This window comes from Cricetulus griseus, chromosome 6, assembly GCF_003668045.3.
Source record: "Cricetulus griseus strain 17A/GY chromosome 6, alternate assembly CriGri-PICRH-1.0, whole genome shotgun sequence".
Classification (NCBI taxonomy): Eukaryota; Metazoa; Chordata; class Mammalia; order Rodentia; family Cricetidae; genus Cricetulus; species Cricetulus griseus.
Genome location: NC_048599.1, coordinates 46,790,740 through 46,934,918, shown reverse-complemented (window position 1 = coordinate 46,934,918; position 144,179 = coordinate 46,790,740). Strand labels below are relative to the sequence as shown.

The 144,179-nt window shown below is 42.4% G+C and overlaps 1 pseudogene; it reads left to right on the top strand.

The window, feature by feature from the left end:
- Nucleotides 1–50,698: 50,698 nt before the first annotated feature.
- On the top strand, nt 50,699–51,515 carry LOC100763086 (annotated as a pseudogene).
- Nucleotides 51,516–144,179: the final 92,664 nt, after the last annotated feature.

Genomic DNA, 144,179 nt, shown 5'->3' with positions numbered 1-144,179 from the left:
CATTCTTTTGTTTGGAAGAATTTGGGCTTTGGGAGTGTGGTTAGAAAGGCAGTGGAGTATTTTAAGTACTGCTTAATGGGCTATACTGCTAGGAACATGGAAGATGGTGGTGCTGAGGGTGATTTCAACTGTGGAGGCCTGGCTCCAGAGGCTTAAGAGGAGAAGAATTTTAGTATGTTGTCTAGAGATTGTTCTTGTGATATTTTGGTGAAGAATGCGGCTGCTTTTTCCCCTTGTTGGAAAAGTCTGCCTGAGACCAAAGTGAAGAGTTTTGGATTAATGACATTGGCAAAGGAAATCTCAAAACAGCCTAGTATAGACTATGTTGTGTGGTTATTAGTGGTCACTGTTATGAAGATTTATAATGAAAAGGAGCAAGCTGAGCAAGTAAAAATACAAAACATACAGTTCAAGGAGAAAAAAAAAAAAGGCACCATGAAGTGAAATGGCACTAAATCCCGTGTTTAAGGACATAAACAGATTAAGAAATGGAATAAAGGGAATGGTGACCTCAGGTCAGGACAAGACACCAGCCAGCTAAGCTCCCATCTTAAAGAACCGCTTAAGTCCAGGTGTGGTGGCACACACCTTTAAACCCAGCACTCGGGAGACAGAGGCAAGCACATTTGGTTTACAGAGCAAGTTCCAGGAAGCCAAGCTTAGGCAGTGCAGGAAACCCTGTGGGGATGGGCCTTGAGGTCTCCTATGTTCAAGCTACACCCAGTGTATGCTGTCTGCAGATCAAGTTGTACAACTCTCAGCCCCTTCTCCAGCACCATGTCTGCCTGCACACTGCCATGCTTCCCTTCATGATGATAATGGACTACAAACCTCTGAAACTGTAAGCCAGCCGCAATGAAATGTTTTCCTTTGTAAAAGTTGCTGTGGTCATGGTGTCTCTTCATAGCAATAGAAACCTTAACTAAGACAGTAAGTAAAATCCAATGATAGGAAGAAGACACGGCTCTAGGCTCTTGAGGCACTGTTGTGAGTGAACAAGACAGAGCCTGAGGACCCTAAGGGATCTGGACCCTCAGTATTGGAGAAGAGGTGTGAAGAAAAGGTGGCGGTACAGGATGTTTTGTGCTGTATCTACCATTGTACTCCATACCTAGACCTCTCATAGCCTCCTCCAGAGTCTAGCATGGTGAGTGTTTACTTGTTATTTCTGCAACCTACCAGATCTATCCCAGGTCCCACATTTCATCTCTCTGGCTTAGTCTGCTTATTCATGCTTTATAGAACCTTACTCTAGGTTTCTGCAGAGTCGCACACCCTGTACCCCAACCTAGTGCCACCACCTCCTACTGCACCAAAGCCAATCTCTAGGCTTATGCCAGGATATGCCCTATCTGGATCCACCCATAGGACCATTCGTGACACCTCCACCACCCCACTCAATTCCCAGATTTCCCATGTCCTCCTTCAGTGTCCAGCCTGGTAACTATTCCTGACAGCCATGCCTTTCCTGCAATTTTCAGATCTAGCCGGGTTCCCACAGCCAGTCCACTAGCCTAGTCTGGCCTTTCCTGCCTGTAGAGGAGCTTTAGGCTTGCAACACTATCCTCTCTTTCTGTCAAATTACAGGACTCTCGTATGTCATAGCTAACATTTCCACTTGATCTCTTTACATCTATACTCCTACCTTAGAACAGAAAGCACACCCTCTATATCACCCTCCTTCCATCTGACTTCATTCCACCCAAGCCATTTCAACCTCTAGACCTAACCCATCCCCATAACCCCTCTTCTTTTCCAACCTCCTTTATGCATAACAAACTCAGAACTGACAGAGGAAGTCCACATGCCCATATGTGTTCTCAGGAATACCAACAACATGAAAGAACAAGCCAGTATCTTCTCTTACAAATCACCAGTCCTGTAGAAATGCTTGCAAGTGGGAATGTCCTAGATGAACCCCAGAACACAGAAATTAAAAGAAAGATTATAAGCTCCTTTAAACAATTAAAGAAGACACAAAGAGAGAGCTCAATGAAATCAAGGAGAAAGAACATAATAAGAATAAATGTCTGAGTGATGCCCAAGAAAACACAAATGTAAGGCTGATGGAAATGACCAAGACTATCCAGGACTTGAAAATGGAATTCAATAGAGACAGGAACATTGAAAAGTACTCTAGCTGAAATGAAGACAGAGTAGAAAAAAAATCCAATAACCCAACTAGAAAACTCAATGAAAGGCCTTACAATTAAAATGAATCAAGCAGAAGACAGAATATCAGGTTTTGAATACAAAATAGAGGATCTAGACCAAATAAGCAAAGAACATGAAAAGATTAAAGTCATAGGAAAAGAATCCACAGGAAATATAGGACACCAAAAGAAAGCAAACCTTTGAATTATAGGAATCAACAAGGGAGAAAATCCTAAGTCAATGGTATAGAACAGATTTTCAACAAGATCATAGAAGAAACTTCCCCAAATTAAGGAAAGGCACACCCATACAAATACAAGAAGCACACAGAATGCCAAGTACATGAGATCTGAAAAGAAAATCCCTACAGCATATCATGGTTAAAACACTATCTATACACAACAAAGAAAGAATATTGAAATCTACAAGAGAAAAATGCAAGTTACATATAAAGGAAACACATCAGGATAGTAGTTGATTTTTCAATGAAAACTTTGAAATCAAGAAGAGCCTGAAGTGATTTATTTTAAATCCTAAAATACTATGACAGTCAACCAAAATAACATGCACAGAAAAGGTAATGCCATGATTAAAAGAGAAAGAAAAAAATTTCTGTGACATAAACAGCTTAAAAAATAATATCCAGCAAACCAAACCTAACGACAATACAGGAAGTAGTGTTTCAGGCCAAAGAGAGGAATGAGCACAGCAGAGAGACTGTGGAAAGAAACATGAAGCCATAATCATCAAAACAAAAAATACCATTGAGATCACAACACCAAAAGTCAATAACACAATGACCATAACTAACACTCAGATTTTAATAATAACTTTAAATATCAGTGGTTTGGTCAAAGACACAGACTGACCAAATGGCTCATGAAACAAAATCCATCTACCTCCTGCCTACATGAAGCACTCCTCAGTTTTAAAGATGGGCACTACTTTAGAGAAAAAGGATGGTCAGTGCTCCAATCAAATGGGACTAGGAATCAAACAGGCATTGCTATCCTAATATTGAACAAATTGCACTTCAAACTAAAACTAATCAGAAGAGATAAGGAGGGACACTCCATTGTGATCAAGAGAACAGTTAACCAAGAAGACATTACTGTCCTTAAAGAATATGCACCAAACTCAAGGGCACCCAGTTTCATAAAAAGATCTACTTTTGGACTTAATAACACAGATTAACATTAACTCATTAATAGTAGGTGATTTCAGTACTCTGTGTTCTCCAATAGACAGGTCATCTGAACAAAAAAATAAGCAAGAAACATCATAGTTAATTGACATCAAATAAACTAACAGATACCTACAGAATGTTCTATCTAACACCAAAGAACACACTTTCTCCTCAGCAGCACATGGATACTTTTCTAAAGTAGACACATCCTGGGGCACAAAACAAATCTTTACAAATTCAAAAAGATTTTTAAATAGCTCCTTGTAACCTGTCTGACAATGATACAGTAAAATTTAAAACTGACAGAAAAAAAAACCTTTAGTAAATATGCAAACTCATTTACTAAATGCTGAATGAGTCAAAAAATCAAAGCAAAATTAAAAAGCTTTCTGGAACCAAATGATACAGCATAAAACAACAAAACCTCTGGGACACATTGAAAGCAGTCTTATGGGGAAATAAATGGCTTTTAGATCCCATATTACACAAATCAGGAAGAGCACAAATTAATGGCTTAAGATACAATTCAAAAAGTTGGAGAAACAAGAACAAACCAAATTCAAGCCAGGTTGATGACAAGAAATAATAATCAGAGCAGAAATCAGTGAAATAGAAACTAAAATAATATAATTCAATCAACTAATGTAGAGCTTTCCTCTTTAAGAAGATAAACACTGGCCCAACTAACCAAAAGAAAAAGAGGACCCAAATCAATAGAATAAAAAAATGAATAGGTAAACATTATAGCAGGCACCAAAGAAATGCAGAACATATGGTAATATTTTAAAAACCTGTAATCCATTAAGATATGAATGATTTTCTAGAAGAAGGCAAACCAACAGAACCAAACCAAGAAGTCAACATCCCAAACTGACCCACAACAAATGAAGAGATTGAAACAGTGTTGAAAAGACTTCTTGTAAAAAAAAATGTCCAGGACCAGATGGATTCACAGCAGAATTCTACTAGACACTAAAAAAATATATATATCTATAGTCAATTCTTCTTAGACTCTTCAAAACTAAAAACTAAAAGCAGAAGGGGCAACCCCAAGCTCCTTCTATGAAGCCAATATCATTCTGATACCCAAACCAGGTAGACATAACAACAAAAGAAAGCTGTAGGCCAATATCCCTAATGAACATAGACTCAAAAATAATAAAAATACTTTCAAATAGACATACATCAAAAAGATTGTGCACCATGACCAAGTTGGTGTTATTCCAGAAATGCTTAGGGGAAATAGAGAAAAGGGAGAACCCTTTAGGGAGGGGGAAGGGGATAAATAAAGAAGAAAGAGGGCTGGGTGTTGGTGGCGCATGCCTTTAGTGCCAGCACTCAGGAGGCAGAGACAGGCGGATCTCTGTGAGTTCGAGGCCAGCCTGGTCTCCAGAGTGAGTGCCAGGATAGGCTCCAAAGCTACACAGAGAAACCATGTCTCAAAAAAATTTTTTAAAAAAAGAAGAAAGAGGGAGGTGGGTAAAATAACAATAATGACATCTGAAAAAGCCCCAATGAATCATACTGTTTAACTATTTACAAAACAAAACCCCAAACCCTATAATACACTTAACTCTGTGTATAAATACATACATGGTTTTAGTGAACCTTTCTTATCTGGACTAATGGTTCAGTCCCTCTAAAAGCCAAAGAATACCTAACAAAAAACCCAGTACCAGACATGCAAAGTCCTCATTTGAGTTGTGGCCAGGTTGTCCAAGAGTCTCCAAAAATATAAAGCCTGTTGGTGTTTTCCTCAGTTATCCCCTAGATATAGAAGGTAGGCCCCCATTGCTGAAAATACCATACACCATCAGAAATAGGGACCACAGACCCCTGAGATGGAACTAACCTGAAAGCCCCTTCCCTGAGGAATAGCTATGGTACCAGCTATCAACTAATAGTCCTACCCAGCTGTGATGTCTATGAGCCACACCAACAACCAGCATGACACATTTAACCTAAAGATACAATAGTGGCAGGCATACCTTAGTGGTAATCAATTGCTTTCGAATCAGACTTAAGACCTGCTCAAAAAGAGGGAGACAATGCTTGGTACTGGCCTTGCTAGGGAATTAATGGCTATTCGAGGGGAATCTATTACCAATCAAAATTCTCCAGGTACAAGTCATTGCATTGAAGGATTGTGGTGATATAAAAAATGAGGTTTGGTGGCTTGGAAAGGAGAGACTCCCTCACCTCCCCCCCCCCCCGACTCTTCTTCTGTAGGTTGGGCTTCGGGGGACATGGATTTCAAGATGGAGATTTATATGTGGGAGATGACTACAGAGTGCTCTTAGACTATAATGAGAAGGGCCGTAGCCTCGCAGGCCTGGGCAGAAGAGGATTCTGCTGCCATTGCAATAAAAGGCATGAAAGTCAGGGACCAGGCTGAGAAGAGAGGAGAAGGAGGGGTGATTCTTTTAAGGGATTGTCTAACTTAAATGTGGACAACTGTCAAGTCTGAAATCTTCTGTAACAGGCTGACAGGATAGAGGATGGGGAGAGCTTGAATCAAGTCCAAAGGCAGTTATCCCTGCTCTCTGGCAGGGAGAGGTCAATCTTTGTTCTAGTATGATTATCACCTGGACAACCCTCTTCACTGGAAGTGTGTATACTAACTTAAGTACTTAAATGATGATGTCATCCAGCACACACACACACAAACACACACACACACACACACACACACACACACACACACAAACACACACCACATACAACCAGAATAAATTCCAGATAAACCACCATAGGGAAGTAGTTTTTGAGTCCTAAAAGTCCTTATGGCTGATCAAGGGAAAGGAACAACCTCTGATAGGACAGCTCCAGTTAGCACAGAGTGCAGGAAGAGGCTGTGGGGCCACATATGTCAGCACTCTTGGTAGTCGAAGGAATGGAGGTCTAGGTTGGTCTGGATAGTGTACCCCAAACAACCTCTATGCTTCCGAAGGCTGGCCCATTCCTTTCAGAATTGGCTTTATTTGATAAAATTCTTTTTTCCTGACTGGTGCCTATGTACTTACTGAGGTAAAAACTGTGCCTCTCACATCTCTGGCCTGGAACACTCAAGTCCCTCCCTCTGTCCATCCTCGTGCTGTTTGTAGGGGTTTCCTAGAGCATGACTCTTCTTTCTTGGCTCTCTGGTTAACGCGAGAACATGATGACCTCTTAAAAACAAGAGGACATTCTGCCACTTATATGGCCTGCCAACAGTTTGGATATCTGAAAGGAATCTTAAAATATTTTTATGTATGAAGAGGCCAATCTTTTTGGAAGATGCCACTAGGATAATAGGCTTTCCACAAAGAAATGGTCCCTGACTCTAGTTGTTTGGTTGACAGCCCTCAGCTGTCTCTCTCCTCTGTCCAGTGAAAGCTGTTAGTGGAATGTGGGGCTACTTCTCCCTCCCTCCCTCCCTCCCTCCTCCCTCCCTCCTTCCCTCTCTCCTTCTCCCCCTTCCTCTGCTTTCACTGTCTGGAATCAGTAAGATGCTAGCCAAGGAGGGGAGGAGGAGATGTTCATGTATCAGTCAGCTTTCCATTACTATGACAAAATTCTTGAGATCAAATCAGCTTAAAAGAGGAAGGGTTTGGCAGGGCATTGGTGGTGCACGCCTTTAATCCCAGCACTCGGGAGGCAGAGGCAGGTGCATCTCTGTGAGTTCGAGGCCAGCCTGGTCTCCAGAGCAAGTGCCAGTATAGGCTCCAAAGCTACACAGAGAAACCCTGTCTGGAAAAAACAAAAAACAAAAAACAAAAAACAAAAAAAAAAAAGAGGAAGGGTTTGTTTGGTCTCATACTTTTAGAGCTTTCTGCTCATGGTTGGACAATCCCTTTGCTTTGGGGCTCATTGTCTTGAGAACATGTAGTGGAGAAAAATGTTCTCAAAGTGACCAGCAGTAAAAGAGGAAGAGGAAGGGCTTGGGGTATCCTCCCTTCAAAGGAATGTCCCAAGTGACTTAGCTTTCCCTGCTAGGCCCAACAACGTAAGGATGCCGCCATTTCCCAATAGCATCACATGGTGGAAATGAAGCTTCAACACATGAACAGTTAACATTATCTAAGCCATAGCAACCAGTAAAGGGATGGTCCAAATTCCTTTGAAATTTTATTTCATTGGCACTGGAGACTGAACTTATGCATGCTCCCCAAGTGTTCTATCCCTGATCTACACACCAAATCTCATGAGACATTTCACTGTAAGTAGATCCCTAAATTCCTTATTCCTGGGTTCGTGGGGTGTGGTCTGTAGACCTTCATCATCAGCAAATCACAACTCTCCCACACCATCTGAATCACTGTTTCTGTAGGAGGTGCCTAGGATTTGGGGCTCAGAAGCCTTCTGGTGACTTGCGCACATCTGAGAAGCATGGTAAAAGCTATTTTGTCCCAACAACACTTTGAATATGGCTAAAGCTGAGAGGGCAAGTGGCAATTATGCCAAGAAGCAGATAACTATTTGTGGTATTTTGGTAGAAACCATCTACTGTCCCCACTGCTGCTATCTGTGGCTAAACTCCCCACTTAGAGCACAGTCTTGGGCAGCCGTTCGGGCTCTGTTGAAATGCAGTCATTTTAAATCTGCCTTGTACTGTCTACCTCCACACTCCCTCCCTCCTCAAGAAGCCTCTGCTAAAGAGACTGTTTAAAGATAGAATGCATATAGTATGGGTTCTACAAATGGAGTATGTGTGTGTGTGTGGGGGGTAGCTAAGGTAATGGCTTTGTGTACTATTTTAGAAGTCACTGTGCTCAAATCCCAAGACACTGGCTGTGGGTGACAACAAGGACCTATTGTTTTACACGTGGCTCAGTCACAAAGCTTACTTTCAAATAGCAATGCAATTAGCTTTAAAAGTAATAGTATCTTTCTGTAAGAAAAGGAAGGCCACATTTATACCTAGATTTCCAAAAGTATTTACAACCATGTGGGAAACTCACTAGTTTTATGCATGCTAGAGGCTAGGGACTCATCCCCCACAGCCCTGGGATGGCAGACTCCCTAAGCTTCACTTGTCATTAGAATGGGGGCTGGCAGATGGAACCAGGCAGCCTTTCTTGTCCTACTTGCTGTTGTCAGGGTGTTTGTTATGTGAGCAATGTCTACTTGTATAAAGTTCCAGTGTCTACCACAGTTCACACTGTGGAACCGATGAACTTACAGAGTACGGGTTAGGGGTTGCCTATGGGAGCATTCAGGACCCCAAAGCAGCCCCTCACTCCGCTGGGAAGTTTTTATCTAGTGTGGATACAGTTTCCCTATAGAATGTGTCTCTAGTTTTTCCCAGCCTACTACTTGAGCGCCTACCCTAGATCTGAGGGCATGCCGTATTAGGCAAAACTGCATACAGATGGTTGGAAGGGCTGGAATCTCAGGTGAGGAGCTGATGACTCTCTCTGCCATCCACTTCCTCCTCTGACAAAATGTCTGCAGTTCACAGGCCCATTCCTGATGGGCTCTTGCCAGCAGGCTCAGCTGATCTGAAGCCCATGGTGGCTGTTTTGCTGGGCTAGTGGGGTACTTCCTGTCCAGGAGTGGCCATAGCAAATTAACACCCTGCATTACCCTGGCTCTCAAAACTTTTTGTAGGACCGTGATGATGTCTCTGTGGCACAGGCTGAATAGAGAGACTGCTGATAGAGACACAGGAGCTCCATGTTTCTTCCTTGGAAGGATTTTGGGCTGTTCATTGCCCCAAGGGATGTACAAACTATTTTTTTAAAGGCACTTGGGAGGCAGAGGCAGGTGGATCTCAGTGAGTTCAAGGCCACTGGCCTACAAAGGACAGCCAGGACTGTTACACAGAGAAACTCTGTCTAAAAACAAAACAAAACACAAACAAACAAGCAGGCAGGCTGAGCTTGCCTACAGTCATAGAGTCTGCAAAGTGCTCTGAATTCAGAATGGGGAACCATGAGCCAGGCCTTAATGGTTCTCTTCTAGCCACCCACTCTGTTTTGATGTCCTCCTGATTTCCCTTTGATCAAAATGACAATTATTAGGCAGTCTGGGAGATGATTATAATGTTGCTATGAAGCTGCATTAAAGGTCTGTTCAAAACTGAGGCCAAATGATGCATTTTTTTTTTTTTGAAAGGCAGGATTGAGAGCAGGGTGTGAGAGCAGGAAAGCTGTGGCATTGTCTACACTATCTCAGACATGGACTAGTGGAAAGAGAGACACAGAAGTGTACTTCTACTTATGGCTTTATATTTGTGTCAAGATTAATGAAAAGGAGTTCATGTCTTACCCAAGATTATCTGGAGGTGCTTACAAAATCAACCTTCTCTCAATTGAGACTTGGCTTCCAAATGTCCCTTTCCTTGTTGGAGACCTGTGGAATCCCTCCAGATGTGTGTGTCACTCACTTGAACGAGCCTACTAAGTGAAGCTTGAGTCCTCACTGTAAAGTCTCTGTCACATTAGGGAAGGGTGGGAGACTCCCCAGGCACTGGTCCCATTTTTTTTTTTTTTTTTGAGGAACCTGTGGTGCTCACATTGTTTGAAATGGCTTTTAAAAAGTAGATTCTACCTTTTTGGTCAACAATTCTATTTGAAACTTAGGATTTGACAATGGCTAAGAAGAAAGCTAAAGAAGTTACCCAAAGAAGTTGCAAACAGTTGCTTTTGTGTAATTTGTTGCCCAGCATATTGCCACAACCCACTGCACTAAGGCAACAATTATATCCTATGTAGGGCAAGAAAATCATGTTTTTTTCCCTCTGCTTTCAAGTCACTAAAATATCTTCCTTTTTATATGTGAGCTCAGGTACCATCTGTCTGTTCTTCGGGGGGACTATCCACACTCAGGTTAGACGTTTCCTGACTCTTCTTTTTTTAAATCACCACAAGTGGAGTCAGTAGACATTTTATTACTTATGTGAGCTCCCAAATGTCTTTTAAACTTTTACAAGGATAGAAATTGAAGAAAGGAAAATGAAGAATGGAGGAAACAAAGGTTTCAGTGACACAGGGCTGAGAAAGAACAGAGAGACTGAGGAAGGTCAGGAGACCGATGACTTCTAGGACCACAAGGGAGCTGAAGGGTTTCACTTCAGGGAATGACGGGGTTCCCCCCAACCCCCAAATTGCTAAAGGAGGCCAAGGATAAACCACCAGAAACCTGGTGAATGTGAGCAGATGAAACAGGGACAACTGTGTCTACTCTTATTTTTTTAATTTTATTTTGAGGTCATGTACGATATTACACATGAGACACACTGCAATACTTTGGCACACGCCCATGCTGTGAGGTGGTTAAATCAGGTCAGACAACTTCACCTCAGGCAGCCATTGTTCTCTATGGTAAGACCCTGCCTTCTCGCTCTTTTGAAGTTATGACTGATACTTTATTTTCTTTAAACTGTTGCTCTTGTTTGCCTGGAAGTGCTTGCTACAGTTTGCTACAGGCTTGGACTTTAGTTTGGCGCTGGTGGAAGGTGGAGGAAGCTCTAAGGGGTGAGGCATGTAGGGGCGTGTGTAGGTTGTTAGGTGCACCTAGCTGTAGGATATAAAGACAGAGGGAAGATGGGAAGGGAAGGCAGTTCGTTATCTTGGAGTTTAGTTAAGCCAGCAGACAAGCAGAGAATTCCAGCCCCTTTTACAATCTCCAAGGGCTTCTCTGCCCTCCCAGGTGTAAACATGCAGTTTTCTAGGAAACCCCCGGAAATGCCAGGCAGAGTGCAAGCTATGTCCTAAACCCTTGTGCAACCTCATTGTTTTTGGATTTGATCTGGTCTGAATACGTAGCTAATGCTGTATGAACTATCAATTGTGACTCTCCCTTGAGGAGTCCAGACCCACGGTTGGTGTGTCATTCTCTGCAACTCTCCTCTTCAGAGCCTATACACACACTTGGGCATGTCTTATTCTCTATGATGCCTTGAGGAACCCACACTATGATGCCTTGAGGAACCCCCCACAAGTCCAGAAAGGGGGGCTCACCTGTGTCCCCCTTTCTGGACTTGAGTGCCCTTCTTTCTTGCTATTATCAACAAACATCTCCAACTCTGCTTCTTCATACCAGCTGATCCTGAAATTCTCTTCAGTGTCAAAGCCATGAATCTGGTTCTGGCCTGAATTGAGATCTCTAAAAGGTCAGCCAAGGATGGCTGATCTCCTCAGTCAGCCAAGGGTGGCAACATTGAGCTGTGTCTCAGTCCCCTCACTGTGTGGCCTCATCTCCACTTTTTCTTTTCTGCTTGCCGACCATGAGATAAATGGTTTTGTTCTGCCACACACTCTCCCAAAGTCACAGGGTCAATTAATCGTGGACCAAAACCTGTAAAAACCATGCTAAAAACAAACCCTTTATCTTAGTAAGTGGATTCTCCCAGGTCTTTGTTATGGCAGTAGGAAGTTGAGCAACATGGTACCATATTTTGAGCTTTTATAATTTAAAGAATATTAACTGAACTAGATATTATGCTAAAATAGCTATCTTTATTGAAAAAATATTTTCATGTAATATATTCTGATCACAGTTTTTCCCTCTGAAAAACTGTGTTGGAATTTTGATGGGAATTGCATTGAAACTGTAGATTGCTTTTCACAGTATTTTTTAATATAATTTTTTATGGATTCTTTGGGAATTTCATATCATGAACCCCAACCCCACTCATTTCTCAATCCTTCCATATTCACCCTTCATCCTTTTAACCTATGCACCAAAAAATTTAAATTTAAATTTAAAAGAAATTAAAAAAAAAACAACCAAACAACCAATTACAACAAAAAGATCACCATTTTACCTACTCTTCTGGGCAACGACCTGTTCCTCTGTCAACCGCAGCTTTCTCTCATACCCATCACAGCTGTCACTTCTCCACTCCTCCGTCTTTCCCACTTCTCCATCACATATTTACTCATCTTAGTGGCATTGGGAGTTGTTGTGTGTCATGAAGTATACCCTTTTGCCCAAATAGCTTTACTTGCAAATATTCATTGCAATGAGTCACTTCTCTGGTTCAAGGCCTCTGGCTTCTGCTACACCATCAATACTGGACCCTCACTGAGACTACTTTCAGACACTCACTGTTGTTCAGAGTTATGGAGATCCTGCAGCTATGGTTCTGCAGGCCCAATCCCTTCAAGTGCTCCAGCAGCTCATGGATGGAGTAGATGCTGGGGTGGCCAACTCAAAGCTCTGGATCTGGGCCTGGGTGTAGCTAAGTTGGTCACCCCTCTCCCGTTCCACAGGTACGGGGTCAACTGAGCCATGGCCAGCTCTCTTGAATGCAGCTGCTTGAGAAGAACAGGCCATTTCACAGTATTAATCTTACTGATCCTTGATCGTGCAAGATCATTCCACCTTCTGCTATCTTCAATTTCTCTCTTACCGGTGTCTTAAAGTTTTTGTTAAACAAGTCTTTCACTTGCTTTGAAAGAGTTAGCCCAAGACATTTTCTTGAGTTTGTTGCAAAAGGCATTGTGAAAATGACAGCTCTAATTGGCATCTTCTATAAAATGTATACATTTCAAGGAACCCTCAGAACATTTGAATTTAACTTTGTAGCGTTACATCCAACATGGGGACAATGGTTCAAAAGCTAGAGCATCCACCCTGGAGAGGTGGTTAAAATATAGAGTCCTGGGCTCCACCCATGGGTGGTTGGATTAGGTTTTGAGGTCTGGTGTGATCTCAGAAATGGCTTCTCTTCGGTTATAACTGCTTTTTATTAGCATGTCATTCTACATTATAATCGATTTCATTATGGCATTTTCACATATGTGCATATTTTATTTCAGCTATATTCACCTCTCTTACCCTCGTTTGCTCCCCTCTCACTCTTTCACTCCCACTGATCCCATTTCTCTCCCCAACTCACTATGGTTCAACTTTCAAGTCGTGTGTGTGTGTGTGTGTGTGTGTGTGTGTGTGTGTGTGTGTGTGTGATTGTGTGTGTGTTTGTGTGATTCAGTGAGTTTCATTGGGCTTGCCTTCAGAAGCACGGGTGAAGGTTTGTTCACAGGAACACAGGCACTGTGTTGCTGCCCCATTGAAGAAAATGTCTCTCCCTCCCCTATCAAGCATTAACTGAGAACAAAAATTCAGAGAAGGGTGGGAAGCCAGGAACCCTGTTCCCCTCCATGGCAGGGTGACTGACTCAGTTCTGTACAGAGCATGCTCGCATAACCACAGCTGTTATGAGTTGAAGAGTGCAACATCCTTGTCATGCTAGGAAGTCCGAGTTTGGTACCCGCCCCTTCTTCTGCTCCACGTGCCACTGAGATTCACCAATTATTTGTTCTTATCAGCCTTACTGTTTGTAAGCCTTTGGAGTATCTGTCTATACTGAAAGAATCATCTCTGACCAAGGATGAGAACAGTGTCAATCTATGGGCATAAATATAGTTATTTAAAAGGCAATTTCAAGGGCATAGCTTGTCTATTTCACAAAACATAGCAGTAGGCTCCCAAGTAGAGCCTATGACCTGCCAACCATGCTTTTTGACTGGTTTTATAGTACCAAATGTCAATTTTCTCACATGAAGTAGCCCACAAATCCAACAGAAAGTAGTTGGTTACCCCATAGAAGACTTACCAATAAGGCGCAGCCAGTGGGCACATCTGGCCTGGCCAGTTGGTATTGTTGCACATAGGATCCTCAACAGAACAACATTAACAACAATTCTTTCCCAGAAACCTGCATAGAACTTTCTGCACCCTAAAAGGCAGCCAGAAGCAGGAAGCTCCCAGGTCAGTAGCAGTTGGTTTCTCTGCCTTTAGAACAGCTTTATCCACCCACATGCTACCTCTACTCAATCGCTTAATTTTTATTGTCTTACAAAGTATTTGATTTCCTTGTGGTTTTGTTCATGCATCATTTGCCTTCACCACTGCTTCCCTCAAGCCTCCCTTTCCCCATCTCTCTGTCCACTTTCCTGCTTAAACCTTTCCATCCTAGTAATTCCTGTGTCTACTACAGTCCCCTACTCCATTTAAAGTTGTTTTCCCCATTTTCATGGGCCACTTTCTAGTTTTCTGTTCTCAACAGACATTTCCCCACATGCGCCCACATGTAATAATGTTAGAAGCTAAGATCTGCATGTGAGAGAGAATACCTGTAAGGAATGGCTTTCCTAACCAATGTCCTGGTTATACTGACACCTCTGATCTGTCTGGGGGCCATGCTTAGAGAACCTCTACCTAAGGGAAATATTCCTAAAGGGGAAGAAATCTTCAAGTTCTGGATTCCCAAATAAGCCCACAGAAGGATGATAAACATATACAAAATTTGTTTACTAATTTTGAGACCTCAAGGGAATATGCATTCTGCCTCCAGCACCTTAATTCTGGCTTTTCATGCTTTGAGACCTGTGTATATTTTCATAGATGTTGAATTTACATTGTGTGGTGATGTGAATGTAATTGGCCTCCTTTAGCTCATAGGGAGTGGCATTATTAGGAGGTGTGGCCTTGTTGGAGTAGGTGTGGCCTTGTCGGAAGAAGTGTGAAACTGTGGAGGTGGTCTTTGAGTTCTCATATATGCTCAACCCATGCCCAGTGCCTCAGACTACTTCCTGTTATATGTGGATCAAGATGTACCTTTTCCCCCACTCTCAGCTCCATCTGCACTACCATGTTGGTCTGCCATGTTCCACCATGTCCCACCCTGATAATAATAGACTAAGTCTCTGAAACTGTAAGCCACCCAATTTAATGTTTCTTTTATAAGAGTTGCCATGGTCATGGTGTCTCTCCACAGCAATAGAAACCCTAACTAAGACACATTGTAACAGGGGTTCATCAGGTGGATTTAGATTTTACATATCTAAAAATAGGTTGTCACTTATCATTTGACAGAAGCTAATTTTTATAATGCTTGTTCTAGTTTCATTTATGTTGATGTGATAAAATCCCCTCACACAAAGCAAGCTTGTTTCAGCTTAAGTTTGGTGTTGTGGTCCTTCATTGTAGGGAAGTCAGGGAAGGAACTTCAAGCAGCCAGTCACATGCCATCTAGTCAGGAGCAGAGAGAAGTGAATACACACATTGTTGCCTGACTGTGCTTAGCTCAGTTTCTCCACCCTTCCACAGTTCAGTACTGTCTATCTAGGGAATGTTGCTGCCTGTAGTGGGATGCGTCTTCTCATTTCAGTTAAGACATTCCACAACCACATGTCCACACACCAATCCAATATAGATACTCTCTCACTCAGCCTTTCTTTGCAGGTGACTTAGGATGTGACAACTTTGAGTAGCACTGATTATCACACAAGGCAAAGTAAACATGTGAAGAAGTGTTCATTTCCTACTTGGCCTATGATTGAGAAATGGTTTTAACTTTTTGTTCCTTTGTTTGATTGTTTCTGATTTTTAGAGATGGGGTTTCTTTGTGTAGTCCTGGCTGTTCTGGAACTCACTCTGTAGATCAGGAAGGCCTCAAACTCACAGAGATCCACTTCTCTCAGCTTCTCAAGTGCCAGGATTAAAGGTGTGTGGCAACACCACCCAGGTTTTAACTTTTTAATTCCCATTTTAAGAATTAGTTTTGCTCCTTCTCCATTTGAGAGCCTATGACTCAGAACTGTTGGCTGGCAATAATAGAAACAGTGCCTAATTAACTTAAGTTTGGGAGGAATTTTCAGAGCATTTGGGCAGTTCACAGAAAACTTGGGAATCCAAAGAGTGAGCAGAGACACTGCATAAGATGTCAGTTGCAGATATTCTATTTCCTGCCACAGTAGGCACCCCACCCCACAATAGCCCTCTTGTCACAAAGTCTACCATCCTCTAATTCTATTCCTGTCCTGTTCAGAAAACGCCAACAGAAGACAGGATTTTGGATCACTCTATTCAGATTTGAAATTCTGGGCTGAATTCATATTTAGCTGCAAGGAAGGATAGCCCCAATTTCCTCCCACCAGTTCATGGGAAACGGACCTGAACAGATTTAGGGCAGCCAAAATGGCAGCCACCCACTAGAGCCCAGTATTTATAAGTAATGTCTGTAAGACTAAATGTCCCAGAGTCATCCATTGGCCCTGCTCTCCTTGCAGTGACTGTGTAGAGAAGAAGCTGACAGGCTCTCAAAGAAGTAAGCCAGATGCCTCAGACCCCTCAGCCATCAGCGGCAAAGATAGGATTTATAGCTAGATCCCCAGAGCCTTTCCCATTGCACTGTAGGATGCAATCCCTATGGCCAAGAAATCCAAGAGGGTGAAGGACCACTCTAAGGTCGCATGTAAAGCCTACAAGGCAGAAAAACCTGTAGTGAATTGTCACATGCTGTGGACTCCCCCCCCCATTTCCAGAACAAGAGAATTGGTACCTCCTGATTACTGCTCTGAAAAGAGGCTGGAAGTACACTCAGAGGAATGAGACACTTTAAAAATAAGAGGGTATTTGCCAGGCAAGGTGTGTCTACTGGTATAATAATGGCATCACTGTTATGGAGATAACTAACTGCTCTCTGCCTGGCTGTGGGGCCCACTTCATGAAAGGAAACTGATATCAGGTACTGTAAAATTGGTTTAAAAGAATCCCCTGTATGAAGAGGCCATGGGCCCTAGAGGTGAACTAACTGTTCTTTAGCTAGACTGTTGTGCCAAGATGCCTCCTAAACATTTATATTTATGCCCATAGACAAATGCTACCCCCAGCTTTAATCACAGAAAGCCCTCTTTGCAATGAATGTCAGTGAATGCACAGGTGCAGGGCTGTTCAGGGTGCTGAGGGGGACAATGAGTGCTCATCTCTAAATAGGACATTTATACCACATTGTCTAATGTAGGAAGCACAGCTTAGAATAAACACTGGGGAAACCAGGATTGTCAATCGTACGGGCCTATTTTCTTCATTGGAAGGAAATGAATGACGTCTAGTCATCTGGAATGCCAGAGTGAAAAGTGGTCAATCAGCCTAGTGGTTCTTTGCTATTTATTCTGTTAGAAGCCACCTCCACCTGAATCTCCCAGTATCCTGAGCGTTGTTTGGGACCTAATCCTGCATGGAATAGAACATATCCCTATGAAAGAGGCACCATGTAGTTGGCATCCTTCACCAATAGAATCTATCCTTGGGCTTATCACAGATCCTTCTCTAGCCCTGAGCTCTGTTTATCAGCCAATAGAATTCATTCTTACTGGAAAGGTCACAAGTTCTACTATGTTTAACTGTGTAAGAAGAGTAACCCACAAGGTCAGTACTGGAGGTCTTGACCCTGTGCCCTCAAAGATGGTACTGTCCTGAGTCTCATTCTTCATCTTTCACAAAGATCACCCCCCCACCAGCTGTGAGGCTTGTCAGTGGTGAATTAGGGGAGGTACCCAACACTCTAAGGCTCAGGAACATTGCAAGAGAGATGGTGGAGAGAATGTAAGAGCTGGAAGATAGGGAAATGGTGTGGCACACCAATGTAGTCAGGACTTCCCAGAAGCTGTGGGCCTCTCAACAATCACCCATCAGTCATAGATGGGGGAGGAGCTTGTGGGGCTGATCTGTTGGCTACTGAGGGATTCTGAGAATGGGCAATCATTGTTTTTAGTTGTGTGCCAATGAGGAGCCCATCAGGTCTAAACCCAGTTACATAGATGTTTCTGGCTAAACTCAGTGAGTCTCAAAAACAAACCAAAGACAACAACAAAACAAAACCAAAAAAAAAAAAAACCAACCAAAAACAATAACAACAAAAGCAGTCATGAATATAGAAAGGGGACTTTTGGGGGCAGACAAGACAGGGAGATTGGAAGGCATATAATAATCAGAATGCAGGTGGTATATGTATAAAATTGTCAAAAAGCAAGCTCACTTTAAGAAAATAAGAGGCTTTTTGGTGGCTATTTGACAATATTTATTCAGGTTTGCCTGCTTGTAGGAAACGTACAGCCTTTTCCTATTGAAGAACAGGGAAATTTTTTTCTTTGGCTGGGAATCCGGGAGAATTGTATCCTGGGATGGGGCAGACGTTGGACCGTCCCAGAAGAGAGTTCTCTTGTCCCTCACGTTTTTGTGGTTTTAGTTGTTTGAGAGAGGGCTTTGCTATGTAGCTCAGGCTGATTTGGAACTTAGGATCCTCTTACCTTGAATAAGAGGCTTTTAACAGCCACTTCTCACTGGTCTCCATCATTGTGGGCCACACTGAATTTTCAGGGATGTTATAACTGAATAGGTCCCTTCCTTAAGATTTAGCCTCTTCAGTTATGCTTCTTTATGTGCTTATAGAAGGCAGAACTCCAGAAATAAGTGTTGTGGGAGAAGCATAAGATATCTTCTCATCAGATATAATTGATCCAGGCATTCTGGGAGTATGGTTATAGGATTGGACCAGGAGCCATCACTTGGTAATTCTATCTGCAAAGCAATTTTTCTGAGGCAATGACACCTTTATTTTGTAATGAGAAATGTTATGTATGCCCTTTAAAAGAAGTGGAGAAAAACCATTTTTAATGTTTTACTATTACAGTTTTTGCTAGTCTCAGATACCCATGGAGGATAATAAAACCCTGGACTGGAAATGAGATCTTGCTGAGTTATGGTGGACTCCATTGTGTCTGACTCCCTTCAAGGAGTCCGTGCGCGTTCTTGGGTGGCTGACAGCGGCTACATCCATTGTGCTTGTGCCCTGAGAGGCAGCCTTAGGATTTGGAAGCACTTGGGACAAATGCTTTGGGAACTTGTTGCACCATTGCAAGAAAGGATCTGGGAAACTTAAGGCAATTCATTCCTTTCCCCAGGACTCAGTGTCCCTGCCTGCACGATGGCGTTATTTCTATCTGTTCTTCTATGGGGGTCCAGAGTGTGTCAGGTCTGAGTGTTTCTTAGGATGCCACACGAAATGGAAGGTGGGTCATTAACATATGATCAGTCTGTGGTCCTCAGACTGGCAAACCCCTAAACTTTGAGTAACAAGTATTTAAGGTAGATGAAGGGAAAATGTAAAGAAATATTTATGAATGGGCCTCTATAGACAGACGAAACTTGGTAGATGTGGTGGCTGCAATAAGAATGATCCTCAGGCTCATATATTTGAATGCTAGTCACCAGAGATTGGAACTCTTTGATAGGATTAGAAAGATTATGGCCATGTTGGAGGAAGTGTGTCACTGGGGATGGGTTTGGAGGTTTCAAAAACTCATGCCAAGCTCAGAGTCTCTATATCTCTGGAGAGAGAGAGAGAGAGAGAGAGAGAGAGAGAGAGAGAGAGAGAGAGAGAGAGAGAGAGAGAGAGAGAATGCTATGGATTAAGGTGTAGCTGTGCTTGGCTGTATGCAAAAATACTCTCTGGCATGATGAAATGGACTAAACCTCCTAAACTGAAGCCAGACCCCAGTTAAATGCTTTCTTTAACAGGAATTGCCTTGGTCATGGACAGTGACCTTTTCTGATGACAGTCATGAGGAGTTCTCCAGACTCCTCGCCCTCACCCTCACTGAGTTCCCTGGCATGTTGCTGTGGACACTTAACACCACAGTTATTATGGGAAATGCCCTGCTTCTCCTGACTTAGCTGTAGGATCAGTTTGCTCAAACACAAGTCCTCCTCATCCTCCTCCTTGCACCTGGGAGCAGACAGCAGAGCATGGCACATGGAGGGGAGGGGTGCCTTGTTTGTGGACTTGCAACTGGATTTCAAGATCAAGATGCAAGGCAGACAATGGCACTGGCTGCATCTTGAGGCAATATTTCCCAGCTTCTCTTGAACATTTGAGCAGAAGGCCTGGTCTCCAACGTGCCTGTGGTAAGAGAGGTGAAGTTGGGCAGAAAGACAGAGAGGGTTGGGTCCCGGCTGTGTGGGGGACCTCAGCAAATTGTCTTTCCTCCCTAAGTCTCAGTCCCTTCAATGGTAAAATGCACTGAAACACAGGACTGTCCCCAAGTTTTGTAGTGGGGTGTGTGAGACTTCACAAAAAGAGTGTCGTTTAATTGAGAGAAAGAGCAATGAAGAGTGGGCAGAAGCTGACAGGAGTGGGGAAAACCAACACTCAGGGGCTTGCACCTGCGTGGGAGTTTGAATGAAAATGTCCCCCAGGACATTTCCAGTACAGTTGGTCCCCAAAATATGGCACTGTTTGGGAAAAAGGTGTTGCCTTTCTTGAGGAACTATGTCACTGGAGCTGGGCTTTGAGAGTTCATAACCCAGCCCCTCTTCCAACTCACTCTGTTAGTGGTTGAAGATGTGATCTCTCAACTTTCTGTCTGCTGCCTGTTGCCATAATGGATGCCGATCCCTCCGGAACTGTAAGTCAAGATAAACCATTTCCTTACTAAGTTGCTTTTGATTGCAGGGTTTCCTCACACTAGTAGAATCTACACCAGAAATAGGTACCATGCAGGGATCCATTAGGAGACTGCAAGGGAAAGAGGCGGAGTTGCACGTCAGATGGGGCATGGAGGTGAGTGAGACTCAGACCTGCTGAAGTGATGCTAGAGGTGACCCCAGGAACTTACAAGGGAGGAGGTGGAGAGTCAGCCAGTTTTACTTAAATCTCAGAGGCAGAGGTGACTTTCCGCTCAGTTCCATATTGATAGCGGAGAAAGAATATTACAGGAGACAGTAAAAGGACAGTTTTGATCATTGCCATTTGAAGAATTCAGTTATTTAATTATTGAGAATATCCAGCAGCACAGGCAACTGGGGATATCTGCTAATGTCCTGATTCCCCCTCCCAGGCAGTAGGCAAAACTGTAGCCCTTGCCTATTTGAAGTTAGGTGTGCTTATAGGCAGGCCCTGGACTGTGAACACGCCGTAGGCATGTCTTTTCTACATAAGAGCTGAGTTAGTTATGCCTTGATTTGTTTTGCTTCTGCTTTTTTGGTGTCCTTAGTGAAGACAGTATTGATGATGTGAAATAAACATTTTGGCATCTGTTTTTGAAGTAACTAGATTTGGGGAGAGGGTTTGTTACTGCAGCATGATCTGGCCATTCTGACTGTGTGTGTACACAGCTTCCCTTATTAAAGTGCAGACAGCCCTAGGTGACCTGGAGACTTTGCTGAAAGCTGCAACCAGGGCCCAGCTCCACTGCTCTTCATCAAATAGTCATGTCCACCTTGAGCAGCTCACCTCATGGGAATGTGGAAAGATGATGCCCAGATGTCTATGGCAGGCACAGGTAAGAGCATCTCTAGACAGGCAGCTTGGAGCTACTCTGAGGACAATTCCTCAGATTTCTGTGTCTGCTTCAGTAGCCTCATATCAGAAGGAGGCTCCACCCCTCTGTGTGTGTGTGTGTGTGTGTGTGTGTGTGTGTGTGTGTGTGTGTACATGCCTGGGTATATACACGTGGATACACAAGTGTGTGTCTGTGGGGGTAGTGGAGGGAACAGAATTTGACATTGTGTGTCTTCTCAATTTTTGGCCACCTCAGTTTTTGACAGAAGCCTCTCACTGAATCTCGAGCTTGTCTACTTGGCAAGACTGGCTGGCTAGCAAGCCCCAGTGACCCTCTTGTGTTCACTTCCCCAGGGCTGGGATTGCAAGCAGGTGCCACCATGTCTGGCTTTTGTGGACATGCTGTGGTTCCAAACAGATTTGTCTGACTAAGATATCTCCCCATGAGTCCTCTTTATACTACCCTGCCTTTGCTTTTTGTCTCTTTTGTGGTTCTGGTGGATCTGGGTTCTGACCCTCATAAAAGTCAGTGCTATAGCATGCTGCATAATGGACTTCCCGGAACCTTATTGGGATTCTGTAATCAGGGCTTATTCCTTAAGCTTTTCTCTCTCCCCCCCTGGGAGCAGTGGTCCATCACAGGAATTTCATCCTCATGATGTGGCAGAATGTCATATAGCCAATAGAAACCAGCAAGAGCACTTCAGGCTCAGGTCCTTCTGCCTCCCCACCACCCACCACCCACTAATCCTTCTTCATTCTACTTGTCAAGGAAATTCTTGTGACCATGTACCCTGTCAAGAGTTAGAAAACATGCTGCCAAGTCATAGGATAAGTAATTTGAATACAAAGAGCAGGAAGAATTAGGGCAATAAATGAAATCTGCTACATATGTTCTTTTGGACCCCTGAGTTCCTAGGCCAGTTCCCGCTCATGTGACTCCCCAATGGGAGATTCACCACAGAAGATCTTGTCTTTCCTAACCCCAAGATCAGTTATCCTCCAGAGCAGTTTGATTTGTAGCAGAGGTCTAGATGGTCCTCCCCAAAACATCTTGTTGGTTTTGTCTTGAGCTAGACTGTGTATTCCATGTGCTGGGCTATGAGCATGCGCCATGACTCCCAGAATACTCAGTGTCTTTCAGCAGCCCAAGGCCAGCAGAACAAATGTGCTACATGACAAGGATTGCAAGAAAGATTTATCGACTCAGAAGAAATGGCTTTTTAAAATCACCCAAGACCTGTCCCGCCATTGTGTTGGACATGCCAAAAGAATGCATCTGTGCCAACACTGTGAGTCAAAGCTCAGTCGTCATCTCTTTGGCAGAGTGTCCACTGTCTCACTTGTTGAGCACTTGACAGGGTTTGCCCATTGTGCTGGGCTCTGGACACACAAGAAAGATTCTGTATTCTTGTGAAGATGATTCTTCCTGTGAGATGGTACAGCAGGAGAGGGATGTATGATGAGGTTAGGCATAAGAACACAGAGTGGAGAGAACTTTAAGAAAGTACGAGGGCTGCAGGGAGAGTGGGGGCAACATGCTGGGCCTTGAGGGGCATACAGAAATATGTGAAGTACATATATATGAACACTCAGATAAAGGGAATTTTATGACCATTGCTAAGACCACTGTTATAATAGATGTACTGTGGCTTCAGCAAACACTTAATTTCCCACAATTTTGGTGGCTGGGCAGATTAAGGCCAAATCTGGTGTACGGTAAGGGTCTTCTTCCTTGTGAATAGAAGATGTGGTGGTTTGAATAAGGATGACCACCATAGGCTTATACATTTGAATGCTTAGTCATTAGGAAGTGGCGATACTTGAGAGGGATTAAGAGGTGTGGCTTTGTTGGAGGAAGTGTGTTACTGAGGGTAGGCTTTGAGATTTCAGAAGCCCAAGTCAGGTCCAGTGGCTCTCTCTTTTCCTGCTGCCTGCAGATCAGGATGTAAAACTCTCAACTACTTGTCCAGCACCATGCCTGCCTGGGTGCTGCCATGCTTCCCCCCAGGCTCATAATGAATTAAAACTCTGAAACTGTTAGCAAGCCCCAATTAATAAATGCTTTCTTTTATTAAAGTTGCCATGGTCATGGTGTCTCTTCACAGCAATATAACACTGACTAAGACCCACTGTTTCTCACCACCCTGAAATAAGCGGTACTTTTTTTTAATCTTGCAAAAACAAAAACAAAACCAAGCATGCTGCCTTGTGTTGGGCTGGGTGTGTCTCTCATACATAGAGTGCTTGTCCAGCATGTATAAGGTGCTTGCTCTGATCCCTAATGACAACCCCCCCCACACACACCACATTTACACATCATACACACCACCCACATACATACACACAACAGAATAACATTTATAACACACATAGCATACATTATACCCTCCCCCACATACAAATACAAATGCTTTTCTAACCTGGCTCTCCAGGGACCAGATAGCTTGATACCTACTGAACGTACCCATGATACCGTTTAAATTAGCCAACCCACAGAGAGCTTATGAGCCCACACTGACTCCATTCCTCCCACCTAAGCCACCCCTACCCCTCTAGCTTGCTGTTACTCTTTTCCTGGGCACAAACCCTGGTGTGTGGCCCTGGCTGGCAGCTGGCTCATTTGGGGCTGTAATTACAGCTGCAAAGGGTTCTGCCCTTAAGCTACTGCACCTTTCCAACTAAGAACTTGTGACTCAAATGCCAACAGGTGCCCAGTAGATCACCCATGCACATTAACGGTAACATTCTAACACTGTTCTTACAGAAACAAGGGAATAAGAGAGAGTTTATCGAGCCAAACATGAGTGACCAAAGACCAGGAAAGCTGATTCAGTTAGCTTCAGTGTCCATGTTCCAATGTGGTAACTGTTTGGTGAAGTTTTAATGGTAACAGAGCAAAGAAACACAAATCAAGGCATTTAAAAATATATTGGTGGGACATCATGTAAGTGACACTTCTGGTTCAGAAGCAATCTGATGACATTCTTAGCCTTTGGGATGGTAGAAGCTAAGGGTCTGTTTGTGCATTCCAAATGTACAAACGATCATCACAAGGATCCTGATTGAAGTGTGCAATACCTGGCAATTAAGTACTGAAGATAGCCTGGGATAATCTGGCTCTGGACCTACAACATTCCAACTCTCCATAATCCCAGAAGTTCTAGTCGGTCAGCCTTATTGAAATTTTAACACAGATTTGCTTTTCCCTCAAACACTTCAGCTCATAAAACCCACACCGACAATTAATTCACTGTGGCTCATGTACCACCTCAGATGACGTCAGCTGCTCAAGATGACTTGGCTGAGATCACATAATGAGCTCAAGTGAGGGATTTTAGTAACTGTTATTATAACTGTGATATAAAACTGAGTCTGACTTGAATAATTGTATCCTACCTCTCAACATTGAATACTTAGGTATCTGATTATAAATATAGCCTGAGATATGGAACATAAAAATTGTTAAAACTCCACAAAATGAAAATCTTCAAACCGCCTTTGTCAGTATGAACTTCACTGCATCACCTATAGGGGCCTCACACGTGCCTCACAGTCACCTACAGCTTGCAGTATGGGAATAGACTTAAGATGTTCAAGTAGAATTTCTCAGCCTGAAGTCATTGCTCAATGGTTTATAGAGAGGAGGCTCATGCAGCAATGGTGCACAAGGAGGTCATTCAGGGGTTCACCAAAAAGCAGCACCCTAAGCAGATAGATCAGTGAAAACCAAACATGTGCTCGTGTGCTTGCACACACACACACACACACACACACACACACACACACACACACACACAAACACATGGCCACTGCTGATAGGCCATGCTGTTTCAGGAGGGCCTGGGGGATGGTAGAGGAGACTTACCTCGGTTTCACATGTGGCCATTGCTGAGAGATGCACAAAATCAGTACTGAGTCTCTCTCTCTCTCTCTCTCTCTCTCTCTCTCTCTCTCTCTCTCTCTGTGTGTGTGTGTGTGTGTGTGTGTGTGTGTGTGTGTGTGTGTGTGTGTGTGTGTGTGTGTCCCTCTACTACTTAGGAAAATCATGGGAAATTCACCTTTAGTTTTCTTGAATTTCCAGCTACAATGAATCCTCAAGAGCTGGGATAAGTTTGATATTGAGAATCTAAAAAAAATAGTTAATGTTTTACTTAAGACTGTGTGGCCTCGATATAAGCTGGGCAATGGGGGAATCTGTCTAAAGGGTGGAAGCTTAAATTAAAACACCATCCTATCACTGGATATATTTTATAGGAAACAAGGGCCTAAGACGCCTTATGTTCAGACCTCCATAGCCCTCTATCAGGAAAGGGGCCTATGAAAAGAGAAACCAAAAGAAGAAATTTGTATTATCTTGGATGAGCCCTGTCTTTGTCCAAACCCTACTTTTTAAAAAAGAGGCAACAGGCAAAAGGCATTGGAGGGAGTATCTCCTCCCACTCTCAAAGGTCTAGCCCCCCACCCTACCCCCACCATGTTCTTCTATTCACCCCAAGTCACAAGAGCAAAGGGAACGTAGGGTGTGCTAGGAGTGGAGCCTCCTATGGGCCACTTTCTTCTATGGCTATGATGCATCTCTTTAGATGCGCCTGGCTCTATAGAGGCAATCCCAGTCCGAGTCCCCTTTCAGTCACAAATCTCCAAGAATGCAGGAAGCTTGGGAGCTTCTCTGAGGACCCATCTGGATTTACCAGTAATTTCCAGATCTTAACTTTATCCCAAGAGTGTACATGGAGAGACCTCTATTTATAGACTACCATACTAGGCTACCTACTGTCCCTGTGAGACAACAGACATGATGTAGATGAGCTATTTATTCAAAGTCCTAATGTCCATCAGCCCAGTACACAGATCATCCCAGGTCCAGAACTCACCAACTGGAGTCCTAGCAGGTACCCTAGCCATGGAAAGATGATGGACAGCTGTACTGAAGGGATGGCAAGATCATGGAGCTCACTCAAGAAAAGAAAACCCTGCTTTACTTTTTTTTTTTTTTTTTTTTTTTTTTTTTTTTTTTTTTTTGGTTTTTCAAAACAAGGTTTCTCTGTGGCTTTGGAGGCTGTCCTGGAACTAACTCTTGTAGACCAGGCTGGTCTCGAACTCACATAGATCCACCTGCCTCTGCCTCCCCAGTGCCACCACTGTCAGGCATCCTGCCTTACTTTTTAACAGGCTCATTTAATCTTTGAGGAAATTTTCAACTCGATTCCTCATTTCTTAAAGGACAAGCCCTTTAAAGTCAGCATTTTATTAGTGCTCAGCCCTTGACATTGGTAGAAAACTTGAGAAACTATAGGTGGGACCTCAGACTCCTCGGGTTCAGCTACGAGACACTGCCTTCTTGGTGTGCAATCACCTTAGCCAAAAAGGCTGAACTAATAGCCCTAATACAAAGCATTCCAGCACTAAGCCAATACTTTGTGTGTGGGCAGCATTCATATCTCTCTGTGTCTCTGTCTCTCTCTGAGTGTGTGTGTGTGTGTGTGTGTGTGTGTGTGTGTGTGTGTGTGTGTGTGCGTGCATACACAGAGTGTACAGGTGTGCCTCTGTGTATGTGCTTCCCCATGGAGGCAAGAGGCTGATGTCAGGTGTCTTCTTCTATGGCTCTCCATTATTTTTTTGCGACAGAGTTCCTCAATGAAACTTGAGCTCACTGCCTGACTAGATTGACTGACCAGTAAGTTCTGGGAGCCTGCTTGTCCCTTTCTCCAGTGTTGGGGTTAAAGATGCTTATCAAAAGTGCCCAACTTTTTATATGGGTACTGGACATCCAAACACATGTCTTCATGTTTGTGTGGCAAGCATTTAAACTACTGAACTACCCTCGCTGGCTCTACCCCAAGTCAATTCTTTTTTTAAAAGCACCATACTGTTGTTGTTTTACTCTTTGCTCTTTGGGGGGCCCACCAATAATAAATAAATAAATAAATAAATAAATAAATAAATAAATAAATAAATCACACAGAGGCTTATTCTTTCTTATAAATGCCCGGCCTTAGTTTGGTTTGTTGCTAGCCAACTTTTCTTAAATTATCCTGCCTACGTTTTGCCTCTGGGCTTCTATCTTTCTCTTCCATGTATCTCACTTTTATTTACTCTTACTCCATGGCTGGTGGTGTTGTTAGACCCCTGGAAAACTCAGGCCTCCGGGGTCTCAGCCCACGACCTCGGTCACCCCAATCACCAGGCAGATTCGAAAACTTGCTGCAAACTGCATGAGGCTTTATTGTTGTTTAACGAGCTAACCCCATGTTAGCTCAGGTCTTTCACCCACCCACCATGGCGGATGGCTAGCAAAGACAGCCCGAACCGGCTGCAGAGAGATCTTGTAGGGCAGCATAAGGGGAGTGTCTAGGGGTACGCACAGGCTCAGGATTGGTGTGCCTCCAGGCTTGGAGGGCTTGCCCTGGGTTCATTGGCCAATTGGTTGTTATGGCCCATAGGCCCTCCCAGGGTGGTTGCTATGCTCTGTGCGTCATTGCTGTGCACTTGTCCGTAAAGCACACCCAGAGCCGTAAAACATAGCGCCACCAGCTAACTTCTGATTGGTTCCTTGCCACGAGGCAGGCATCTGAGTTCTAGTGACTAGGACAAGGTCATGGCAAGCACATGTTACTGTCATGGCTGCTGAAATGGGGAGCTGGTCCCTTCAGTGTGGTTGGGTGGCTGGTCCCAGCATCCTCCTCTCTTTGTTCTCTTGTGCCTCCTTTCCCCTAAAATTCTTCTCCTGTTTATTCTCTCTGCCTATCTTTTCTCCTGCCTGGTCAGCTCTTTATTAGACCAATCAGGTGTTTTAGACAGGCAAAGTTAAGCAAATGCAACATAAAAAATGCAACACATCTTTGTGTCATTAAAACAAATGTTCTACAGCATAAACAAATGGAACTCATCTTAAAATAATATTCCACAAGACCATCCAAAATCTAATGTCTCAATCACCACTGTAGCCAAGACTCCTTTGCCTCCCTTTTGGGTTACCACATAGTTCACTGATAATCTCGTTTCCCTTTCTTTTCCTGAAGGGACCAACTCCCCATTTCGGCAGCCATGACAGTAACACGTGCTTGCCATGACCTTGTCTTAATCAGTAAGTCAGATGCCTGCCCCTTTCGGCAGCCAAAACAGCCAAACACGTGCTTTTCTGACCTTGCCTTGGTCACTAGAGGTTAGGTGCCTGCCTCGTGGCAAGGAACCAATCAGAAGTTAGCTGGTGGCGCTATGCTTTACGGCTCTGGGTGTGCTTTACGGACAAGTGCACAGCAATGACGCACAGAGCATAGCAACCACCCTGGGAGGGCCTATGGGCCATAACAACCAATTGGCCAATGAACCCAGGGCAAGCCCTCCAAGCCTGGAGGCACACCAATCCTGAGCCTGTGTGTACCTAGACACTCCCCTTATGCTGCCCTACAAGATCTCTCTGCAGCCCGTTTGAACTGTCTTTGCTAGCCATCCGCCATGGTGGGTGGGTGAAAGACCTGAGCTAACATGTGGCTAGCTCGTTAAACAACAATAAAGCCTCATGCAGTTTGCAGCAAGCTTTAGAATCTGCCTGGTGATTGGGGTGACCGCGGTCGTGGGCTGGGACCCTGGAGGCCTGAGTTTTCCGGGAGTCTAACATTCCTACCTCACAAAAGTCATCCTTATGAAATAATATTCAAGTCATTAGAACATAAATTGAACTGCATCATTTGTATAGACTTAAATAAAAAAAATCCAACTTACAATGTCTTTTATAAAAAGAGGCCTGTATTTCTTTCATGAGAATACTTCCCAGCATAGACAGTCTAGACTGTAGGCATATATTGAAAATGTTATATGGATCTTGTCATTTTTCACATATCTACTTTGCTATTAGATATACCCTTTGTTCTCATGCTTATATCATAGCTTCCATGCTTCCTGGCATCACATTTGTGTTCAGGACGAAAGTGTAGTAAGAAAAAATAATATAGAAAATTCAAATTGTATTTCCTTTTATTAGATAATCCAAAAAAGTCTTTAGAAACTATACATAAGATTTTATCTCCTTTCCCAGAGTATATTACATAACGATCTTTAGCTGCAAGGGAGCCTTGGAAAGTTAGTGTTTCATTAGAGAAAATGGTGTTGGGCAGGGCAGCTCTTGGAGGTTTCTTATATCATTGCTTTTCTCCAACTCTTGTTGAGAATCTCAGTTTGATAATTCAATGCAGTGGAAGTAAAAATTAGATATTCTCACTGCATCTGTAAGATCGTCATCATTCCTGTCATTATGGCAGCCTTTGCCCTAGTTCTCTCCTGACTTGGAGATCCTTGCTCATATCTTATCTTTGGTCTATGGGATAGATTGTATTATTGTTTCCAGTTCCCTGCTCTGTTCCTGTAATGAAGTTTCCAGAGCCTCTCTGAAGGAAATTAGATGTGTTTTCTGGCTAAATTCCTTGCATGTTGGCTGATGAATGTTAACAGATGTTGACAGCCAGGGTTTGAAATGGTCATGGTAAGTTTGTTTTGCCCTCTCCCATTCTGTCATCCACCATGAGAGAGACTATCTCTAGATTTAGCTCTGAACAGGACCCTTGAAGCAGATCCCAAAGCAACCTAGAGCTTAGGGTTGATCCCCACTGAGCTGAGACAAGACAAGCCATGAAGCAGACTTGTGCTGGGGAGCCGCAGGGCATGCTGCAGGACAGAGTTTGCTGGTGGTGTTTCTGCTGTGTCAGTGCAGCAGAGCCTAACAAATCTGAGGTAGATGTCTTCCCTTGAAGGAACCAGCTTCCCTTTTGGCAGCCATAACAGCTGAACACGTGCTTGCCATAAACCTGCCTTGGTCACTTAGAGGTCGGATGCCTGTCTCGTGACAAGGAACCAATCAGAAGTTAGCTGGTGGCGCTATGCTTTATGACCCTGGGTGTGCTTTACGGACAAGCACACAGCAATGACATAGAGAGCATAGCAACCACCCTGGGAGGGCCTATGGGCCATAACAACCAGTTGACCAATCAACACAGGGCAAACCCTCCAAGGCTGGAGGCACACCAATCGTAAGCCTGTGCGTACCCCTAGACACTCCCCTTATGCTGCCCTATAAGATCTTTTGGGAGCCCCTAGGAGCCGTCTTTTGCGAGCCATCCGCCATGGCTGGTGGGTGAAAGACCCGAGCTAACATGGGGTTAGCTCGTTAAATTACAATAAAGCCTCGTGCAGTTTGCAGCAAGCTCTCGAATCCGCCTGGTGATTGGGGTGACCGCGAACATGGCCTGGGACCCGGGATACTTGAGTTTTCGGGGGTCTAACACCCTCTTTCTCTTATAGCCATTCATGCAGCCCCTGGGTCTGGCAATAAAACACTTCCTTGTGGGGCTTGCTCTTCGGTCCCCAGACCTACTTCACTTTCTGTCTGTACTCAGCTGCCTCACAGTTGTCTTTGGACCAACACCTGAGAAAATCAACCCAAGAGAAGGACTTGTTGCTTCCAAGGTTTCAGAATTATTATTTCTTACAAATTATGAAGTTCCAGTCTGTGGTCTGCTGGCCCCATTTCTGTTGGCCTGGGGTGAGGGTAGACATCATGGCAGAGAACATCTGGCAGAGCAAAGCAGCTCACTTCAAGGCAACAAGGCACAGAAAGTAGATAAGCAGCTGGAGACAGGATATGCTCTTCAAAGGACTTAATTCTGTTGGGCCCCCACCTTCTAAAGTGTCCATCACCTCTTTAAGCAATGAATAGCACCAACGGGGACCAAGCCTACCACACATGAGCCTGGTGGGGGACCATTCATATGACAACCACCTCATCAAGTGCTCTCCCTGCCCCTGCTCACACTCGTGCACTTTGTAGCTCTGTTTTCAAGTTTGATCCTTGAAAGTATCCTTGCTGTTGTTGACTGTGATTGTGTTACTGCTATTGTTCTTGTGAGGCTGAACTCCTATCTGTTCATTACTGTACAAATCAATACCAACCACAAGGCCTGCACAAACCAAATGCTAAATAAATGTTAGCTATTGCTTACCGAATAAGTACTGCCAATTGAACAGACAGTATTCTATTAGTAAAAGGTTTTTTTTTTTAGTGTTTTATAATCATGATCCAAATCATGTGACTGAATATGGGTATATTCATGCAAAAATACTCAAAGGAAATACACTAAGAGTTAGAAATGCTCATCTTTGGTGGCATTGTAGTTTATTTTATTGTTTAAATTCTGTGTTTTACATAGATCTCTCCATGTATTGGTCACACATGTTTATAACCAGGAAATAGAACAAAAGTTATTAAAAACAGAAGGGGGACATGAGGGCTTCGTTGTGTTTTTCTTAGTAATGTGATGAGAAGAGTCTACAGAACATCAGAAAGTGGAACAAAGCCTGGGCAGCTAGCCAAGACACTCTCAGCTGAAAATAGCTCTCCTGGGTGTCTCTGTTCTCAGGGCTCCCCAGAGTCTGCTCCTTGCCTTTGGGGAAGATGCTTGACAAATATAAGGATCATTGGGTTGAAAGGAAGAAGCAGTCTTTTGGGGCTGGCCTAACTTGGAAGATTGGCTGATGACAGTTAGGTGGGACATTAAGACCAGGCCTAAGACTATCTCAAAACAGTATCCACAATGAAGACAATTTGCTTCACAGAAACCATGACCTTGAAGCAAATGAGCTTCTTGATGGGCTAATTTGACAGGCTGTTTAAACGTCACAAGCCAGAAAATTCACACTGCACTCCTTGGCCCCCAAGAGACATCAAGGAGAACCCTGATTTCACCCCCATGCCGGTCCCCTCTTATTTGTTTAAAATGAGAGTGGGATGTAAGGAAAGTTTTTAAAGTAATAATGACACACTGAAGGCCCATGGAGATGGGGAATGATGAATTCAACATGAAGGTCTTTCAGGATGTCCAGTGGGTCGGGTTTTGGACCAGGAATAGAAAGGACAGTATGTGGGACCAGAGACTGACCCAGACAAGTAATAGGAATAATTGCAACAATGAGTATGACCAGTAAGTATGACCATGGTGTCTTCCGAGCCAGGCACTGAATGAAGTACTTTACTTGTATTAACTCCCTCACCTCAAACCTACAAGGTGGGTATACTGTTAACTCTTGTTTATAGATGAAGGAGCCCAACACACAGACTAATGAATCACTAGGTCTTGAGGACACAAGAAATGTGGAGGACAAAGTTCAGGTTTGATTCTGAATTCCTGGTGGTATGGACATTGAAGGCATGAGATGAACCAAGAGGGGGCATTGCTTAGAGGTGGGGGTAAAGGCTGTGTCCAGCATGGGATGCTGAAGGGACACAAGAGACACGCCATCAGGGTCTTTGCTGTAGTTACATTGATTATCATTTGATAGCCATGTACCCAGGGGGCTAACTTGCACCACATTCAGCTGGAGGGATAGGACACAGAAAAGCCACTGTGGGATTTATCCTTGCTGTATCTGGCTCCATCAAATTTTACCCAGACAAGCCCCAGGTGGTGCTGATGCTACTGGTCCATGAACCATGCTCCCCTCCCCAGAGCACTGCTTCATTGCACAAGCATGTAGAACCTTTCACCATGCTTTTTTTGGTGGTGGTGGGGAGAGAGGAGAGTGGGCACCTTATACTCAAGTTCCTCTTTCCTCAGCCCCAAGACCCAGGATTACAGGTAGATGCCATCATGCCCAGCCTATCATAAATTCTTAAGTATTCTCTCTATTATATTTTTGTTAATCAGTGATTGAGAAACACACATGGAAAGTCTATTTCCTCTTGTTAGGATCTGACTCACTCTGCTTTAGTCATTAAGCCTCCTGCTGTGTGACCATGTCTTTACATAACGTGTTCCTACAGTCTGCTGTGTCTCCAGAATCAGCTAGTATTTTTCCCTTTGAAGTTGTCTGCCTAGGAAGGTTCTTCTGCCCCCTTCCCTGCATCATATTTGCTTGTCTCCATGCAATCCCATGGCACTTCCTACCTACCACATGGCACAATATCCCTACTTATTTTTCTTCCCCATTTGCATCATAGACTTTGTCTCTCTCAGTGCCTAGGACAATGTGTGAATGCTCAAAAACATTGGATGCTTTAAATCAATAAACAACAATTTACCTGCCAGAATGGCTATAAACTGCCTCTCTTCTGCTGTGTTTGGGAGGACACATGTGTGTGTATGTGTGTATGACCGGAGATCAATTTCAAGTGTTATTCCTCAGAATGCTATCCTTTTTGTCTGTTTGAGATGGGGTCTCACAGATCTGGATCTCGCAAAGTAAGCTACACTGGCTAACCACTGAGTGCCAGGGATCTGTCTCTGCCTCTCCAATACTGGAGTTAGAAGTACAGAACACCATGCCTGATTTTTTTGTAAGTGTATAGGGAGACACTGTAGCCCCGCCTCCTAGTAGCCAGTAAGGGTGTGGTGAGGGGAAGTCTAAGGTGATGCAGGAAGGGTTCTTAAGGGACTATGCACATGTGGATAGCCCCTCTCCCTTCTCCTCTCTCAGGCCTGGCTGCCTTGCTGCCCCAGGCACGCTCTGGCTTGTGCTTGGCTGGTGTTTATCTGAATAAAGAAATCTTAGCCTTATGGACTGCGGATCGATCTCTTCACTTGGCGCCCAACGTGGGGGGCGTGTCCCGGCACACCTGTCCGGGCTACTAGGAGGCGGGGATACAGTGTCTCCCTACACATGTGTTTTGGGAATCAAGCACAGGTCTTTGTGTTTGTGCAACAATCAGTTTATCGACTGAGCCATTGCCCTGTTCCTCTCATGCCATGGAATCTCCTTTTGATTATTTATTTGTTTGTGTGTGTGTGTGTGTGTGTGTGTGTGTGTATGTCTGTGTCGGAATAAACATACCACAGTGTGTGTGGAAATCAGAGGACAGCTGTAGAACCCACTTCTCCCCCTCCACTGTAGGTTCTGAGGATCCAATACAAGTCGACAAGTTTGTATAGCAAGTGCTTTCTTTCATCCCCCCCGGATCATCTTGCTAGTCTACATGGGACTTGTGTTTTTAATTTTTCTAGAGCCTTTGGAACTGGAGCTGTGAATGATTGTGAGCCACTGATGCGTCATTCTAGGCTGGTGCTGAGTCCTGAACCTGGGTCCTCTGGAAGAGCAATATGCTCTCTTAACCACTGAGCAATGTCTTCACTCCCTATGGGGCATTCATAATCGCGCACTCAAATCTTTAGAACAGCCATGGAAATGAGCTTTGTCTTGGACTCCAGATCTTGCTTGAGAGGGGATTTGGAGACCATTTCTGGGTTCGGCAGAATGAGCAAGTGGTTGATTTCATAGTCTCTTTTCTTACAAAGTTACCTCTGCCCTACATCAGACTGAAGGCAAGACCACAGGGCTGGCTGGGATGTAGGATATACATACATAGCACTCCTAGTATAGAATGAGTTGTTTGCTTTTGCTTTTTTCTGTGTTAGGGGCAGAGCATACTATCTCAAGGACACATCCTACAATAGCCTAGTCATTTCCCAGGACATGTGAGAATGCCTTATGATGCTGAGATAGTCAGAGAGGGCCCTGGAGGGAAGTACCCTCAACCCAGGGAATTCTCAGCCTCTGTGTTAGCCACTGAGACCTAAAGCTGATTCCCCACTGATGGAAGTCCGGTTGGCATAGGGCCCTCAGCACGTGTGGCCAAATGCTAAATGGTCAGCTTATATACTTTAAGCTTCTTTCCTGTCACTAAAATTTCCCAGGGTAGAGAAGCCCAGATTGGGTATCATGGCCCGAGGGAGAATGAACAGATCTTGGCCCAATTTTGGACTGGAGTAGTTTCCAAATAAAGACCTGCAAATGCTGACTGGTTGTCAGATGGAATTAGTGACTTTGAGTTCAGCCTGTTCCTCCCTAGAATGACCACATATAGGGAATGTTCTGGTGCTAGAGGAATTCCAAGTGGCAGACAGCAGGGCTGAAGAAGCAGGGCAGTAGGCTGCCAGTTAAGCAGATGCAGGCTCCTCTGGGGTGTTGCTAACTAAATGTATTTGCTTTTTATTTTGTATTTTTTCAATTAAAAATCCAAAGTAGATCAGTTAGCTACACTTTCAAAGGAAATGTTTTTCTGCCCCTTGCTCAGCTGGGGTTCCAACTGCACTAGGGACAGCCAAGGGAGGCTCCAGAGCAAATTTTAGAAAAGTGTAGAGACCTAACCATGAGACCACATAATACAGGAAATTTGCTTTTGGGTTAGCCTTGTGGCCTCCAACAGAGATCTCCCTCCATAGAGACTCTGTCTAACGCCCCAACGCTGCTTCTGTGGAGCTTTAGATAGGGCTTCTCCCATTTGTCCTGATCCAAGTTGGACATGTGTCCCCCAAACCCTTGATGTCTCTTTGTTTCAAGTCTTATTTTGTATGTATGCATTGATTTGTGTGTCGGGATGGGGGGCATGCACATGCTACAGCCTATGTATGGAGGTCAGAGAACAAATTGCAGGAGTCAGTTTTCTCCTTGCACGGTGTAGGTCCTGGGGATAGAACTCAAGCTGTCAAGTTTGCAGCAAAGAGTTTACCCACTGAGCCATTTTGCCAGCCCTGTTATATGCCTTTCTATATATGCTTGATATCAAAGGACATGGGCCAGTAGGACAATACCTTTTAAATCTACACCATCTAAGAAAGGATCATTTATAGGCTTTGGGAGTAGTATTAAGGGCAACAAACTTTGTGAGTTGTTCCTGGAGGAGAAGTTAAAAAGGAATAGTTTCTTCATACAAATGACAGTTCATGGTTATAAAAGAGTATATCACAAATATAAACAAATATTTCTATTGCATCTATTTATTATGTGGGAGGGAGGTGCACACGCATGGTGTGTGTGTGTGTGAGTGTGTGTGTGTGTGTGTGTGTGAGTGTGTGTGTGTGTGTGTGTGTGTGTGAGTGTGTGTGTGAGTGTGTGTGTGTGTGTGTGTGTGTGTGTGAGTGTGTGTGTGTGTGTGTGTGTGTGTGAGTGTGTGTGTGTGTGTGTGTGTGTGTGTGTGAGTGTGTGTGTGTGTGTGTGTGTGTGTGTGTGTGTGTGTGTGTGTGAGTGTGTGTGTGTGTGTGTGTGTGTGTGTGTGAGTGTGTGTGTGTGTGTGTGAGTGTGTGTGAGTGTGTGTGTGTGTGTGTGTTGTGTGTGTGTGTGTGAGTGTGTGTGTGTGTGTGTGTGTGTGTGTGTGTGTGTGTGTGTGTGTGTGTGTGTGTGAGTGTGTGTGTGTGTGTGTGTGTGAGTGTGTGTGTGTGTGTGTGTGTGTGTGAGTGTGTGTGTGAGTGTGTGTGTGTGTGTGTGTGTGTGAGTGTGTGTGTGTGAGTGTGTGTGTGTGTGTGTGTGTGTGTGTGTGTGTGTGTGTGTGTGTGTGTGAGTGTGTGTGTGTGTGTGTGTAAGTCAGAAGACAATGTGAGTGAATTGATTTTACCACCATGTGAATCCTGGGGATCAAACTGAGGTCTTCCGGTTGATGGCAGATGCCTTTACCCTCTGGGCTATCTCCTCAGTTCAAACAACAAACATTCCTAGTAAAGGATGAATACAAAGAAGATGTTTACATTCCACCTATGAATCACATGAAGAAGAAATGGCCCTGTGTTGTGTGAGAATGTAGAGATCCTAAAAGAGGACACAAATAGTAGCACTTCTAGATCAAGTTCTGTATCCAAACATGTTTTGAAAAGTTTTACATGATCTGCCCTCACTGGGGAATCATAAGACAAGAATGTCAAAGGTTCTAAGATGTTTAGGTCCTCAGGTAACAATTTGGCTTTCTTGAGACCTAACTACTAGAATAATAAAGAAAAATAATAGATAGGAAGGAATCTGGGGTAAGAAGTATGAATTGGAACCAATGTATATCAACACCAAGCCTGTACCCAGGAAGTTCTCAGAATCTAACATCTGGTCCTCATAGCCCCCTTGAAGTTTCTGGGAATCCTGCTTTCCCTACAAAGTTCCTTCATGTGTGAAGCCTGAAGACATAGCCCTTTGTTTCATCTTCTTCTGGCCTCCCCCAGTGGACTCCAGGCTGGGCAGCCAGGCCTGGGAAATTTGGAAGTTAAGCTATCTCAAGAAAGAGCCCCGTCAGGATGCCTGAACATATGTTCCCATGACAACAAAGATACACATTTGTCGTGTGAACACTATTTTTCCATATAGGAAAGCCATTCGGTGAGGAGAAAGATTGCTCTGACAGAGGCATTTGCCAGCTACAGTCCACGGACCCATGGACCTGTGAGATACCAAGTATTTCTTGGATAAGACACTGTGCTGAGCCCACTGGAGAACTGGAGTGGGGATGTTGCATGCCACCATGGCTTCAGCACAATTTGTGCTCTTAGTGGAGTCCCATGATTTCCTTTAGGTCTGAGTTTCACTTGTTACTAATACATGGCTGAAAATTTGAAACATGCCAGTTGAAACTTCAATGATGTATCATTCAGTTAAGATCTGAACAAGACTCCTATTTATCGTCTAATTCCAAAAATTGTCAAGATGGTTCTAAAATGTGTATAGAAGCAAAAGAGCCTAGAATACCTGAAGCCATCTTGGAAGAGAACAAAGTGGAGACTTTACATTATGTGACTTTTTCAACACTACTGAGCAACAATATCAAGATCAGAATGTAAGGAAGTTGGACAAAAAAGACCCATGGAATAGAACACAAAGCTCAGAAACAGAATCTCACTCATGGAAACAAGTCCATTCCTGTGGTGAACAGAAGGTCTTTTCAATAAATAGTCCCCAAACAACTGTGTATGTACTTGGAAAGAATAGTCCCCAGTTCCTACCTCATACCATGAGTTGACACCCTTTCGGCATGCATGGGGGATTGGTTCCCAGTCTCCAGTAGATCTGAGAATCCTCAGGATATAACACCTGAGGATTTATATCCTCTAGTCCATTATATACAGTGGTGTGGCATTTTCCTGTAACTTAGACACGTATACCTATGTATTTGGAATGATCTCTAGATTATTTACGTAACTAGTACATTGTAAATACTCCCTAAATAGCTACAGTGTTAAAGAAAAGGGCAAGGAAAAGTCTGCAAGTGTTCTGTATGGATGCAAACATCATAAGCTTAACTACATAGTCTCTGAAAAGACTCATGGTGAGCAACGCTCCAGGGATGGGGCAAATATGCCGTGAGGGGGCAGGAGGCTGGGGCAGGTTGTGGCTACATCTCTTACCCTCATGGGGCATGGGTTCAGCACAACATTTGGCAAGGTGGATATTTAAGGTTTGCTCTATAAAGTTTTCTGGAATAGTACTTTCTAATAGTCTCAAAATGAGATTTCTTGAATATGTTAGCATGTTTGTTTATTACTTAGTTTTCTCATGGCTATAACCTAATATCCCAAAAGAAGTGATCAAGGATGGTTTATTTTGGCTCACAGTTCAAGAAGATCGTTCATCATGAAAGGGGCAGGAAGCCCACCTACCACACTGCATTGGCAGTGGCAGTCTGGAAGCAGTGAAGAAGTGGCCCTGGCTATAGGGTCTCAGGTTCCACCTCCAGTGAGGCTCCACCTCCTAAGAATTCCATAACCTCCTTAAAGAGCCTCACGAGCTGACGAACTACTTTACAACACATGAGCCCAAGGGAAAAATTTTAACATGCAAATTGTAATAACATACAACTCATGGGTTGTGGGATATGAGTGATCAAAAATTAATTAACAGTGAGTCATTAAAGTGCAAAATGTGAATCTTCAGGAAAATATTTCACCAAAATATGAAATCCTGTACACTGTATTTCCTGAATGCTCACCACAGACCTCCTTCAGGCTCGGCTCCTTCTGCCCTTGATGTAATCCAGAGTTTATTTAAGTATCTCTGATGGTTGTTACTGTGAAAACATTTCTCAAGGTTAATAGTTCATTCTTTAAACTGGACAAAAATGTAGGCTTCCCAGCATGCACCAGGCATTGTGTTCAATCTCTAGCATTCTCCCTCAGTGCAGTGACCTTATCCCATTAAAAGTGGCCTCTCCCAAACGTCTATTATTTATAAATAAGGGGGCAGGTCCACAACACGACCTCTCAGGTTCTTTTTGGACATAAATGACGAAGGAAATGATGCACCCCAGGCAAAATGTTCAAGGTCCAGAAGAAAACAACCCACACTCTGGTCTGGAACCGTGAGGATGGGGACAACAGTTCTACCCTGACCATGCAGCCAATCTAGGGTGAGCACAATGGAGCATGTGAGGGAAAAAATGGGAGGAAAGGACAGCTCAACCCATCAACAGCCTTGGGGTGCAGTGGGAGAGACCCCAGGCCACACACAGGAGGGACCCCAGGCCACACAGCAGGATAGAATAAACAAGCCTTGCTGAAGAAGCCCAGAGCTGTGAGAGGATTCAGCCGCCATGAGCAGATCCAAGCTCCTACCCAGGATCCCTTACTGTGTGGCTTTGGGTCCCTTAGCCCCAGCTGCAGTGAAACGAGTGGCTTGGCCTCATTAACAGGCGGGTTTTCTTCATTTTAAACAAACCCACCGTCTTATCTTATTAATTACTTTTAAAAACTCCATCCTTTTAACATCTGCTCCTTGCTCTCCTCTTCCCACCACCAGCATCCTTGCTGTTGTATTGTGTGTCTCTTTAGCTAGGATGTGTTCTCACAGAGTGTGTATTGTGCAGTAGCAACATTAGCTCAGGCACATAACTACTGAAGGGACCAGCTTCCCTTTTGGCAGCCATAACGGTTGAACACGTGCTTCTATGACCTTGTTCTAGACACTAGAAAGTCAGATGCCTGTCTCCTGACAAGGAACCAATCAGAAGTTAGCTGTGGCGCTATGCTTTACGACCCTAGGTGTGCTTTACGGACAAGCGCACAGCAATGACGTAGAGAGCATAGCAACCACCCTGGGAGGGCCTATGGGCCGTAACAGCCAGTTGACCAATCAACACAGGGCAAGTCCTCCAAGCCTGGAAGCACACCAATCATGAGCCTGTGTGTACCCCAAGACACTCCCCTTACGCTGTCCTATAAGGTCTCTTGGGAGAACCTAGGAGCAGTCTTTTCTAGCCATCCGCCATGGCGGGTGGGTGAAAGACCCGAGCTAACATGGGGTTAGCTGGTTAAATTACAATAAAGCCTCATGCAATTTGCATCAAGCTTTCGCCTCCACTCTGTGATTGGGGTGGCCGAGGTCCTGGGCTAAGATTCTGGAAGCCTGAGATTTCCGAGGGTCTTACTATTTTATGTATCAGTCTGTTTTCATCGTTTCACTCAGCCCTGTGATTTTGAGTCTGGCTTCAGTCAGTGGTTTACAAACATGGTCTTGTGAAATCCTAGGGTTTCCACTTGTCTTACAAATCTCTAGTAGATGGAAGAAGATGGGTCTGGCAGAGCATCCATCAACACTGCTTTTGTCTTTCATGCCCGCTTGTTCCTGTTAAGGAAGTGGGCTCTGTTCTAGGATCCTTTTCAGCCATTAAAACCTTAGTCTGCTATAGATCAGAGGCAAGCTTCTTCCCATCCCTCTAATAAGCAATATGCATGGAAGCATGGAAACCAAGGACACTTACTCAGTAGCCACAGGTCCAGGGAAGGAGGCACAGGGGCAGATGTGAAGTCACAGTTTATCCTATATGGCGAGAACCATGAGATGGAAGAAACCAAGAACCTCGCCCCTCTATTCTCTGGCCCAGCCCCTCAGATTTGTGATGATGGGGGAGTTTTATTTGGAACCCTTTTCCTTGCTGCTACAGGGAGCTTTTCTGTTGTGGTCAGATCTGTGAGCTTGGAAGAGGTCTCCACCAGGTCAATGCACACAGTTTGGTCAAGGTGGATGTGGCAGTGTATTTGTTCTGGCTTATCTCAGACTTGTCTCCAGTTCATCCTAGGCCTGAGTGGCCAGAGACAATCTAGTCAGTGTGTCCTGGATAAGGGCTGCTTGGTTTGCAGAGGAGCATGGCTTCTCATACCGAGCCAGGATACCTCACCCAGGAAAGACTGGTGTGCAGGCGTGGTGCAGCAAAGGTCGTTTTCGCTCCTTGTTAGACAGGATGTTGTGGTGTTGATACTGTATCCATGTCTGGGACTCTGCTCTTTGCAGGTTAGAAATGGAAACACCAAGAGCCAACTTCTTGTACACAAGATTACTAGACTTCCAGTCTGATAATGTACATGAGGTTAGCTCTGTTGGGGGTTGTCTTAGTTAGGCTTTCTATGGCTGTGAAGAGACACCATGACCATGGCAACTCTTATAAAGGAAAAAAAAAAAACTGGGGGGCTGACTCACAGTTCAGAGGTTTAGTCCATTATCATAGTGACCAGGAAGCACGGTAGCATGCGGCAGACATGGTGCTGGAGACGGAGCTGAGAGTTCTATATCTGTAGTGTGCACCAGGACTTCAGAAGACTCACAGGCCAGAGGCAGAAGAAAAGCAGGAAAAGACTGCCACACTGGGTATATCTCGAGCTTCTGAGACCTCAAAGCCCACCCCTAGTGACACACCTACTCTAAGAAGGCCACACCTCCTAATAGTGCCACTCCCTTTGGGCAAGCATTCAAACACGTGAGTCTATTGGAGTCATTTTATTCAAACCACCACAAGGGCCAACCACTGGTTTTTCAGGACAGTCTCCCGCACAATAAGCACATAAGGAATGAGGACTTTAACAGAAAGTGGCTGGTGCTGGCTGTAGACAAGCTTGTGTATAAGATATATCTCCAAGCTTGGCAAGGACAGGGCTGGCTAGTTTGAAGGTGCAGTATTAGAACATTTGAAAAACAAACCCATAGAGCCAGTGTCTGTGGACTAAGAGACTAAATACCAGCACCTTCCTTCCACCCACTCTCCTTGAGACGTAGATCACTTAAAATTTCCTTATTGGATAATTGGTGATGGATATGGTAAAAAGACATTATATGTATCAGACATTATTTGCTCATTGTTGATGAGCAAATAAATACTTTAAAAGAACTTCCATAGTGGCAACTGTCACATGCTGAAGTTATTTTCATTTCAATTTGCAATAATATACTGTCTTGTTAGAAAAAGTGTTAAAATTTTACAAAAGTAACATTTTTGTTGGTGTTACTTGATCCAGAACCTAGAATTATGAGTTATCTCATTTTTTTTTTTTACCCCAGCCAGCTCTGTGACCCCTGCTACAGAGACAAAGAGATGCCAAGTGGTGGGACTGCTGCACTATGTCCCTGACCTGAGTCATGGTCAGGAGCATCCTGTCTCCAGAGCCTTCCCCAAAGCAGCAGCTGCACTCCTGCCGTGGCTATCTCCTTCAGGGTTAGCAAAGTCCCCCTCCAGGTGTGACTCATCACTTCCCATCGGCCATCTCTCTCTTCTGCCTCTGGTCTGTGAGTCTTCTGAAGTCCTGGTGCACACTACAGCTTCTCTTTCTCTCCCACAACAGACAACTAAGACGAGGTGAGACCGTGTGCCCCTCATCTCAGTTCACATCTTTATGGCCAAAACCTCTCTCATAATGAAGAACATCCATATTAACAAATGAAATGTCTTTTGTCGGCAATCAGATTGGAGAACCATTTAAAAATCTGTTTTACCCAGTGTTAATGAGGGTATAGACATGTTTAATACTCTTTTTATGGAGATGCAACTGATTGCATTCTTTTTTGTTGTTTATTTTATTTTTATTTTTTTAATTTTTAAAAAATATTTATTTATTATATATATAGTGTTCTGCCTGCATGTATCCCTGCAGTCCAGGAGAGGGCACCAGACTACATTATAGATGGTTGGGAGCCACCGTGTGGTTGCTGGGAACTGGACTCAGGACCTCAGGAAGAATGGGCAGTGCTCTTAACCCCTGAGCCATTTCTCCAGCCGGACGTTTATTTTATTGTTATTTTTGAGAATTTCACAAGTGGAATAAGTTTATAACATTTCCACTCACATTCTCCCCCCGACACACACACAGAGATCTTCTCCTGTCTCTTCCTACTCCCTCTCAACTTCATGACCTCTTCTTTAACTATTATTGTTGCGGTTGGGTAGATAGATGATAGATGGATAGACAGACAGACAGACAGACAGACAGACAGACAGGTCCTGCTGAGTCCATTTAGTGATGTTCATATTTCTTTAGAGGTGACAAATTGGAATTGGACAACCTATCAGGGAGTTTGTCCCTGGAGAGATCTGATCCTCTCTCTCTTGGCAGCCATTATCTGACTGAAGCTCTTCTACGGGTGAGGCCTTGTGAGATTCTCCCACATTCAGTTGGATTTTTATTGTGCGGGTTTTATTTAGGTGACCATGTTAACATTTCCTAGATGTAGCTTTTTTTGTCATATGTAGGAGACACTCTCTCCCAGGTGATGTTCTAGTCCTCTGACTTACAGTCCTCTACCATGGCCCCTGAGGGTTAGGCGTAGAGGTTGTGTTGTAGATGTATCAGTCAGGGTTGGAATCCCCACAGTTCCTTATTCTTTGCATTTTGACCAGCTGTGGATTTCTGTGATAGTCTCTATCTGTTGTAAAAAGAAGTTTCTCTGCTAAGGGGTGAGGGCTACGGCCATCTGTGGAGATAAAGATAGTATTTAGAGTACAGCTAGGAATTACACTGACTTGGGACTATGGCAGTGGTAGGTTCTCCTCTGCGGTTCATGACCTCACCAACCATGGCTAATTGACTAGGTTTACTGCACCAGGCATGAATTCCCTCAGAGTTGGCCTTAAATCCAATTAGGTAGCTGTTGGTTACCCCCAAGATGTAAATGCCACTATGGTACCCTTGAGTATGTCTTGCTTTGCTGTTATTGGGATTTATAGGTTTTATGGCTGGGTAGGACTTTAAATTGCTTTTTTCTGTTGGCAGTTTACAAAGCCCTTCACATACTATGAGAGCTAGTTCTAAGAGGAAGGCTTCCAGGTCAATTTCAGCCTGATTCTTCCAAGTCCTATATCCGAAATGTGTGGTGTCTTCAGCAATAGAGACTTACTTTCAAGTTCTGGGAGGCAACAAAGGGCAATAGCATTAGCCTACATTGTTTTGGAAATCTCTTGAACTCACTTGATCAAAAACTCAAAGAGAGTTTTCCTGTGCTCGATACCTGGGCTTCTGTTAAATAGCCTACACCTCTTATGGGGAGCCTTACCACAGAAAGAAATGCTGCGTGACCTCACTCAAATGTAGGAATGGGATGTTATCTTACAGCAAAAGAGAACAGGTGGTTCTTGCCATAGGCTGGTGTGGTTAGTGTGGCAGGGGTGATAGGGACAGTTGGTTAAAGAATATACAACCATAGACTTAACCATCCCACAATGTATAGCTATTTCAAAGTGGTGCTTATGTATATGAAAGTCATATGCTGTTATGTCATTGAAAAATATTAAGTTTTTTAATTTAAAAAGTGAAAGACAGAGAGAATGAATCATGAAGCAATAAAGCAAAAGAACACAAAGGAGAGACAAATAAGGAAGAAAAGAGATGCTAAAAGGAGAGAACAGAAGGGGAGAATAGCACAGTCTTAGCCAAGAGACTAATGTGTTCATAGGCAGTAAATCTCTCCCATAAATGTGATGAGGATGAGTTAGATTAATAGGAATTCAAACATATGGATTATATTTCCCTTCAGAGCCAGATGGAGTTTCTAAAAGAAGTAAGTCAGAGACTAGGGGCAAAAGCAAGTAGGGTTTTTCCAAGCTCATCATTTAAAACAAAGTATTTGCAGTTATAGGCATTTGACAAGCGTTTGAACTCAGCTAATTCCATTTTCTTCTCAGCTCACAGCTGCCTCTTCTCTCTCCATTTCTGACTCTAGGAAGCAGTATAATTTGTGAGAAAATGAAATTGATCGTATTGGAGAAGAAAAATGGAAATGAGTGTGTTATCATGACAAAACTTGTGAATGTTTCAGGCATTCACAGTGATGTTGGCCATCAGGGACAGGCAGTAGGGCACAGGGCTATCTCTTGGGCTGAGCTTTGTACAGAAGCTGGGGACACCTACTTTTAGCCCTGGTGTGCTGAGTTCCTGCAGATCCAATAAGAATATTCTTCCTGAACCAGGAATCCCAACATTTACAGTAGGATAGAAGGTAGATGTAAACCCATTTTCTACCACAATTTGTCTTTCCTTCCCAGTTCTACCAAGCTATGAGCTGGCTGACATCACAAAGCAGCCTGGTCTATGGGGGTATGAGTGACTTCTTGGGCAGTGTTTTTATTGTCAGCGCTGACACTGAACTGATAGAGAAGCTCGGAACCAAAAGAACATGATTCCATTTTCACAGGACCTTCTCTCATAGACTCAAACCTAATGAAATCCTGGGTGCAGACATTGTCTCCAAAAGGCCAAACCATGCTTATTAAGAACTAATCAACTAGATATAAACCTCCCCAATGAAACTTTGATCAGTTAAGTGACATGGCTATGCTATGTCCTGTCACAATGGATGCTACCATTGCTCCAATCAAGCCTCCTCAGTGGATCTACTTACAAGTTAGTGTTCTATCTCTTAGTTCACGTATGCTTTGTTCATAATAGTCTGGACCTTTTCAGAGGCATGAACCAAACCTTGGAGCAATTTACCTAAACTTGGTGAGAACTGGAAGTGCTTGGGAATTCACATCTCCCTGTAGCCAATGACTGATGGGGCCACTGTCTGGAAGCTGTTTGCTCTGAAGTGCAACCTGCAGTCCAGGGACTCTCCAGAGATTGCATCCTTGAGTGGTACCTTCCACTTCTGTTTTCTGTTTTTGTAAGGCAGCATTCTTGATACAACATTTGCTCCTGCATTACTGTCTCAGAGAAAGAATCTGGAGAATGTACCCTGGACACCTGACTCCTCCATGTAAACTGAGAAAACAAGAAAATTCCTGTCAATGCAGTCGTCTGCAGAAAGACTTGACACATGCAAAGCAATTAGACTTATTTCCTGAACAATAGCAAGGGGTAAAAACAGTGCTCTGGCCCAGCATGTCCCTGAATGCCTGTGATGGGTCTGGCACTGGTTAATGAGAAAGTGAATGGCAATGGAAGGGAAGAGTGGCTCTCCCGGGAAGATGAGTCCAAGTGCTATTCAGAGAGTGGCTTTGGGGTCAAGGTAGAATTGCAGTATTGTGAATGCTGGCAGTGACGTTGAAGATGGATGGCATTCTTCCTCTTTTGATCAAGAATTTTTCAGGAGCAGAGTAGGACAAGAGAGGGAGATGGGGAGGGGGAAAAGGGGAAGGAGAGAGGGGGAGGGAAAAGTGGAAGAGGAGTTAGAGAGAGAATGACTAGGGATCTATCCTTTCTTTTTGCCACTGCCTTATTCAACAAGGGAGCAGCCTGCCAGAGCAATTTCCTGTGATTATTTGTGCCCAGAACAGAGTCCCATTTACTTTGATTATCAGCTTTCCTCCAAGGCCTGGCTATTTGGATTTTCTTTTAAAGAGGACATAGCATGTTGCCCAGGGGAAGTGTGTAAAATGTTTTTGCTTCTGAAGAAGTAGTCCCACCTCACTGTCAGTTCCCTGCATCCTGATTGGTTCACTTGTTCATTCCTTTTGCAGTTATAAAGCAAGAACCTTCTCGTTCAAGGCACTGAGCTAATCGTGGGATCCCACAGCTTACCATCTATGGAAAGAGCAGATGCATAGTGTTGCAACTCAGTGTGATGCAGGCAACAACAGAGCTGTTTGGGGATCCTTGGAATGCAGAGTGGAGGACCCTAATGCACCACCCTTTACAGCATGAGAGCTGTTGGAGCCAACTGTTCTTATGTAAACTCACGTGTGAATCGGTGCTCAGGGTCATTCTTTGTATAACCACACCTTTTGCTGCACACTTGGCTTGTTCTGGTCTACTTCATGGTCCCATTGGTTATAGCCAACAGAACAAGTTCCAGGCAGTGCTCCCACATATAAGATAAGTTCCCTTTCATTTTCAACATCACAGTGATCTTGCTTCATTCTACTCCCTAGCTGAGCATTTCTGCAAAGGTTAGTTTCTTGGCATTGTACTAATTTTTTTTGTAACAAGGATTCAACTTTAAATATTGCTACTGTAGGCTTGATTTCTTTGCTATAATCATATTTTTAGGAAAATGAAAAGAAAGCTGTTAAAAGCAGGAAAAAGTATATTTTCTCTCATACAGAAAATCTAGACTTAAATTTGCACGTGTTTGCCTGTGTATATATGTGCGTGAGAGTGTGTACATGTATGTAACTATGTGTGTGCAGTATGTGTGTATAACTATCTGTGTGTGCATGAGTTTGTGTGTACAAGTATGCATCTGTGCTGGATATGAAATAGAACTATGAAAGGGGAGAAAGCGATCTGGGAGAGGACACAGGAATGCATTTGGTATGAAAAGCAGAAGGAGACTATTTGTGGAGTGGAAGGAGACCAACAAGAGGGAGTAGAAGAGGTAGAGGGGAACACTGAGTTGGGGGACAAATAAGAACATATATTTATGAAAATAAATGCCTTAATGAAACCCATTTTGTGCATGCTAGCTTAAAAACCTTGTACGAACAAATAGAGAAATTAAAATGCAGAATAAAAGAAAATTAGAATTAGTCAGAGACACGAGACTCATTTGTTTATTAAGGAAGCTATTACAATTTAAAATGTCACAAATGCTCATTGTCTCACACCACTGCTTAGCAATGGTTTTGAGAAGGTTGGTTGAATAGATCCATTGAATTCAGCAAATAAATGCAGAGTGTAGGGAAGAGTAAAGGCTCTGAGTGGCCATAAACTTTCTCCCTTGTGGACTGTTATGTAGCAGGGCCATCTAGTAAGAGAGAATCCAGAATGAATAACAGTCTAGAGATGGAAAAGAAAATGAATTCCATGATCGATCTCTTCAGTTCAAAGCATTCCTGTGGCATCCACCTGAGTGGTTGGTGACTAGAGTGTCTTGTGAGTGAATGGGGGACCAAAACTGGAGGGGTAGAGCTCTAAATCACCAGCATAGGGTAGCTAATAGTGCAAGATGATGAGGTCATGGTGGGAATCGTAGAGGTGATTCAGTGGGTAAGAATCTACAGAGATGACTCAGTGGGTAAGAATGCATGCTGGGCAAGCATGAGGACCTGAGTTTGGATCCCAATATACATGTAACCCATGTCCCTATAACCTCAGCACTGTCGTGGAGGAGCATGGAGAGGGGAATATTGCTGACTTTGTTGGCTTTCAGCCTGGCTCCAGGTTCTGTGACAGATCCTGCGTCAAAGGACTAAGACAGAGAGTGGCAGAGGAGGACCCCATAGTCTTCCTCTGACCTCTGCTCTCAACTGAACCTCCATGTATGCAACACACACACACACACACACACACACACACACACACACACACACACACACATACACACGCGCGCGCGCGCGCAAGCACACACATACACTTCAAGGGGCAGGCAAAAGCATAGTTACCCACAGACGCAAGAAGGACCATTGGGCTCCCTCAGGAGAAACAGTCAAATGAGTGGAAACAGAATTTTTCAAAGGAGGAGTGTCTTACCTGCTGAGTGTGAACTCCAAAGCCTATTTATTCAAGTCCTAAACCCCAAATGACTGACATCTAGATCTTAAAACTTCCAAGCCCCTGCTACTATAAAAAATAAATTCCTATTTATTTAAGATACACAGTCTGGGCAGTGGCAGCACATGCCTTTAATACCAGCACTTGGATCTCTGTGAGTTCGAGGCTAGCCTGGTCTACAGATACACAATCTGGCATTTCCAAACATTGACCCCAATGGACATATTGCATTAAAGATGCAAAGAAATCCAGCAAGTTGAGGGCTGTGGAGAGTACAGAGGCAACATGTGCCTTCTGTGGGAAGGAATGGAAGCAAGCTGGCCAAGGCGAGGTGTAATTTCACAGTTAGAGCAAGACCAAGTCTCCTGGGAGGCAGATGAGTCAGACAGGAAGGAGACAGAGCATAAAAGGGGTGACCTGAAATGCATGTTATTGCTTAGGATGCCAGCTGTTCAGAGCCCAGGAGGAAGCTGCTGGTAGAAAATGACTAGAAGGAAGTCTTAGGGGAAGGGACGGTTGACTGGAGATAACTGTGTAAGAGCAGGAAACTGGCATTCGTGTCTAAGGACTTAGTTTTTCTTCATAAAGTAGAAGGAAGCCACCTGCTGACAGTAAGAAGCAGGGAGAAGAGTAGACATTGCTTCTAGAATGGTTTCATGGCTTACGTAGACAGCAAGCATTAACTGTCAGCTTGACATAGCCTAGAATCACCAGGAAACACAGTCTCAATTGAGTAATCATGTTTGTTAGGTTGGTCTGTGAGAGACTGTCTTGATTGGCTTAACTGATTCGGGGAGGGGGGGGGTCTGGCCCATTATGGACAGCACTATTTTCCAGGCAGTTGATTCTGGGCTATATAAGGATGTTAACCGTGAACCTATGAACTATTCTGACGGTATGTCAGCAAGCAGCGCTCTTCCATGGTCTCTGTTTCAAGTTCCTGAATACTCTGGAGGGAATGTTACGGGAGAAACCAACTACTTTCTGATTAGATTTAAAGCCTGCTCCACAATATGGCACTCTGGCTTGGTACTGTTAATGGGACCCAAAACCTGGGCTGGATAAGTCATAGGCCCTAGGAGAGAACCTAATTTTGCTCAATGGACTTAGTAATAAACTGCCCTTGAGTTCTTTTCTTTATAGCCATGGTTAGTGCATTTCTCAACCTTCATCAGAAAAGCTTCTTTTTGCAGGAGATGGATTTATACAGAGACTGCCATTGGTCAACAATATTCGAAGAATAAGAAGCTAGAATTCTCAGCTCTAAATAAGATTGCTATGTTAGACCACACCCAACCAGGGTTCAGGGATCATCACTGAAGATGGGGCTGAAAGATGGCAGGAGCCAAAGGTAGTGAATGATTGCAGAAAAACACATTTTTTTCCAGACACGGCAGAGCCACTGCACACAGGAACAGCAGCTGTGACAAGACCTGTGCAAGATCAGGCCATCTCAAATCCTAACTCATGAAGTCCTAGCTATCTGAGAAGCCATTGACAATTGGCAGCTTCTCAGGGAGTTCTTCGGGGATGTGGCCCCTGAGATGCTGTCGTTGCTCAGTAAATGATCCTACGCCCATGCATATACAGGCTAAGTGGACTCAGGGGGTTTTAAAAAAGAATGTGTATGAAGCTGGAAGGGAAAAGTGGTGAAAGATAGGAGACTTAGAGGGGAGGGAATGGTATCTCAAGTTTCTGCCCTAACGTCTCTCAGTGATGGACTGTGACCCGAAAGCATAATCCAAATAAACCTTTTCTTCCTCTAAGTTGCTTTGGTCAAAATATTTTTATCACAGTGAGAGTACAATAGCAATGGGAGATAACATGCCATTTTTTGCTCTTTCCTATTGCGGCCATCGCTGGATCACAGCCGCCGAAATGAAGTTCAATCTCTTCGGTGACTTCTGACCAAAGCAAGAACCACAAACAGCATTTCAATGCATCTTCTCACATCCGGAGAAAGATCATGTCTTCCCCTCTTTCCAAAGAGCTGAGACAGAAGTACAATGTTCAATCTATGCCCACTCGAAAGGATGATGACGTTCAGGTTATCTGAGGGCACTACAAAGGTCAGCAGATTGGCCAAGTGGTCCAGGTGTACAGGAAGAAGTGAGTCATCTATATTGAAGGAGTGCAGCAAGAAAAGGCTAATGGCACTGACCATGTGGGCATCCACCCCAGCAAGGTGGTTATCACCAGGCTAAAGCTGGACGAAGACTGAAAGAAGATCCTGGGAAACAAAGCCAAGTCTTGACAAGTAGGAAAGGAGAAGGGCAAATACAAGGAAGAAATGATTGAGAAGATGCAAGAGTAGGTGTGCCTCATTAAAGACTGTTTAAGTAAAAACAACAACAACAACAAAAAAAACCATGCCATTTCTTCCCCCAACACACTGAAGAGCAAATAACAGGGTTTCCTAATGGAGGCACCAAGGTTCCAGCTAAGTTGAGATCACTTATATTTGTAATGATCTGGGTGTTTCCAGTAACCTTTGACTTTAGAAGCAGAGAGAGAAGTTTTGGCATATTGACCCTAGATGAGCATTTTGCATAAAAGGCGAGGCAGGACAGGTTCTAGAGAGATCATAGGGGTAGATAAGACTCCTATTGAGAGGATCCAAGGAGTGGATGAAAATAACTTTGTTTGTAGAGGATAAACGAGCTTAGTGTAATTGGAGGAAGAGTTGTCTGTTTCTGAACCCCAAGCTTTATAGGGATAAGATGCATGATGGAGAAATGCAAGCCTTGACTCCAACAAAGGCAGTTTGGTTCTAGTTGTTGGAGGCCTAAAGGTGGATTATTAAACTCTCAGACTGTGAAGAAGCAGTGGATGTTCTAACTGTTTCCATTGGTGTGTGGATTTGAAATGCTCTCCCACATGCATATCTCAGAGGATACCCACAACTGCCTGATGGCTTAAGTCATCCAGAGATAATGACCATTAGGTGTGAAACTCACCAGCAGTTAGTGCCCAAGATGAGGAAAAGGGGGTTTAGGGTCCAGGAGACAAATTTGGATAGTTCACAGTTTTGCTGAAACTCCACTGTGATCTCATTCATTCTAGACACTGCTACATGGCATACAGGGATCAGGTCTCCTACCTTAAAAGTTGCCTCTACCACTTACTGTGAGAAAAACAAATTGAGACAGTCTCCCTACTATGTAGCTCCAGCTGTCCTGGAACTTGCTATATAGATCAGGCTAGCCTTGAACTCACCTGCCTCTGACTCCCAAGTGCTGGGATTAAAGGTGTGCACCACCCTGCCCGGCTCTGTAAGCAAACTCTTGACTCTTTCGCATTCTGTTTTCTCATGCGTACAACATGAGCTTGCTTCCAAGTATAAAACTGAGCCTTTATAATTTCCAGCACACTATAAGAATTCTTTTCCCTTACGTCCTTCCCTTGTTATCTAAATATAGCCTGTCTGTGAAGCCTTGAACAGCTACTGAATCTTGTCTTGGCTTACTATGCAAAAACTTCAGTCCTCATCTCTGACCTGGAAGACAGTGTAGTAGGAAGTCTCTGCAGCTGATGCCATCCAACTAAACGATTTCTGCCACTTGTGTTTCCTGCTCACTGGCCTCGCTCAGGGCACAGGGAGATCTGCTTGGGGCTTGGTGAATAATTGTATGCCACAGGATTTAGCTCATACTATAAATAGGGCATATATTTCAGTGGTGGGATTTATAAACTGTGGTGATAGACTGTAATAGGACTGGTCTTACTATAGAATTTGTCTAAAATCCCAAGTGAGTGAGTAAATAAAAATAATCAAGGAACCTGTCTGGCCTATGAAGCATTAATCAGAGTGTTGGAGCCTTGTTTAGCATTTCCCTAGAGGCTGGTCTGGGACTGATATCAGTGGAGAGCCAAGGGTAGGAATGGCATTCTTCAGTAATCAGATTTTCTCAGCCTGGGCAAGTAAAGAATTGGGGGCTTTTCGTGCCACAGAGGCTCCTAGCCCAATGGTCTCCAAAACAGAAATTTTGAAAAACATCATATGTGGCTGAGGTACAGCAAATTCTACTTTAAAAATTAAATCTTGTGGATAGAACACAAAGTCACTCATTGAAGTTCGGGAGTTAGCACCAGGACTCCTAGACCCTTGGATTTCTCCTCTCAATCTGGAGAAACTGAGGGAAGTTATCTTCCTTGTATAGCAATGGAAACTGAAGATGTCTTAATCCATCCCTGCTGCCTCACAAGGTACCTGGGACCAGATAACTATCCAAATAGGGGCTTACTTCTCATAATCCTGAAGGCTGAGAAGACCAAAATCAAGGCACTGGCAGGCTCAGTGTCTCATGAGGGCCAGCTCCTTTTCTTTCTGAATGGATCCTTGTTCCTGCATCCTCCCAGAGATGAGTATTGACAAGACATGGCAAATTAAAGAGACTGGGACAGCTCTCTGCTGTTCCTTTATAAGGATATGAATTCCAATCCTGAGCACAGCTTGGGTCTCAAGCACTTCCTCAAGGCCCACCTTCTGTGTCACTTTGGTGATAGATTTCAACACACACATTCAAATGACAAGAGGAAATTTGGAGAAAGGCTATAGTCCATCTCCACACCATGAGGTACCCACAGATATTTTAATCATATTTGGGCTGTTATTTGAGCCATGACTGGGAGGAAGAATGAACCATTACTTTGTCCAAAGACAGAGGGACCAGAAGGTAGAATACTTTCAGATCACAGATGATGGTAGGACTCTAGACAAACTCCCAAGGGAAATGGGCTAAAGCTGACCACCCTGTTCTTTCTGGACAGGGCTTACAACTAGCCACATGAAAATGGAAGTCTGGATGCTGCTCTTATCCAGATCACAGAGGACTCCATCACCCTGAGAAGTGCATTCCTTTGGACTTAGCTATCGTAAGGCCAAAAAGCCTTCTAAGGGTTGTAACTCACTCAGGACAATTTTGAGAGCTTATTGGCCAGTAGTTTCCTTGTAGAGGAAGCAGAACCCAAGGAGACAAGAGTTTGGATACTGCAGTGGGCTGGGGGCTACCAGTTGATGAAGACATGTGCTGCACAATGCCTGATTTGTCACCACTGCTTCATGGGTGTTGTAATTTGGATAATGGTGGCTTTTCTATTTTTCTTTTTTCCTCATTTTCTATTCTTGGTCTGTTCACATGAAATATTTAACTTGGATCCCTGGTCTAAAATTAAAAGCTCAGGTTAGAACAATGTGCAAAAATGAATCATATGTACTCAAGTGGTTCTTGCTTAGGATGACTAGCCAAAGGAAAAGCACGGTGTATGAGCACAGTTCAAGGTCATCATGAGCTGTTTTGTTTTGTTTATGTCCGGTGGATAATGGCCTTTATTGCCAGTGCAAAGACTATCTTGGTATTACTACCAGTTCTAACTTTTGTATTCTTCTTTGAATTGTATTATGAACCCCAAATCCCAGGCAACACCACTGCTATTCTGTGATTTGAATATTTTTCCCCTCCAAAACTTATGGAATTTAATTGTCGCAGTACTAATTATAACAGCATTATAAGGTGGGACATTTCAAAGATAATTAAGCTGTCAGGGCTCAACCCTCATGGTGACAATACTAGTGTTCTGACAAAACAAGCCAGGCCCTTCTGTCTCCTTGCCCGTGTTTTTCTGCCAAGTGATGGTATAGCAAGAAGACCCTTACCAGATACGGCGTCTTTACCTTGAATTCCTCAGCCTCCCTAAGTGCAAGAAATACATCTGTGAAAATTATAAATCATCTTTATCTTGAGCATCCTAGTTTAACAAGAAAACCTATGAGATACCAACTATACCTGATTTAAAAACCTAATGACTCCTACAAGAATCGGATGTTTCCAGAAAGTCTTCACAGAAAAGCCAGTTGTGATAGCAACAGAAGGAGGGAGGCAGTGGTTGGGAGAACAGTGTCACACTCAATAGATCATCTCTGTTTTCCTTGGTTGTAGAGTGGGTCACTGTGGGGGTCTGTCACAAATTGCACTAGACAGCTGGGGTGGGTTATATTTAGTGGAAAGAGAGGAAGAACTTCCAAAGATAGATTTGTGCCTAAGCTCTGCTGTGCAAGTTCATACTTTGGGGCAGCTGGCAAAAAGGGATGGGGGAATCTAAGCCAGGACAAACAAGCATGCAGGGCCAAAGTCAGGGGGCGGGGAGTGTGCTGAGGTGGCAGTGGGTCCCATCTGAATGGTATCTGATGACCTCCATAGGGTTTGCATTCAGTCCTCATTTCTCTTCCAGTCGTATTTACAACACGAAAAAGCCATTTCTATTTCCTTTCTTATTTTGTCTCTGTATCCTCAATTCCTGACCTCTCCCTCCAGTCTGTGATGGATAATGCAGGGAGCAGTGGGTGGAATTGATATTTGGAACCACCTACATGTGGGTAAAGTAAGCATCCGTTAAGGAGTGTGGCTTTAACATTTGAAAAAGATGTCCATACCCCCAGCTTGGGTATGTTCTCTGGTTAGCATGCAGCCTACAGTTTCCTAATAAGAACAAAGCATTTACATAGAAAGCCTCCATGAACTAGACTATCTGAGACCCAGAGAGACAATGCCAGATTTGAGAACAGTGATGAGCTGAGACCTGGGACCAGCCTTGATTAGCCAGAGATTCACTGGATGAATACCGCACTTTCTGATCAGGTTTTCTTTATCTCCATCTTGTTTCCTCTTGTGTAGAGAGGCCCTGAAACACTCATTCATGAAGTGGACATCATCTGAAGATGGTTGCTAGAGACCTGTTCACCCCAGCAGATGCTCAGGGAATCTGAGATGCTTTCAGACAAGTTTCCATTGTTGTTGTTGTGTATGTGTGTGTTTCATGAATGTGCATGAGTGCATATTTTCACTTGTGTTCATATGTACATATACTTAATAGACTGTATTGTAAACAGTGCTAGGTTCACAGAAAAATTGAATTGGAAGGTACAGAGATTTCCCACATATTCCCTACTCCAGCATATTCATCTCTCTTACACTATCTGAACTCCATACCAGAGAGGTATTATGGCTGTTTTGTTTATGATCTAACAAATAAACCTTGCCTGAAGATCAGAGCATAGAGCTAGCTACACTAGTTAGCCGTAGAGGCCAAGCAGTGGTTGCACACGCCTTGAATCCCAGCACTCGGGAGACAGAGGCAGATGGATCTCTGTTAGTTCAAGGCCACCCTGGGCTCCACAAAGTGATCCAGTCTAAAAGAGAAACAGAGCCAAGCAGTGGTGGCTCACACCTTGAATCCTAGTACTTGGGAGTCACATGCCTTTCATTCCAGCACTAAGGAAGTGGAGACAGGCAGGGATATGGCTGGGCAGAGAGAGGAGTATAAGGCAGAAGGAGACAGGAGCTCATTGCAGTCTGAGCAGTCAGTCTGAGAATGCAGTCTGAGGACAGGTTCCCCCCTTTGGTCTGAGCATTGATAGAGGTAAGAATTCTAGTGGCTGGCTGCTCTGCTTCTCTGATCTTTCAGCATTCACCCGCCGATAGCTGACTCTGAGTTTTTAATTATTAGAAAACAATTAGAATTCGTGCTACAAGATGTATTTGTCATAATTAATGAGCATTTATCAGTGTACTGGCTGGTTTGGTGTCAACTTGACACAAGTGAGAGTCATCAGAGAAGAAGGGGGCTCAGTTGAGGAAATGCCTCCTTCCATGAGATCCAGCTGTAAGGCATTTTCTCAATCATTGATGAGGAAGGGTCTCCCATTGTGGGTGGTGCAATTCCTGGGCCAGTGGTCCTGGGTTCTATAAGAAAGCAGGTTTAATAAGCCAGGGGTGCAAGGCAGTAAGCAGCACTTCTCCATGGCCTCTGCAACAGTTCCTGCCTCCAGGTTCCTGCCCTGTTTGAGTTCTGATCCTGACTTCCTTTGGTGATGAACAGCAATGTGGAAGTGTAAGCCCAATAAACCCTTTCTTCCCCAACTTGCTTTTTTTGGTCATGTTGTTTTCTTGTAGCAATAGAAACCCCAGTGAAGACAAATGGCATACCATAATTGCGCAAGATCCTTGGTTTAAATCAGGGTTGCATACTATTTGAGTTGGGCAGATATAAGGCATGTGCCCTTTACTAGTGTTCATATAGAGTAGCTTTTCTGTCCTAAAAGCTCTTTATGCTTCACCCTGCTTTCTCTCTCATCCCTGGCATCTACTGACCCATTTACTATCTTCGTGATTTTTCCTTTCCAGAAGGCCATGTAGTTAGAAGTACACATTAAGTGGCTATTTTAGGTCCACGTCTTTCATTAAAGTAAATACATTTAAAGTTTTTCCTTTTCATATCTTGGTCATTCAGCTGTATTTAGAAAATAGTCCAAATATACTAATTAAAAGACAGAAATTGTCAGAATAAATAAAAACACAAGATCCAGGTATATGCTGTATACAAGAAACACAATTTAAGTATAAAGACATATACAGATTTATAAGTAAAAGGATGGGCTAACACATACTGCAAAAATTCCAATAAAATGAGATAAGCTTTGTGTTAATTTTACATAGTGAACAGAAAGCTATAAGGAATTAAAGAAGAGTGTAGTGGTTTTAATAAGCATGGCTCCTATAGGTTTATATATTTGAATGCTTGGTCACCAGAGTAGCACTACTTGAGAGGGATTAGGAGGTGTGGCCTTCTTGAAGTAGGTGTGGTCTTGTTGGGGAAAGTATGTGGATGCTGGTGGGCTTTGGGTTTCAAAAACTCAAGGCAGGCCCAGTATATCTCTCTTCCTGCTGCCTATGGATCAGAATGTAGAACTCTCAACTACTCTGGCACCATGTCTTCCTGCATGCTGCCGTGTTTCCTGCCATGATGACAATGAACTAAACCTCCTGTTTTTAATCTTTTTTATGGTTTAAATTAAGCATTTTATATTATCCTATTTTTTCTCTTTTCTTGGAATATCAACTATTCTTCTTTTTAAAAATGTTTTTCAGTGGTTGCCTTAGTATTTCAGTCTAGATTTATAACTAAGCCACATTCTGTACACAAACATTATCGGTATACATAATTGAATATACTATTGTTTTTTTCCATTTTAGTTATTATCTGTTAAATCCGTTAGAATTTTCTTTGCTACGTGAATTATCTTAAAGAATATCTTTAAAAGATATCCAGACACATGAGACAAAAATCCATGTGTACTCTAAGTTTCCTTCAGTGGAGTCCATTCACTTTGCCAGACCAGCAGATACAGGACATGGTACTCTAATAAGTATCTGTGACTTGAACAAAGTCATGAAAGAATGAATGGCAGAGCCCTTGTCATCAAAACTAGGGGAGTAGAAAATAGACATTTATAAGTGTTTGATTGGTGCCAGTTCTGAAACAGTCGTGTTACACACATACCTACATTAGCCCCATCTGCTGAACATTAAGGCATGGTAGGAGGAATATGTTCTTCAAAATCAGATGGAATGCCACTTTCATCAATTTTCTTTTCTTCATAAAATCATGAAAGTTATGCAAGAATGAGATGGAGAAGACATAATCCATAAGACTGCTGAGGTGGTTTGAGTGAAAATGCCGCCCCCCACCCATAGGAGGTGTGTAGGCTTGCTGGAGTAGGTACAGCCTTGTTGGAAGAAGTGAGTCACTCGGGGTGAACTTTGAGATTCCAGAAACTCAAGCCAGGCCTCTTGTCCCTCCCTCTTCCTGTTGTCTTCAGATCTGGATGTCGAACTCTCAATCAATTCTCTAGCATCATGTCTGTCTGTGTGCTGCCATGCTTCCCACCATAATAATAATGGACTTAATCTCTGAACTGTAAGCCACAGTTAATTGTTTTCCTTTTTAAGAGTTGCTGTGGTCATGGCATCTATAGCAGTAGAACCTAAGACAACCCTCTTTCACTTCTGACATCATCGGCAAGTTTGGGGGAGAAATATATGTTACATAATAAGATGTTACAATTAACCTATACTCACTGCACATAGTGCAATGAGTTTCATAAAATGAATACCACTGAATCTAAAGACAAAGATCAACTCCAGTATAGTAACAGTGAGTAAATTCAATATTCAATTCTCACCAATAACAGGTCATTCATGAAAAAATATAAGCAGAGAAACATCTGAGGTAAATAACATTATAGATCAACTCTACCAAAGATGTCATATGCACTCTGCAGAATATACTTTCTTCTCAGCACCCATGAAATTTTCTCTAGACAGATCATACAACAAAACACACAGAAAGTGTTAAACAATACAGGAGAATTGAAATAATTTCTGTTCTGTGGAATCAAACTATAAATCAATAGCAAGAAAAACTATGCAATGTATACAAAGTCATTGAGATTGAACTGCTCACTATTGAAAGATGAACAGCACATTGGAGAGCTTGAGAAAGAAATTAAAAATTCCTGGAACTCAGTGAAAATTAAATGAATTCAACAAAAATGAGAACACTATGTCTACACTATTTTACTTATCTATTGCTGTGATAAGCACTGTGACTCAAGGAAGCTAAGAGGAAAGAATTTATTTCATCTTATAGCGTATAGTCCATCTTGAAGGGAATCCAAGACAGGCTTTCAAAGCAGGAACCTGGAGGCAGGAACTGATGCAAAACCCAGGAGGAATGCTGTTTACTGGCTTGCTCATCTTTTTTTTTTCTATAACCCCATACCACATGCCTAATGACCCACAGTGGACTAGGCTCTGCTCCACCTATATCTATACCTATACCTACCCGTATTTCTATATATCTATAGCATTCATCTCTCTCTCTCTCTCTCTCTCTCTCTCTCTCTCTCTCTCTCTCTCTCTGTGTGTGTGTGTGTGTGTGTGTGTGTGTGTGTGTGTATGTTCAGTTAAAGAAAAAGAGGTCATGAATTTGAGAGAGAGGAATGGACAGTGTCTTAATTAGCATTTCTATTGCTGTAAAGAGACACCATGACCATGGCAATTCTTATAAAAGAAAACATTTAACTGGGTCTGGCTCACAGTTTTAGAGGATTAGTCCATTATCCTCATGGCAGCATGCAGACAGACATGATGCTGGAGAAGGAACTGAGACTTCTACATTTTGATCCACAGTCAACAAAAGCAACTGTGCTCCATACTGAGCATAACATGAGATTGTGAGACCTGACCTGAAAGCCCACTCCCACAGTGACACACTTCCTCCAACAAGGCTATACTCAGTCCAACAAAGCCACACCTCCTAATAGTGCCACTCCCTATGGGGACCATTTTCTCTTAAACCACCACAGAGAGGGTACATGAAAGCATTGGAGGGAGGAATAAAAGCAAGGAGAAAATGATGTAATTATATTTTAATTTAAAAAATCATAAAAACATTAAAAAAGCAACCCATTAAAGTAAAATCCTTAGGAATACAGAGTGAGCATTGTTTAAGGATACACTTAGTAAGTGCTTCTCCCATTTTTCTTAACCAAAGTTCACTTGGATGGATTGATTGACAGTTCCAGGATTGCTTTGCCTAGTTACATGGGCTGTGTACTGTGAAAGACCGAGGTATGTGCATGGCTTCTATGGCTTGTGACTGACTTTGCTTTCTGAATCCTCAGGCAAGCTTTAATAAATCATAAATAACATATCACCATACCATGTCTCATGCTTCCACAGGTATACTTCTTCCTCTGTGTTGATCTTTGTGAAATTAAGGTGTTTTATACCTTAAAAATATGCCTGTTATCTCCCCACCTATAGTCATGGTATACTTTTAAAATGGATGCCTTGTTGGAATCAAGCCAATGTTAGTTAATAGGAAACTTCTCCTTAAAGTATAACCCGGTTTTATATTTTGAAGAGGCTCACTTGAGCAAGCAGACCACAATAGCTTAGTGGGGGAGATCAGCAGATTAAAATGGCTCATTAAAGAAAAATACAACCAACTAAAGATTTCTTGACCAAAATTTCTAACTCTTGGGGAGAAGTCACACTGGTCTGTAGGCTAAATATCAAAGTTCACACAAGAATAAATGCTAGTTTGCATTATGACTGTTTCCCAGAACCAAGGGTTGGAAGTTCATGGAGGTTGAGATGTTTTATTCAGCTAAGTTCCTCAATTTTGAGAGCCATACAGAGACATACAAGGCACAGCAGTGAGAACTCCCCAGCAGAACAGCACCTAGGGCAGGGGATTGGCATGGGGTAAGACAGGAAGGAGACTAGAGTCCCGGAATCCCTACCTTCCTTTTATTGGGCACTACCTCCCAAAGGTAGTTGTCCTGATGACATGGTATGTCCTTTAGCACGTGAGCCTTTGGGACACACTTCCAAGCTACCCAGTAACAGATACCAAATTTGTTGGGAACCCTTCTCCATCTCCCAGTTGGAAGGCATTTCTCTGGTTCTTTCACGCAGTCCTGTTTTCATCTTATTTTATGTTGTTAACTTAGCCGTTATCTCCTCAGTTGTAGATTCTTTGAGAGAAGAAAATATGCCCTTTAACCTCCTGCTCCACCAGTGAATGCTTGTAGAACAAATGTCATGGGTTACATTCCATCTAAATGCCTGCTAACAGGGTCAACCCACCCCACATTTCACGGTCATTCCAGAGGGTAGGACCAGCCTACATTTCATTTCAACATGAGTGAGTGTTTACTGCAGAAGGCTGTAACCCTGGCCTAGTGAGCAACCCCTGTGCCGTCTATGGGATCCCCACGCTTTCTTACATCGGGCCTTCATTTCTTACTAGTAGATTGTTGGTTTCTTAGACTTCTTTTGTTTCTTTCACATTGACGCTTCCCTTCTGGGCCATGGTTTGTCCAGGCTGGATTTAAATGTTGAATAAACGCTCTTGGAATGGTGATTGTTCTTCTTTTCAATCTGAGGACAGTATTAGAAGTTTGAATTAAATGTCAAAACAGTTGTCAGGGGGTTTGCTTAGAGAAGTCTGGAACTCAGTGTCAAGGGAGGAAGATATTTGTGCCTTTCGTCAATTTTTAGAGACAACAAAGCTGTCTGCCTGCCTATAGGAGGCCCCAATGGCAAAGTTTAGCAGCAGTGCAGACCCATCTTAGTCACACCATGTCTGGTTCCCCCCACAGCCTCTTCAGTCTGAGACTTTGCCAGGTCTGTCACAGCCAAGATTACCCAGTCAGACGCTTTGTACTGATCACACTAAAGGTGACAGAGTTGACTCTCTGGAGGTGGCAAAGCCTATGATAAAAGCCGTCTGAGAACAATATACTTTTCCAAATATTTTTGCCTTTTCACACCACCCATTCTGGATACTGTACTCCTCACATTCTCTCCCTTGTGCAGTAGTGTTGATTCCTGTGCAGTGGAATACAAATGCTATCTCAGGCGTACAGTTTACAAGCCCCAGAAGTCAGATCCTGCGCTCATCCTCCTGATCAAGCTCCCACTCTCCTCTCCAACAAAGCGTGAGATCCCAGTAACACAGGACTCAACTCAAGAAAAGCAAGTGAAGTTTTAAGATGATAATAAAAGAACCTTGGGATATTGTTACTTATCAAGCCTAGTGCACACTAATTTTGGGGGGGAAATGGAGATTCCCAGAAAGCATGTCTCTAAGCAAAGGTAGAAATGACCAATTATTTAATGTCATTGACCTTGTGTGAAAGTACACTGGGAGGCTCTTGGAAGCTATGGGGAAAGCTATTAAAGAGTTAAAAGTTAATAAAAATTCTAATAATAATAATAATAATAATAATAATAATAATAATAATAATAATAATAAGCAAGGCAATTATTAACTTGGAGAAAAACAAAAAGTAAAATAATACAACAGTATTATGATGCAGTATTCAACTGTAGACAGTGTTTGTATATGAATTGTGACATGAGTACCTTACCTCAAGTAATAACATAGGGATTGAAGGATGGATGGAGAGCAGAGAGGATGACACCAATATTACTTCAGTTTAGCTTTAATGCGGATTCTTGTATTGTGAGTAAAGCTGGGCATCTTTCCATATTTTAGGAACCATTTCTTTCATAATGAATTGTCTTCACACAAGTTTTTAAAAGATTTATTTTATATTATGTATGTGTATGTGCTTTCATGTATTCACATGTGAGTATAGAGCCATGAAGGCCAGAAGAGGATATCAGACTTCCTGGCGATGGAGTTACAGGTGGCTGTGAGCCACCCGATGTGGGTGCTGGAAACATAACCCACGCCTGCTGGAAGGTCACCAAGTGCTCTTAACTTGTGAGCCATCTCTCCAGCCTCCTTTGTGATTGATTTTTTATTGGCTGAAATTTCCTTTCTTGATTTTCCACAACAGGAAGACTAAACATTCTAGGAGTTGCAGTTTGTAAATACCTTTTCAATTGTCTTTTGACTTTTTATGCGGTGTTTTGGCTATGTGGTAGCTTTGTATTATTAACCCAGCATCACTTGTCAAAATTTTATCTTACCATTCTAAAGTTTCATACTATTTTAAGAAATTCTTCCCAATCCTGTAATTCTCCATCTATTTACTTTATTTCTTTATGGTCTCTTGCTTTACAGTTGTTTTGATTTTGAGTGCCTGGCACAAGGTCTGACTCCAGTCTTATCTGTCTCCAAACTATTCCTAGCATACCTTCAGAACAAGTACACACTTGAGGTTCTAAGGGATTGGGCATCAAGTTCCCACACCATCTGTTGTTTCCAGGCTGTCCCTTGTATTCTGTAAGTAAACCCTCTCAGCAATAAACTACCACACATTATTCTGGTTGCTATACTTCAAATTGCTGGATGAGTAAGACCTTCCTTTAAAAAGCTTGTGGCTATTTCCCTGCATTTATGTTTCCAAGTGAACATTAGAACTAGCTTGTCTAGCTTCATGGAAAGAAATCCTGTTAGCTGTATTTTTATTACAATCATTAAGTTTGTAAGTTAATTTGGGGAGAATAATTAACTGGATATTGAATATTCCTACATAGACATGGCATGCTGTTTTTAAGAAGTTAAAGTCCGGTCAAGATCACAATGGGGAAGCCCACAGAGACAGCTGTCCTGAGCTTGTGGGAGCTCACAGACTCTGGACAGACAGCTAGGGAGCTGGCATGGGACTGACCTAGGCCCTTGGCATCTGGGTGACAGTTGTGTAGGTGGTCTTTTGTGGGGCCCCTAGTTGTGGGACCAAGGTCTCTCCCTGATGCATGAGCTGGCTCTCTGGATCTTACTCCCAATGGTGGGATGCCTTGCTCAGCCTTGACTTGATATGCCATGCTTTGTTGATTTCCATGGAAGCCTTACCCCATCTGAATGGAGACAGAGAAAGAGGGGATGGGAGGGGTAAGGGGGAGGTGGGGGAGAGAACTGGAGGAGAGGAGGGAGGGAAACTGTAGTTGGTATGTTAAATGAATAAAAAAATGGTGGAAAAAAGTTAAAGTCATCCCAGCACCTAACACTTGAGTGCCTATGTACCTATGCACCAAGCATGACCATTTTGACAGTTCTGAGGATTGAATTTAGGGCTTCATGCATGTGAGAAGGCAAGAGCTCTATCACTGACCCAAATTATAAATGTAGGTAATATAAAGAAGAATAAGCAGAAACACATAAGCTAGCTGTGACCGTGTATTTCTGTAACCCTACCACTCAGGAAGCTGGGACAGGAGGAGCGAAAGGTTGAGCCCATCTTGGGCAACTTAGTGAAAGCCTGGACTGAGGAAGGAATTTATGGCCCAGCATGCACCAGTATGTAAGAGGTCCTGGGCTTGTTCTTCTGTAGAGCACGGCAAATGAAAACGGAACAGAAGCACAATGGCAAGAGATTTTTACCCAAGGATCTTGGTCCAAGATAGATCAAGTGTACAAAAAGTAACTGAGCATGTAAATAAATAAGTAAAGTAGTTGTAGATGGGACTCTATAATAAAAACATTGAGTGCATGACCATTGATGGCAACAGAGGTCTTATTAGTCACTGTAAAAGTGTAGCAAAGCCAAGAAGCAGAAATATAAGACAATATTCTTCAGCCATACTGCAGTAAGTCTAGAAATGAATAACATTAGAAAAAACTGAACGTGAAAAAAGCTTCATTTTTAATCTCTTGCTATTCAAGCTACATCTCAGCAGCCCCTTCTGTATCTCTTGTGAGCAGAAACCTAAGTGGCCTGGATCTACCAAGTTGCCTGCCACCTACATTTTACAAGATACCCAGTCTGTCCTGCAAGCTATCAGCACTCTGTCACTTCTCTTCCTAGCAGGCAGCCCACTCTCTGGTGGGAGCTAGGCTTCAGCCATTCCCTCTTCCAGCATGCTTAGAGTCCATAGATTCGGTTGTCTGAGAGCCAAAGGGATGAGCACAAGTGTCTGACTTTAATATATCTTCACTCTTTCCAGAAGTGTTATGCTACCACTTGCCTCTAACAAAAACCTGGGAGGCAGAAATTGGCAGATCAGACAAGTTAATTCAAGTTAAAGATTGAGGAAATATAGATAGACCTTCAGTTTCTAAATCACTGTTTTAGGGGAATTAAAATTTTCAGGCTCATGGGATTTGATGAATGGAAAACCTTCACCTACTTCCATTCTGCCCAGAGTTCTTTGTATTCAGGTACACTCTTCATTGTGTCTTCCATTTAACATTATACTAAAAATGAAGGCACGAGCCAATCCTGCTGAACCAAAAGATGGGACTTCAGGTATACATGGGAGGTGGGGAGAGGTGTTAAATTATTATTCTTTGTGTATAACACAGATTTACCTCGAAACACTAGGAAAACTAATGAAAAATTTGTATAAATAGTGATCTCAACAAATATTAGGGCTATCAATACTATTCTGTATAAACATAAAACTTTCATGTAGCATAGAAGCAATGAGCAATGAATTGAAAGATACAATGTGGTTTTTCCTGCCCATCTCCATAATTTGTGACTCCCCACAGAATTTCAAAACCACTCTCTCTACATGGGTTCCACAACTGCCACATTTGGCTGAGTCTACTGTGTCGCCTTTCCCAAGCTCCATTCTGGACTTTCTGAGTACTCTTAGATTTCGTGTTGCCTGCCTGCCTGAGCCCCTCCTCCCAGGTCACATCCATCTCCCAGGAACTTGGCCTTATGGTGTGGCTGCAGGGTTCCCTAATTCTTCCTCACTGCCATTTTAGCCATCCCTCTTAGACCATCTCTATTTTTTGTGACTCCCCAATGACTGCAAAATTTCTCTCTACCAGCCAGCCACACTTGGCTGGGATCCAGGTGGGTTACCATGTTTTCTTTCCCCTCCTCCACACTTGTCTCTCCAAAGAACTCTTATGCTGACTGATCACCTCAGCCTCTCCTCCTAGCCCATTTCCATCTCTTTGGACTCACTATCCATGACCAGAGCCAGGTACCACTAGTTCTGCCTCTGCCACCCTTCATGGAGCTCGCCCCTAAGTCCTGCTTAAGTCAGTACTCTTCCTCCTCCTGCTAGCATACCAGCTACCCTGCTCATTTACATCAATCTGGCCTGTTGGAATCGGAGCGACTCCAAGACTGAAAACCAAGCATCAGTCTTCAGGCACACAACCTGTCAGATTGGTACAACAGCAATCAAAGAACAGAACACCCACCCAACAAAGGTGAGATAAACTATTTACATCAAGAAACACCACAAATATCATAACTCCAGATGTCTAGATCCAGTGCAAAAACACAAACATAACCAACCAAGACAATAAGCCTGCTCTATTGCAACCCTATTACAACAGGCCATGAGAAATGCAATATTTATAACAGTCAGAAATTGGAAACAACCTAGATGTCCATTAACTAATGAATGGATCATGAAAATATGGTACATTTATACAGTAGAACCTTATTCCACTGTTAAGAAAAATGAAAACTGCAGGTAAATGGATGGAGATAGAAACAGTCATCTGGACAGAGGTAGTAAGCTTATCCCCAAAATATTGATTGTTTTATATGTGGATGTTGACTTTTAAACTTTACATGTGTATGTTTCATTTAGAGTAACCACAGAGGTTATGAACAACACAGAAAATCTCCTTTGTATTTCATAACTAAAAGCAGGCAGGGTCAAATCATCAATGAGAGTTGAAATCTGTGATTGTCACATGGCATAGACTAGGAAGGATTTATTTTGGCTCACACTTTAAGAGAATGAAGTCCACCTTGGTGGGAGGAAATGACAGCTGGATAGCTGTCAGGCTGTGAGCAATAACAGGCTAGCGTCTGGCAGAAGAAGAAGAAGTGCCACTTTAATGTAGTCCTCAAAATCATGCCCCTTACGCTTGCCTTAGAGTCTAATAAATGGACTTTTGCTGCTCTCAGAGGATATCAGCTTTTCTGCCCACTAAAGGATGTTTCGGTGACACTTCAGGCTCTTGTCACTCTCATTGCTGGTGCCTTGTGACATGGTGTCATTGCACTAGCTTATGCTTTGCTTCACCTTTCTGACATTTGTCACACAAATGCGGTGATAATAAGTATTTTATGAGCCAATTGCTACTTGAGTTTTGGAGAAATTTCAAAACAGATCTTTCAGCAGAATAACAAATATTTTCTTCTTAAGTCAGTAAGGTTCTGGGCAAAAAAGAACCATAAGCAGCAGTCATGCCACAGCCTGAGTGCTATCCTGTCTGGAAATTTCCTTTGCTAAACAAACTAGTTCATTGTTTTCAAATTCAGCCTCTCTCAAATTCCCAGAACATAGGCAGAAAGCAACCAATTTTTTTGCAAACATGTAACATGAATGGCTCCTAGCCAGTTAACAATAGTGTCTTTGCTCTCCTCATTAGCTGAGTCCCCTCAACTGTCCACATTTCTTTTGTTATTCTGATATCATCAAATCCCAGCAGAATGCCAATTAAGCTTTGCCTATGGCACTGTTGTGGAATGCTGTCCCTGGAACAGAACAATCATTACCATCTTCAGAGCAACGGCAAACACTCATAAACTATCCCAAAGTTTGGGCCTGTTGACATTCCCTCACAGAAGACAGAAGTGAGGAAGGTCATCAGCTCCTCACCTTATTTCTCAGCCAAACATCCCTCCTGCAGCCCCTCCCCACTACCAGCTATATGTCAGTCTGTCCTAATCACACCTGGCCCTTGGTCTCAGGAGGTACCAGAGTATACAGAGTATGGAAAGTCAAGTATGACATGTGGGAAATCATGACTTCATTTATGTAGTTATGGGAAATACACCCATGCTGGGTGAGAGGTTTTAGTTTTGTGTGTGTGTGTGTGTGTGTGTGTGTGTGTGTGTGTGTGTGTGTGTGTGTGTCTGTGTATGTCTGTGTGTCTGTGTGTGTGTGTGTGTGTCTGTGTGTGTGTGTGTGTGTGTGTCTGTGTGTGTCTGTGTGTGTCTGTGTGTCTGTTCTAGGGTCACCCATGCTCCTGTCAAGTGGTATTTCACCCATTCTTTGTAAGTGATCCAAGTAAACTCCTCAGTTTCCCAAGATGTTCTTTGGCAGAATCACACATGTACCTGCTGCTGGTGTCCCATCTGGATTAAACAGACTTTTTGTTTTTACATCTCCCTAGGACAAGCTCACTCAGTAAACATTCTAGGAGTTCTCTAACCCACAACTCTGAATGCTTGTTTTCAGTGGCTTCGATAAGCACCATGAACAAAAGCAATGTGTATGTGTGTGTGTGTGGTGGGGGGAGTCGGGGGAGTTTCATCTTATGGTATACAATCCATCATGAAGGGAAGCCAAGGCAGGCATTCAAGGCAGTGAGCTCTGAGCATTAATGGCCTTTCTTAACCCCAGTGCCAAAATGCTTCTACAGCCCTGCCCCCAAGTAACATGGTAAGATCCATCACGCCAGTACACACTCTCTGGTACCAATATCTGTCTTAGTTTAACTTCACTGTTGCTGTGATAAAGACCATTTGATAAATCAGCTTGGGGTAGAAAGGTTTTATTTAATCTCACACTTCCACGTCATAGTCCTCCTTTAATGGAAGTCCTCCTTTGCCGGGCAGGAACTGAAGCAGGAACTGAAATAGAGACTATGGAGGATGCTCCTTACTGGCTTGTTTTTGTATGTAGCCCAGTATCACTTCCTCAAGGGTGGCACTGCCAAAAAGCAAAGAGAGATGAAAGCTGCGCTCCATTTCATTCACTTCCTCCTTTATATTTGGTTCAGCTCATGGGATGAGGCTCCCTCGTGAAGTGGTGCTCCCCACATTCAAGGTGAGTCTTCCCATCTCAGCCAAAACTCTCTGGAAATATCCCCACAGACACACCCAGAAGTATGTTTCTTAGATGATACTAAGTTCATTAAAGTTGAAGATGAAAAATAACCACCACGGGCAATATAATATTTGGCAGTAGCTGTGCATAGAATTGTGTACTAGCTGCCCAATTATCCACCTTGTTATGAGCTCCTACCTGATTTTATATGATGGGTGACATGGCACCAGCAGTCAAAGATCACATAGATGATATCTGAGAGTGGGGACTTTTTTCACCTCTGTAATTGTGTTGTCAACTTGACAAAAGTCTAGAATCGCCTGAGAGATGAGCCTCAAAGAATCTGTGAATAAATATCTTGATTGTGTTAACTGAATGGGAAGGCCTGCCCATTATGGGTGGTACCATTCCCTACTGAGATCCTGGACAGCCTCAAAGGGAGAAAGTGTGCTAAAAGCATACATCCATGCATTCATTGCTCTCTGGTCCTGACGACAGATGTGATGTGACCAGTTCTTGCTACTGTGACTTCCCTGCTATGACGACCTGGAACTGTGAAATAAAGCCCTCCCTGTTAAGTTGCTTTAGTCAGGTCATCTTATCATACTGATGGGGAAAGCACCAGAGACAACCTTTCATGAGTCCAGGAACTTCACACACTCTGGGCATTTTAATGTTAGGGTTTACTTTCCTTCCCCTGCTGGGTTCAGAGCTCTTAAATTGAATTCCATACTGTCTTAGGCTCAGCCCAGTGTCAGAGATTTGGCTCTGACATGGAGTAGGAAACAAAGGTGCCCTTGCTCTTGGTGCTGGTTTTTTTTTACATAATAAGACCAGTGCAATAATCCAAGTTTCTGCTCCATAAAGCATTGACCTTCTGACTAAGGAGATCAGCAAAATGAAAAGAAGAAAAGAGTTGAGAATAGAAGATGATTAGTAACTACAATGTGGAGTGGTAAAAGCTAGCTCTATTTGCCTATAAAACTCACATGTAGTTATGTCTGATTGATCTTTAGTTAATATAATTAAAAACCCAATTCTAGAACTGTCCTCCATGGTAACCTAAGTAGTAAGATCTCCTTTTGGCAACCAGAATAGATATAACCAGTGGCATAATTAAAATTAAATGCCAGTTAAGGGCCTTGGAGAGCCTTAAAATAACATCTGACTCTTCATCAAAAATGTACACACAGGTATAACATGGCAGGAAGCAGGCAGGGATATTTAAGCCTCTATCCTATTCTTGGCTGTGCCCCAAACTTACTTGGGACTGTGTGCCAGGCACTTAACTCTTCAGGTTCTGTTCTATGGTATCATCTCTGAAAATGTGGGAAGGACTTCTCCTGCTTGCTCCATCAGTATTGCAAGGCTCAGACAACACCCGCAGAAATATGTTGAAGCAAAGTGGTATGTTTAATAACACAAAGAATTATAATTACTAATGCTGATTACTCATAATGTTGGGGATGGGGGCATTTTTAAAAATGCTACTGGGATGTCACTGTCAGGGTATGTAGAGTACTTGGAATCACATGAATTCTAGCATGGCTCAATGTGTCAATATTTTATCTAGGGATAAAATGAAGTAACACAGTGACAGGCTAAACAAGAAAAATGGTTGGTTTGGTTGCCACAATTTTGTAGCTTTGGTTACAATGGGAGACTAAGGAGGAGAATGACAGGAGGTTTTTTGAGACAAGAGAAAGAAGAAAGAAGGCAGAAAGAGACGGGCTATTGTTAGCCACTTGGAAGGCTTATCAGGAGCCCTTAGGGAGGACACTGAAGAAGCAGGAGGTTGGTCCATTTTTAAGTGGAGACAAGCAATAGAATAACCAAAGGTGGACTTTGTCCATCTTCAGTGGACATAAACATAAATCATGGGCCTGACCATCTAGGATCATGACCCCTTTTAGAATCTTATAAAAACCAGAGGACAGTCATTTCCAGGGAGAGGTTTATCAGCAGGGAAAGTCTGTACAACTACACCAGGAAACCTAGGTTTTAAAACACTGTACAAGTTCTCTCTGTGTTTTTCCTTCTATGTCTCTCTGTCTCTCTGTCTCTCACACACAACAGACTCTGAAGACCTCCTATGGAAGGCCTCACCCTCCCTGGGGAGCAGAAAGGGTATGGGATAGGTAGGGTGTTAGTGGGGGGGGGCAGGGGAGGAGTGGAGGAAGAGGGACCTGGGATTGACATGTAAAATAATCTTTCTAATTAAAATTAAAAATTAAAAAAATGTAATAGAAACTAAAAACAGTCAATGGAAAACAAGAAACAAAAAAAAGTTTAAGACAAAAGAGCAGAGCAAGGAACAATGCCTTTAATTCCAACATAGGCAATATAGGTAACTGAGGCAGGGGGATGACAAGCTGTAACAAGTTTGGTGCTAGCAAAGACTTTGGAGTGGTAAGGAGAGAGAAAGGGGAGGGGAGAGAATCAATTGAAGATGAGTATTACTCCCTTGTACCCCAGAATGACCTCAAGGAAAAGACAGAGAAGAATCCCAGATAATTTAGAATAGCACATGTACATGCACACACACCAAGACACGCATGTACATACATGCACAGATGCACACACATGCATATACACACACATGAGCACACATATTCACTTGCACATGCTCATGTATGTACACATGAATGTACACACACATACACACATACACACGCATCATTTTGATCTTCAAAAGTAGTCAAGAAGGGTCAGGTGACTAAGCGAAAATTTTGTTTCATAATTTAAAAAATGAATTAAGGTCCACATGACTTTGCATGTCACTAAGCCTTTTTTTTTAATCCTTAAAATAAGGAGACTTCACCAAAAAATAAAATCATTGTCCACCAGCAAAAAGGACAGAGAGGCAGATTTTCTCCCAATAAACCTCATCTTTACACCACTAATGTACCAACTCCTGAAGGAACTTCAAAGCCCAGCCTTGCCTCCTATGCTGGCTAGTTTTAGGTCCACTTGACACAAGTGAGAGTTATCTGAAAGGGGGAACCTCAACTGAGAAAATGCTTCCATAATATCTGGCTGTAGGACATTTCTTAATTAATGATTGATAGGGAGTACCAAGTTCATTGTGGGTGGTGCCATCCCTGAGATGTGGTCCTGGTTCTATAAGAAAGCAAACTGAGCAAGCCATGAGGAGCAAGTCAGCAAACAGCACTCCTCCATGGCCTCTGCCTGAAGTCTCCAGGTTCCTGTCCTGTGTGAGTTCCTGCCCTCACTGCTTTAGATGATGAACTATTATAGGGAACTGTGAGTTTAATAAGCCCTTTCTTCCCCAAGTTGCTTTGCTCACAGAGTTTCATCACAACAATAGAAACCATAACTAAGACTCATTTTTTATCCCCCCCCCAAATCTAATAAAATACATCCTTCCATCTGCATATCTCCTGGACCCGTCTTGAAACTGGAGAGTACTGGGGTGCACTGCTCCCAAGAATTCACTGAAACCAGCTCCCTGCAGAGTTGGATTCTATTACAAGGCTCTCTGTTAAGAGACACTGGGTAGACGTGTGGCCTGCAGCTCATTTTCCTTATTCATATTTTTTATGCTAGACAGAGTATCTGGCAATGACTTAGACAACACATTACTGTCAAAGCTGTCTTGCAAAAGGTTGACACATTCTCAGTGTCAGTATAAACCTTACCCTGTCATGACAGCTGGAAATTCTCTTATTGGTACAAAGTGTGTATGGATGTGTGTAAATATATGCCTGGGGTGATTTCTGATGATGGTGAGGCACTCATTCACATGAAGGAATAGGCTAGAGAAGAGAAATAGTTACATGGTCCATGTAGAGACAGTTTCCCTGCTCAACTATGTTACAATGCACTGACCTTCAGGGTGCAGTATCTGTTCCAAATGTTTCCCACTAACTTTGTCTCACTTTCTCCTTTACACAAACTTGTGTGGCCAAGAGTCCCATGTTAGACTGTGATAGCTCAGAAATATGCACACAGCAGATACAGTACATTGTTCTCAACAGTCAACAGTCCACTTCTTCTCGGGTGCACTGGTAGACAATGCCTCCAGGCTTCCCTTGCCGATTTGTTTGGCAACGTGACTAAATCCAGCTAATGGAAGGTGTGTTTCTTAATTGACATTGCTATGGTTCTTTTTTTTATTTTTTACATATTTGAATTACAAACAAGATTGAATTACATGACAATCCCAGTTCTCTTCTCCCTCCCTTCCTCCCCTACCATCCCCCAACTAAAATCCTACCTATCATATGTCCTTTCTTCTAATGTATACCTGACTCAACCTTTCTGCTTCCTCATGACCTCTGCATCCTTCCTTTTCTTCCCTTCTCACTCTCGTAGACATTGCTATGGTTCTTAAATAACATTGCTATGTGTCACCTCCAGACCTGTCTATCAAAACCTCTCACATGTGATCCTCTTCTGACTGAGCTGTGTCCTCACATGGCAAAAAGTGGGAAATGCTCTCTAGTAAGCACTAATCCCATTCAGAAACATATCATCCCCATGATCCAGTCACCCACCCAGAGCTCGAGTGCCACCTTCTAATATCATCACAGGGAGGATTGGGTTTCAACATAAGAATTCTGAGAGGGACACAGTCTACAATACTACTCTCATTCCCAATTTATAATGAAGAATCTCCACCCAGGCAAGTTATGCTCAATGTTGTAGTTTTGGCCACATCACACTGAAATATCTGGTCAGTTCAATGATAGGGAAACTAAAATTGTCATTTTCATCAACATGGGCATGGTACAGCAAAAAAATCTCTGAAATTAGCAATGGTCCAGGTAGCCCCCCTCTCCAGACCCATGCAATACCAGACAGTCCGGGTGGTTGGCCAGATTTTGCACAAAAGTCACTGCATTCATTTGCTGTCAGAAATTTGGTATCATAGTTCAGGGTGCAGGCTGTACTCAGAACCCCCAAGCCAATGGTCAGTTAATGCTCCAAATACTCAGTGTGCTAGGAGTAAGTGGACTCAAATTAAATTTCACTTCTGACTCCTGCTTGTGCCTGAGAGAAATGATTGCTCTCTTCGAATGAATGCTTCAAATACACGATCTGGGACAAATCTAGTTTGCAGGCAAATGGGAAGTAGAGATGTACTGCATTTCAACTCCTTTTTGGCATGCAGAAGGACATTTGCCCCTGTCCTGTGTCCCTGTGGCAGACCTATAAAGAGATTCAAGTGAATAATATGTCTTCGGGCTGATTTCATTTCCATAATTACTGTTGGATAAGAAATGGGTTCTTTTAGCTGAGTAACTTGTCCAAATAATAATTAAAGTTGACATCAAGTTGTCAAGTAGAAACAGAGCCTGATATAAAAAGGCAGATTCCTCAGAGAGATCTACCAGCAGGGAAAACTCACTGGGTCTATGATATTCAGTGGCAGTGATCACTTCACTGAGAAGTGTGCAGAGCTGACACAGAACTATGTGACCATGCAGACAGGACAGCATGCTCTTTGTAGAGGCTGGCTCACACACCATCATATGCAACAAGACAACTATGTTTCTTTTCCACACGTAAGTCCTTGGCACAGACAGTCAGATGAAGCTCTAGCAGGGCCTTGAAAAGTCAACAGTCTTTCTTTTGCCTTATTTCCAAGTTTTAGACCATTTCTCAAAAGATTGTAATGAATTATTAATTCATATTAACTCATATAATATCATATTGAGTTATGATATAAACTATGCTAAGTGACAATTAACCACCTTCCAATCTCACACTCTAAAGAAGTAAGTTCTTGTTGAAGCTGTAAAACCAAAGCTGGTATTCTCCCTAACTAGAATCCCAGCCTCAAGCCAGAGCCAGCTCAAGGGGAATGGTTGTCTCCAACAAGCAATCCTTGCAGAAAGTCCCTGTCTCAAACCTCCCAGTCTCAGCCTTAATCGGTATTGTGTAAGGCCTGTGAAAATGACACCAACCACTTTACACGAGAAGCCTCCCTTTCTCTCATCCCTTTCTCCTCTCCTTTTCTTATTTCTTATTCCCTCAACTCCCCTTTCCTAACTCAACTTTCCATACTTTCAACTCTATATTCCCTGGGGCCTGCAATTATGTATGTTTTAATCCTTGGGTAGTGAAGAATTCACTCTTTAGGCCAGAATTTAAAACAAACAAACAAACAAACAAACCAGTATATTGAGAATACCTAAAAAGAAAGACAAGTAGAAAGTTACTCGTCTAGTAGCCATGACCAAAGTCAATAGGGAATACAGCCCAGATTGGCTTGTATACATATTTGGGAGGTTAGCATGAGCTGCTGTATGCATAATTACCAGGTGTGCAATCTCTGCTGTGCAAATAGGGGCCATGAAAATCAATGTTATGTAACAGTAGTTGATCAAGGTTCTACATGGGGCTACATCTCTGTGTTCAGCATCCCAAGGCTCCAGGTCGGAAGGCTGCTATGCTCACCACCACACTCTAATGTCACATCAGTGCTCCAGTTAGGCCATGCTTGTGAAGATTCCTAGTGGGACCAGCTGCATTTTCTGGTCACTTGTCAATGGTCTTCCCTCCACAAGGATCTTGAAGGTTGTCCTTCTTGTGGTCCTGGAGATGGAAGGCTGTACTATGACAACACCCAACCTGAGCTTAACGCTGTCCCACTGTCATTGATACTCTAGGTTTTTTGCAATTCCTTGAGCTTGTCAACCCTTTCTGCTGTATGATGTGTTATGGAGTGAACTTGCTGCCTGATCCTGCCTGTCTGCACAGTTCCCCATCAACTACTAAGTCTCAGTCACATGGCTCCCTCTAGAAAAGCCTTTTGACAGCACATAGCCATGTTGGTCTTTTCATGCATCCTCTCTTTCACTGCTGGTTCAGCTTGGGAGTACAACCTTACCCATGGAGTTACACTCCATCTCTGTCTGTTAGTAGACCAATTTGGCCACTAGGATTGATATTCTGAATACTGAGATCCAGTACCTGCTTTGGTCCTTTTCAGTCACTCCACTGTATTTCAAAGCACACTCCCTCATTAACTAAGGAATGTTGGGAATGATCTTTTGACAAATTGCTGTGGACAGCCTAAAACACCTGTTTCAGAGGGGAATGTATTCTCTCAGTCAGTCAGTCATCATCATCATCATCATTCAGGCATCAGTGGTGACGAGGAGGGCCACAAGAGCCCTAGCAAGGCCAGCAAGTGCAAGGATTTGTAGAAAGCACATGAGGTGGAGCAGCATAGACTCTTCCTCCCCCCACCCCCGCCCAACCCTCTATAGATCATTTCACCCACAATATTGCCATCTTTCCAACTGTTCTGAGGTGCAAGCTAAGTTTATGGTTAATGTGTTAACAAAGTTGCTGTCTAATAGCAGAAGGTAACGATGAGAACAAGCTCACTCTAGATCTTTGGATCCACACATAAAAACTGGTATGGGCACAGGTAAGTCACACTGAACAAAGTAAGCAGTAAAAACTGACCACACAAGAAGTTCTTGGGACAATCTTACATGAGATGTTCCCTTTGAGTTTTCACCCAATTGACTGCTTCTCTGCAGGGCACATTAAACCCTCACGGATCCCTACAGATAGCACCCAGAATTGGTACTATCTTTTCCGTTCTCAGTGCCCATGCTTTGTTTTCCAAGTGTTTCCTCTACCAATGCGCCAAATGAAGCTGGCTCCCATTTGCCTCTTCTGAGGCACAAATGGCCAAACTGAACTGGCAAACGAGAACCACTTCACTAATTCAGTTTGTCTCAGAAGAGGCAAAGTGGGAGTCAAGTTCTTGCTCCACCCTGGAGGGAGCTAGTAATTGGTGTCTGTAGAAATCGAGATAGGGAAGGAGAGAATGGGGCAAGGGTTGGTAGGGTTCAGAGAGGGGAGGATGAGCTGAGAAAGAATATGTGTTTGACCGGGGTTACATTTTGTTTGTTGTTAGGTTGTTTTGTTTTAAAGAATCTGGGAATGTCACCAAGAATTCTATTACTTTTCCCCCCTAAAAGGGCACCTTAACCCTAGTTCTCACTGCCTAGGACAGTGACATTAATGGTAGCATTTGCTTTCCAGTTCACTCCATGTTTTATCCTCTGCTGAGCACAAGGGCCACATTCCATTTTATGTTCACAGATCTATGTGAATTTGTTTCCCCTGCTTTGTTGTTGTTGTTCCTCTGTGTATAGGGAAAGTAGCCAAAATCACCACTTTTCTCCAAGATAGGCAGGTATGTTTGGCCAATTAAAATGAAGTGGGTAGGGATGCCATAGCCTTGAGGCAGGCAGAGGTAACTGGAGTCATGGAGAAGGGTGAGCTTCTGGGGATCGTGGATGAATGTTCTGAGAACTGAAGAATGCAGGACTGACTGCCAGGCCAGACTGAAGCCAAAGTCATGCCAAGGGAGCTGAGTGGAGGCAAAGCTGAGTCAGAGGACCCTAAGAAGGAAAAGACAGCCACAGTGACATTGCTCCAGCAACCAGATGAGGCCAAAGTGACAGCTGGCCAGAGTTCGGAAGAAGAGGACAGAACCCCCAGGTAGAGGCTCCAAGCAGAAAGGACTTCAGAGCCAATCCAAATATAGAAGCTGGTTGCTGGAGCAATGTCACTGTGACTGTCAACAACACTTGGCACTGAGCACAGGTTCCAAAGTCAAAGTTAACTCAAACTCAATTTCTGCTGGTGACAATATTGAGGTTATGGGAGCAGAATGACAGCTGAGTTCAGAGGGAAGAGTAGGGTTCTCTGAGACTAGATCCAGTCTTTAGAATGTGCCAGAGTCCCCCTGAAGATCTGATTAGGGGACTAACATGTCATCTTTGAGTGTGCCAGCTCAGCAGCGTTCAACTAATGCCTCTGCATCTTGCAGCTTAGGTGCCATGGCCAGGAAGACTCAAATCTCAGGACAGCTTTTCTGAGGCCCCACTGTCACTCACATCTATCTCCTCCCAATGCCTTCTTTTTTTTTTTGAGTTGGTAGAATTAGGCCAAATGGAAAAGTCTGTGTTAAAATTAACATGCTACCCAAAGATGTCATCTAGTGGGGACTGGTTCTAAGATGCCAAAGTCTGTAGGTACATAAGTCACCTATAGTATGTAAATGTAATGAGCATTCTCCATATTCTTGAAATCATCAGCTTACTTATAGCATGTAATACAGTATAAATAGATGCTCTCTGTTCTGTATTGATTAGGGTATAACAGCAAGGGAAAACCATACATATTTAGTTGACACTGCCAGCAAATATCCAACACGAAGGTAGTGTTTACTGTAAAGAATAGTAGAATTTCTATAAAAACACAGAAATGGGCAATCCATAACTTTATGAAGAGCCACAAAGGATCCTAAACAACATAAGCAATTTTGAAAAAGAAGAACAAAGCAAGAGAAACTATAATTCTTGATTTAACTATGTCACAAAGCAATAGAAACCAAAACAGTATAGTTTGGATCTAAAAGGAGACATAAACTAATGGGTCAGTATTAAAATTCCAGAAAGGATATTCTATTTAATAAATGTTGCTAGGCACACTGAATATCCAATTTATAAGAATAAATGAATAAAATTAGATCATCATTTTATACCATGTATAAAAATTAACCCCAAGTGGACTAAAGGCTTAAATGGAAAAGTCTATAAAATTCTTACCAGAAAATATAGAAGCAAAACTCCTTGAAATTGGAGGATGGGTGCTGGGGTCCAGCCTTGGCTTGGATTCAGGTCCTGAGGCAAGTAAGAGTCATCTGACCACCACGTGGATTCCACGTGGTCTGGAATAGCTCAGGACATCTTTATTTATGCTTAAACAGAGTTTTTTTGTTTGTTTGTTTTTTTCTTACCAGGGTTACATGAATAGCTTTATTACTGGCTTCTATTGTTGACTTTAAGAAATAGATCACAATTTAAGGAATACATTGAGATCATTATGAAAAATCCCCATTGTTCCCCTTTATGCTTCCCTAAATACACCTTCCTTATTCTAGACATAGAGTTCAACATTTTTGCAGACTTAACTAAATATCGAGCCAGAAACATCCTGCTCTTGCAGCACTGATGTCAGCTGGCACCTACTTACAGTTACGGAGTTAAAAAATAACAGAGATGGGTACAATGCTTTAAGGACAACAATATTCAAACCCAGACAATTCTTTCATGTCTGCAAGATATGCTTTTATATAGTTCCATTTTGTACGAGAGGGTCCCATGCCTCAATCTCTCTGTAAAAGGCAGACTTTGACAAACCACTCTTTTCCCATCTCGCTATACCATACTTCTTCCACCAATATAAACTCCTATTTATAGTAAAGATGGATCTATCCATCCCACATTTTGCAATGTATTTTTCCCCATTGGACCATACCAGATCCTACCAATGATACGATGCTTGGTGTCCAGGGAACTTACTCTCCACAGCTGACACTATGTGTATTCCTGAGGCCTTTTCCCTAGTCTGTGTGTGCATGTCTTTCTCTCCAGTTCTGTGGGACATGGTTAATGTTCCAAGCATTGTTTTCTCATATGTACCTAACAGTCTCTATAGCATCAGAAAAGTCCCCAGGACGAGCAATTCCAGATAAGAAATTTGAGAAGCATTAGTCCCCTGTTCAATTTTGGGGAAAAAAATATTTGAGAAAGAGCAGAATTTCTGGGTAAAATTAAAGCTGTTGCGTGTGTGACTGACAAAGTAAAACTAAAAACCACCTAAAGAATCACCAATATGAGAGAGAAAAGAGCCAGCAAGCTGCATGAATTTTGTAAACTCCTATGCTGTCCTGTGGACTACTGGTCCTTACCAAGTGAGAGTCCACTTCCACAGGTCCCTTGCCCCAAGGAAACCCACTGGTCAGGTAGTCATATGCTGATCTGACACTAGGCTGCAGGGCTCCCAACAGATAAGTATATCATGCATAGCTATAATCCCAGCACTTGAGAAGCTAAACCAGGAAGATTACAAGTTTGGAGTCAGCATGAACTATGTACTGAGATCCTGTCTCCTGAAATAAAAAAAAAACAGTGATTCTAATAATACAGTTTTAGTATGACTAAAAAGCTCTACATAGCCAAGCAAATGATAGGCAAAATGTAACCGTGGAATGGATGAAACTGTTTGTAAATGAGGTATCCAACATGAATTAGTTTCCAAAAATCAAGATATCTTGATTTCCAGATGCCATGAACACTTACAGGTCCCACCAACTCCACCAGAAAATTCTTCAACCTGATAAATATGCATCAAGGTAGCAGGATACAAAATCACTTCACAGAACTGAGTATAACCTTCCTGAATACCAATATCAAACTGCTGAGAAAGACATTGGGCTGGGGGTAGAAATCCCATTCAAAATCCCTTCAAACAACAATAAAATAAAATACCTAGGAATGAAGCCATCCATGGATGTAAAAGGCTCAGCAATGAAAATTTTACGGCACTAAAAAAGAAATCTAAGAAGCTCGGAGACCTTTTATACTCATGCGTTGGCAGAGTCAATATTATAACAATGGCTTATATTACCAAAAGTCACATATAAACTCAGTCCAGTCTCCATCAAAACTGCAAATATATTCTTCACAGAAATAGAATAAAACAGTCCTAAAGTGTGGAGGAAAAATGAATCTTATAGGAATGTAAACTGGTTACATTCTGAGAGTCAATGTGTAGCTGTCCTTAAACACTACAGCCTTAAACACGAAACCAGAGTATGACCCAGCTGTATCATGCTTGGGTATATATTCAACCGGCCCAGGTCATTATACACAGAGCTATTTCCATGTCCATGTTTATTACTGTACTATTCATAAGACCTAAGAGATGGAGCCAGTCTAAGTGCTTATCGACAGATAAATGAATAAAGAAAATGTATACACAATGGAATTTTACATAACTGTGAAGAAAAATGAAATCATGGCATTTCAGGAAAATGAATAGAACTGGAGATCATTATGTTATAATAAATAAGTCAGACCTACGAAGACCAATAATAAGTTTTCTCTTGTATGCAGGGGTGTGTGTGTCTGTGTCTGTGTGTGTGTGTGTGTGTGCGTGCGTGCGTGCGTGCGTGCGTGCGTGCGTGCGTGCGTGCGTGCGTGTGTGTGTGTGTGTGTGTGTGTGTGTATGTGTGTGACAAAAGTGAACAGGAGCTGTAAAAGATGGCAATGCAAAAATCAAAAATCAAGGCATTTTGTATATACATAGGTTAGAACAGAAGATAGAGAGATCTCGGTTGCTGTTTTGGATGCTGTCTATGGCATTCTTAGCTCTTGGTTTGCTGGAAGCTGGGAGTCCATTTTCTATCCCAAAGGGATTTACCTAGTCTAAATGTCATGCTTCATAAACACGGCAGTCTAGGACTTTACAGGTAACTAGGCCCTAAATGGTCAGTTCACGGCAGGAGGGACAAGAGACCCCTGTGTAAAATGGTTCACACGTTAACCAATCCTCACTCTCACACGCAGAGAGCGACTCCTGTCACATTAAGTAAGTCATGTATACTCCTTGCCCCACCTCTGTCACATGCACAAGTTTAAGCAGGCTCTCTAAACCTCCTAAGGGATCTTAAAAGAAAATACTTTGCTTTGTCTCAGGGTCTGGCTACATTAATAATAGACCCATTGTCTGAAGGCTTAGCTGACTCAGCACCTCTCTCTTGTACCTGTCATCTCTAGACATGAAATGTCACACCTGGTATTGAAACACAGGATTGAGAGATAGCATTGAGACCTGTCACAATGTGGAGGGTTTCCTTACTTTCACCACTGTGCCCTCTACAGCCATTACTGTTACCAGGACTCTTATCTTCCATCACTACCAGGCCTTTTGCCTAGAAGGCTACCATGGTCTTGCCCTTCATCACCATCCACGGCTTTCACAGTTTTCCAGGACTGGGATTTTGTTCAACATTGAACCTTTGATTTCATTTGGTGAGTCTCCCACCAAGACCCCTTGCAGGCTTTCCCCAGACCACCTGAGCCCTGCAATGGAAACATGGCCTCCACTGTGGCCTGACTTCATTCCCCCAAGGGACCACGAAAGAAAAAGGTGTGCAATTCCTTCTCTCCCTGATCTGGTGGGCTCACCATACTCTCTGAGGACTGCTACTCTATCATGCTCACCAAAACACTTCTCCTTGGTTGTCTTCTTCACAACCTTAAAATTCTTTATCTTGAGAACGATATTAACTGTAAAATTGAAGGCTTTTCCGAATGGATCACTGGCTTCCAGCCTACCCTCCTTAAGCCCTACCCAGACTCTCTCAATCCTCTTCCAGAATCTTCTTTCCAGGTTCCTCCAGCTGGCTCCACTTAAACCTGCATTCTCTTTCCCTTCATCGCTGACCAAGGCTTCTAGTTACTCTAAACTCTAAATTCCTGTGCTTTCTTTCTTCTGACACCTGAGAAACACAAGCTTCCCCCCCCACCCCCCGATTCTACTTCCCACACCCTGCTTGCCACCCATGTGTCCCTGGTTTTCCAAAGACCAGCTCTCTCAGGTTTCTATGGGCCTTCCTGCTACCAGCCACTCTGACCAGCATCACTGGAGCTGAGGGTATTGTCAAGCCTTTCTCCCTCTCTGACCTTTCCCAGCCTGAAAGGTGTCTTGGATCCTTTCCTGTTGATCCTAAACTGTACACAGAAAAATTCCAACACATCTTACATCCCCAACAATCTGACTTTCTAGGATGTTTATGCTGTCATCTTCTTTTCTGCCATGCCAAAAGGAAATGTGTGTGTGTGTGTGTGTGTGTGTGTGTGTGTGTGTGTGTGTGTGTGGTGGATGTGTGGATGTGTGAATGAGCGTGTGTGTGATGTTTATGTGTGTTATGTGGATGTGTGTGTCAATGAGCCTATGTGTGTGCTTGAGCATGCACACAAGCATATGTGTGGTGTGTATGTATATGTGTGGTGTGCATGTGTGGTGTGTGTGTGTGTGTGTGTGTGTGTGTGTGTGTGTATGTGAATGTGAATGTGTGGTGTGTGTGTGTGATGTGTATGTTTATGATGTATATTGTGTAGTATGTATGTATGTGGGTATGAGCATGTGAACGTGTGTGTGTGTGTGTGTGTGTGTGTGTGTGTGTGTGTGTGTGTGTGAATGTGTGGTGTGTGTATGTATTATGATGTGTACTGTGTAGTACTGTGGGTATGAGCGTGTGTGTGTGTGTGTGTGTGTGTGTGTGTGTGTGTGTGTGTGTGTGTGTATTACATGGGCTTCGCTTTTGCAGACTCTTCAGACTCAGGATTCCCAACCCCATAAATCTGTAGAAATGCAGTGGTCCCCTAAGTGAAATTGTTAGGTCAGCTCTCCTAATCTGGCACATTTGTACCATTTTCTAACCTAACTTATGGAATACATGAAAGTGGCATCCCCATGATAGGGTCCAAGAACCCACCCAAAGTGCTGATGAAAGCCAGGCAGGCTTTGTAAATTGCCCTACAGAGACTCTCAAATATAACCAAGTCAGGTCCTAACTCTGAGGTGGGGAGACTGTACTTATTTTTCTTTGAAAAAATAGTTTTTATGTAATATATTTTGATCATGTTCTGCTCTCCCCAACTCTTCCCAGAACCTTCCCACCTCCCTATACATCCAATTTGACTTTCTTTTCCTCTTTGTCTCTCTTTCAGAGATTAAAAACAAAAAATGAGAAACATACACACAACCCCCCACAAAAATTAAAACCAAAATGAATAAACAGAAGACCAACAAAACAAAAACTTGCCAAAACAAAGAAAAATGAAACAAAGGTCACAAAAGACTCCATTAGAGAAAACTGACTTCTCCCTTTACTAGCAGTTGTCAATTGCAGATAGTTCCTTGGTTAGGGGTGAGACTGCGTCCATTTCTCCTCCTTAGTACAGGCACCCCATCTATCTTGAACCTGTGCAGGACTCGTGTAGAGGTCATACTTTCTGTGAGTTCATATTGCATCAGTCATGTTGTGTCTAGAATACATTGTTTGCTTGAACTCATTCATCACTTCTGGCTCTTTCAATCTTTCTGCCTCTTCTTCCACATAGATCCCTAAGCCTGGGGGGTGAGGGGTTTAATGAAAACATCCCATTTAGGACTGAGTGATCCAAAATCTCTCATTCTCTGCACACTGTCCAGTTGTGGGCTTCTGCGTTAACTCGTATCCACTGGAAGAAGAAGCTTCTCTGATGTGGGTTGATTGAGGCACGGGTTTATGGATATAGCAATATGTCATTAAGAGTCATTTTACTGCTATGTTCCTTTAACAGAATAATAACAGTAAGTTTTCCCTTTGGCCTTTGACCTGTCTCATCTCAGGTTCGTGGTCACTTTAGCAGGGTCAGATATTGGATTCATGTCATGGAGTGGGCCTTAAATCCAATTTGAAAATAGTTAGTTGCTCCCATAATATTTGTGTCACCATTGCATCAGTGTGTCTTTCAGGCATGTTTCTATTGTAGGTCATAGAATTCATATCTAGGTGATACTGGTGATTACTTTTCCAGTAGCATGCAGGGTACCTTCCAGTACCGTGAACACTAGTCCATAGGCTTGAAGCTTCTAGTGAGGCATCAGCTCAACTCTGTGTTCAATGGCATAAGTCAGTGTTGTCTTCACCAATAGGACCTTACCATTGGGTAATTAATCACTTTGGAAATAGCCTGTGATGTATGAGGGGTTCCATAGGCCCCTTTAACTAATGACTCAAAAAGACGTAGCCCATTCCTGACACTGAAGGTTTTCATTGGTAGCATAAGATATCTAACTGGGACATTGTCTCTCCTATTATCTGGTGACTCAATTTAGATTCATTTTACATGTATATATATATTTTAGGAAACTTCTACAGTAGTAGGTTTCCATATAGTTTCTCAAATGGTCACTAGTGTTAGTTGTCCCTCCCCATAGTCCCTCTTTTATCCTTCTCTCCTTTCCCCCTCTCTATTTAATTTACCTATTCCTCCAATTTCCCCTTTGTCTCTTCATAACACTATACTCTATTTCCCCTTTCTCGGGGATCCTCTCCTTCCCCCTACTCCTTTACTAAGTACTTAACCATTGTAGCTAGTTGGCTTATAAGCACACATTTGAAAGTTTAAGAGCTAAAATACACATCTAAGAGAAAAATACAATATTTGTGTTTTGGGAACTGGGTTAGCCCACTCCTTGCTCCATCCATTTACCTGCAAATTTCATTGTTCTCAGCAGCTGAATAATATTCTATTATGTAAGTGTGCCATCTTTTCATTATCTATTCATCAGTTGATGGACATCTAGTCTGTTACCAATATCTGGCTATTATAAATAGAGCAGCAGTGAACATGGATGTACATCTGTAGTAGGATGTAGAGTCCTTTCGGTATTTTCCTATCTTAGTCAGGTTTTTCTATTGTTGTGGAAAAAACCCTGATCATAGAAACTCTTATAAAGGAAAGCATTTAATTGGGGCTGACTTACAGTTTCAGAGGTTTAGCCCATTATCATCATGGTGAGAATCATGGCAGCTTGCAGGCAGACATGGTGCTGGAGAAAGATCTAGGAGTTCTACATATTGATCTGCAGACAACAGAAAGTGAACTGTGTGCCACACTGGATGTAGCTTGAGCATAGAAGACTTCAAAGCCCACTCCCAAAGTGACACACTTCCTCCAACAAGGCCAGACCTACTCCAATAAAGCCATACCTCCTGATGGTGCCACTTCCTATGGTGACCATTTTCTTTCAAACCACCACAATGCTCAAGAGAAGTATAGCCAGATCTTGAGGTAGATCTATTCAAGCTTCCTGAGGAACATCATACTGATTTCCATAGTGGCTGTATAAGGGGCTGCACTCCCACCAGCAATAAGCAATTCTCTTTTTCCCATATTCTTGCCAGCATGAGCTGTCATTTGTTTTATTGATCTTGGCCATTCTGACTGCAATAAGTATTAATGTCATAATCCTAAAACAACTAAGAAAACCTTTTTAATTTTGAAAACAATAGACAGCATTCCTGCCCAACATTTCTTTGTTTTCATTTCTCTGTTTTCTGTTACGGATAGCCAACGTCTAAATCTAACTGTGCATGGGGCCACCAGAGGTACCTGAGAACTATAGGTATAGCCAGCTTCCTGAGTGCTCCCTGTTTCAGGATTTCTCAGCTCCTCTAAGTTAGTCAGGCATTCTGTCTCCCCTCTGTCCCCCTCAGCACACTATATAAGATGTTCAGGTGCTTGGTGACTTTTAACAGTAAGTTCTCCTTAGAATTGGGATGTCAGAAAAGAAGATGATGGCTCTGAACAAAGCATGAAGCCTGGTCCTGAATGGGTAGAGGGGAGCTACTGCTTATACATCCCAGCCGCACCCCCACCATATGTGGAAATAGCTCCCAAAGGTCCCATCTTTTTCATTCTGGTTCAAATGAACATCCTGCTTATAATTATCAAGAGAAAATAAACTGTCTTTTTAAAAATTTCCTAAGGGGGAAACATTGTTCTTTATTTTTTTCTATGTAAAATGACTGTTTCTGTTGATATTTCATATCCTATCATGGGGCATGGGCAGCCGTGTTTTCTGGTTCAACGTTCCTCAAAGCCTGATGCACCTAAGAGTCACTGGAGACTTTTGAGAAAGTGCAGGTTCTGATTCCACGGGCCTGGTGTGAGGCTGGAAACTGTATTTCTCAGCAATAATCAAGCTGACTCAAAGTTCAGAGAACGTGGTGAACAGCTGTGTCTCACAGCTATGAGATGGTAGAGACAGGATCACTGTCCTAGGGGGGACTTCTTTTGTACCCAGGTAGTGCTGTGTTTAGTTCCTTGGGTGCCAATTGAAGGCAGGGTTTAAATGAGCCCACAAGACCCAAGATAATTGATTAACAGGTATTTATTAGAGAAGCACACAATTAATAGTAAATAACAGCTGTGGTCTTTCTGCTCTTGGAGATGCATTCTCCAGAGTTCTGGAGTTCCCACTAGCACCCAATTATACGGGGTCACATCTGCACACCTGAAGCCATGCCCCTAGGATGCAGCCACCACTACAAGTCCACTGGCAAAACAAGATGCCACTACAGTGGATGTCAGAAGCACAAGGTAAAGACTCCATCCTTCACATGACTTTCTTGATTCCCCTAAACTTAAGGAAACTCGCAGGTCACTTGCATTTTAGATTGGCTTTAAATTTGGGAGCTCTTAAGATCCCTCATGAATATATATCATGACAGTAATTCACAGAAGCAGGATGTGACTGGGCTTGTGAACAAAGGTCAGCATTGTGGAGAACTGCTCTCTGAGCCTAGCAGCCATTACCACCTTAGTCAGAGCATTTGTGAGTAGTTGCAAGAGATCTTCAGGATCCTCACCCAAGATTTGAGCCTATCCCTCCTGTATCTCCCTCCCAGCTATGTGTCAATCTGCCTTGGCTATACTTGGTGATCTCAGGAGGTGCCAGTTGTTAGAGGTTAGTTAAAGGGAGAATCCTACCTAGGCAGCCATAGAGAAGTCATCATCTCTTTGGTGATTCAGCTGTTTGGGGGTCACTCACACACTCCTGTAAGAAAGCCCAATAAACTCATTGTTTCACTAACCTAGACTTGGGTGGAATTGTTAGCTTGTAATCATCAGTACCCTATCCAAGGAAAGCGTGTACAACAGAAACAGACAAAGAGACTCACAAAGCAGTCAGGAGAGAATGCCAAGATGCGCACTCCCTGTAGATCAGGATGTATCACTCCCCTATTATAGTTATTGATTTAAAAGATTGTTTCTTCACTATACCTTTACAAGAAAGGGATAAGGAAAATTTTGCCTTAACGGTGCTTAATTACAATAATTCTCAGCCAGTCAAGAGATATCAATGGAAGGTCTTGCCACAGGGAATATTAAACATCCCCACCCTGTGCCAACATTTTGTGCAAAAATAATTGAAAATAATTCTTAAACAGTTTCCACAATCTATAATTTACCACTATATGGTTGGTATATTGTTAGCTGAGTCTAAGGCAGAGATGTTAGAAAAAATGTTTGAGGAAGTAAAGAAAGTTTTATCTCGCTGGGGATTACAAATTGCCCCCCAAAAATACAAAGAGGGGATTCCATCAATTATTTAGAATATAAAATAGGTCTACAGAAAATTAGACCACAAAAAGTACATATCAGGAGGGATCAATATCAGATTCTTAGTGATCTCCAGAAAATTGCTAGGAGAGATTTCCCAGCTACAGACTATTATTGGAGTAGAAAGTCATGATCTAAAAAAATTTGAAAAAGACCATAAAAGGGGACAAGGACTTAAATAGCCCAAGAATATTATCAGCAGAAGCTGAAAAATAATTAGAATGAGTAGAAAAAAGAATACTAGAGATACATGTGGACCATGTGGATCCAAAGCTAGACTATATTCTGGTTACATTACCATCTAGGGAATACCCTTCAGGGATTTTGATGCAGAGGGAAGATATCATATTATAATGGATAGTTCTACCACATAAACAGAATAAAAATTAAAAACATATATAAAAGAGATTTCTGATTTGATTTTAAAAGGAAAATTAAGACTTTGTCAGCCGACATGGATGGACCCAGCAGAAATGATAGTACCTTTAACTAATGAGGAAATTTCCTCCTTATGGAAAGATAATGAATATTGGCAAAGAGCCTACAGTACCTTTTTGGGAATGATTAGCAACAATTATCCCAAAAATGAGAGAATAAAATTCATAAAGAAAAACATTTGGATCCTTCCATGCATTATAAGGAAAACACCAATCTCTGGACTCCCTACATTCTACACTGATGCAAACAAATCAGGTAAGGCAGGAAATAAATCAGGAAATATAAGTAAAGTAGTTCAAAGCCCTTGTAACTCTGTACAAAAGGCAGAATTGTATGCCGTTCTCATGGTACTTACGGATTTTACAGAACCCCTCAATATAGTTACTGACTTTCAATATGCAGAGAGAGTTGTCTTACACATTGAAACTGCTGAATTATTCCTGATGATACAGAATTAACTTCATTGTTTATACAATTACAAGAAATAATCAGGAATAGGACTCATCCTATATATATAACACACATCAGATCCCATAGATCTGCCAGGTCCTCTAGAATAAGGCAATGATGAAATTGATTGTTTATTAATAGGAAGTGTGCAGGAGGCCTCAGAATTTCATTTAAAAAAAAAAACACCATGTGAATAGCAAAGGTTTTAAAAAAGGATTTTTCTATCACTTGGCAACAAGCTAAGGAAATAGAAAAAAAAAGTCCTACTTGTTCTTTCTATAACCAAATTCCTTTACCAGCAGGTAGTAACCCTAAAGGTATACACAGAAAAGAAATTTGGCAAATGGATGTGTTTCGCTTTGCAGAATTTGGAAAATTAAAATATGTGCACCATATAGACACATTTTCAGGATTTCAGTGGGTAGCTGCTCTGAGCTCTGAAAGGGCTGATTATGTTAGAGGCAATGGCTATTATAGATATACCTGCACAAATAAAATCTGACAATGCTCCAGCATATGTCTCCAGTAAATTGAGACAGTTTTCTAAATATTATAACATAAAGCATGTTACTGGTATACCACACAATCCTACAGGACAAGCAGTTGTTGAGAGATTTAATCTCACTTTAAAAGAAATGCTCTATCAACAGGCAGGGGGAACCAAGACCCTCAAAAATAGATTACATAATGCTTTACTGACATTAAATTTTCTCAGTGCTAATGAGAAAGGATAAACAGCTGCAGAAAGACACTGGACAATAGAAAAAACTTCTGAACTAAATCAACCAGTGTACTTCAAGGATGTATTGACCTCAGTATGGAAACCAGGGTATGTGTTATGTTGTGGTAGGGGTTTTGCCTTTGTTTCTACAGAAGAAGAAAAGATTTGGATACCATCAAGGTTGATCAAGATCCAGTTTGAACAAGAGAAACCTCTTGATGAAAAATGATAGGTCATCCACCAAGGTATATCCCATGAATCGTATGGAGACCTCACAAAGGTAGAGGAAATGTTCTCTGTTCTTGTCATTATAGGAAAACAGAAAACACCCATCTTCAATAAGCTAAAAGAATTGGATGTGTAGATGCCTAAAGAAGAAAGGGTAGTTATTCAAAAAGACCCACCAAACAAAGAAGAATCTGACATATGGTATCAATATCTAAATTTAGTGAAGTCGTTCTATACAAAAATCAATTTCTCATTACTTCCTAGCACTCTGGTAGACCCAATTCATGTAAAACCAATCTTGGCTTTGGAGTTGGATTGGCTTTCCTTCTCTAAATTCAAGCATGTTGTTAAAATAAAATTAAGAGTTTCTGTCTTATATCAAGAAGCCAATTAGTGTAAGACAAAAGAAAACAAAATCTAGGATCTACCATTTGTTTAAACTCTGTTATCTCTCTAAAATCCTAATTTCCCTCATACTTATTTTTATTCTTATTGTTACCTTTCCCAGTATGCATACCTATACAATTTGAACTTTCTGTATTGATATTAATGTTTAATTCTTCCACAATGAATAATAACATTTCCTAACAGCAATCATTGAAGTCTCTGGAAAGAAGATGGGGCTCCACTTCATCAATTCCACTTGATTCAACTTGTTGTCTCTGAACTAGTAAACACCACTCTAAGACCAGTTTAAGACTATATTGCTCTAGAAAAGTCCAGCATCCAAAACAGCTGAGATGATGCAGCCTTACAGACTACAACAGCCAGGATTTGGGCAGGTTTCTGGGTCTTCTTAGGATCCCCATGACAGGAAAGCAGTTTGGAGAGAATGATGCCCAAATTAGTTAATGATCACAACCAATCTCTCTTTAAAGGAAAGAAGGGGATTAGTATATAGAAATAAATACTTTGTATTGGAATGGATTTTCATTTATTGATACAAATTTAGGGTCAATTTTGTGATACATATGTTTCTCCTCTTGTTTAGGAATTATGTTTATATAGCTCATTTAAAATGTAATATACAATTAAGTACAGATTATAGATAGTTCTCTATAATAGTCAAAACGTGTAGTTAGGTTAGTTAGGTTTTCTAGATGTATAGAGATATATTTCAAATGGATAGGCATTCTGCAAACCTTTCAAAGACCTTCAGAATATGGCTTTTAAAATGGTGTAGGGTTTTACATGACAGTGAAACACAACTGCTCCTGGAACACCAATTACATCAGAGAGGAAGATGGGTATCAAAGAAACTTGTTATGTAGTTTGCCTCTGACATGGCAAGACTAGCCATTTGGGCAAGAAACTTCTCTTGTCTAGGCTGTTTGACTGCATGCTGTCCAAACTGAACATACGGGATCCACAGAAAAGTGACTGTTGAATTTGCCAAAGATGGGACAGTCCTTCAGGGTTCCTGATTCATGGAAGAGTCTGCCAGACATTCTGCAGGACACGGAAAAATGACTGACAAACTGCCAATACAGGAGGACAGTATAAAATTTCCTGTTTCACTGAGAAGTCTGTCAGACACACTGTGCCTATGGGCCAAAGATAGATGCAATTTACAGAAGAATTTCGGGTGACTATCCAGGTAGCGAATGTCTCTGTCAATTCTAGAGTTTATATACTATCCTTCTGTGGTCTTTGATGGAGTTGAAAACAGTTATGGTTATAGTTTTCCTTAGTTAGGATAAAAGATAAGTTACATGTGAGACTCACAAAGATAGGATAGATGATAGAATATTTTCTATAAATTTTGCCTAATATTAATGGACTAAATATTGTAATTATAGTTCTTGCTTAACTGTTTGTTACATGTAATTTGACTATGTTAAAGTTAAAATCTTTCTTTTTATTTAGACAGAAAAGAGGAAATGATGGGGATGTCTTCTGCATATGTTTATCTTATTGGTTGATGAATAAAACGCTATTGGCCAATAGGGCAGCAAGACAGGTGGGACTAGGAGATGAAGAGGATTCTGGGAGTTGACACGTAGACTGCCAGAGGAGTAACACCATGATGGGCATTACTGGGTAAGCCACAACCTCGTGGCAATACATAGATTGATAGAAATGGGTTAGTAATTAAGACAGAGCTAGCCAATAAGAAGTCCTAGCCAATGGCCAACAGTATTATAACTAATATAGCGTCTGTGTGTTCATTTGGGGGCTGACTTGACAGTGGGCTCAGGCTGGCGGGAATAATGTCCATAACACTCCCATGGCAAATGAGCAATTCAACCATCGGATGCATCATTGAACTCAGCCACCATCCTAGCTCCCCATGCTCAAAGGAGGCTAGTCCAAAGTTCCTTCCCTTTCTCTCCTCCCTTCTCTCTTTCCTTCTTTTCACCCCTCCTTTTCTCTAGCCCCTGATCCTGTCTGGAAACCCATATTATTTCACTCAGGAAATTCCAAGAAGAATAAAAAGGTCTGGAACAGATGAATCTTTTTGTATTCCACAATCAATCTAAGTAATTAGCAGCAAAACAATGCTGTTTTGTTCTATTAGAAAGGGGAGAATTTAGAAAACTTCAGTGATGGAGGGAGAAGGAGAGCCCTGTCCTGTACTATGATGGGAGATAAGTTAGTTGAACTCTCTGTCATGGAAGCAATAAGGAAACATAAAATGAAAGTTCTAAAGGTTTATGACAGACCTCATCAACCTTATGATCTGGACTCTGCACTGAGGAAGCATTCAGAAACATACAGGGACTTAACTGCAATGGTGTTTTTCACAATGCTGTTTATAGCTTCATAAAATTGAAGATATAAAAGCCCAGTGATATGGATGGCACAGCATGAAAAATAATGATAATAGCAAATGCCAAATTACACAATGAAATAACATGTATGCATCCAAAGGAGTTCCATAGAATAATTAACATCAGAGAAACATGTTTAAGCCTGAACCTAGTGAAAAGGACCAGATTTTAAAAACAGATGTTACACCATGGTGTTAATTGCTGCTAATTCCGAGAAATAAAATGTGAGTAATTATTATTTCTATTATCTGTCTAATCAGAAAAATAACATTGTAAAAGAAAGCTCTCTAAACCACTTGTGGCCTGGTTCAATACAGCCATAAACTATAATCACATATTACCGTTCCCATTCAATAAAGTACATCTGGTGAGTTCTTTCTTGGCACAAATTCCTTGGACATTAACTACAGAGAGTGGTTTATGACTAAGAACAATACAGCCCCCAGTCTTTCCAGATTTCATGTAAGTTTTCACAAGCTGTCCCTTTCCATAATTTGTTCAGAATTATGGAATTGTTCCTTGCTGTCATCTCTGGCAGGCTCAGAGGACAATGTGACAGCTGATGCCAGCGTGATGTTCCTTACATGCCCACCGCACCCCACTCAGCTCTGACAGGATAGTAAAGGGCAACTGGATGATGATCCTTCATCTTTCATTGCTGGCCCATGGTCCCCGGAGGCTCCTAGAACTGCATCCAGGAATCATCTTCAAGGAGCATGCATCTGCCTACCATAAAACGCAAATATGTGCTGGTGGTACCCACTCCTGCTTTGCAATTCAAATCAGACTTGAGTTTGCAAGATCAATTTTGCTTTCCCACCTCATACTGCTGCAAAGACATGAACCACTTTTTCCCCCAGGCTGAGAACTGTCCCCAAAGAACAAGTTCTCAATTAAACTAGGATACTTCCTAACAGTATAGGCATTTTCCTAAGTGTTGACAACGGATACCTCCCAAACAGTTTGGGGCTCCCAAAGCACTTGGATACCAAAAACTAACAACAGGAGTGGTCTTCACAGAGAAATCTATAGGTTAGGAGGGATAAAAGGGAGGGATGGTTAGCCCCTAAGCATAGTTAAGCTGGGTTTGCATGGTAGAATTCTGCAGTCCTAACAACTGAGGAGCTGAGGCAGGTTTGTGGGAAATCTGAAGCTATCCTATTTGATACACACACATACACACACACACACACACCAGAACCTCACCAACAACAATAATCCACCCATAAACCCAAAACACAGAAGCAAAGCACAAAAACCAAAACCACAGTTAAACACTGGAACACTAAGTTCCAGTGTTCATAGCTATGATTCACAATAATCTATTATAGATCTCATTAAAACCAGGAGTAGCTGGAAATCTGCAAACATAATGGCACAGAGATGGAAATACAGACATATATGTGTACAACACACATGTACTAAAACAGTATACCATGCTCCACCTATTGTTATACATTAATCAAAAGATTTTTTAACCTTTAAGGTAATGGAAATACTAACTACCCTAATTGTATTGTTACAAATAATATACAAGTATCAAATCATCATACTTTACCACACAAATACAAGTGACTAAAATAATTATTGTTTGACTGAAAAGTTAGCTATTTATCATCACACGTGCCAGCAATCCTAAGCTATGGATGCCTGTAATAAAAATATTCTATCTCTTAAACTCTTCCACTAGATTGCTCTCTAAACTGTGTGATAATTGCTTTTTTTTAAAAAAAAAATCTTTTATTGCTGGGCATTGGTGGCGCACGCACACAGGAGGCAGAGGCAGGCAGATCTCTGTGAGTTCGAGGCCAGCCTGGTCTCCAGAGCGAGTGCCAGGATAGGCTCCAAAGCTACACAGAGAAACCCTGTCTCGAAAAAAAAAATCTTTTATTATCTTTTTATTTAGGTAACACTTTTCTTTCACTTAATTTTACATACCAACCAGTTTCCCTCTCTCCTCTCCTCCTGTGCCCTCCCTTTTCCCATCTACCCCTCTCCCCATCCACTTCTCTTCCCATCAGAAAGGGACAGGCCTCCGGTGGGCTTGCACAAAACATGGCACGTCAAGTTGAGGCAGGACAGAACTTCTTCCCTTATGTGGGTTGGTCATTGAGGTGGGGCCAAGCGATCCAGCATGGGAAACAGGTTACCAAAAGCCAGCTAAGCATGAGGGAGAGGTCCTGCTCTGGCTGTTAGAAGCCTTACTAATTGCTTTGAAGCTTGGCAAATGTACATATAAGCTGCCTATCCATACAGTTTTGTCACTTCTCCTTCATGAGCTCGGAAGCTCATATGAAGCACTCCTTGTTATGTCAGCCCTGACACACACCTGCTCAGCCTCCTTCATTTCGGAACTGTTCCTGATCCCGTGCACTAACAGGCTGTACTTCTTCACTCCAATCCTGTACTTCTGCACAAGTCTGCCTTTACCCAGCATCCTGTGCTGCTGCTGTACATGTCTCCTTTTACCCAGTAGACTCAAAAGATGAGAACAGGAAGTTCTGTAGGAAGAAACCAGACTAGAGTTGTTTCAGCTGCTGTTTATGTAACTACTGAATTCGTGTTTAATTTCTAAAACTGTTTTTAATCTATTAATTTAACAAGGCTTTGTCCATGTTCAAAGCAGACCTTATACTTGAACTGTATCCCTTGCCCTTGAATTTTGAAACAGGATTTTGCTGTATAGCTCAGGCTGGCCTTGAACCCCCAGTCCTTTGACCTCTGCCTCCTCAGTGCTAGGATTGCATGTATACACCCTGATGACAACCGGTGTTTACTCCGTAAAGCAGCTAACTAGTGTGCAGATTTCCAAGTGTAATAGTTTTGCTTGGATGTGAAAATTGCAGTTCACACCTGAAATATATTTTTACCAAATAAGAATCACACTTTAAATTGAAGATGGATGCTTTTAAGTATTTTTTAAATTAAAAGATGCATGAAGAAAACAATAATTATTATTGATTAAGTATGTGATTATTACTGGAAACCTGCATGGAGAAAGAATTATAAAAATGATCTGTTGGGCTAGAGGTTCATGTAGTCTATCACTGTTCCAAGTCACAGACCCATGCCATCTTGTTATTTTCTACTAGAAAAAAAAAAAAAACAGACCACTATCATTTTCTAAACCCAAAGAATCACAGACAATATGGAGAGGAGAGGAGATGATGTTTGCACATATATGTGTGAGAGAAATAAAAGAGATCTTCTGAGTAGACTCAGGGCAGGTAGGGATCAGGTCAGGGAGCGAATAGAGGAGGAGAGTAATGAAAGAGACGTCTTGATGGGCGGGGCATTTTGGGGTCGGGTAGAGACCTGACGCAAGGGAGACTCCTGTGGCTCTACAGGGATGATTCCAGCTAAGACTCCTAGCAATGGTGAATGGGTAGCCTGGACTGACCATCTCCTGTGGTCAAATTGGTAACTGCCCAGTTGTCATCAGAGTCTTCTTCCAGTAACTGATGGAAACAGATGGAGAAATCCACAGCACTGAGGAATCCTTTTGAGGAGAGGGAGGAAGAATTGTACAATCCAGGGGGGTCAAGGTCATTACCTGGACTCATAGGAGCTCACAGATTCTGGACCAACAGCTAGGGAGCATACATAGGACTGATATAGGCTTTCTGCATATGTGACATTGTGTAGCTTGATCTACTTGTGGGACTCTTGGCAATTGAAGCAGGGCCTGTTTGTAACACTGGTTTTTAAGATCATAACAGCTAATATGGGTTTTAGGGTTTCCTTGGAATGGAAGGAACATGAGAAGTGTTTCCTCTGCTGTGGCTCTACTTTTCCAGCATGATTACACACACACACACACACACACACACACACACACACACACACACACTCTCTCTCTCTCTCTCTCTCTCTCTCTCTCTCTCTCTCTCTCTCTCTCTCTCTCTCTCTGGCTTAAAAGACCTGAATAAGATTCACTGTCCAGACAAGCGAATACCCCAGCCTTCCTGAAATTGTCCTGTGACTCTGACTCACCTCCAAGGACACTGTGTTGACCCCAGCCCTAACTTAGGAAGGTATCCTTGTTCCCAAGGCCTACAGGTTGAACTGCATGTTGGCTCTGCAGAGGCCAGCCTATCTCCTAGGGTGCCTTGCTCTGTGCAAACTTATACAAGACCCTCCTTGCCCTTGCCAAGGTACCAGCCCTTACCCCTCTTCTACGCATCAGAGTTCCACAATGTCCCTTAACAGATATTGTGATGGCCAGGCAGTGGTGGAGAACATCTTCAATCCCAGCACTCAGGAGGCAGAGGCAGGTGAATTTCTGTGAGTTTGAGGCCAGCCTAAAATACAGAGTGAGTTCCAGGACAGCCAAGGCTACACAGAAAAACCCTGTCTCAGAGAGAGGGTGTGTGTGATGAAGACCCCAGAGATAAATTTACTGCAGAAATCCCACTCTGGGAGATGGTAATTCATAATCATTACAAAAAGGTTCAGGGAGTCTGGCATATAGAACATTAAAATGTCATGGTTCTGATCCATGGCACCAAAAAACAAGCTCTGAAGGCTGCAGTAGAAGTGTGACTAACTGCTGGGCCCAGCTCGGCCTGCATTTGACCGTGGGATTAGCCCTTGTACTTTCTCTGTAATACCCAATGTCCACTACATCATAGGTGGGGGCTGTGTCCTGAGTTCTGTCAGTTCTGCTGAGAGTGACTAAATAGAATTATTCTCTAGTTGGCTTTCTGAGCTGTGATGGAACCAGGACTCTCCATCATTTGTGTTCATCGGAAGCAGTCATTGGCCCGACAGTGGGTACCCTCTCTTCCTCCAGTCTGTCTCCAATAGCCAGGCACAGTATATTCCTCTTTCTGCTTTGAAGTTCACATTGATGACATGGCAAAGACCTTAAATGGAAAGCCAGTTATGTAGGGCAGAGCAGGCTCCAGGAACATGGTGAAAAGTGAGCAAGCAGCAATGATTCAAGAATGACTTAGCAGGTAAGATGGCTCAGAATAGCAGGCATCAGACAGCTTTCAGGAACAGTTTATGTTAGGACAGCATAATGCTGATACAGATATCCAACATGGGTCAGGAGGGATGGTGTGTGTGTGTGTGTGTGTGTGTGTGTATTATGAGTCAGTACAAAATGTCTGTCTCTCACCAATGTCAGGAAACCCAAAGTAATAGTGGAATTATGTGTTATGCACCCATTCCTGGCTGAGGGCCACTTCTGTGTGGGCTTTGTATACATATGGCCTTGAGGTCAGAAGCTTTGAATCCTCGCCTTCCCCAGTCAGGGCCTAACTACTCTACATGAAAACCTGAAAGAACCTCCTAGACTTGCCTTGGGGCACTTGTTCACACTTGACTTTTTTTTTTAACCCATAAATTTAGAGATAGATTAGCTAAGCAATCTTTTATTAGCCTATCACTGGCTTTGCTGCAGGTGACACCCCTGACTCGTGTGTCTCAGTAAGATTCATGTATGTTGCTTTTCAAAGACTTGAAGATTTGCTTTTCTTGAAGCAGCCGACTCTTCACTCAGACCTGTACAGAAATCTGAAGGACAACTTCTTTGGTGTGAGAAGCACCACCATTGTCTGATCACATGACCTCTGGGGCTAGGAAGACTGACTGCTAATTGCTTCCAGTCTACTCCTTTCCCCATGCCTCACTCACCCTGCTTCAATGCATGGACAGCTCGGACCCCTTTCCTAGGGAGGCATGCTGAACACCTTTCTGGGGGAGGCATGCTGAACACTTGTTCTCCTGTGCCCACACCTTGGCTACTTCATGAATGAACTCTTTCACAGAACTTGTTCCAGCGGCTGGCATGCTGAGCAGTGAGCAAAATAGGCCTGGTTTGATAACAGTAACACCATGACAAGTGAGCAGTTTGGACTGCTTCTGTTTCCTTGTCTTTGGTTTGCTTGCTTTTGCTTTTAAACTTAAATTCTAGACATGCATCACCAGAGACGGCAGCTGGGCGATGCCTCCACTTCAGAAACCAGATCATGGGTCAAAGGTCTCCCGTGACAGAAATGGGAGAGAAGGTGGGATCTAAGAAGGGTGGTGGTCGGAGTCATGGAAACCAGTGAGCAAAGCAAGGTTTAGATACACACGCAGGAGAATGGGGATAGGGACAGAGCCTGCTGCAAAGTAACCTTGAGGTTGATCTTCTGTTCACTGGGCACTCACTGTTCTTGCCGAGGACTGGAGTTCAGTTCACAGCACCCACATCCTGTGGCTTATGACTTCCTGTAACTCTGGTCCCAGGGGATCCAATTCCCTCTTCAGACCTCCATGAGCTCCTGTACATGTGTGCATATTTAGTATGTTTGCACACACACACACACACACACACACACACACACACACACACACACACACACCAATTAATGGCCCATGTTACCACTGATGGTCATGGGGACGTTTGTGGTCTGTGCTGCCACCCGAAGCCATGCTGGGGTCCATGATCCTGCTGCAGCTGGGGGTCATGTTGATGTCTGTAGCCCCTGTTACCACTGAAGGTTAGGCAGACGTCCATGGTGGTCTGTGCTGCTGCCAGAAGACATGCTGTTGTCCATGACCTGTGATGCTGCCAAGACCATGATGGTGTCTGTGGTCCATGCTGCTGCTGAGGGCCATGTTGATGTGAGTAGCCTGCGCTGCCACCTGAGGTCATGTGTGTGTCTGTGAGCCAGGCTGCCATCAGGGACCATATTGGCGTCCATGCCCAGTGTTGCCTTGGAGGCCGTGTTGATGTCCTTGGCCTGTGCTGCCGCTAGGATGGTGTCCATAGCCTATGCTGCAGCTGAGGGCCCTGTTGAAGTCCAAGGCATTGGCTGACCCCTTGTGGAAGTCCATGATCTGTATTCCTGCTGACTATGCAAGGCAAGGAAGCTACTTTTGCAGTGGTATCAATAACTGCAGACTCACAGTTGAGAAAGAGGGGCATAGAAGGCTTTTGTGACAAACTCAATGCCCACTCCACCACCCCCTACAGAAACAACAGTCTAGACGGCAAACTATCAAAGAGAACTCTTAAAAAATGTGATAAGGATGCTGAAGTGTAGCTCTCCACAGTTGGGGGCTTCTGCAGGGGTGCGGGAAGGGAAGGACTCAGTTTTCTTTAAGAGACTGGCTACTGGAAGTTTGACCATGCTCCAGTGAATGTATGGGCAACACAAATTGGACTTGTGGTTTTTTCTTTCTTTCTTGTTGTTGTTGTTGTTGTTGTTGTTCTTCTTCTTCTTCTTCTTCTTCTTCTTCTTCTTCTTCTTCTTCTTCTTCCTCTTCCTCTTCCTCTTCCTCCTTCTTCCTTTTCCTCCTTCTTCTTCCTGCTTCTGCTTCTTCTTGGAGGAGGAGCTCACAAGGGTGGAGGGAAGACCTGAGAGGTATAGGAAGTTATTAAGATGCATGATGTGAAATTCCCAAATAATCAATAAGGGATATTATGTTGGGGTTTTTTTTAAATATTTAAAATAAAAAGAATGCCGAGCTTGAGTGGATCAGGGCAGCTACGCAGTAAACAACTGAGAGAATCATTCCATCGAGTGTGGAAACCAAAGCGGAAAAGACGGTCTTCAGCATGCAGCCAACAGCAGTCACCTCCAACCAAAGAAATGCATGTATCGTGTGAGCCCCACACTCCAGCTTCTCTGGAAGACCTCCACTTCCTTCCCAGGCTGGCAGAGGCTCGGGCACAACCTTGGCCCCCACGACAGCAAGGCAGCTCCTAAGGGAGGCTGTGTTTGGGGACCTCACTCAGTCACTTCTGCTCTCACAGATACATCTGGCAGGCTATAGCTATGGCATCCTTGGCCTGCTCACTAACTCCAAGGCAATGTGTGGCCCTCAAAAGTCCAGTCAGGCCATTTGCAGGAAGCTGGTTGAACAACAGATTCTCACAGGACCAGCCACAGCTGGCACCTAGAAGCTGAGGGGAGAGCCTGAGGGAAGTGAACACATGGTAGAAAACCTCCTGTCTTCAGGAGTCAGTCATTTCGCTTCTGTGTGCTTTCTGCCAGGTGTCTGGACAATTATTGACCACTTTAATGCATGTCCAAGGGCAGCCAGGAACACAGCAAAACCTAGAGCCAAAAGAGGAACAAAGAGCTGTAGCGTAATAGTTGCCGGTGAAGAGGACATAGCACCTCCTGCTCAAGCTGCAGGAGCTGGGGAGCATCACCACTCACACCTCAGGGAAGGAACTCAGGATGGAGAAAATCTAGGAATTATTGGGCAGCAAAGTAAAAATGTCACCACACTGTATAGATGGCCAATAAAAAGGAGCAGAGTGCGGAAGGCAGGATGCAGGTGGCTGACTTGAGTGATCACTGGCAGAGGCTTGCCGTAGTCACAGCCTGCTGTTACCACCCACGGATGTTCCTCCTGGGACAGCTTTGATGCATAAGACATGTACAGAGCCCTTGTTCATAAACAGACTTGGCACTACAGCACTGTTCTGCTCAGCCTTGTGCCGATTCGCATGGTGATGTACTAAATATGAAAATAAAGCTGTTCCTATAAGATCCCTGGACTTTTCCATTATACATTCATATGGACTTTCAAATCTACTGGATTGTCAGTGCTAACAGTGGACAGCACCCACTCTCACTTTAGCAACTCTACTCAGAACTGAAACACAGATTCATCAAGAATCTGAGAATAAAACTCTGGATCAGATATGAACTACATAGGCGAAAGCAGTGCTCATTACCGTCGAGAAGACAAAGGGACACTGGGAGTCAACAAAGGGAGCCAGGCTCCCCAAGATAGCTCAGACCTAGACTCTTAAGACTCAAGTATAATGAGGAAGGCATATCATAAACTATCACTGCCTGTGAATTTTCTGTGTGATAGGACTGTTGGGTCCTGCACTGCCCAATGTGACAGCTCCTGGTCACCCTCGACTGTTGAACACTTGAAATGTGCCTAGTACAATCTAGGAACGGTGCTGTTGACTCTGCAAAGATTTCAGTTGATCCAAATTTGAGTGGCCACTTGCGGCTAGAGTTGCGCTTTCTCCACTGAGCTGCGTTTTATTCTTGGGTTCACCAGTGTTTCTTCAGCTTAAGCTGCTTGGAGTGTTTGGCTGTCCTCCATCCCCTGTGGCAGGGGCTTTGGAATGCAGGGTTGATGGAATAGTTGTCACTTTGGAGACAGCCAGCCAGAGGGGCCAAACCTCAGCCTGGGAAAATTTGAGAGCGAGCATGTGGGTGCACAAAGGCCAAGGTAGGTGGGACTCCTGGTGTAGAAGGAAAGGAGAAGCTGAAAAGAAATTTCTAGACTTTTAGAATCTGCCCTCATTGGAATGTGTCCTTTGCAGACAGAAAAAAAAATGTGCTGGCCCTCCGAGGAAATGTGTTGTCCTCACAGCTGGAAGAGAGGAAAGGGAGAAAGGAAGAGAGAGTGGCAATTAGGAAAGCTAGGCCAGGCCTTCCCAACCCTGACAGAATGGGTCAAAAAAACTGTTCTCTCCCATGGCTTTCTCCTCTGAAAGACGTGACCTCCTAGCTTCAAGATGGTGCTTCTACAAATATGCATGGTGAGCTTTTGATTAAGTATCAAAACAAAGCAGCACAACTGCCAGAAAAACTTCATCCAGCCTGCCGTGAAGTCTAGGGTTCTTGGGCCTATATACATGGAGGAAGGAAAACATTCCTGTTATGCAATAAATAATGAGAGGGCATACAGAACGGGGCCTGGGAAAGGGAAATGACACATGGCAATAAAGCAAGGACTAGCAGACCAGGCCCTATCTTGTGATAGCTTCAGGGTCATCCATAGGAGTCTAATCTGTGTTCTATTTGAGAGTGCAGAGCTAGTAGCCTCATAGGGGGTGTGGGGAAGCATGGAACCCATAGCTGTGAAGACAAGGACTGGGGGAGACACAGGTATTACTTATTGCCTCAGAAACATACCGATTACTCAACTTGGCTTCAAGAAAGCACCCAATCCTCATCCTCCATATTTTAACCAGTCTCAAGCTTCTTTGGGCAGTTGTGTCTCTTGTTTAAATGGATGAATATTTCATTTCTAAACAACTTCCTAACCTTAGTGCATGACTGAGCTCTCTTTTCAAGTCAGGGCAGGAAGGGGGAATGTAGATGACATTGGCTGTGCAGCTGAGAAAGGAGAAAACTGTTGGAATCAGACCTTCACTCCAAGGATTAGCCAGCCGCAGTGTTAGGCAACAACCTATGCAAGTTAGGCCACCCCTACTTGTGACAGCAGCTGTTGTTTGTATGGCTCCCAATGCTGCAGTTCACTTCAATAATTCACTAGAAGACCCATAGACCTCGCTGAAAGCTGCTACACTCATGACTGTGGTTCATAAGCAAAGAAACATAAAAATCAGCCAGAAGATGCTCACTGGGTAAAATGTGGAGAGGCAGCAAACATGATCCTCTCTAGTTGTCTCCCGGTGGAGTCACAATGCACTATTTTCCTGACATCTGTGCATGACAATATGCATAGTACTGCCGGCCAGGTAAGCTCAGCTGAGCTGCAAATGCAGCGAGTTTTTTATTGGGGCTCTGTCATATGGTGAGGGTTAATTGGTGGGCTGTTCATGTGGCTGGTTTCAGTGTCCAGGTCGGGTGATAACTCATGACTCAATGCCTCCACTCTAAACCATGTGGTTGGTCTTTGTGGTACTGATGAAGGCGTGGCTCAGCACTACCATCAGTCATCATTGTTAGATGATCCTGGATAGCCCAAGGCTCTCGGGCAAATGAGACTCCTCTTTTAGGAAGAACAACTTTAGGGGCTTAAGAATAGACTCCATTATTAAATGGATCTCATTTGGGGCAAGTCTATTTGTTTTTAACTGTAAGCACACATATACATCCAATGTAGTTTAAAGACATGAATATAAAATATGTTTACAATATAAATGAAAGTTTTTTACCCTATGGTGCAGAAATTTAATCTAAACATATTGTTAAGGATATGATTAAATATCATACTGATAAATTTAACTAATTAATATATCAATACGGTTAAAAAGGAAAAGATTAAATACATCAATATAAGAAACTCCTTAACTCAAAAGACACTACTAACAAAATGAAAAAGAAATAAGAATTACAAAATATACACACATGATGCTTAAGTCAAAAGAAAAGGCGATACATTGGAAAGATGGAAGTACTCCACAAGGAAATTTGCAGAAGAGGTAAATTACACACTGTGGATGAGCATGCAAATTAGCAGAAATCTTGGGAGACAGTTTACTTAAAGTCATTAAAATGTAATGTTTAAAATGGCATTTTACTGCTAGAAATGTGGTTCATGGAAATGTCAGCTCAGAAATGTGTGTATGGTGCAGCACTGTTTGCAATGAAGTCAGGAAACAGCATTGTCAATTTCCAACCACATAAATTAGCATTTTGGGATGTAGTCTAGACAATGAGAGAGCCCTCAACTAACGTGAACAGGAATCATAAAGCAGTCACCAAATGAGGAAGTTACAAAGGAATATTCATAGCTTCATTTATATTTGTATATAATATGTAAACATATCATCCATATACTGTAACAGTGAGTATACGCATATATTATATGTATACACATGTTTGCATACACACATATATATACAAGAGAAAAACACTTTCAGGGTGTTACCCATAGTGGCTTGAATGAAATCATCCCCCATAGGCCCAAATGTTTGAATACTTGGCCTCCAGTTGGCAGTGCTGTTTGTATAGGTTTAGGCGGTATGGGCTTGGTTAGAGGAAGTATGTCACTGGGGGTGGACTTTGAAAATGTGAAGACTCATACCATTTCCGGTTCCCTCTCTCTGCTTCTTGCTTGTGTTCAAGATGTGAACCCTCAACTTTTGCTCCAGCTGCCATGACTGCTACCTGCTGCCTGCTACCTGCATTCAGCCGTCATGGACTCCAACTCTTCAGACACTTAAGTCCAAACAAACTCTTTCTTCTATAAGTTGCCACGGTCATAGTGTGTTACCACAGCAACAGAAAAGTAGCTAATACATACTCTAAATGGACAAGTAACTATTAATCTTCTTGTTGAATTTATTTTTCTTTTTTTGTGGCTCTGAGGTTGAACCCGAGACCTTGAACATATTAGGTAAAACTTACTATCACCAAGCTACATCCCTAGCCTTTTCACATCTTATTTCATATCCTGTGAATTTATTGGAATTTGTTTGGGGTAGTAAATATGAATGTGAATTTAAATGCACAACAACAACCCCTACACACACACACACCCCACATGTGCATCCAGTAGTTTCTAACAGTTTGTCAACTTGGTTACACTGGAATTGCTTCCTACAATCCCCTTCTCTGTGTGATTCTAGGTTTAGGTTGTCTGAAAAAGAACTTTGTAGGTGATAGAAAAAGCAGGCAAAAATGAACAGGTTTTATTCTACAGAAGTCATCATGGTCACAGGTGGCAGCAAAGAAAAATATATGGTAGTGATTCTTCCTTGTCCCTATTTCTCCTACTCTGCATCCAGCTCTTCTCAACTCTGGCCTTGCTCGCCAAAGCAAACCTCCTTCCAATTGTGGGCTGCACTCTTGCAGGAAAGCAAGGTTGGGAAGCAGCAGTCTTCCAATGTCTGCCCCTCCCTTTGCAGTCCTCCTTTGGTAGCCCCACTGGCCCTGCCAGCTCTGAGTTGTTCTCCCACTCTAGGGCTTCAAGGGAGCTAGTGGGAAACTGTACTTTGCTTTTCCAGCTCCTCTTTAGGAATTTTCACAGAGTCTACGTATGATGAACAATGTCCTCACCAAGATTGCAATACCTCCAGAAACCAGCTGTGTTTCAGAATTCCCTACACTACTGTAGACCAACTGAGTATAAACACAGGGGCTCCCAGAACTTCAAAGGTTTAATAATTCGCCAGAAAGACTCACAGAGACACCACAGCACTGTACTTTCAGCTGCAGTTTTACTATGAAGACTACACAAAGTGCATGATTTGTAAGGACTCCAGGGCACACTGTGTCTCTTTAGGGTCAGGGCACACTGCTCACCCTGTGCACCAGTGTGTTCATCAGCTAAGAAGGAGCACTGAGCCCCAGTGTCTAGATTTTTCATTGAAGTTCATTATGAAGCCACAATTGATTAAATGACTAGCCTAGAATTGACCTTAATTAAATTGTCAAAACAGTCTCTTCCCTGGGGATGCTAGGGTGTTACTCACTTTTTTCTTCACTGTGAAAACATTCCTGGCTAAGGCAGCTTTAGAGGGTAAGGATCTGTTTGGTTCATGGCTTGGAAGGGTCAAGTCCACATTGGAGGGGAAGGCCTCGTATGTTCATGGCAGTGGGAGCATGTTGATGAATCTCTTTAAACCTTAGCAGACCTGGAGGCAGAGGGGCCTTGAGGCAAAGCTGGAGCTCGTAACCCCACTAAATGCTCCTGCCAGCCAGTTCCCTTGTCAAAAGATTCTGCAACCTCCCAAAATGATGGCACCAACAAGGGACCAACTATTGAAACATATGAGTCTGTGGGGGACATCTCACATTCAGATCACAGAACCAAGTGACTGAAGATCCTAACCCTCTGATCACTTGTTCCCTGTTCTGTGACCAGCTTCCATCCTCAGTCTATCTGGCTACCCACTTAGATTTCAAGAGATTTTGAGTATCTGTCAAAGAGATGATATATGCCAGTGTAGGCATTATTATAAGACAGGTGTCTCTTTCATTGGAAGGGGCCAGGCTGCAGAAGCATCTGATTTAGACAAGGTTACCTTGGTTTCTTTGCCCACCTGGAATATGGTGTCTTTCTCTGTAAAGTTACTTAAAAAAAACTTGATTCAACAAAGAAAATAGTGTATACATACAAAAATACCAGGATAATATATAGTAACATCACTAAAAATGGTCATCTCCAGAGGAGGTAACATGTCCACTTTTTCTGTACTTTGTAAACACGTTAAGTCTTTTGAGTTAAATACTTTTTAAATCTACAACTCTTAAAGGTTGGAAATATGATTTTGAGCTTAAAATGTACAGTTAAGAAAAGTTTTGACAATTTAATTTACCTCTACAAGCACCCACATCAATCTATTTCCCTGAAAGTTCTGTCCCATCTCACCCAAGTCACCTCTACTCTAATTTGAACATATACACTTGTCTGAGTTATTTTTGAACTGTTTTGAACTTAAGCAGAGAACATAGCATGCACTCCAATGTACAATTATCTGTCTCTCATAATATTGTGTTGAGATACATTCAAGCTGCTGGTTTGGCAGAATTAATCTTATGAAAATGGCTATGTTATCCAAAGTGATCTACTTATTTCAGTGCAATGTCCATCAAAATGCAGTTTTATTCTTCATAGAACAATAAGCAATTCTGAAGTTCATACAGAAGAACAAAAAATACCAAATAGCCAAAGCCATTATAAGTAGAAAGTGATGCTGGAAGCTTCATGATGCCTGGTCTCAAACTGTATCCCACAATCTGTTTTCACAGAACAGCATTGGAGTCACACAAAAGCAGTGAACCAAGAGATCTGCCCAGCTTGTAGCCACCTATGTTTTGGCAAAGCGTCAAAAATATACATTGGGGATAACAGACAACCTCTTCCACAAACAAGAAAAATGTGTGTCCACCTGTAGAAAAATGCACCCCAAATTCAGTTCAAAATGAGTCAAAGTATCAACATTTGAAACTGCCAGAGGCAAGGCCTTTCTGTAAAAGACACCCATAGAACTGGGAATAATCCCAACGATTGACACATGTGATTGATTGCACAAGATCAAAAAGCTTCCATACAGCAAAAGAAACAATCGCCAGAGCAAAGGGACGGCCTGCCAAATCTTTGCTAACTAGACATCCAACAGGATATGACTGTTCAGAATCCACAAATAACTGCAAGAATTAAATACCAAGAAAAATAAATCATCCAATAAGTAAACAGAATAATGAATTGAATTAGGCAATTCTCAAAAGAAATACAAATGGCTGATGAGTCTTTGAAAAGGGTTCAACATCCTCAGCTATCAAGGAGATGTAAATAAAACTGCTTTGAGATTCCTTCTTACCATAGGCAGAATGGCTATCATCTAGGAAACAAATGCTGGTGAGTGTGTGGGGAAAGAGGAACCATACGTGTTGCTGATGGAAGGTACACTACCAAAATTGAAGTTCATCAAAAAGCTAGAAGTAGAACTACTCTATGACACAGCTATACCATTCTTGGTTGGACACCCAAAGAGTTCAAGTCAACATACCATAAAGATTCTTATACATCCATCTTTATTGCTATAGCTATTTAATTTTAGCTATTCACATTAGCTAAAACTAAAACATGGAACCAGCCTAGGGATCCATTATCAGATGAATGCATAAAACACATATGACCCAGGGGCTATGCCAATCTGACTGGCCTATGCTATCACTTTAGGACAATGGTGATATTCCGACCCAAGCTGCTGCCTAGGAACGTGTCTGGGTCCCTGATTCTATCACAGCCAGAGTCTGTACTAATGTCTGTGGCCTATGTTGCCACCAAAGATCACACAGATACCCCAGGGTCTGGGCCACAACCTGTGGCCTTAAGGGTGTCCAAGGGCCATGCCACCATCAGGGCCATGCTGGCCTGAGTGGCCCAGGTTGTCACTAGGGGCCACAATATGCCTAGGACTGTGTCTGGGTCTGTGACCGGGAAGTGGCTGGGGTCTGAGTTGATGTCCATGGCTCCTGTTACCACCAAGGGTTGTGCATGCAGATGACTGGGGTCTGGTCAGCCACCTGAGACCATGCTGGTATCCAAAGATCATGCCTCTGTCGGGGCCATACTGATCTGGATAGCCAGTGCTCCCACTGGGGCCATGGTGACACCTGGACCTGAGTTGCCACTGAGAGCCATGTCTGAGTCCATGATCCTCCTGCAACTGGGGTCTGTGATGATGTCCATGGCTGTGTTAGCAAAAGAGGTCATTGGAACCATGCTTTGCTGAGCCAGCCCCACCCTTCACTGGCCCTGGGATAGCTGGCCCTGTCCCTCAGGGGAGAGCTGCCCCACCCCTCACCACAGACATGCACCTCACCTGGACACAGAGGAGCCAGCCCTGAAGGTGTGAGAGCAACAGAGCTGACCCTGCCCTGCCTCATCTGCCATGCTGGGGCATGGGTGAGGGAAAAATGCCCTCCCTACTCAGCCTCTTGCTACCTGAGGCAGGCATGAGGGCTGGCCATGCAGTGGGGGATCAAGAGTGAGAGAACTAGCCCTGCCCCTCACCAGCTGCAGCACACAGGAGAGTTGTTGTTGGGTGAATAGGAGAGCCAGCCCTGAAGGCCTGAGAGCAGGAGAACTGACACACACCCCTGCCCTAGTATACCCACTACACCAATTGGGAGAGAGGGCCCTGTACCTCACCTGGACAAAACAGTAGAGCTGACCCTGGTGGCATGTGTGAGGGTGACCCAGATCTGAGGACCTGAGTGCAGGAGAACTGGCCTGCTCCTCGCTGCTGCAGGCTGCACTGGGTGAGCTAGCTGAGCAGTGCTGGAGAAGGTAGTGATGATGAGTGAAAGCTAGTGGGCTGACCAACCCAGCTACCACCCAGGCCCAGAACCAGGCTATGAGTTGGCCCACCCCAATATCCACCTCATCTATGAATTGTTGGAGCAGGTGAAGGGGTCAAACCTATAGATCCAAAACAGCAGGAACTCCACAACACAGAACAACAACAGGATATCCAAGAAGAACCCCCAGTGAGACTCACCATCAGTGGTGTCTTAGAGCCAGAGGCCTCCAGCCAGACCAATGATTTGTGGCGATGAACATTAGCAAGTAAAGATGAACGGACTAAAGAGAAAACTGTGTGGCTCAACTGGTCACACTACAGCTTCCAGAACAAGATTCTCCTCTCTCTCTCTCTCTCTCTCTCTCTCTCTCTCTCTCTCTCTCTCTCTCTCTCTCTCTCTCTCTCTCTCTCTCGTTTGGTTTTTGGTTTTTCTTTTAAATTTGGAGGTTGCAAGGGCAGAGGGCAGATGTGAGGGGACAAGGAGATGAGTGGGATCACAATGCATGATGTGAAATCCACAAAGAATCAATAAAAGTCAAAAGGTACATATGTGATATGTGTATACAGTGCAATTTTAGTCAGCAGGAAAGAAAAATGAAGTTAAGATATCTGTAGGAAAATGGATGAATCAGTGAACATTATGTTTGAGCAAAATACACTAGATTCAGAAAGACAAATGCCACACATTTTCTCTTGCAGAAGAAATCCAGATTTAAGTCTAGGGGATGAAGGTAGAAGGGGACCATGGGGAATATCACAAGGGAGGGAGGGAAAGAGAGAGTGATGGATACACGTGACATGAAAGCCAAAGAGGGTACTAGCTGGAACAGGAAGCAAGATGTGGACAAGGGTGATGGGGTTGGAAATGAATCCGAGCAAAATATAACATGTATAAAAATGCCACAAAGAAACCCATTACTTTCTGTGCAACTTTAAAAATGAATAAAAACCGAAAACAAAAAAAGACTTGTTCATGTCCTATCAAGCTGATTCCTTTTTATTACTGCAATAATATTACATTGTAGAGTGAGCACTCAGATTGTTACTAGGACTATTATTAGGAAAGAAAAGCTGTTATAAACACTTCTGGACAAGTATTTTTATGGACACAAACCTTTATTTCTCTTGGTTATCGGGTACATACACACACACACACAGACACACACACACACAGACACACACACAGACACACACACACACACACACACACACACACACACACACACACCTAGGAATTTAATTTCTGAGTTGTGTCAAACTTTTTAAAGAAACCAGCAGATAATTCTCCAGCAGTGATACCAGAAATATATGAGAGCTCTGGTTGAGCTGACTTCTGGACGATGCTTGGAATTGCCGGCGCTCAGCTTTAGGCTCTCTAGACGGTGTGAAATATTATTGACATGAATTTGCGTGTTGTTGAAGATGCACCATTGTGTCTTTCATCTGTCTGCCTTTAGGAACCCATCCATGTTCTTTCTAAAAACATCTGTTCTAATCATTTACCTTTTTAGTTGAGAAAATGCTTAACTTCATACCGATATTTTCACTTCAGCTTTTTCATTCTCTTCTCACCAAAGCCTGAGAGGTCAGTGGCTGAGCTCAGGAAGCATGTGTTTGGGGGCGGAGCTTCTTTTGCTAAACACAATCTGTGCTCCTGTGTGGGGCAAAAGTGTACTATTTTTGATTTTCAAATTGTAGCATGTACAAGTATGGATATTTGCCAATTAGACTGCCAGTTTATTATTGACTCATAGTTTGGTAGTTTCCAGCCTGAGGTCTTATATACTGTGTTGCTAGAAGGATTTTAGTCAGTGGTTTTTGGAGGAAACAAGCACTCATTTCCTGTTACTATGTAGCAATGAATCAGAAGGTAGTGTTTGACTTTATAATTTTTGAAGTATTTGCACTAATTTTGACTCATGTCAGCTCTGCATCTTTGCAAACCTTTGATGTTCTCCACTTTTTAATTTTAATTATCCTGTATTGTTGGCTGCATATTGTAATTCTGATTTGTGTTTCTCTGTAAGATTTTAAGAAATGTTTGCTCAATTATGACAGAATTAATATTAAAAGCAGAGCATTGAGCTGTTTTGTTGTTTGGGGAATTTGCATTTGTAGAGCAATGCTTGATGGATAGAGTGAGATCACTCCTCACCTTGAGAAAGCAGCAATTACAGTAATGGACACCGGTAGAAGTCTGCATTCTCATTGCCAAAGGGCCTCTTCAAAGCCTCCAGTTTCTTCCTGAAATACAGACACTTAGAACCTAAGGGGTTGTTTGTTTTCTCCATCTATACTGTGGTTAAATTTGCTCTCTGTATACTTGAAGTACATATGCTTAGAAGGGTCATTGCAGCAGGAAGGACTAGAACTGAATGGCTCAATTAATTCCTGCTGAAGAGGAACCACATACTTGATTTTTAAATTGTATTTTATATTAAAAATGACTTGCACTACCGAAAAGATGGTGTTTGGTACCATTATAATGGTATTATAATGGTATTTTAATTTGACAGTTATTTACTTACTGCATGAGTTGGTATCATGTCATTTAAATGAATTAAAGTCCTTCTGAAGGGACCACATCTGTTTGGACACCAGTGTGTCAACTCATGTGATGCCTGAGACAGCACCTGCTATACAGTAGGAACCAAGGCAATGATGTTGGATCAATGAATGAAGACACTTCTTTTCATGAATGTTTGGTGTCTAGCACAACATTCTGGAAATGAGGAGCTAGAGAAATGGCTCAGCTGGTGAAGCGCTGCTATGCAAGCATGAGGACCAGCATGCAGATCCTCAGCACCCATTAAAAGCCACGTGCAGCTGCTGAAGGGGTGGGGGGGTGGAGAAAAGCAGATCCCTAGAGCACTGCCCAGCCAGGCTAGCCAATTAGCAAATCACATAAATCACACGAAAGACCTTGTCTCAAAGAATAAGGGGAAAGCAATAGAGGAAGCCACTTGGCATTGATTTCTGCTCTCTCTCTCTCTCTCTCTCTCTCTCTCTCTCTCTCTCTCTCTCTCTCTCTCTCTCACACACACACACACACACACACACAGCTCCATCAAGAACATGCACACACAGTTCCGCCAAGAGCACACACACACATCTATACCAAGAAAACACACACACAGAGCTCCACCAAACATGCACACACTCACAGCTCCACCAAACACACACACACACACACAGAGAGAGAGACAGAGACAGAGACAGAGACAGACAGAGAGAGAGACAGAGACAGAGAGAGACACAGAGAGAGAGACAGACAGACAGAGAGAGAGAGAGAGTTCCATCAAGAGCAATGACCCAGAAATGTTTATTTATGAAAGGAAAACAGAAAAAGTTGTAAGAAAAAAATTAAACAAGCAGAAGGAAGAAAGAAAATTTAATCCTGACAAGCTTAGTTCCCTTCACAGAAGCACACCATTTTCTATTTTTGTATATTTTTTTAAAAACATACTCCTCACAGCATCCAATGTCTCCTCAACCCAGCATACTCAGAATTGAGCTGAATGTATGCACTGAACTACAGCCAGCCTACTAGCCCTAATCTTGCATGCTCCTATACTGTCACAAGTCAGCACTGTTCCTATGATAGAAAGTGAAAAAATACTAAGCGCTCTCTCTCTCTCTCTCTCTCTCTCTCTCTCTTTCTCTCTCTCTCTCTCTCTCTCTCTCTCTCTCTCTCTCTCTCTCTCTCTCTCTCTCTCTCTCTCGCCTATTCATTCAGAAAGCATTTCATTCAACAACTAATTCACTGGGAATCCTTTGCACACCTGACTCTGTTATGCCTCATAATCAAGCACACACACTTTGGATCTCCTCACCTTGAAAGACACTTCTATTATCAAGACCCTAACTATTACAATCTTGATTTCCTGGGCAATACACCCATCCTTGGAGACATCCCAGACTTGAGAACAAAGGCTGGAAAATTCATTGATGATGACTCAAGGATGACTCATCTGATAACCATTTCTATTGAACTGTTCTGTCTAGCTGAGAGAAATAGTTTCATTAACAAAAATTTTTTCCTTCCTCACCGCAGCAGTAAAGACTCACTAGGCATTTAATCAGCATTTTCAATTGTGTGAGGACTTGTAATTCAATTAGAGGTGGAGTTTGGGGTGGATCAGGACTATTGGCAATGCGTAGGGAAAGGACATTCATATACATGATTGAAGGCATGGAACACACTGACCCAGTGGGAGGATGCGAGGCTGTAACTTGGATTCAGAAATCTCATTTTCTGGCAATGTGAATGTCAAAGTCTGGACAGTGGAGAATGGTAACAAAATGAGATCACCAAAAAGACACATTAATTTTGTAAGCATCTGATGAGTGCTTATTGTAGATACGGCAAAAACAAGGACTCTGCAGTTAGAGATACTGTCTCTCCAAAGACTTGTCATGCAAAATTTAATTTTGACTCAATGATCAGTCTGAAATCTCTTCCACTCTGTTCCTCAGCTCCCCCCTGTAGCCAGCATCCAAGAAGGAAGCTGAAACAAATATTTCCTGGGCTTGATATTTATTTCTAATTAGTCTCTTTTTTGTCATGTATCTTTTACCTGTGGCCACTGTCTTTTACTCCAAACAACAAATGAATCTGTTGTAAACACACCCTCCTCCTCTTTCTCTTTCCCTTCCTCCCTCTTCGATCTGTCTTGCATTCTCTTCCACTCTCTGCAGTTTAAATGTAAGCCAAAAACAACCCTGGCCAAGTGAGATGAGCTTCAAGGAAATGGAAATGTTTAATGCTACCTTCCTGTGTCCAGAAGCTATAAAATTATTAATTGACTTTTTTCCTCTTCCAAGAAGTCTTCCTGTTATCAACTGTCAACATTCAAGACAAAACAAATTTAATTTTGTTCATATTCAACATTATCATTTGGTACTCCATTCATGAATACTGAAAAAGGATAACTACATTTTGTTGTGATTATACATTTCAGTCATACTAAGTGATTTTATGGAGACACAGTCACATTAAGAATGTCACTACTGGAGACCAGAGAGATGACTCAGAAGATAAAAGAGCTTGCTGTGCAAGCCTGGTGACTTGAGTTTGACCCTCAGAACCCACATAAAAAGTCGAGGGCAATAGCATGTATTTATAGTCCTACGACTCTTGCATGAAGAGGTCCAGCTAAGCTGCAGTACACAGATGAGTGATAGAAACATGAGACCCTCCATGAAACAAGGTGAAAGGTGAGGGCCAACTCCTGAAAGTTGTGCACACACGGGCACACACACACACACACACACACACACACACACACACACACACACACACGCCCACACACCTATATACCATACACATGTGTATCAGACATATACACACAGGCACACAGTCACACATGCACAAAGGAATGTGACTATTGGGACTGGGAAGATGGCTCGGTGAGTAAAGTACTTTCTGTGAAACTATGGAAACCTGACTTTGGGTCCCTAGCACCCATTCGAAAGCCATGTGCAACACGCCCATCTGTAACCCCAGTTCTGGGGTGTCAGAGACAAGCAGATCTTTACTGGTTAGCCGGTCTAGACCCAATGGTAAACTCCAGAGGAGTGAGAGACCCTGTCTCAAAAAAAAAGAGGTGAAAAGGGTTAGAAGAAAAGGATTAGTAAAGTCAACTTCACATACAAGCACATGCCCAGGAGATCATGCCTGCACAGACATGTATACACACTTGCATATGAGAAGAGAAGGGATATTGTTACTGATCTGGATGTAAAGACACACTATGATTGCAGTGCCAGGGAGCCTAGGGCAGGAATATCATGAGTTTGATGTAAGCTTGAGCTACACTGTATGCAAGGCTGTGCAGTCTTCAAGCACAGACACAGACTAGAACTTGGGGACAATGAGCACCATACACAGTGTGTGCACATTCACATGGAGGCCAGGCTTCAATATGAAATGTCTTCCTCTGTAGCTCTCCACTTATTTTGTGAGACGGGATCTCTCACTGAACCAGAGTCACTGATTCAGCTAGACTGACTGGCCAGCTGGTCTCCAGGGCCCTCCAGTCTCTGCCTCCTCAGTGCTGGGGTTGTCTATAGAGATGTGCTGCCACGCCCAGCTTTTTATGTGGGCTCTGGAGATCTGAACTCAGTTCCTCATGCTTTCACAGTAGTGATAGACTGAGCCACATCCCCAGTCCAATCTGTAAGTCTTTCTAAGTATTCCCACATGCTGGGTGTATGTGTGTAATAAGAGTGAATGCACTGGAAGAGACAGTTACTTTCTGTACTCCAAATATATATATATATCCTTGGCTACTTGCAGAAGTGAGCATATAGGAGATAGCTTTTAAGATGGCTGAACAGAGTCTAAAAGGCAAGGTAAACACAGCTAAAAAGGCGAATCCTTTCTGTCCCCAGGCTCCTAACTATATTGGAAACCAATGAAAAGGCAAAGGAAGAGTGTTGCCAAGGGAAAGCAAAGGGCAGAGTTGGCTGAAGTCAATTTTTAATCAGTCCCTTTCTCTAGAGTCTCACAGTCAAGGTTGTGTATCACCATGGTTGGCATCTTGAATGTGCCACAAATACTGTTTTGGTCCCAGGCATGGTCCCAGAAGTGGTAGAACCTCTTCTCAACAGAGAAGATTCAACAGGAGGTCTTTAGAACATCAGAGAAAGCCTTTGAAGGGGATATGGGAAATTAGGCCTCTTCTCCTCTACTTTGTGTCTTGGACTTGAGGTAAGAGGCTTTTCTCAGACACATGCACCTCGTATGATATGGTTTTACCAGGACCCAAAGCAATGAGGACTAACTGGTGATTGTGTACAGGAGCCTCTAACACTGTGAAACCCCAGAAAATGATTTCTCCTTATAAATTGTCTATCTTGAGTGTTTTGTAACTGATGGAAGGCTAGCACATGGTCATTTCAGAACATTGAGTTCTAGTCTCTGAAACAAAGAACACAAGAGATCATAGCCATGTACCTCCCACGGCCTCTGTTCCGAAGGTCCAGTTCTTCTGATTTAACTGACTCTTTAATAAATCACGTATTTATATATTAATTTCTCAACAACTTAGAGCCAAATCACACTATTTAATTGTTTAAAAAAAATCTTTCCATAATCGTATCTAATCGTTTCTATTTCCCTCCTTTACTTTCCACTTTCCATTGAATCTTGGGTACTAGGAAGGTACCATATTATTTTTATTTGTAGATGAAGGAATTAAAGTGCATAGTATTTAAATAACTGGTTTCAGAGATATTGGAGTGAGGTTTGACTCAAGTCTTCTGACTCCAAATCTTTGAGTTTATCATCACGCTATCAATTTCCCCCAACAAAGACAGAAAGTCGCAGTATAGATTGCCTGTGTTTTATAGGGATATTGACAGAATTAAATGACATAATTTAGGTCCAGGGTCTGCAGCATGGTAAGAGGTAACAAATATTAGTGATAGACATGATGATGGATTGATGGTGCTGGGAAGTCAGAGAGATAGAGAGCAGCAGAGGAAGATACGCTCTCCCACTTTCCATCCTGATCTCCATCCAATGCTCTGTTGCTGTGTGAGCCATGTTCCAGTGAGTCGTTATGCTGAGAAGAAGCAGGATTAGGAGGCATAGTGGTTGGTTAATCTTGGATATTAACTTGACAAGATTTAGAATCACAGTGGAAGCAAATTGTCACAAAAGTCCATGATCAGTTTCCTAGATTCTGTTCAATGAGATGGAAGGGCCAGTCTAATGTGGGTGGCGCCATCCAGTTGGGCTGGGGTCTTGGGCTAAATCGAAAGGAGAAAAGAAACTAAGAGTCAGCTTCCTCCCTCATCCTGACTGCAGATGTAATGTGACCAGCTGCCTCATATTCCTGCTGCCATGGCTTCCCTGCCCTGGTGGACTTTGCCCTAGAACTGAGTGCCAAACGAAACCTTTCCTTAGTTGTTTTTGTCAGCAATGAGACAAGTGGTGACCGGAGAGTAGTTTGTAGTTTGAGAAAATCTTCATTCATGTAGAATTTAAAGAAGCATTTGCTTTTAGAGCTTGAGTTGTGACAATCGCTCACTTTGTTTCCAATAGGAATCAGAGCTATTTTGTCCGGGGGCTGATCTTGGGTTCATTTTCCTACCCTGGAATGATGTCAGAAGGCAGTGTGAAAGCATCAGAGGAACACTGGAGTAGGTTGAGGCAGCTCTGGAACTAATAATGTGCCTTGCACATATTCAGATCTTAATTTCAGGTAGTTCTGAGGTCTACTGCCCACACTATGGGTGTCAAATATTAGGGTGTACAAGGAGCCTGTGCCCATTGTTGAGACCTCTCTTGGGGAAAGAGAAACTAAAGTTTAAGTAAAACCAATCTACCTATCAGAAGACAGCCAATCAAATGTGCTAAGCTCCTTACTTAGTAGGTACCAACAAATATTAGTGACAGGCAAGATAATTGAATACTAATCCTCCAAGGCCGTCAAAGATGTATGGAGAAAGCAAGTGTGAGTGAAGAGCAAAGATCAATATTCTCACCTGCATCGAAGATAGCTAGAGAGGGAGAGAGAAGAGCATCATATAAGCAAAGAGAGAGCCAGAAAAGGAGACCTTGAATGCCAGGGATTCCAGCCCACATGGTCTCATCATGTAACACACTGAGCTGTCAGGCATATAGCTCTGACTTTGATAACAGACAGTCAGGAGCGGGCAAAGCCCATCGGGATAGAGGCAAGAGGAGACCTCTCTCTATCTTTCACTGCGTGCACATCTTACCTACCTCTAATTCCTTGACTATAAAATGGAGATTTTTATTTAGCAAGCATGTACATAGTAACAAGGCTCTATTTGTTCACAGTACCAACATTGACTCATTTACTCTTCACTGAACCCTGAATGTGGAGACTATTGTTGCAATTTTGCAGATATAAGCAATCCTAAGCACGGTTAAAGTAACTGGACCAAGGTTGTGGGGTGGGGGTGGGGGAGCTAAGCACAAGTGAGTCCCCTAGCAAGCAGCATCCTTCTGCTTCCTTTTCTCCTTCCTTGGCTGAGTTCTCCAGGCAGAGGTCATGCTGAGTGGAATAGCAAATAATCCTGTTTTCAGGTAGGTTCCTGCCTCGAGTTCCTGCTGACTTTCCTCAGTGATGGACTATGCCCTGGTAATATAAGATGAAATCAGCCCTGTCCTCCCCAGTTGCTTTTAGTCAGAGTGATTTATTAAGGCAACAGAATGAAACCAGAACAGATGAGCCATGTCCCTGGATAGACTGGCCCTTCACCATAGCCAGCAGGCATAGGAGAAGCCTGTGCTCTCAGGTCCTGGACTCAGACAAGATATGAGATTTAGGAGCAGGTGCACTGGGGCGGAAGGCAGGACCCCTGATCAGACAAGGCCAAACTTTATTTTTTTCTCAGCTATGTAATCTTTTGCTTTAACAATACCACTTATAAATATGCACATTTAAAAAGTTATGATGCACACAAAAGGCAAGAAGAAAAAAACACACTGCCAAGAAACATTATTAGACATGACACACATAGCAGAGCTATCAGATAGGATCTGACACAATAGTATGTGGTACATTAAGGCCTCTAATGGAAAAGTTGGATTGCAAGCAAGATCAGATATGAACTTCCCAGCCAGATGGAAACATGAAGATAAAACAAATGGAAACACTAGTTACAAAACTCCAGTAACAAAGGGAGGGAATCTTTGTTTCAGCAGTGTACTTGATACAGGTGAGAAAAACAATCCCTAACTTTAAGATACTGCAACAGAATTATTCTAGTGACTCCAAAAGAGTCTCAGTGGTTCCCGGCTAAGGACCAGGAGTTTATCTAGAAAATGCCAACAGCTTTGTGGAACTCGTTGGCATCATGACTCTAGAAGTGAGCATGTGGGTCTAAGCATTGAAGGAAGACTGGTGTCCCAAAATAGAGGTGTTTTGTAAGTTAAAGAGAAAATAGCAATCTTGATTCCTAGAATTATCAAACAAGTCACTGTCTCTGGGAATGTGATTTGAGACTAACCAGGTAATACATGGGTAACATAGAGAACACTGCTACAGTTAACATTAACCTCTTTATACCGTAGGCCCTGCCTCTGTTACAGGAAATATGGTATTAATACAAGGGATCTAACTATGTCAAAATACAGTTATCAAATGTTTTAAAAATGTTTGCTTCTTGGTCACCTCATTAAATGGGTGGTTTTTAGTCTGTGGGGAAGGTCCAATTTATTTTACCCATCCATCTTAGATTGACATCATTTATAAGATAAAAACATGGAGTAAAGGAGAAAAATACAAGTACCAGATTGTTTATTACCTCATTCAAAATGTGTTAAATTGTTCTGTTAAATCATCAACAAAGTTTTATTTTCAGTGCTTTTACTTACCTGACTCCAGCCTGTGTTAACTTACAGTTGAGTACCAGTCCATGGGCCACCCTCTGCATGGTTCTTTATTAACTATAAAACCCACTGGTTGGTCTGTTCTATGACTCTGAAATTATGGTGGCATGATTGATGCCTGCCATGTGACATGAAAATAGGTATGACTTCCATGGGTGACCAAGTCCCAGCCATAGCTAACTTCATTACAACACAGTCCCTACTTCTCTGCATGGTGCTAAAAAGCTAACCCATTATCTCAGGCTGGCCTTGACTCTCCTTCCTCAGACTCTCAAGTGCTGAGATTACAAGCATATACCACTATGCCTGGCTTTTGACTGATACTTTGATAACTGGAACTTAATTTCCACCCCAAGTTCATGAAAATGAAGATAAAACTTTTTCCTAAGTCCATCTGTTCCCCAAGTTCTGTTCCAAACCCTCAGGAGGTTCCACTAGGGCCTTCTGCCTCTTGAGAATGCTAGAAAAGGAGGAAAAGTGCCTCACACCATGGGGAGGCTTTCCCTCAAAGCTCAGCCTTTCACTGTCTGAGCTCACAGATTATGGGGTTAGCACTGTGCTTCTAGGTGAGCATGGAATAGCTCGTAAAAGCCAACTCAGAGCAATAGAGCTGGCTTCCTTAGGAAACAGTAGCTCGAGCTGGAAATGGGAGAGGTGGGAAATCCCATGCAGATTCAGGAGCTGCCTCTAGGCCTCCAGGACATCTTGAGGATGTCCATGGGGGCGTCTACTGAAGATCTCTTTTGCTTTCAGAATTGGGCTTTTTGTCATTATGCTCACACAGACTCATGCAAAGTTGTGTTATAATCACTCATAATGCCCCATCTTGTCAAACAAGGAAGAAAGCATATTACTTCTAATGCAATCCTAAAGACACTCTGTGGAATGTGTGCTTTCATTATGCTCACCTTACAGGTAGGGAAAAGGCCACCCAACCAGCTACCCAGTGGGCCTTCACTAGGAATCTCAAAAAGCCGAAGACCGTACCCCTTACATACATACAACTACCTGTAGTGGTGCACACAGCTCAGCACACTGGCATTTGACCTTCTAGTAGGAAGGACAAGAACTAATTCACCGCCAGCATGACTCTATAATTCCTGTTTTGCAGTTCCCACACTTAATTTTCCTTTGTTGCATTCAAGGCTGAAATGCTCCTATGAGCCATCAACACAAGATGGCTGACTGCAGAGCGGCTGTGTGTTGTGTGTTGGCATTCAGGGCTGACTTGGCACTAGAATGTTCGTTCACAGGGGTGCGCAAGGATTTGGTGCCATTCATGATTCTACAAATGGGACCAACAGTGCCCCCTAGAGGTATCAGAGGTGCACTGCAAGAAGAAGAGGAGGAAGAGGAAGAGGAGGAGGAGGAGGAAGAGGAAGAGGAGGAGGAAGAGGAGGAGGAAGAGGAGGAGGAGGAGGAGGAGGAGGAGGAGGAGGAGGAGAAGAAGCAGCAGCTACGGCTTCCCAGATTTTCCCTAGACTTTTCCTATACCCAGTTTTGGTGGCCATTGAGGAGGGCAGGGCTTATGTCACAGGAAATTTGGTGAAATACCTAGGAGCACCCACTGGAAAACCAGTTATCTTAAGTAGCTCACAAGCTCCCTGAACCAGTAAAAATGGAGGTGGGAGGGGGAGGGTAGAGGGGGGCTGGGGGAGGGAATGCTCTAGGGCCAACTTTAGTGGCAGGAACTGTGTCACTGTATGATCCTGCCTAATTCTTATACACAGTTTCAGATGGAGAACTGCTGAACTGAAGTGAAAGATCATTATGAGACTTGTTCGGGTCTTAGTGGTATTGATAACAATCACCTGAGCTGTATTACAGATACGTTGTAATAAAAAAAATAACATGGCACTGGCACAAAAACAGATGGGTAAATTGCGGTGGTTTAAAGGAAAATGGTTCCCACAAGAGTGGAACTATAGGAGGTGTGGCCTGGTTGGAGAAAGCATGTAGGGGCAGGCTTTGAGGTCTCTTTTGTTCAAACTTTGCTCAGTGTAACAGTAAGTCCCCTTCCTGTGGCCTGCAAGATGTAGGACTCTCAGCTACCTCTCCAGCACCATGTCTGCCTGCATGCTGCCATGTCCCACCATGATGATAATGGACTGAACGTCTGAACTGTAAGCCACCACTTCAATTACTTCAATTAAATGTTTCCTTTATAAGAATTGTCACGGCCATAGTCATGGTATTTCTCCACAGCAATAGAAACCCTAACTATGACATAGATCAATGTAACAAAGTACAGTGGAACAAATGGAGCCCAGACATGAGTGCATGAAATTATAGCCATTGGGCATTTGAATATAATTCCACAAATATAACTGGAGGAAACTCAGCATCTTGAACAAGTGATTCTGGGGAAAGTGGGTGTTCATTGGTAGAAGAATAGAATTAGACTCCTATCTATCACCCTGCACAAAAAATGAACTCCAAATGAATCAATGTTGTGGAATATTCCTTAACACTGTGTGAATATGTCACTGTGATTGGTTTAATAAACAAGCCGACTGGCCAATAGCTAAACAGGATTGTTAGGTGGGAAAGCCAAACTGAGAATGATGGGATGAGGAAGGGCAGAGTCAGAGGAGTCACCAGCAGATGCAGAGGGAGCAGGAGCTGAATGTGCCATGCTAATAAAGGTAACACCACATGCAGAGAGTAAATAAGGAATACGGGTTAACTTAAAATGTAAGAGATAGTTAGTAACAAGCCTGAGCTATTGGCCGAGCATTTATAAGTAATATTAGGTCTCTGTGTCAGTTATCTGGGAGCAGATGGTCGGGACAGGGAAACATCCACTTACAGATCAAAGACCTCAATGTGCAATCTAGAACGCTAGAACTGCTAGAAGACAACATAGGTAGTACCCTACATGGTAGCCTGTATTCATACTGCAAATATTGTACTGAGAATTTTTATATATGTGTTTGCTCATCAGGGATACTGATCTGTGGCTTTCTTTTTGTTGTGTCTTTACCTATTTTTGGTAATAGACTAAAACTAGCCTCATAGGAATTTGGAAGTGTTTGTTTTCTTTCTACTTTTTTGAATAATTAATAAGTATTGGTTGTAGTTCTTTGAAAGGCTGATAGCATTCTGCTATGAAACCATCTAGGTCTGGGTTAGTTTTTGTTGAAAATCTTTTTTTTTCTATTTTGATCTCTTTGTTGGGGGTTTGTTTAAGTTTTTTAATCTCATATTTTAATTTTTGTGGTTTGGATGAACCTACTAATTCATCTATTTCTTTTAGGTTTTCTAAGTTAGTGGTGTTATCATCCAAGCAAACCTGGTCCTGCCCCTTGGGCACCTGGCAAAGTGTGCCACCCCCCACATGCATGGCAGACAGTACCCTGGCTCTGTTCCCAGGTGCAAATGTCCCTTTAAGAGACAATCTCTGTCTACTTTTGCTCTCTCTTTTTGTCATTTCTCTGAGGAGGCAGGCCTCTCTGTCTCTCTTTCTCTCTCTTCTCTCTCCCTTCTCTCCCTTCCCTTCCCCAATAAACTTTTATCTGTAAGTCACTGTCTGTCTCTCATCTGCCATTTGTCCCTCACCCACCATGGGGATTCCCAACAAGGTCCCCATCCCGCCAGACATCATAATAAGTGGAGTATAGGTTTTTAAAGTATTCCCTTGCAATGTTCTGCATTTCCTTGCGGTCTGTTGTAATGTTTCCCGATTCATCTCTGATTATGTTGATTTGGGCCCCTTTTCTCTTTCCTTTTGAAAACTGGGTCAAGGGTCTGTTGATCATGCTTATGTTTTCAAAGAATTGGTTCTCAAACTCACTGATTTTTTGTATTGTTTTCTTTGTTTATATTTCATTAATGACAGATGAGAGCATAGGTGTTTTGAGCACCATTAGAAATTATATTGATTTAAGAAAATGCCAGTCACACGTGTTCATCTTGGGTCTATGATCTCTCCAGCCATGCAGATTTGCAGTACCAAGTATGAATTCCCCCCTGTTGAGTTGGCCTTAAGTCCAATTAGACAGCTGATGGTTACCCCAAGGTACAAGTGCCACTATTGCAATATTGTGACTATCATGCCAGGACTCCCAACTGCTCTTCTCCCTTGACAGATTGCATGAAACCTTCCAGAATTATGAAGCCAGTTCCCCAGGAGGAGGCTTCTGGGTCAGCTCCAGATAGATTCCTCTAAATCATATGTTCAAAGTGTGGTATATTCAGCAACAGAGCCTGACCTTCAAATTGTGGGAGGCAAGCAAGGAAGGGCTTATATTGGGTTTTAGTGTGGAGGGGTCTCTTGGACTCCTCTAACCAACAGCTTTAGCGGTTTCTCAAGACTGTGCCTGGGGTTTCATATGTCTATGGCTCTTAGAGGATGCATTATCACCCCAAGCAGCATAACTTCATTAAACTGTGTATGTGTGCTTACACGAAGATGTAGGTATCATGTGTAAATTTAGGTAAATGTCACATAATGTGATTCCCTATATCCTTCTCAACCATCCTTGGTGTTGTTTACCTCTCCTCCTTCCCTCTGTCTCTGTGTAGCTCTTCCTCTCCCTTCTCAGTTAAAGCCCCCCCCAATTTTTCTCACTTCCCCTATCAACCTGTGTCCTAGTGGTCCTCTCCCCCACAGGGTCCCTTCTTACTTTCCTAGCATCCGCTGCTATTCCCAGTGATGCGCTCTCACCTAAAGATTTGGAGCTAGGATCCACACATAAGAAAGAACATGCAGTATTTATCTTTCTGTGTTATCTCACACAGTATAATATTTTTTCCAGTTCCATCCATGTACATGCAAATTTCATGGGAGAGAGAGAGAGAGAGAGAGAGAGAGAGAGAGAGAGAGAGAGAGAGAGAACAGGAAATTGGGTGGGTAGAGAGGTGAGGAGTATATCTAGGAGGAGCTGGAGATGTAGGGTGAATATAATCAAAATACATCATATGAAATTCTCAAAGAATTAATAAAAATTGTTCAAACAAGAAGCAGATGAATAGATAAAGGAAGGTAACAACTAAAACCCTCTTTAAAAGGTGAATAAGTAGTGTTATTCTTAAAAATGGGCAAATGACAATTCTCAGATACAGAAATATAGCCCATTAGTACATTTAAAATGCCCCAAGTCAGGGCTGGAGAGATGGCTCAGAGGTTAAGAACACTGCTCTTCCAGAGGTCCTGGGTTCAATTCCCAGCAACCACATGGAGACTCACAACCATCTATAATGAGATCTGGTGTCCTCTTCTGGCATGTAGGCATATATGCAGGCAGAACACTGTACACATAATAAACAAAAATAAAAACCTTTAAAAAAATCAGAGGCAAAAAAAGTGCCCCAAGTCTTTAGCCATCAAGGAAATGCCAATCAAAGCTACATTGGGATTCAATCTCAATTGGTTATGCCAATCATAACCACTATGGAATGAAACAAAGAATAAGAAATGCTGGCAAGAATGTGGGGGAAAGGAACTATTATACTCTGCCGGTGGGAATGTAAATTAGTACAGCCATTTTAGGACACTGTGGAGGTTACTAAAAAAAAACAATGAAATCTAGAGCCACTAAGCTGTATGGTGGGATGTGTCTGTACTCTCAGAGTGTGGAAGGTGATGGCAGATCTGACAGTGAGCTTGAGGCGATCTTAGACTACTCACAAGTCCTTATCTTTAAAAAAAAAAAGGAAAAATTTCCATTTGATCAATATTGTGTTGGTTTGCTTCTGCATTGCTATGGTAAAATACTGATAAAAACCAACTTGAGGGTCACATAATGGTCCATTATTGATAGTCAAGACAAGAACTGGAGGCAGGAACTGAAGCAGAGGCCATGGAGGAGTGCTGCCTATTGGCTTGCTCCTCATGGCTTGCTCAGCCTACTTTCTTATATACCCTGGAACTACCTACCCAGGTGTAGTATCACCCACAGAGGGCTGGGTCCTCCTGCCTCAGTCATCAGCCAATAAAATGTTCCACAGACCTTCCATTCTGATGAAAGCATTTTCTCAATTGGAGTTCACTTTTCCCAGATGATCTGGCTTATTTCAAATTGACAACTAACCAACTAACAACAACAACCACAAAAAAAAAAAACCTAACCGACACACCATGTCAAATATCCTGGGTATTTATTTAAAGGATATAAAGCCTGCATATAATAGATATATCTGCACAACCAATCTTATTGAACAATATTCCTAATTATCAAAATATTTTAATAAAAAACTAATCATTCAACTGAGGTGGATATGGTACTACAATCCTTTAATCCCAGCACTTGGGAGGTAGAGGCACATGATCTTTGTGAGTTCAAGGTTAGCCTGATCTACATAGATAGTTCCAAGCCAACCAATGTTATCATGTGAGACCTGTCTAAAGATTAATTAATTAATCGACGTGTGTGTGTGTGTGTGTGTGTGTGTGTGTGTGTGTGTGTGTGTGTGTGTGTGTGTAGAGGTGGGTGACAAGCACCAACACACTTGTGTGGTAACAGTAAACAATTTGCAGGACCCAATTCTCTCCTTCCACCATGTGGACTCTGGGGATCAAATGCAGGTCACCAGGCTTGGTTTGTGGCAAGTGACTGTACCAGTTGAGCCATCCTGCCAACTCTAGACTGTCTTCCAAGGGCATTACTCTTAAGGATTAAGTGACTATGGCAAGCAGAACTCTACTGTCTTGGCTTGCAAAGTTTCCTCTGTGAATTCTTCCACCAGCCAATTTCTCCATAAATGTGTGCCGTTGAGCTGCAGATAAAGGGTAAACAGTCCCATTAGCCAAACTGTCAAGTGGGAGATCCTCAAAATTGAATCTTCCAGAGGCTCAGTCAGACCTCTGTCTCCTTAGAATATCAGGTTACTGCTGATCAGAGTGTTCTGCCAGTTAGGTCAGTGGCTACTGGCAGGCTCCACAGGAACGTTGTGTGGCATTTTATCACACCTGAAGTAGGGATGGTGATCACGAAATTAGAAACATTTCTCCACCCAGTCAGCAGCAGCAAGATTCACAGTTTGGAGTCAGATGTGTCTCAGAACTTTAGCCAACCCAGCAATTCCTTGGAGTTGAAACTCAAGATGTCTCTTTCAGTGTCTGGTCCTGTGTCAGAGGGTGCCATTGGTGCCATTAGCACTGTCCCCACTCCCCTGCTCCCCCAGTGTTCTGCTGGGCCCTTCGGTCACAAATGCTCATATTGTCAGAACCTTTGTCTCAACACTAACAGCCTTCAGGGAACAGTATGTTTTCGTTGTTGCAGTGGGTTTTGTGCCTCACTATAGACAAGAAGGATTTTATTGTAGGGATAGATCTTATTTTTCAAAGCCTGATCATCAATTGATGAAAATTTGGGTGTTTCCACTTCTATGCTTTTTTTTTTTTTGTAACCCTGTATGAACACTCATATACAGCTTTTATGTGGACAAGGCACATGGTTGTTATTTCCTTTGAACCTATCTCTAAGATTAAAATGATCGGGTCACATGGTCATTCTATGTTTAACATCTACATTTTAACATTTTGAGAAACTCTTTTTCAAAGTTGCAGGGCCTCCTTAGAATCCCACTAGCAATATGTCAGGCCCATTTTTAAGTTGAGTGGGCTGTATTTTTTATTGTCAAGCTTAACATTCTTTATCATTTCTGGATAAAAGCCCATAACATATAAAAGTGTTTTCTCCCTGGTGTAGGAAAATCCACAGAAACAGAAGACGCTGGACCTCCGGGAAGTGTGGGGGATGGGAGCAGCACCTGGCAGGTATACAGTTTCTTTTTGTAACATCAAACAAGTTCTAAAATTGTTGAAAAGGTTGCACCACTCTTAAAATATACTAAAAATCCCCTTTAAGTTATGTAATTTACAGTGGAAATTTTTGTGGTGTCTGACTGGTATCTCCATAAAGATTTTTGCAACTGAACATCTCAGAAGTGGCAGGACTAGAATTTAAATTCAAGTCTGTCGAACACCAGTCTATGTTGCATGTGGGCAGCCCTTTGGATTTGCATATCCTAAAAGGGCACTTGTGCTGAGAGGTTGGTACCTAGGTTATGGCACTATTGGAAGGTGCTAGAACCTGTAGGAGGTTGCATCAAGTGAAAGCAAGTTAAGCTATGGGGATCTGCCCTTGAAAAGGGTAGCCTGGCCCTTCACTTTCTTTTCTAAGGCTTATTCTATTACTTTTATTTATGGCATATGTAAGTCAGGATGACAGGTATATGTGTTCCTTCTCTTTCTTGATGCTCTGAGGCAGTCAGCCTTCTTCACTTGCCATAAGCCAAGAATCAGCATGGTCAGCTGACCATGGAGTAGGACCTCTAACACCATGAACTCAACCAAAGCTTTCCCTGTGGTCAGTTGATTATATGGGATATTTTTGTTATGCTAATACAAAGGAGAGAAGATTGCATTGGATGGGAAAGTACAAAAAAGATGTGGTATGCACAGACAGGCCACTTGCAAAACTCCTTGTGAAGAAAGAGCAACCCTGTGGTGGTGCCACACACCTTTAATCCTGGCATTTGGGAGGTAGAGGCAGGTAGATTTCTGTAAGTTCAAAGCCAGCTTAGTCTACATATTGAATTCCAGGCTAGCCAGAGTTACATGGTTAGATTCACACACACACACACACACACACACACACACACACACACACACACACACACGAAAGAAACAAAAACAAAGCTAGATCAAGATTGTGTGGTACGTTTATTCACGTGACCTCTTCCTCAGTCAAAAATTGATAGAAAGATTAGATTTATTGAAAAACAATAAAGATATGGGAAGCAAAACTTCAAGAATGTAATAAGGAGAACAGCAACCCTTATACACTGCACTGAGAACGTAGACTAAGCAGCTCCTATGGAAATCAGTATGGAGAGTCCTCAAAAAATTAGGCATAGAACTGCTGTATAACACAGATATACCACTTATAAGTATATGTTCAAGGAGTCTAAATCAACATACCAGAGAGATCCTTGCACTTTTAAGCTTATTGTGAGGCTATTTACAAAAGCTGAGGTGAGAGACCAGCCTAGATGTCCATCAATAGGCCAAGAGTAAAGAAAATGTGGTGGATATAGACACGGTGAAGTTTTATTCAGTTGTGATACTAATGGTGTGATGGTCAAGGAAATACCTGCAGCTGAGATTATCATGCTAAGTTAAAGGAGCCAGATTCAGAAGAACAAACGTTTTTCTTTCATATGCAAGCAAAAAGTGTGTGTGTGTGTGTGTGTGTGTGTGTGTGTGTGTGTGTGTGTGTGTGTGTGTAAGCTTATAAAAGAGATGATCTTGGGGGAGAAGAGAGTCTAAAGGATTGAGTAAAGGGAACAAAGGGGTAATAAGAAGGGAAGAAATACAAATACAAGTTTTCACTCAAATGTGCAATACTAATTTAAATATGTGTAAATTCAAAAATACATTTAACTATACCATCTATGTTGACATGAAAGCAGAGGAGGAATACTTGAGGGAAAGTAGGGATCAAAGAAAAAGAGAAGTGGTAACAAGACAGTGTAGTGGAAGGAACGACATAATATAAATGTATGGCATTGTGAGAATGTCATCATGAAACCCACTATTCTGCATACTAACAAAAACAATTTTTAAAAAGAATGCTACTAAGAAACCATGTAACTCAAGTAATGCCAAATAATGATGAATCCGACAAGGAGCCTGGGTTCAGACAGTTTTGTGGGTTAATTACACTAAGCATTAGAAAAATGAGCTAATGCCAAGTTTTCTTAGGCTCTTCCAAAAAACAGAAGCAAGGGTATTCCCAACTTTACTTTCTTACTCCAAGAGGGAAGAATCAGGGCACAGTCACAATCAAATCAAAGCAGAATCAAGGTCTGACAATGTAAAAAGCTCAGTGTCTGACATCTAGGACTCATTCCCGATCTTCTGGGCTCCAAAGGGCTTGTGCAACCATTCGCAGCACACACAGCTTGTCTTGTAGACTGAGGCCAAATCAACTCCACACCTGCTGCTGTCCTTGATGGTCATCCTATGACACTGGGGCCTCCAAAATTCTGGGATCCCTGCTGCAACTATGCAGCACCTTCACCAATACCTCTCCTGGGCTCTCTTCAGAGACTCTGACCCCACCACATGGGGCCAGCCTCAACTTCTCCCCATAACTTGCTTAAGTCCCAGGGCTTCTATTACAACTGAGGCTTCAGCTTCACCAATAGCTTCTCCTGACCTCTCCCAGTGCCAAGCATCAGCTTCTCTCTGTCACCCCTTCACTCCTTACTACCTGAGTGACTTTCATATTACCAAGTTTGGCTGCCAGAATAAGATTCTGCCTTGGCCCTCTTTGGACGACAACTTCTGTGTGCTGACTCTGAAGAAATACATCCCAGAAGATTTCACCTCAATGATGTTGGTCTCTTCTTAAGTACAGCTGATTCTTTAGCCCCACCTGACCTGTGTCAATTGGCCCAACAAAGCAAAGGTTTCACTTTAGTTGTTCTTAAATCAAAATACCACACAAAATGGCCTTGATAGAACCTTTGCTTCCTTCTGAAACTTCACAAGCCATCATCTGCTCTGAGAATTATTTTCCAAGTTCTCCCAACAGACCATGAAGCTCTACCTAAGATACTCAGTGGCTTTTCTAGCCCAGAGTTCCAAAACACATGGTCAGGTCAGTCACAGCAATACCTAATGATCCTATTACCAATTTCTGTCTCAGTTAAAGTGTCTACAGCTGTGACCAAAAACAACTTGAAGAGGAAAACCACATTTTTTTCATCTTACAGGTTGTAGTCCATCATCTAAAGGAAGTCGGGGCAGGAACTCAAGTCAGGGATCTGGAGCAAGAACTAAAGACATGGAGGAAAGCTACTTACTGGTTGCTTCCCATGGCTTGATCACATCCTGCTTGCTTGCTTGCTTGCTTGCTTGCTTCCTTCCTTCCTTCCTTCCTTCCTTTCTTTCTTTTTCTTTCTTTCTCTCTCTCTCTCTCTCTCTCTCTCTCTCTCTCTCTCTCTCTTCTTTCTTTCTTTCTTTTTTTTTTGGTTTTTCGAGACAGGGTTTCTCTGTATTGCTTTGGAGGCTGTCCTGGCACTAGCTCTGGAGATCAGGCTGGCCTTGAACTCACAAAGATCCGCCTGCCTCTGCCTACCGAGTGCTGGGACTAAAGGTGTGCACCACGAACGCCTGGCTCATCCTGCTTTCATATATAACCCAGGACCACCTGCTCAGGAGTGGGCCCTCTAGCACCAATAACTAGTTAAGAAAATGCCCCACAGGCTTGTTCCCAGGCCTGTCTGGTAAGGGTGTCTGCTCACTTGAAGTTCCCTCTTCCTAAATGACGCTAGCTGGGTCCATCTGGTAAAACACTAGTCAGCACATGCTACCAAATGGAATGCATTTCAGAAATCAACACTGAATTCTGAGTCAGATTTAGTTTCAGGACTGAAGGATTCTCTATCAGTCTTTCGGAAAAGACTAGAATTTAAGGAGGCTTTAGGATTAGGTCACAGCTTCACACAGTATCACCTTCAAAACCATTTGTAAAAAGAAGCCAGGGTGTCATACGCCAGAGCTCCCCTCACTCACATCAAAGGATGTATGAGCAATGCTGACCCTGGAAGTAATTTCAGAGAGCAACTTGCTAAAGAAATTGCCATTCCTAGTCAGTAGTCCAAACAGAGTTTCAAGATTTAGATTCTACGTTCACAGAAAATAAGACCTCAGGACAAAATCGCTGACACTAAGTTCAATGCTTAGAAGGTACCTACACAGAACCTGCAGAAGTTGTTATTTCTCTGAAACTACAGTACTAGGGCTGGAGACAGATTTCACCTACATTTACTGACTTTTATCATCAAACAGTCATATTTGTTTCAGTCTTTCTGGAAATTTACCTGTCTTCAAAAACAGTAAATCCAGCCTTCCACTGATGAGAAATGAAATCAAGGAGTTGGTGATATGTACAAAAGACACCACACAACTCCATGGGCTCAGCCTGGCTTCCAACATCAACAGTGATGAAAACAAACTCAGAAATCATCTTTTTTCCCACTCAGTCATCATAATAATGATTGAATCAGGCAAAATGCATCAATTCGTGTTAAAGCCTTAAAGTGAAAGTGATGAAGAGCAAGAAAAATAGACACCATTTAGAGAAACTTCTCTCACATACTGATTTTTAGTTAACACAAATATACGTATTTATGAGGTGCGGTGCAATATCTCAACTCAAGTATTTATGATGGAATGCTCAAATCAGCATAAACACCTATTTTCCCAAACCTTTATGGCTTGTCCGTGATGAAAATATTCACTTATCTCCTGCTCTAACCTTTCTGGAAATATGCAATATATTTTTACTTAGAATTACCCCACTGTGAAATTGAAGAGAACTCATTTCTCCCTGAAGCAACTGAGTGTACACTGAGCAATCCAGGTCCTCCTGCTACGCTCTGGTTCTCCCCACATTCTCTAAACACTACTCATGCAGTTCTTAGCTTCTGTGCCTGTTATTTTTTCATTTAGCATGTCTTCCATGTCCTCCATCTTGTAGCAAGATAGAGTTTCCCTTGTTTTGGGGTTTTAGTGTTTAATAGTGTGTGTGTGTGTGTGTGTGTGTGTGTGTGTGTGTGTGTGTGTGAGAGAGAGAGAGAGAGAGAGAGAGAGAGAGACTTTATTCATTCCTCTACTGATAAATATTTGCATTGTTTGCATGTCCTGTCTGTTATGAATAATGCTTCCCTGAACATGGGAATGCCAATGTGTCTTTTGAGTTCTTGACATCAGTAATTTTTTAATATATACCTGATGCAGAATTGCCTGACTGTTTTTAATGTTTTGAGGACACTCCATAGTGTTTCTCATGGTGGCTACATGATTGTACATTTTTACCAACAGGCCATGAGTTTCAAAGTGTCTGCATTCTTGCAGCACTCACCCTTTCATACTTACCGTAGCTTCACTGACATATGTGAGATGGTATCTTACTGTGGTTTTGATTTACATTTCTCTACATTAATGTTGAACATACATTTTCTGACCATCTGTATGTCTTCTCAAGTCCTCTGCTGAGTGGCAGGAGTCTCTTATCTTAGAAATGTATCTTCTCTCAAAAGCATGGCTTATGCAAGCTGGAGAGATGGCTCAGAAGTTAAGCACACCATTGCTCTGGCAGAGGACCTGGGTTTGGTTCCCAACATCCACATGGTGACTCTCAACCTTCTGCAACTCCAGTTCCAGGGGATCTGAAGCTCTCTTCTGGGCTCTGCAGACACAAGCCATGCAAATGGTACAGACACCCTGCACTGTTTGAGATCCTGCCCTTCTTCCTCCAATGATGGACTTTGATGTGGAAGTGTAAGCCAAATAAACCCTTTCCTCTCCAGTTTGCTTTTTGGTTATGGTGTTTCATCATTGATGTTTCACAATGTGTTATTTAACCCCTACATTTTGGAAATATCCCCAAATTTCTAGTTAATAACTCTGTGGTCAGGAATATGCTTGAAATATTCTAAAATTTGTGAAAACTTTTTTGTTTGCTTTGAATGTGTATTCCATCCTGGAGAAGTTCCATGTGAGGAGAATATATGTTCATCTAGTGTTGGATAAGAGAGTCTGCATTTGGGACTGGAGAGATGGTTGAGTGGCTAAAACTGTGTACTGCTCTTCCAGAGGACCTGAGTTCATATTAGGTGGCTCGGTCCAAGGGATAACACTCTGTTCTGGTCTCCATGGGCACCTGTACTTTCATGTGATCACAACCATATATGTACTTACACACACACACTTTTTTAAATGAAATCTTTAAAAACTTTAAAGATGTTACGATAAATTTTTCTGCCAAAAGCTGCCCTTGTCTCATTGGCCAAACAAATACTTTATTCAGTAATCAATAAGATGAACATAAACAGTACATTCCCCATCAAAGATTTATTCAATTTTATTTTATGTCCATGGGTGTTCTGTCTGCATATATATCTGTGTACCACATGACTGTGGAGCCCAGGAGAGGGCATCAGATACCCTGCAATTAGAGTTCCGGATGGTTGTTGGCCACCATGTGGATGCTGGGAATCAAACCTGGGTCCTATGGAAGAGAAGCTAGTGCTTTTAACTGTTGAGCCATCTCTCTAGACCCCAAATAAATCTTTTTAAAAGAACATTGTGCTATTTGTGCATTAAGCCTATTTTGTTTATAGTGTGGTTCAAGTCTGATATTTCCTTGTTTATTTTCTGAGTATTTCCCCTCAGAATGTTGAAGGTGAGGCTTTTAAGAAGTATCTCTTCAATGTTTTATAAAATGCAGACATGGTTTATTTTAATAAGTTGTAATGCTAGACACAGAAATGACTGTCACAGAGATCAAAGTTCGTGCTTATAGATCCTGAGGGCAGAAAACACAGCCTACACAGAGGGCCATATGAGAAGGCTCCAGGGTTAGTCAGAAGCACAAGGCAAACAAAAGCCTTTACAAAGTCTCTATAGAAAGGACAGGTGCTGTAGATAGATAGATTAAGTAGTTTCAGGGTTAACTTAACTAGTTTGAAAGATTTCAGCAGGCTGCAGGGTGAAAGGATGCTCCTGGTTGGGGTAAGAGGATGTTCCTGGTCATGGAGACAGAATGTTCCTGGTTGTGGGGAATGAGATGTTCCTGGTCATGGTGGCAGGATGTCCCTGCTCATCTGATAATTGACCCTAGAATAGTTAGTGTGGGGAAACAATGTCTTGACAAATGAGAACTCAAAGACAGAGGTTTCAAAGTGATGAGAGTAGATTGGGGGCTTTGGACTAGCTTATTTGAATAACAATAGATCATTTGTAGATGTATCTTTTAACTGTCTTTAGGAATTGGTTGTTCCTAACAGGAGAAGGTTCTCATAGATCAGCAAAGCAAGGGTATCAAAACACCAAAAAATAAAGAAAATTAACATGTATGCTTACCACGTGTCTGCTCAGCCTGTTCAGTCTTAAACTTTTTGTGACATAAATTAATCCATTCTTTCATTTGTTGCATCTTAACTCAAGCACCAGTGAGTTAAGATGGAGGCTACTGCTTCTGCTGGAGGCTACTGGGTACAGCCAAACTGTGATTGTTATAGGGGTTTGGAAACACAGATGTAACCTTCTCCTCACTTCTCACATCTGCACAGACTCTGAAATCTCTGCCTAGCATGATGTCTTCAAAGAGTGTCCCATGGAGTACCTGCATCAGAATTACCTAAGGACTTAAAACTCAGATTCTAGATCCCTACATACATCCAGTACAATGAATTTTTGAAAAATATCTCAGTGAATATTTTGTACAAAATGTTCTTGAAACTTTAAAAGGTTTAGAAAAGATAGATCCACTGTACAAGTTTACCTCATCTGAAGGGCAAGATTGGCCACATGATAGGAAGCACACAAGTACATCAAGTCATTAACCACAGCATGTGCTGTGAATTGTATTGTCAATTCTCCTTCCTTGGCCCCATCACTGACCTCAGTATTCCTCCCTGTCTTTCTTGATATACCTGTTTCTTATCAAGTTCAAATGACTAAAGTTTACAAACAGAAAGTTAAGGCTGTGAATTAGCTGCAAGTCCAAGCTCAGGAGCCTCTGTCTTTCTGTGTGTCTCTCTGTCTCTGTCTCTGTCTCTGTCTGTCTCTCTCTCTCTCTCTCTCTCTCTCTCTCTCTCTCTCTCTCTCTCTTCTGTCTCTCTCTCCAGATTTTATTTGTATAGCCCTGGCTGTTCTGGAACTCCCTCTGTAGACCAGGCTGGCCTCAAACTCAGAGATCGCCTGCCTACCTCTGACTCCCGAGTGTTGGGATTAAAGGCATGTGGCGCCATAGGAGTCTCAATTTGAATCCAAGAGCAACTAATGAGGAAAAAAAGCTTAATCCAACCTGCTGCAGTAGCCTCCATTACTTGCCTAAACAGAGGGTGAGATTTTACTTGGACAGGGTCTGGCACTAAATTCTCCTAAAACCATTTATAGTTGGCTCATGAATCAGAGGCTAGGGCCAAAAAATAATTTTAAATTGGATTCTAGCCAGTAGTCATTTTTATGACTCTCATTCCTGTTTGGTAATTACTTGGCTATGACAATTAATTTCTTGCTTTTGATTAAGACCTATCTATTGCGATATTGTGATATTTCAGTCTGCAAGATGCACTGAACTTCATTTTACCTGTGTAAATGTAAAATTATAAGCTGAACAAAATCAGTTTATTAAAAGTAGTTTAGCACAATTAGTAGCTAAACACCATGCATATCCTTTTATAACACAGAATAGATGTTTGTGCTGAGATGGTAGAGTTCCTATAGTCCTTAGTAAAAAAAGCTTCATACACCACATGCACTGAAAGCATAGTTATAAACACGGGTGTATTAGTCAGGTTCTCTATAGGAACAGATTGATAGAATGAATACATAGAGACATATTTGTGTGTGTGTTAGTTTGAGGAGGATTGGCCTTCATAAGCCCAAATATTTGAATGCTTGGCCATTAGGGAGTGGTAGTTGCTTGAGAGAGATTAGTAGGTATGGCCTTGTTAGATTATGTGTAGCTTTGTTGAAGAAAGTATGCGGGCTTTGGGGTTTTGAATACCCAGGCCAGGCCCAGTGGCTTTCTTCCTGCTGTCTTCAGATCCAGATATAGAATTCTCAGCTCCTTTCCAGCACCATGTCTCCCTGCATGCCAATTATAACAATGGACTAAAACTGTAAGCAAACCCAAATTAAATGTTTTTCTTTATAATAGTTGCTGTGGTCATGGTGTCTCTCCACGGCAATAGAACATCAACTTAAACTATATATCTAGCCAGGCATTGGTGGCACACACCTTTAATCCCAGTACTCGGGAGGCAGAGGTAGGCAGATCTCTGTGAGTTCGAGGCCAGCCTGGTCTACAGAGCGAGTTCCAGGACAACCTTCAAAGCAATACAGAGAAACCCTGTCTCAAAAAAACAAAAGAGAGAGAGAGAGAGAGAGAGAGAGAGACTATATATCTATATATTCAGCAATGGCTGTCTACCAATGGAAAGTCCAAGAATCTAGTAGTTGTTCAGTCTATGAGGCTAGATGTCTTCAGTGTATGCTGGGGTCTCAAAGAAATAGGCTCTAAAGATAGTGATGGACTTGTCAGCAAGAGTAAGAGCAAGCAGACAAAAACCAAAATCTTCCTTCTTCCATGTCCAACCAAAGGTACAGCCCAGATAAAAGATGGATCTTCTGCTTCAAATGATTTGAACAAGAAAGGTCCCTCACAGGTTTACACAGCTGCTTGGGTTTTAGTTCATTCCAGATGTAGTCAAGTTGAAAACCAAAAATAACCATCACAACAGGCAAGCCCAGTTTTCAGAAAAATCAAAACGTAGAAAACCTAGAAGTATAAGCCATAAAACTGGAGAACTCTCTGGGAAGACAGACTGACTTTTCCCCAAACCCTTATTCTCTGCAGATACAATCACTAGGTCATTCCCCTCCTAGATATAGGAACAATGGGACTTTAAATACCTCTGTGTCACAAGACCACATTCCGTAACCTTCTTGTGCTCAAGTTGGCAATAACAATAACAAGTTTTATTAAGCCATTAGTAACTACTAATCAATTAAGCATTGATTCTCTGTATCACCATAGTAACTCTTTGAGATGGGAACTATTACTATTTGTTTTTCAGTTAAAGGAAACTGAGACACAAAATAGATGTCTTCCCAGGATCACTGTGCCAGCTAGCTATTGCTATGCAGCAAGTCACTCCAAACCTAGCATATTGAAACAATATCATTTATTCGGCTCATTATTCTGGACAGCAACTATTTGGACTGGGCGTCAGATGGGTGGTTCTAGCCTGGAGAAGCTCTCTGTACTATCTGTAGTGGGTACAAGTAAGATTTGCTGTATTCATTGGGCTGATTCTGCTTCCTAACTATTTCAATAGAGCTACGATGAATATGAAATTACAGGTTATATGGAATTGTTTGGTATAAGCCCAGTAGTGGTAAACTGTGTCTCATGATAGTATTACTGCTAAGGTGATTTTGTTTGTTTTGTTTTTTTCTTTGTTTTGAAAAAACTGCAGACTGATTTCCAAAGTGGTTGCATCACTTACACTCCTACCAACAATGTTCCATTTTCCTTTATCCTCTCCAGCATCTTTTACTGTTGGTATAGATGGGAATATTCTGACTGGGCTGAGATGGAATCTTAGTGTTTCATCTGCTTTTCTCTGGTGGCTAAGAATGTTGAGCACTGAGTGTTTCTAACAATCTTATCTCTTCTTTTGAGAACTCTTTGTTTAATTGAGCAGCCTATTTTTAATTGGGTTATTTGTTGTCTCGGTTTTGTTTTCTTTTAGTTCTTTGAACATTCTAGGCAATAATCCTCTGCCAAATGTATAAATGATGAAGCTCTTTCTCCTGTTCTGTGGGCTGCTTCTTCATGTGACTGGCAAATTCCCTTGCTGTACAAACACTTTTGGTTTCATGAGGTCCCATTCAGCAATGGTAGACTTCCTAATGTATCAGAGCCCTTGTTAGAAAGTCTCCACCTGTGACTATTTGCCACAGTGCACTCCCTACTTTTTCCTTTAGAAGTTTCGGGGTGTTTCGTCTTAGTTGAAGACTTTAATGCCTTTGGAGTTAAGTGCTGTGAGATGTAGGGATCCTGTTTCACTCTTCTGCATGTGATATGTTGACATACAGATTTCCCAGCATATTGTCTTTTTCCCAGTGTATATTTTCCAGTGCCTTTGTCTAAAATCAGATATCTTTAGTTATGTGAACTGACATCTGGGTCCTCTATCCCATTTCATTGATCTTTATGTCTGTTTTGTGCCAGCATCATGCTATTTATGTTACTATGATTCTACATTATAATTTGAAATCCAGTGTGGTGATGTCTCTTGCAGTATTATATTCCTGTTCAGAACCACTGTGATTATTTGATCTTTTGTGCTTACATATAACTTTTAAGGTCTATTCTATCCATGAAGAATGACCCTGGAATTTTTATTTGGATTGCATTTACTGTGTAGATTGCTATTGACAGCCATTTGCACAGCATTAATTCTTCTTAAACATAAGTATGAAAAGTCTTCCCACGTACTAATGTTTTCCTCAATTTCTTCAGTGGCTTAAAGTTTCCATTGTAGGGATCTTCTGTTTTCTCAGTTGAGTATATTCCTAAATATTTTATTTTATTGTGGCTATTGTAAACTAAATTGATTCCCTATGTGTTCTCCTTCCATTCTAGCCTCTCTATGACTTTGATCGTGAAAGAAGGTTCGATTCTGTTGACAGTCCTTTCTGCCTCTCCGACGATAATCATGTGATTTCTGTCTTTAAGACCATTTACATTTGTTGTTTTGCTTATGTTGACTCACCCCTGCCTGCATCCCTGGAATGAAGCCACCTTGGTCCTAATGAATAATCATTTTGATGTAATCTAAATGCAATTTCTTTAAGTGAAAGGGAAATGTGTGTAATTAATAGTTACTGCTAAGTCTTGCTAAAGCCTTTTTGGTACATTTCCCAGAAACTGAAAAAGTGGATGAATTTGATAACTAAGCAAAATTTTTCTTTTTTTTATAACTTAAGCTTCTATTTTTTATTGTTGTTGTTTTCAAAAGTTAAAGGAGGATCATTAAAACTTTCTAAAAATCATTAAAATAATTTTAACCACTTTTAGGGAAAGAGTTCAAAGAATTGAATGATATTGCTATAACAAAACTCCTTCCATTCCCCACTATCTATCTTTGTGAGTGGGGTTTTTTAGTAGTCATATATAGAGATCTGAAAATTAGAGCTACAGTTTGTGTTGAAGCCATCTTATTCTTGAGTGAAAAGTAACATCATTCATGTAAATAGACACTAAGTGGGAGAAAACCGGATTCATTCAATGAAAGAAATATTTCCAGTGGCATCTAACTTCTATGTTTGATAATTGCCTGTTTAAAGTATAATACATTTATCTTTTATTAAATATAATGGTAACTATAATAACAGTGATTCACAAGGAAATTCTAAAATTTGAGGATTTTTATAGTCACAGAAAATAGCTAATACTGTTTCATTTTATAGACTTACTATTTGACAAAGAAACATAGTAGGGAAATAAAACATAGTTAAGCATAAGTAAATACTTTTAAGACATAATTTAGAGTAGATGTGGGGTGAAAATACAAACTCCAAGATAGAATGTAAATATAAAATCTTTACCTATTAAAGAGCAATGTGCATATTTCTACAAATAGGTAAGTATAGATTTAAAAAAATCACTACGGTAAAGAGATTGCATTTCCTAAAGACCAATGAAACTATTGTCATTTGAAATATCAATTAAACATTTATAATATGTTAGCAACTATGTCTTAGTTGGGGTTACTATTGCTGTGATGACTTGAGGAGGAAAGGGTTTATTTGGCTTATGCTTCCACATCACTGTTCATCATCAAAGGAAGTCAGGACAGGAACTCAAACAGGGAAGGATCCTGGAAGCAGAAGCTGATGCAGAGACCATGGAGGAATGCTGCTTACTGGCTTGTTTCCATGGCTTTGCTCAGGCTGCTTCCTTATAGAACCCAGGACCACCAGTTCAGGGATGGCACCACCCACAATGGACTGGGCCCTCCACCATTAATCAGTAATTAAGAAAATGACTTACAGCCAGATCTTATAGAGGTATTTTCTCAATTGAGGTTCCCACCCTTCAGATAACTCTAGCTTGAATCAAGTTGCCATAAAACTAACCAGCATACATATCATTTATATTTTATTTATCCTAAAAAACAACTAATTCACAGGACTCTTGACACTATTTAAATGACTAAGACATTGATTATTCCTTTATTAGATATCTCTACGGCCATAATAGACGCTCCATTAGATCAGACATTGCTTCTCAAGTGCTAGAAACAATTTCTGACATATAGAGAACAGCATTAATTAAATTGATGAATTATGAATGAATGAATGAATGAATGAATGAATGAATGGGTTCTAGCCAGTTTGAAGGAGTCATTAACAAGTTTAAGTCAGCAACAGGAAAATGTTAGGAGGTGCCCTAGGAATATAACAGAATACTCAAGGATAATAGATACAGCCCTAGAGCTCAAGCTCACAGTTTCATAGTATGCGAACAACGTGCAAGAATAAAGAGAACCAAGCCAAGCAGTGGTGGTGCATACATTTAATCCCAGAACTTGGGAGGCAGAGGCAGGCATATCTCTATGGGTTCGAGGCCAACCTTGCCTACAAAACCTACACAGAGAAACCCTATCTCGAAAACAAACGAACAAAAAGAATAGAGAACCATTGCCAAAAAGTAATCAAAACCACAAGAAAACCCCATAAATTCAAAAGTGGGGGACTAGAAATGACACCACAAAGGAGGTTCAAATGAACCAAACCTTGGGAAGTCACTAATCTTTGCCTTATTGTTTAAAGGTGCAAGTATTTATTTCTGCCCATCTGTATCAGCCGTCTAACACTGTGCTTAGCCAAATGCAGCTTCAAACCATGCTAGAATCCACATCTGCTCAATGTGTCTCTCATGTTCAGTGGACAAACTAATGGGCCAGAGCGTGTGTATCATATGGCAATAGCAGAAGGGAAGTGTGCAAGGGCAGATTCCAGCCTCATTTAGCCCAGCTGCAAGCATCCTACGGGCCTCGGCAAATTATCTACCCAAATTTATTGTGAGTGGGGTAGGAAGGCAGACTCTATTCATAACTGAGGTACAAATATTTTTGAATGATTATCTGGACTTTTATATAAGGAAATACCCAGTCTTTTATGACCTTTCTTCACCATTGTGGTCAACTTTGCCTACTGAAGGTGAATATCCAGACCACCTCCCTACCCACCCAACTTTATGATCTCTCTTCTCTCTCTCTCTCTCTCTCTCTCTCTCTCTCTCTCTCTCTCTCTCTCTCTCTTTCTCTCTCTGCAAGAAACAAACAAAAAACCCACAAAGAGAAAACTGATTTTCCCTTTGCCAGTGGGTATCAATTGCAGACAGCTTCTTGGTTTGGGGCGGGACCCTGCCATCTCCCCTCTTAGTCCTGGGACCCTGTCTTACTTGAACTTGTACAGATTGTGTGCAGAGTCTCTACGAGTTCATATGTGCATCAGCCCTGTTGTGTCTTCAAGATACTATTTCCATAGTGATGAGTGTCACTCCAAGGTTCTTTAAATATCCACCAAAGACTATTAGCCTGCTGCTTTGGGGATTTGGTTATATTAAAATGGGTTGTTTTTTTTTTATTACCAGAGCTTCATAATAAATGTTACTAATTTCAAAAGTGTTTATTAAATTATTTTGGCTCCTTTTTCCCTTCAATTAAAAAAAAACAAACAAAACATTGGATTAAGAACCCGTTGATCCCAGTTTTTGGTGCCTGCCATTCTCCTTCCCTTCCTTTACTCTTCCTTTACTCTCATTATCATAGTTTAAGATCCTTCTGTTCTTGATAGCCAGACATGAATCACACTATTTAATATGGATAATGATGAGTAGCGGTAATTGAAAAGATAAAGGATCTTGGTTCATTCCTTACCCAGAAAGATGCTAAAAGAGCTGCCTGGGAGTATGCAGACTCTTTCATCACATTCCATAATTTATGAACACGTGAATGCTCTCCACGAATGGCTTAGATGAGTCAGACATTTTAATTGCACTTCCTTAAAATTAGAACAGGAAGAGCCTCATTCCTGCTCCTCTGTGTAGCTCATGATGAATGTTCTAGTTAGAAGAGCCAGGACTGGCATTTCACGGATACCAGTGAGTAGGGAAAAGCACTCATGTTGTTAGCATTCCAGTTTTGTTCTTTGAGTTTGAAATTGAAGGATTTTAGGGTAAACTTTATTAGGGAATTCTTATTCCTGTGTGAAAATTACCTTATTGTGTTCTCTCCCAGGCAACAAGTGTAAAATAAGTTGGGATTCCACCTATCTGAGCATCTGAAAAAGACTATTTAATGTGGCTTATCTTTAAAGGTTTGTTGAAAACAACCTCACCTAACCTCTGTAAAAGAGAAATAAAAGAAATTTATGCATAGTATTCATGACCCAAAGTACAATAGTTTCATGGGCATTGTTTGTGGCTGACAGTGTGGGTCTGGCACTGTCATGATGTCAAAAGAGCCTAGAAGCTCAAAATGGCAGTTCCCAGAATAGAACCGGAAGGGTCTGAGTCTAGGGCTGTCCATCCTGCAGAAAGCTCAGCTCTCATCTTCACCACAGGCCAGGTGTACAGCAGCACACAAACCACCCCCCATCAAGGTGTCTGTCTACATAGAGTTCTCATATAAGAGGGTTCTAGAAAACTAAGCATGAGTTCTCACATAAGAGAGTTCGAGTTCTCATATAAGAGAGTTCTAGAAAGCTAAACCCTCTACCTTTCAAATGTCTCAGCAATAGCCATGGCAGAAACTGTATCTTGAAAATATGTGAATTTGGCTTAGAACCTTTATGATACCGACAGCAGAGTTCTTGAAAAATCACAGCAGAGATGCCAGCTTTAAATTGAAATGAACAGAGAAAAGTGAAATATTTTCAAATTCCCCGGATTCTATAGGTAGGAGGCAGGCTTCTAACCTTAAAAAAGGCATTAGTATTATATTGCTAAAGATGATTGGTTCCTAGGGTGGACCAAGCACACATATGATAGAGCCAGGGAGCCACATGGTGAGCCCAGGCTTGAACTCAAAGACTGTCTGGGATTTACCTCCTCATTCTCAGAGCTGCTGTCCACTAATTATCTCAGTTTTCTTTCCATTCTCCACCATGCCAGCAGCTGTGCACCAGCGTTCTGTGACTGTTTTCCTATGCTGGACTCAGCATTGTACTGTGGCTAAGAACAGAGAACTGAGTGTTGAGTTTCATGGGCTCTCAGGTGGGGAGACTTTTGAGACATGGATTTTCATAACCCCAAGCCTCATGATTGTTCAGTCCAGCCTACTGGTCCGGTTCACACCTGAGAAGGGGAGTGCAGATTGAGGAAAGAAACAGACTAAAGACAAAAGAGTCGGGAGGGCATCCAGTGAATACTGTGATCCATCCCAAGTTTATTGTTCAAAGTTCTTATATACTACAATCAAATGTGGGGAAGGCAAAAGACTTCCTTACCAGATACAAGGAACAAACAAATGCAATTACCTCTTTACTACCCAAAACATCAAGTAACCACACCCTAAACTAGTATGATGTTGTTTAGGCAAGACATTCATTGACCGCACCTTAGGCCAAACATCCTGTTGTTTAACCTTGAAAGAGCAATAATAGGTTTGAGCTCTCTGACCTTAAGTCAAGATGGGGTGGAGCCACTTCTGTGGGCCTCTACACATGATCATCAGATTTGGATTTTGAAATAACAAAAAGTCTGTTTTTATTGTGGTAAGAACACAATGTGGCATTTGTTTGCTCAACGGATTTTAAATATACAATATCACATTGATTACTGTAAGAGAAACACGGCAGGGCAGATCTCTATAATTCACTTCTCTGGAGAAAACCTACAAATGAGCAACGGGTGTGTAAAGATTCTGCAACACCACTGACAAGCAGGGAAGTACAAGTCAAACACACAGCACAGTGCGCTTTCGGGTCTGGAGAGATGGCTCAGTCAGTAAAGTGTTTGCTACACAAGTACGAAAACTTGATGGGCACAGTACGGTGCACCTGCAATCTCAGTCCAAGGAAGGCAGAGATAGGAGGATCCCTGTGGTTCACTGGCTGATCAGTCTAACCAAAAAAAGCAAGCTTCAGGTTCAACGAGAGATTCTGTTCAAAAAATAATGGGAAAGCAATAGAGGAAGACATCCAATATTTACCTCTGTCTACATATGCACCAGCACCCTCCCCACTCCTTCCCATACAAGGAGCTAG